Raw genomic sequence first — 132,333 nt, 5'->3', positions numbered from 1 at the left:
CCGCGACATCATGACCTGAGCTGAAGTCAGACGCTCAACCGACTGAGCCACCCAGGCGCCACAACATTTCATATTCTGAGCTAACAACTGAGCTAACCAAGATGGCAGAGGGAATGTTTAAACTTTTTAATTCCAGCAGATTGGGGGTAGAATTGATGTCCACACTCTTTGGAAACAACAGATAGATTTTCCACCACTTAGGATTATCAGGATAGGTCCTGATAATCCTACTGTAAACTGAAAATATTTTAAGTGGAAAATGCATTTAATATACCTAACCTATCAAACATCATAGCTTAGCCTAGCCTACCTTAAACGTGATCAGAACACTTACATTAGCCTCCAGTTGGGCAAAACTATCTAACACAAAGTCTCTTTTATAATAAAGCATTGAATACTATACTGAGGGTTGTCTGGGTACAAAATGGTTGTCATTGTATTATCAGCTTGACCCTCATGAACGCGTGGTTGACTAGGCACTGTGGCTGTGCCCAGCGTTGCAAGAGAGGATCAGACCACATCGCTAACCCTGGAGAAAAAATAAAAATTCAAAATATGGCTTCTACTGACTGTATATGACTTTCACATACATCTTAAAGTCAAACTATCATCTGTCGGGGACCATCTACAGACATAATTAGTGATCCAACAAGAGCCTTTTCCCTTCTTTTCAATAAAAATCTCTAAATACCTTGTTGGTCTAGTATTTTTTAAATAATTTAAAAATATTTTCCCCGGGGCGCCCGGGTGGCTCAATCGGTTGAGCATCCGACTTCGGCTCAGGTCATGATCTTGCAGTTCGTGAGTTCAAGACCCACGTCGGGCTCTGTGCTGACAGCTCAGAGCCTATGGAGCCTGCTTCAGATTCTGTCTCCCTCCCTCTGCCCCTTCCCCGCTCATGTTCTGTCTCTCTCTGTCTCTCAAAAATGAATAAACGTTACAGAAAAAAAAATTTTTTAATATTTTCCCAAATAAACTGTTCTGTGAATCAGGTAGATACTAGCAGAAATCACAGTTTAGAGTTGAGAGTGATCTTACAGATGGAACATCAAGCCTAATTAGTTCATACAGGTGAAGCTTTAACTCTGATTTCAATAACCCAACATTTATAAAATCCATTTACTTTACTCTGTGACCTCATACTCTGCTTCATTATGCATTTGAATGTTTCCATGTCCAGCAGCTGTCTTCCTCTCTTTTCATACTTCTTAGAAGGGAAAAAGAATAATTAGTGATGAACATAGTTGCATTTTTGTTTAGTCTAGGAGCAAGAACCCAAAGGATCGAATGTCTAATTAGACTTACCTAAACCTTGTCAACTTCTAACATTCTATCCCCCCTTGCTCATTTCTCTCATGCATTCGCAATTTGTTTCTAATTCCATTAAGAAATGACAACTAAGGAGAATTTCTTTTTCATTGTTATTTTATAGGAATTTAAAAAGATTGTACTTTTCACCGAAAAATTAACCATGGAAGAGAGAATCAAGTTACCCAATGAATATCTAGAAAGCTTACCTGGTCAAGTCTTACCTGAAAGAGTGCTTTTATGTTCTGTAGCCCTTCTAGAGTCATTAGATGTTCAATCTCATCAAAACAGAAAAAAAGTTAAAAACATATAATACTAATGGTAATGCCCATAAAATGCAACTTCTGGAAACCCATAATTTTTCCCTTTATGAGAAGCCAATGAGACAGCTAAGCCTCCGAATAACACTTAGGATAGCCCAACCCTCATTTTTCTAACCTCTATTCCAATTCAACTGACCTCTTAGTTCCCAGTTCTGGGGGAAGATTGGCTGGATGGGGTTGGAAGGACGGAAGAAGGAGCGAGGTAGGAGGAGGAGAGGAGAGGACAGTTGAAGACCTGTCGGGACCTAGACGGAAATGGGAAAAGGGAGACTGAAAATGTTTTGCTACATCATATTACAGAGACTCTCTTTCTTTCCTGTCAGATGTCCTGTTCAGTAGTAGTCCTGTCCTGCTTTCTGCCACATCCTCTGGCCCCAGTTCCATCTCAACCCAGGCTGAACCAAGAGGAAGTCTTGGGAGAAGTGACCTGGGAACATTTTCGGAAGCTATGGCTAGAGGCCCTTGGTACACTGGGTGTGAGGGAAACCAGCTGTCTTTTAGTCATCTGTCCTTAGTGCCATAAACAGACCACCAGAGGTTGCCTCCTCTCACCCCCAGCCTCTGAGCAACCATCTCAACGATTTGGCTTTTATAAATGAAAATGCCTAAACTTCTGGCTTAGAATGAATGAATAAACTGTGCCCAGTGAGTAAAGCCAAGTTAAGCTCCGGTGTCCTTGCACCATGTCACGAGACTTGAGGAAGATACCAAAGGGTGAAATTGGCTACTTCCCCAATAGAATCATCCTCTGAGGTCACTACGTCCAGCCTCCAAGCTTCCAAGATGGTGGCCTTTACCATAAAACTCAGACTGACACCCAAGCTATTGAGAGACACGTCATTTCATAAAATTGAAGTATCTTTCAAATTCTATCTTGAATGATCCCATAATTACTTTTTTTTTTATTTAAAAAAAAAAATTTTTTTTTTCAATGTTTATTTTTGGGACAGAGAGAGACAGAGCATGAACGGGGGAGGGGCAGAGAGAGAGGGAGACACAGAATCGGAAACAGGCTACAGGCTCTGAGCCGTCAGCCCAGAGCCCGACGCGGGGCTCGAACTCACGGAGTGCGAGATCGTGACCTGGCTGAAGTTGGACGCTCAACCGACTGCGCCACCCAGGCGCCCCCCATAATTACTTTTTAATTTGCTTTCATCAAGGAACCAAATTGGAATCCCAGCTCCAGAAGGGAAAACACTCCACCCGAAGTTTCTAGTTAAAATTTCCCTGTAGAGCTTTTCTGGTAAGGCCTGAACTCAAAAGGTAGTATTAAAAAGCTGACTGGGGGAATCATCTCCATCGTATCAAAGATGATTCCATCCCACTGACGGACCATTTCCCTTACCCAACAAAACCTATTACCACCGAATGAAAAATTTCTTGGACCAAACCTCTCTAGATCCAAAAAAAGCAGATGAGAGTTTACGAGGCTTACATACAACACATACAGAAAAAAGTACGTGAATCTGAGGTCTACCAAGATGGCACCTCTCAGAGCATATGACTTCTCATCCTGTACCTGGATGTGAATTCCAGGGGGTAAAACAATTGTTTAAAGACTTTGAAAATTATTTCCCTTAAGATTGAAAAATCATGGGGAAGACATGCTATCATTCCAATTGTTTTACATCGTATCTTTCTGTGTCTTTATGATTTTAAACATACAACATAATTTATGGGCCTATATGTTACATAAGACATGTATTCCTAAACTCACAAAGTGACTCTAGGTTTGTACAAGGCAATAAAAACATGTCGCATGTATGTTATCCTTCCTTCTGTCTTTTCACTGCCCCCGATACCTTTTCTTTCCTCTTAACTTCAAAGCTTCCTGAAATTTTACGCTGTGCAATTATTTGTCCACTAACTCCCTGATTATGTGAAATTGGCCTTTGACCTTGCTCTATTTCCATTACTGAAAGAGAATAAACAACAAAAAAATTGCCCTACCTCCCAGGAGGGGGCTCCCCAATCCAGAAAGAGACTAACTCATCTTCTGTCAATAAATTTACTAGAAATGCTGCTGACAGAGGAGTGTGAACGCCATCATGAATAGTAGTAATGAAGGGCACGAAATCTACAGCCGGTGTGATTATATGATTTATAAGGGGCTTTACAGGAATCTTCCTTAAAGTATAAATGTAACCAAAAAGCCTCATTTTCTCCCCAGAGCCATCTCTCCATCCCCAGGAAATACCCTATCTGTCCCTGCTTCCTCCTACATTCATGACACTCCCACAGCCTTCCAATCTCCCAGGGTTCACTCTTTGTTATCCTAATCATTCTGTTCCATCCTGGCTACAAAAACAATTTTTCCTGCATCCCCTTCCCCCACCTTCCACCAAAAATAATAATAATAATAACAGTAACAATAATAATAATAATGAAATGGATGAAAGGTAAGTATTTTTCAGGCTTGCAGTACAAAACGCTGTTAACTAAATTTCCACTGCACTTAAGAAAACAGTTCTTAAATCTCTCAGACCTCATCAAATTTTCATATGTCATGACAGAAATCGAAAATCCAATGATCATTAGCCAACTTCTTTTGAAAAGGCAGCAGTATAAATCCGTTTTGGAGAAACACGGCTACAAAACAGAGCCATTATTGTGCTTTTCCTTGAAAATATAAATCAGGCCTTCACATAATTGCATGTTTTTTAAGGCAAATTTGGAACACAAAGCAGAGAAAACATATGTCCCTTCTGGGTACTCCTGTGCTTGGCAGAGCTTGAAAATTCGTAACTGCCATCGACAGCAAGTCACATTGTATCACTAAAAAGCTTGAATGACTTGTTTTCCTACAAATAAAAACAGGGAGAAAAGCCTGACTATTTTATTTCCAAACTATCATAGCTATAGTGACAACCATAAATAATTCAGTCTACAATTGTGGAGTCACATTTTAAAGATATTATCTATTGCCCGGCAATGCATTTTGCTTTACTCAAATGCAATTTCATAGAAAATTACCTGGATAATTCTCTAATATCCTATATTAGAGGGGAATTCATGGAGCTATGATTCTGCTTGTCCTTACACTGCAGTCTCCCCAAAGCAAGTGGTTTTTATGATTAGAGTGGTTTTCCCATAAGGATTCATTTGCCTGCTGGTTGCTCATTTGCATTGCAAATGAGCTCTCCTATTGTTACAACCCAACATCTCGGTGCTGCTCACTGTAAGAGTCTCCTCAGTCAGGATGGTTTAGGGGTAATTTCACATCTCCGACAAGGGAATTGACTAATTAATCGAATAAAGTATCCTTTTGAAAATCTGTTCCTTGAGCGGCTGTCTCTATAGCTTCAGAAAACAGATATGATCCTGTGCTCTTAAGATTCTCAAAGAGAAAATAACTCCAGAGGGTTTGGGGAGTTCTACGGGTTGAAATTTAGGAGATTCCGTGGCAGATCGTCCCGATGAAGAGGAAAAGAGGCAGGCTGCAGGGAGTTGTGCAACGAACCTACATGGTGAAAGCATCTGTGTGCCAAAAGATCATAGCATAACCTAGGGAAGAAGACGAAAAAAAAAGGGGGGGGGGTATTCTGGGTGACCGTTCCGGGAACTCTCAAAGCCACCATCAGCCACGGCTCTAAAGAAAGATGGTCGTCTTAGCCATGTTCGGAACAGGAAGATCAAAAGAGTAGCTTCAGTTTTGAGATAACGACTGCAGCCTAAGGCAACACTGCCACACCCTCTAACCTTGATCGAGTATATCGTGAGCTGGCCACTGGGCACTTTATCTGCATGTTTCCATCAACCTTCACAACTCTGTAAAGGAGATTATGTTCCCTATTTTAGATGTCAGGAAACAGGGGCGCCTGACCGTCTCGGTCAAGCAAGCGTCGGACGCTTGATTTCGGTTCAGGTCGTGATCTCACGGTTCCCAGGATCGAGCCCTGTGTCGGGCTCCGCGCTGACAGCACTGAGCCTGCTTGGGATTGTCTCTCTCCCCTCTCCCCTCTAAACAAACAAACAAACAAACACGCAAATAAATATAGGGAAACTGAGGCACAGAGAGGCCAATGAACTTTCCCAGCTTCACACAATTCACACAACTAGTAACTGCTGGAACCAAGATCCCCACACAGGCTGTCTGTGCCACTGACCAGGTCACTGATCACCCAGCTCGATGTTTTGGTGCCCAGCCTCTGCCCGAGGTCCTGGGCCAGCTCCCAGGGGAACACAGACAGATGAATAGACTGTGGAGATATATGGACTTCAAGACCTATACCGTTCACTGTCACTCCCGTCCCTCCTCTGGACAGTCTAAACATCAGAGTGGATTGTTTTAGCTCAGGTGACTGGTACCCTAAAGGTGGCCTTCAAATTCCCCTTTACTTGGAGGTATTCTTACTTTCTTATTTTGGCTATGGTCATGTGTTGTGTGGTTAAAAGTGTGGGGACATTGGAAGAGGCAAATCCTCTCCCTTTCCTCAGCGAGTATTCAAGACTTCCCACCACAGGGAGATTTTATAGCTTTTGTAAGCTCATAAGAGGATCCAAATTTGTTGCAAGGAGCAGCCCAAGCATTTCCCAGCTTGCTTCTCTAAATTAGTCTAAAATGAATACATTGCTGCTTTTCCAGCTGCTTGGGTAGATTCCATGGCCTCCTAGTGGTTTAAAGAGAGAAAGAGAGAGAGAGAGAGAGAGAGAGATGCTTCCTCCAGCCTCACCAAATAAGTAGGACAAAGCTGACCTTGCATGTGTATTCTGATCAACAGTAGTGATCAAGTACTATGTCGAGGAGAATTCTGAGGCAATATTCACTCTTGGCAGGAAAAGGCCAGGATGGATTTGCTCTGCCACGAGCACTGGAGGGACGAGTGAGTACAGGAACAACAGATCTGTACCACGAGCAAGGCAACCAGGGAAAGAGCCAGAGAAAGAATGAGCTGGAAGTGATCTTAGGACCCATATGGTCACCCCCCCTTCCTTTACCGTGGGGAAACTGAGGACCAAAGAAGATAAGTAACTTGCCCAAGGTCACAGTAAGATCACGTCTGGTTTCCTTCTACAACAAAAATGGGATGAAGCCTTCCCCTTGCCGGAACGGTTGACTGGAACTTTCCCCTGGAACCAAATGCAGAGTTAGAGGGACAAGGATGTTCCTGCAAAGGGAAGAGAGGCTCCTGTCCTACCTTCCAGAATTCTAGGCACCAGCTGTTGAAAGTCAAGATCAGAGAAGGGAAGACCAATAGCCTGGGGACAGAATCAATCAAAGCAAATCCAAGTTCATCGCTCATTGTTGCGGCAAACTGTGAAAATGGCCCTCGTCACCTGCCAGGTTACAATGTCTTCCCACCTCGTTTCTGGATTTGGCATGGAAACTTGCCGCTTTGGCCAGTGGAAAATTAGAAAGCGTGCCGCAAACAGAGGCGTAAAAAGTGTTTGCACAACTGGACGTGTCTTCTTGCTTATGCCGTCAGCATAAGGACACGCCAGGTCTAGCCTGCTAGAAGATGAGGGACACTCATCTCAGATTGTCCCAGGCGTCCCGGCCACTCAGGTCTTAGATCAGCTGACAGCGTAGATCAGCTTACACACGTAAGCCAGCCAGGCGTGATGAGCGCAGCTGACTCTGCAGGCATGTGAGAAACCAGCAGGGAGTGTTGGATGCCACTGAGGTTTTGTGCTGTTTGCTAGGCAGGGTCACTGTGGCACTGGATAACTGCCACGCTGTCGCTCACGGATTGGCCGGGGTCCCACCACAGGCATGTATGCCTGAAATATCAGCCCTTGCAACGTTAGGTACTGTGAACCACGACTTCTAAACTCTCTTTTATATCACAATCCTCGGTGAGAATCTGTTAAACAGATACATGCATGCATGCTATAAATTACATATGTGTAAATACACATACATAAGCTCAGAAAACATCGTGAGCATGTGTATATATATATATATATATATATACTCATGTACACATATGATTTATAGCATGCATACATGTGTGTGTTTAACACGTTCTCAGGGAGGATTTTGATAAAAAAGAAAGTTTGAAAGTCCTGATTTTGTGAACTGCTATTTCCCTTTAATATATTTGATGCACTCTCCTTCTTATTCTATTCTCTTTTATTTCCTTTTTTTTTTTTTTTCTCCCCCTGAGTCATGCTTATTATCATCCGCTAGGCCGATTTCATGACCCGCTGGCGGGCCAGGACCTGCGGTTTGAAAACCACAGCAGACCGTGTCACAGACTTTCTCATGTTAGCAAACGGGCCTCATTCGTTTTTGTGTTCTCGGTACCCTCGTCAGTCACAGGCACAAACAGTCACTCAACAAATATTTGTTGAATTCGGTTGAATTAAGAGAAGCTTATAGCCACCAAATTCCTTGGTTTGCATTTTTAATCCCTGCCTGCTGGATCTTCCCTTATCTCCCAAGACTTCGGAGTCACAACAATTACGCTTCCCCCAGCTCCGTTCCTAGACTCGACAGAAACCATTTATGAGTCACTGTTCACACACAGCTCCATCTGGGTCAAGAATCTGGTGCCCTACCTGTCCACTCTCAGTGACAGACCAGCCGCAGAAGTGACAATCCCACTCTGAGTCTGCGCAGGTGGGTGTATGATGGTGGAGAGATGAAGGTAGGTACTGAATCACGTTAACCATTGCTTCCCTGCGTCGAGCATGCTGTCCAGCACAGAGTAGGTGCTCAAAAAATACCTATACAGTTGAACTTAGCTTACTTCAATCCTCTGGGTCTTGGTTTCTTTACAGAAAAGACAGGACATTTGGTCCGGTTCTTTCCAGCCTTAAAAGCCAAGGTCTACGTGGTGCCAGCCAAATTTGAGTGTATGCACAGGTGGGATGAGAAACTACCTACATACTGTGCTTTAACTGTGTCAAGAAGGACCCCACGTCCCCGACAGATGCTCTGCTCAGTGACCAATGTCAGAGTTCAGCTAGAGCTTTCTTCTTCACATTAAGGTACCCAGCCTCGCTGAAGTACAAAATCTTCTGCAAGGGTCAATTCAAGCTAGTATCAGTCTTGTACACCCAAAAAAGAAAGAAACTTCTGGGTCTTGCCTTGGGAGGGCGTTCAGAGAGGGAGGGGTATTCTATGAAGGAGCAGGTGGAACCGGAAGAAGGCTGGAGCCCTCGGAGATGGAATAAGTCTGGAGACGGTGACGATGAACTCGAACGAGCCCACAATGGGCTGGCTGTGCTGTCTGCTGTCTTTCCTCGGCTCCTTCCCCCTGGCTGTGGGCACAGAAGTTAGGGTAGAGCTGAAAAAGTCTTCCTCTCCTACATCCAAAGCCAGTACTCTATGAGCAACTCTGGCTCTTCCAGTTTCTAATACAAACTAAAAACAACTGCTGTGTGCCTGTTTTCCCACAGCTGACTTAAATACGTGCCACACGGGCCAGCCCTTTTGCTTTGAAGTGCCTTCAACCCACAGCCTCCTACACCGCCTGGATTGCGCACCATCCCACACCCGCTTCACGCCAGGAGATTCAGATCCTGTCGCTATTCGGGACGGCAACGGGGAGCCCCCCTGCCAGGCACAGCCCAGTCACCGTGTGGCCAGGGCAAGTGCAATTTGCAAAGGATCAGACCCCAGGCTGGCCACAAGCAGCTAAAAACTCACCCTCAACTACAAAATGCCCCCCGTAGCTCGGCCATCCTCTGACGATGGTGGAAGCTTCCTTCAAGCGTGGGCGAGCGAACAAGAATCTAATGGGTAGAGCAAAGGCTCCCTACACGGAGCCACTGGTTTCAGACTTTTAGAGCCGCCACCCACTTTCCATCATGACGCAGTGCCCACTCAGAAAACAAAGGCTTCGGGGCGCCTGGGTGGCGCAGTCGGTTAAGTGTCCGACTTCAGCCAGGTCACGATCTCGCGGTCCGTGAGTTCGAGCCCCGCGTCAGGCTCTGGGCTGATGGCTCAGAGCCTGGAGCCTGTTTCCGATTCTGTGTCTCCCTCTCTCTCTGCCCCTCCCCCGTTCATGCTCTGTCTCTCTCTGTCCCAAAAATAAATAAACGTTGGGAAAAAAAAAAAAATTAAAAAAAAAAAAAAAAGAAAACAAAGGCTTCACCAAACACCACTTGCGCGTCTTCTGGAAGAACTCTGGTGTCAACGACCGTCCGTCTTTCCTTTAGATGCCAGTCCTATTCCGGGAAATCACTTTCCATTAGTTGATCTCACCCACAGTGTGCAGATCCTGTCCCCAGGAAAGCTCCTTTTGATGGATGGGTTGCGTGGGGTCACAACGGGGAAAAGAACAAAAGCCAGTGCTTCGCGCCTCATGATCACTTCTAACCTCACTGTCCCGCAGTCATCGTATATCGGCCCCTCAGAGCCTCATCCTAAATAATAGTAATTATGAAATCAAGGCTTTGATGTACTTGCTAGAGTTCTAGCACACATTTACCTGAATACTTCACTGTTACTAAAATTTTTAAAATCTCAGCCTACTACCATGTCCTGTGAGGAAAAGCCGGGCTAGTTGTATATAGTCTCGAGAGACTATATTTTACTTAAGTTTGAGTTTTCTCTGGGGCTCCGTACACGGTATTGCCCCATAAATGTTTGCTGAATTGAAATAAAATAAAAACGGATTAATTGGAACGTAGTCACACCCTTGACACGTTAGCATGAATCCGATTTATGTGAGGAGGCAATTGTGACCTTGAAAAGCAGAGAATGATACTGGGAAGCAGCCGGCCGTGTAAAAAAAAAGTTGTGAGACATGGAAAGGAGGGAGAGCAAGATGCAGGGCGAAGCTGGCCATGGGTTAGACGGAAGGGTCTGGAAGGTGCGTGCATTAGGGGAGAGGTGGTTAAGGAGCAGCAAGGACAGGGAGGAGCTTACGCGGGAGGAGACCACAGCGCACCCAGTAGGATCTCTGGCTTTAAATTGGGTTATGGGCCCTGGACCCTAGGGGATTCCAGCCAAGCCCCAGAGCTCTGCCCAAGAGACCGCATAGCCCAGGACGTTGTGGTCCCCCTCCCTGCCCCCTTACCTTTTCCGCCCTCAGGCTCCAAGCCCAAGGGATGCGGTGGCGTCCTCCCCTGAGCCAGACCCTCCATCCCGATGGAGTGGCTGCGCATCCTCTGCCTGGCAAAGCAGGCCCGAGGCAGCCGGGCCGGGGGGGGGGGTTGGCTCTCAGCAGCCCCTACTCCCCTGCAGGCTGAGGTCCAGTGGGGCAAGTCTGGGCTCTGAGCGTTACCGGCTCCCCCAGGATGGCTGCGGCGTCCAGGATGCCGTCGGGACCCCAGCCCGGAACATGGTCACGTTAGGGGTCTCAGTTACCAGACCGGGTCCCACTCCACCGCCATTGCCCTCGAGCCCACATGCAACTCCCTTGGGAGCAGACTAAGCAGCTGCCTTCTCAGAAGTGGCACCAGAAATAGGAAAGGACTTTGGGGTGGGGGTGTGTGGGGGCAGGATCTCTGCCTTCACTGACCAAGACGAAAGACAGCAAGCTGAGCTCTTCCCGCCCTGCTTTAAGGAAAAAAGGATAAAGGAAGAAAAAGACACCCCAATATAAGCCTAGAACTACCAATTTCTCAAATATTTTTCAGTTCTGGACAGACAGTGTAACAAGTAAGCAGGAAACTATTAAGACAAAATCCATAGAAGTTAAGGATTGTAATTAAAAAAGGGCTACACCAAAGTGAATCTGTCATAATTTTTATTGTAGTGCATGGTAATTAGATATAAATGACAAGTTGTTTAAGCAACAATCCTAATTACTATTAATTTTACAAGAGTGGTATGGGGGCTGCTCGGGAAAATCCCCAAAGGTGCCTGAGATTGCTGCTTTTTCGACGTAAGTATTTCCATCTTAAAGAAACAGAGGCAATAATAGATCCTAGACTTTTTTCATAGGTACGTGCCCTTTTGTATTTGTGCTCGGAGAGAGTAACACTTGCTAGTCCCTTGCCTAAATCTCTTGCTCACTGGGATTTTTTTGAAATATAGAGACTCAGAAGAAACTCATCTCTTTGGCTGCCAAGTCAGGCAAAAGAAGTTTGTAATCTCATTTCATGTTATCGGGCTCATAATCTGGGCTCTCGGGAAAGGAACAAACAGGTAGACCGGTTATGCCGCTCAGAGGCTCAGCTGTAAACTATAGGGTAGACTGTGGGTCCTCCTGAAGGTTCAGGATTATTGAGTGATTAAGAGGGCATCTTTCGGAGCATCCTGGATATTATTACTCGAACGCTGGATGTAGAAACGGAATCTACAGAGCCTGTGAAAACCTCTGAGTAGAGTCTCTTACTCTTGGTGCCCTGGAATTTTATTTCATGTGACCAAAAGAACATAGAGTCTGTCCTGGAACAAAACCTCCCTGACAATGGTGGGTCTTACACCACAAACAGCCAAACCAGGCTTTTCCCGGATGTGAGGGGGGGAGGGGAAAGAGAGCCAGAGGCGAACTGAGTTGAGTAGGATTTGGATGAGTAGTGGAGGGGAGAAGGAGTAGGGATGCTATGGGAACATGGGCATTTAAATGAAGTACCTTGGATAACTAAAGTGAGGGCACTGGACCTCTGCAGGAAGAGGGCAAAGGGAAGAGAGTAGGCCAGGATATGGAAACCTTGCAGAAGTACAATCCTTTTTTTTTTTTTTTTTTTTTTTTTTTTTTTTTTAAGGATGGTAGCGTTTAGAGATACAGCTACATGGCTTACGAAGCTTAATTTCCCCGACTGTGAAATGATCATAATCCTAGTACCAAACCCCCAGGGTAAAAAGTAAACGTGAGATGGAAAAGTGTATGTCAAGCATTTAGAACAGTGCAAGACGTAGAGTTGGTGCTCTGCTCATATTAGCTATTATTATTATTGCCATTATTATTGTTATTAAGGCTTGCCCTGCCCCCTCCTATCCTACATGAGATGGACCAAGGGCCCCCGACCCTCTTGCCCACGGCTGGTTGGGTGAGGTAGAAAAGATGTCCAGCAGCCCATCATTATCCAGTCATGTCCCCTAAAATGAGAAAGTGGGCTAAGGAATCTCTAGGTTCCATTTGGGTTCTAAACATTCTTGTCAATCTACTTATTATCCAGCTGAGCAGAATCTATACTCCCCAAACCTGCAGCTCGTCTACCAGCCTCTGAGTTCTGGAAGCAGTGACCCTTCAGAATGAGGGTGGGTGAGGGTGGCACAGCGTCGCTGAAACTCTCTGTTCATTTCTTCATTCATTCTCTTACCCGAGACCAGCATTTGTTGAGCGCATGACCTATACCGGACATTGTGTCAGATCTTGGCGCTATAAAGACAAAAGAGATTACAGACAGGTGAGCCAATAATGTTAACACTGCAATAAATGCCCTGTTGCGGGGGAGCACTATACCAACAGAGAGGAAGCGCTTAACTCTGGCTGGACGGGTCCGGGTGGGGAGGTGCTTCCCAAAGGAGAAGCCATTGGAGAGAGAAGTATTTGTTCCAGGAAGACCAGAAGGGCAGTGCCTTCCAGGAAGAGCCAGACAAGTAGACCAGTGCAGAGGCCAGAGCGAGCTGGATGCTGGATGTCGTCAGGGAGCTCCAAGCAGTTGAGCAAGGAGATGAAAGATACAAGGGCAAAAAAATTAGTGGGGGTCAGATCCTGAAGGAGCGTGTATGTCACACTAAGGAGATTTCATCCTCAAACAACGGAGAGCCAATGCCAGCAAGATATTTTAGAAAGGCCCTTCTCTCTGTAGCAAGAGGAAAGATTAGAAGGGACAGAACGTGTTTGCAGGAGTCCACAGAAAACTGTAGAGGGCCTGAACCACAGCAGTAGCGGGAGTGGAGATGACGGTAGATGTCTGAAGTAACAGACTTCCGTGACTTTGTTGTGGGGCAGGTGAAGGATGGCTCCGGGTTTGGGACGAGATACATGGGGAGAGGCTATTAGAAAACCATGGCGAAAGGAAAAAGACGTGCCACTCAAGATCATACTGAGTCAAAGCTCCTGTTGAGATAGCCAGGAAGAGAGATCTACCAGACAATCAGAAGTAGAGGTCTGGAGCGCTGGAGACCCGCCTGGGACACCGCCCCACGGTGGTCACTGCAGCGTGAGTGGAGGCAGGGAAGGCTGTGTGGAGAGTGTCTTGTTCTCACTCAGAAATGTCAGCGTCACTGTTGAACGCGTGCCCAGGGAGCCAAGCACCTAATGGTGATGCTCAAGGTCGGCAATTCAGAGGAGCTAATGCACACACATTAATAAAAAAGGATCGGGTTTGGGGGACATATCTTGGGCAATCAGAAGCCTGAAGACTTGAGCACAAGGGAGAGAAGAGCCAGAGGCAAAGCCTGGAGCCAGAGACATTGGTGCATGCCTTTGCATGAAGTTTGGGAGGTGGAGGTGGGGGTTCCACTGTTCCCAGAATCCCGGGCAGCCTTCACTTCCCGGGCTGCAGGGTCTCTCCTTTTGGAGAGATGGCTTCCATCCTTATGGCTCCTGGATCCCAGCATGCTGAGAGCTGTTCTAGTCTCATTTCCCTGGGATGGCCCCACCGTTGAACCAGCTGCCCAGTCCCCGAGTCTGAGACCTTTTTAATTCTTCCTTCTCCTCACTTTCCTGGAAGCAGAACCACCGTTTGAACAGCTGCCCAAACGCGGGAGGGTAGTCATCTTGTGCCCCCTTTCTGGCCATCTGTCCTCTTGACCGACCCACCAAGTCATTCAATCCTGTTATTCTCTGTTCCCATCCCCCCCAACCTGGTGGTTTCTGGGTCTCCCTGACTTTTGAAGCTCCCATCCCTGATTCTTCTCGAGCCCAGATCCACTTGCCTGCAGACCCTTTCCTCACGCCACCCTCTGCTCGAAGCTCCCCACTGCCCTACGGAACTGCCCACCTGTCACTCTCTGGTTTTCTGCCCACGGGCAAATTATATAACTTCCGTGACCTTAATTTTCTTGTCTGTCTTTCTCGGATCAGCTGGTGTCCCAAGGACTTTTTGTGATTTCTCTGCTGCATTTTAAAGATTCCCATCACCTCAGACCTGTTAGGATGTCTTATTATAAAGAGATAAGAGATGACAAATGTGGACAAGGATGTGAAGAAAAGGGACCCTCGTGCCCCACTGGTGGGAATATAAACTGACACAACCACTATGGAAAACGGTATGGAGGTTCTTCAAGAAATTAAAAATAAAAATATCATATGATCCAGCAATCCCACTTCTGGATGTTTCTCCAAAAGAAAAAAGAAACAAAAAAGGAAATCCTGTCTTTTGCAATAACACAGATGAACCTGGAGAGCATCATGCTACGTGAAATAAGCCAGACAGAGAAAGACAAATACTGCCTGGTACCAATTAAATGTGGAATCTAAAAAAAAAAAGAAAAAAAAAAGTGAAACTCGTAGAAATAGAGGAGACAGCAGTGGTTGTCAGGAGATGGGGGTGGGGAAAACAGGGAGAGCTTGGTAAAAGGATACAAACTTTCAGTTATAAGGTCTGAGGATCTAATGTATACCGTGGTGCCGACAGTTGATGACACTGCATTGTATAATTGAAATTTGTTGAAAGAGTAGAACCTAAATGTTCTCACTTAAAGAAAGGTAGGGGGGGAAGAAAAGAATCTCCTGATGGGTTTCCCCACCAACTCACATAAACCCTCTGGCTTACAGGTCTCCTCCCCAGCCGCGGGATGCACAGTGCTCGTCTCCTCAAAGACCTTCTGCTCATGTGGTTGTCACCTGAGGCACCTCTTCAGTGTCGCAGGTGTATAAACTGAGGCAGAACAAGTCCAGGCATTGGGGCGCCCGGGTGGCGCAGTCGGTTAAGCGTCCGACTTCAGCCAGGTCACGATCTCGCGGTCCGTGAGTTCGAGCCCCGCGTCGGGCTCTGGGCTGATGGCTCGGAGCCTGGAGCCTGTTTCCGATTCTGTGTCTCCCTCTCTCTCTGCCCCTCCCCCGTTCATGCTCTGTCTCTCTCTGTCCCAAAAATAAATAAACGTTGAAAAAAAAAAAAAAAAAAAAGAACAAGTCCAGGCATGCTGCTGTCCAGTGGTGGGGGTGGGATACAGCCAAGGTCTCTCTGTCAGCTTGTTCTTCTCTGATTCTGACCAAGATTAGGCCCAGTGATGGGGGACAAGTCATGTCATAACATCATAAAACACCACCTAATTCTAAATGTTTTCATGATTTTTGCGAGTATCAGTGGCTCTCTCACCGGGAGCATCCCCTAACTGGGAACACCCGATACGCGTGCTGAAGCCCTGATCCCCGGTGTGGTAGTACCTTGGGAGGTAACAAGGTCATGAGGGTAGAACCTCGGTGAGTGGATTCGTGCTCTTATAAAAAGAAACACAAGAGGGATGATCGGTTTTGCCGTGATGTGAGTACCCAGGAAGTTGACTCTTTATAAACCGGGAAGAGATGCCTCAGCAAGAATCCCACGGTGCCCACCATGCCAGCACCCTGATGCTTGGGCTTCCAGCTTCCAGAAGCACGAGAAATCCATATCTGCTGTTTAAGGCACCCGGTCTGTGGTATTCTGTTGTGGCTGCCCGAGCTAACTCAGACCCCTTTGGCAGTGAATTTCGGTTTGTATTGACATTTTAAAAATTATTTTGAGAAGGGGAGAGAGAGCATGAGTGGGGGAGAAGGGCAGAAGGAGAGAGAGACTCTTAAGCAGACTCCACGCTTAGCATGGAGCCTGGCGTGGGGCTCGATCCCTGGGATCGACCCTGGGATCACGACTTGAGCAGAAATCAAGAGTTAGACGCTCAACAGACTGAGCCACCCAGGCACCCCTGTGCCGACATGTTTGAATGGAACCATCATGGACCATTCCTGTGTGTCCTCCCTTCCTGCAGCCTTTTAGTGGGGCCTGCCTGCCTCTCACCACATTCCCACTATTTGCCTGTGCTCGACCACCTTCTCCTTTCCCTTCGTGACTTTTTGTTTCTCGCTCCTGTCTTCCCAGCCAACATAGGTCAGCTCCCAACATCTGATCAGGCCCTCTTTTGGAGAAGACCCACGGGGCCCGCTTTTCCAGTTGACTAACCAGCCTGCTCCCTCACCTCTGACCTGAGCACCGCCCTTCGCTGTTCTGACCTTTAGCAGCCATGGCAGAGCTTCTGGTCACCTGCTCTACCCCCCACAGCTCCTTCCACGCTCCCCACTCCATCCCCCAACCTGCTGAAACACAGACACAGAAGAGGTACTGAAGAAGTCCTGTGCAAATAGGAGCTTTAAAAAAGCTGAGCAGTTCAATCAAGAACTAATCCAAACCATCACAGGGGTGCATTTGTGCGGCGGCCAGATCAGAGCCAACACTAACATCCTTGGCTCCCTTGGATTCTGTCTGCAGAATGTGCTTACCAGGCTGGGAGACACGGGCCCGTCTCAGATCACGAGCTGGCATGCCCTGGTTGCCCATGGCAACCCAGCTGCGCTGGAGCGCTAGCATTTGTAAATGTGTGTGGGCTTAAAATTATATTATTGATTCTGTCTGGAAGATGATAGTCTGATTTGTATATAGCTCTGAATAAATTACTCATTATCCTTTACAGCCATCAGAATATGAGTCTCTCTCTTTCTCCTTTAAAAAAAAATTAGAGAGACAGCAAATCGTGTCAGCAGATGTGAAATGAAATGTTTCCCATAACAACCGTACCAGAGGAACCAACATCCAGGGCACCAGCCTGGGAAGTTGTCTGGGCATTCCTGAATAGATAACTAATGGAATGGCTTTGGGAGGGATGGATATTATATTGGATAGCCTACTACAAAGGGACCGTAAGGTGTAGCTTGAATTACAGTGACAAGCAGATGGGAACAGAGGAAATTCAGCCCTACCCCGGGCTTGATTAGTTCAAGCTGAACCCGCGATTTCTCTTCCGTTTTCTTTGATGTGTAGTATACACTCAGGCAGATTGAAACATTGTTCTGATTCATCACCCCTCCCCCACATCCATGCTGTCTGCCCTGTAACCCAGTAGATCTTTCCGCAAAAGGCGTCCCCGTACCGCTCTGGGTCTTGTAGCTTGCTTTGCCTCGTTGGCCAAAGTGGCAGTGTGCCAGTTCTGAGCCCACGACTTAAGAGGCTTCAAATGTTTCCATTTTCCCTGTCGTGCCTTTGTTGCCATCACCGTGCAAAGAACTTCCTTTGAGAACTGCTGCCCCTTCAGTTGGGACCCGGGATAAATACAAGTGGAACGGAGTCATCCCTGTCACACCCAGCTAGAGTGACGGCGTCAAGAACTATCCCAGCAATGCCCAACCTAGATGAGCCACTGCAGCCAAGCGGAAGATGCGTGGGAAGTAAGGGCTCACCAAGATGTCACAGGTGCTTGTTATGCAGCAGTAGCTGACTGGTGTAATTCTCCATCTGTTCAACATCACGGTTTATCAGCATCATTAATGACGGCAAAGACAAGAATAACATCCCTCAGCTGAACAGTTCATTAGCCACTGACCCCAGGCTTCTTGAGAGAAAATGCAGGTTTCGTCACAATTTCACTTCACATTGGGCCCTCATTGTGCCTTCACTCTCAAACATGGTTTTGCTACCAGGAGCACGATGGAGGCCAATGCTTCTGAGAGAAATCCGAGTAAATTAGAAGATTCCATGGCCACCACTCCTTTAGCACTCATGCAAGTCCTGTCGAAAACATTGGTGGGGGGCACCTGGCTGGCTCAGTCGGTTAAGGGTCCAGCTCTTGATTTCAGCTCAGGTCGCGACCTCACCGTTCATGAGTCCGAGCCCCGCATCTCTGCTTGGGATTCTCTGTCACCCTCTCTCTCTGTCCCTTCCCTGCTTGCTCTCTATCTCTCTTTCTCAAAATAAATAAATAAACATAAAAAAAAAAAAAAAAAGATTGGTGGCATTCTGTTTGAATTGGGAAGACACCATTACACCTGTCAGAAGGCACTGTGAAGGTTTCTTTCAATTTACCCCAGAATGAACATCTTTTATCAGAATGCCACCCATTATTACCCCCAAGCCCTTTCTAACCTTCACATTTCCATTCTCCAATCAAGGTATGTGCTGCATGAGCACATCCAATCAATTTGCAGCAAATGTTTGTTGAGCGCCCACTGTGGGCTGAACCCTTGGGCCCGTGCTAGCTGCCATGTTGAACAGAAGAAAAGTAGTTGTGATGGGTAGTTGGGGAAGGTGAGTGTCAAGACTGACTCCCAGGCATCTGTTCTGAAACACTGGGTAGAGGGAGGTGCTGTTTTCTAGGATGTGAAGGCCTGCAGAGGGGCTGGTTGGGGGAAAATTAAAAGTTCAGTTTGGGACGTACGTGTCTGAGATGCTTCTGACGCACAGGAGAGCTGTTGAGTGGGGAGTTGGATGCCAAATGTGGAGCTCAGAGGAGAGGTATGGGCTGACGATAGCAGTCTGGAGGGTTGCCAGCGTGTAAACGGCAATTCACGCCACAGGACTGGATAGGATTTTCTAAGCAGACAGGACACACAGAGAAGGGAAGAGGGCCCAGCTGAGCCCTGAGGAATCCCGATATTTCAAGGACAGGCAGAGGAAGAGAAGTAAGGAAAAGGACTACAGAGGAGCAGCTAAAAAGATGGGAAGAAATCCAGAGATTGCCCATGCATTTCCCCCCAGCAGCCCTCTGTCCCCACCCTTTCTTTAATGACAGAACTCTGCCTTTGCGGTGGGTGTCCAGGGGGCGTGCCCTTCATGAAAGGCAGGGCTCCTCCCTCGTCTCAGTGGGGGAGAGGGGGGAATCCTGAGATGCAAGACGACAAAGGTAACCGCCTTTGTCCTTGCTGGTTTGGGCTTAGTCACAGGCACGTGACACAACTTGGCCAATCAGATGTGAGTGTAAGTGCCCTGGGTGGCTTTTGGGAAAGGTCTCATGCGTTTAGAAAGTGAAGAGGGGTGCCTGAGTGGCTCAGTGGGTTAAGCATCCCACACTTGAGTTTGGCGATCTCACCATTGGCGACTTTGATGGTGACGTCGAGCCCCACGTCAGGCTCTTGGCTGACAGCGTGGAGCCCGCTTGGGATTCTGTCTCTCCCTCTCCCTCTTCCCCACTCATGCGCTGGCTCTCTCTCTCTCTCTCTCGCTCGCTCAAAATAAATTTTAAAAAAGAAGAAGAAATTTAAAAAGTGAAGAAAAGGGGGAGACCGAGGTTTTCCTTTGCCTCAGCCGTGGGGACTCTGGTTGGAGATGCCATAACCACACGCAACCCAGATAAATGTGAGGCCCAAAGCCCGAACAAGGAGGTTGGAAAGGATATTTTGTGTTAAATGACGCTTTTGAGTTGTTGATTTAACCAGCTTCGGAGCACTCCCTACCAGCAAATGGATGTTGTAAGGTAATGAGCTTTCTAAATGTCTAGGCAATGTGGGTCTCCTACGAGCTATGACACTAAGCCTCCTAGATGGTACCTGTGGCAGCAAATTTTAAGTGTATTGTTTGTCAATATAGATACTAACTTAATACTATGTTCACGGTTTGTTTCTGTCACATCCTTCTGCCGAGCTAAAGGCACATTGTATCTTAGCCACCTCAGAGAATATGGATCACCTTTTTAAATGTTTATTTTTTTATTTTGAGAGAGAGATAGAGGCAGAGAGAGAGGGAGAGAGGAAATCCCAACGCAGGGCTTGATCTTACAAACTTCGAGATCATGACCTGAGCAGAAAGCAAGAGTCAGTTGCTTAACTGGCTGAGCCACCCACGCGCCCGAAATGGGTCACTTTTAATTATGATACTTCATCAACACTTGGCCAGGAGGAAGGATGGGTTGAAAGACTGAGCTGGAAATACTCTAGGGTTTCTTTTCCTGCTAACGTGACTGGGCAGTGTGAGAAAAGAAGAACAGATACTTAATGGCCAGGACAACAAGAAAATTAGATAGAAACAAATATAAATAAAGTACCCCGAAGTCAAAATATTTGATGACACTTAGTACTTTAATTAACCAGATTTTAAGATAACGGCTGTAGAGTCGGTTATCTTCAAATGGTTTGGGATGTCCTTAAAGCTCTTTGAATAGTGTTCTTTTTATTCAATTAATGCTTCTGAAAGAGCTTTAATTTTGCATTAATCAAAAGCCCTCTCGTGATGTTATCAGGATTTACACCAATTCAAGGGGTTTTTTTTGTTGTTTTTTTTTAAGTGCAATCAAATTATCAAGGCAGAGGCTCTGATTACGGAGACAAAATTCCATAGCAACAGCCAGTTAAGGACACTGAGCACAATCCACCGTAAGCACTGATGTTCGTGCCGGTCCATGTGGGGTGACAGTGACACAGTCCACAGTGAATGTGACAAATTTCTCTTTACCTTCCTCCTGAGGAGCAAAACCTGCTTCCTTGACAACGTAAACAGTCACCTCGTAATACTCACTGTTACAGCAAACAGCTGTCTGTACCCAAGCAGAATTCTAGAAAATTCTATGAGACTTAAAAAAGGCAAGGAATGAAGATAACTCTTCTTACCTGTTAACGCGAGATGTTTCTCACCTTCCCAAAGCTGAGTCTGTTCTTCTTCCTCTCTGGTTCATGGTCTCAGACAGCAAAACCTTCCAGGTGATGCTTTACTGATAAGAACTGTGTCCACTCGGTCCCCTAGGGCAATTACTAATGATCAGAGAGATGCCAGCAGAAGAAAAGCTTGCTGCTTTCTGGCTGGGAGCAACCAGTGCTGATGAGCTCTGCCCCGAGCGGCTGCCTGCCTCTCGCTGCCAAGGTCTGTAACTGGAGTACCAGGGTAGGTACCTCCTCTCTCTGCTCCCCCGCCCCCCGACTCACGTACCTTAAGGTACGTTAATCCCATCACCGGAGAAGGTAACTGATGCTAACGTGAAGTTGGTGGTGGGGTGGGGAGGAGATGCCAGGGAGGGACCAAAGAGGAAAAATAACTCTGGTCTTAAAAGTGCTGTCTTGGGGCATCTGCGTGGCTCAGTCAGTTGAGTGACTGTTGATTTCAGCTCAGGTCATGAGCCCAGGGTTATGGGATCGAGCCCTGCGTCGGGCTCCACGCTGAGTATGGAGCCTGCTTAAGATTCTCTCTCTCTCTCTGTCTCCTTCTGCCCCTCTCCTTCTCTCTCTTTCTCTCAAAATAAAAATTAAAAAATGAAAGTATTCTCTCGGCACTTTGCCCTGCCAGGGCACAATTCATAATAATTACATTTGAATGCCACTCACTGTCCAAAGCTGAACCCTTGATTACCCAACGCCACTCTCTCATCTTCCCGGACTCAGACAGCAACTCCATTTTTCCAATTGCTTGTGGAACTCATCCTCTTTCCCTCATAAATGCACGTTCAGTCCACCGACAAATTCTATAGGTTCTACCTTTGAAATCCCTCCAGAGTCCAACCACTCCTTGCTTTCTCCACCAACACCTCCTCTTGGTCCAAGCGACCCACATCTCTTGCCTGGCCATTGCCACGAGCCTCCGGTCGGTCTCCCTGTTTTCATTTCTGCCTCCCTGCTCTATATTCTGTGTAGAGAGCCATCTTTTAAAAACAGAAGTTGGATAATGTCAATCCTCTGCTCAAAACCCCGCCATGACTCTCATCTCGTTCAAGCGAAATGCAATGCAAAATCCGTAGCGTCAGAGGCTCCTGTGATCTGCCTGCCTGTCTATCTTCCTGACCTTATCTCCTCCTACCATTCTCTGCTGGGTAATCTAGGACCACACTGACCTTCTCTTAGTACGTGCAGGGCTTCTGCCGCTGTTCCCCTACCTGGAAGGCCCCACCTCTAGATATCCGCGAGATTCTGCCTTCCTCCGTGGCTTCTGTCGGCTCGGAACGAGCTCAAGGCCACCTTAGAGAGGCCTTCCTGACCACCCCACCTAAAATAGCAACCCCTCATGTCTCTCTGTGGTTAGTCTGCTGTATTTTCCTTCATACTCCTGAATTCGACACTGGTGTATTACATGTGAAATACATATTTGTATTATACGTACGTTTCCTTCACCCTACTGGAACTGTCATTGTATCATGCATTTATTAGTTTGTTATCAATTTTCTACCTTCAAGAACATAAGCTCCATGGATATAAATTGATCTCTTTTCCAGCTGAATCCCCAGAGGCTAGAACTATGTCTGGAATAGGAGAAGCGAGAATGAATGGCACTTCTCAGTTTGCCCGTCGGTCCCAAAACTTCATCTGCTTATTCTCTGGGTCAACCCCCTGAAGGGTGGCAATCCTCATTTACACGTGAAGAAAGCAGCCCAGCTCGGATGGGACCCGTCTGAGATTTCTGCTTTGAGATGTGCCAGCTTGGCTCTCTGTCCTCAAGTGTGGGGTCCCCTGAACTTCACTACAGCTGCGTCCCCTTTCGTCTCTCCTGATGTTTCACACAAAGCGTGGAAATGCTCTGACTTTAGGCACTACCTGTGAGATATCCTCTGGTAGCACTCTGATACGCATTCCTCGAGATAAAGCATACTATTGTGGACATCGGTGTAATCTTTTTTTTTATTTTACATTAATGTGAAGTTGTGTAATTTTATAGAAATGACATCGTGTCACTTTTTTTCACTTAGCAAGATGTCTAGACTGGGTTTCTTTGTCAATAAATAGAGATGTAGGGGGGCCTGGGTGGCTCAGTCGGTGAAGCATCTGACTTTGGCAAGGGTCATGATCTCATGATTTGTGGGTTCAAGCCCCGCATCAGGCTCTGTGCTGACAGCTCAGAGCCTGGAGTCTGCTTTGGATTCTGTGTCTCCCTCTCTCTCTATTCCTCCCCTGCTTGTGCTCTGTGTCTCTCTCTCTCAAAAATAAACAAACATTAAAAAATAGAGACCTAACTGTGTGCATGGTGTTACATTCTGAATTTACTTAACATTCCCTTTTAAAAAAAAAAAAATTTAATGTTTATTTTTTAAGAGAGAGAGAGACAGACAGAGCGCAAATGGGGGAGGGACAGAGAGAGGGAGACACAGAATGTGAAGCAGGCTCCAGGCTCTGAACTGTCCGCACAGAGCCCGACGCGGGGCTTGAACTCACAAACCATGAGATCATGACCTGAGCCGAAGTTGGACGCCCAGCTGACTGAACCACCCAGGTGCCTCTTAACATTCCCCTATTAATGGACATAATAGTCATTGACACTTTTCTCCAGTTTCATAGATCTTTGATTTAAAAAATAAACTGCGCATGTAACTTCTCCCATTTATCCAAGGATCTTATGGTGGTAAATTCGTGAAAGGGACTCTGAAACATGTTGCCAAACTGAGATCAGACTGGATTAGGGTGGGCCCTTGTCTGATGTGATCAATGTCCTTATGAGAAGAGGGAAATTTGGACAGAGACACAGAGGTGAGATGGTCTTGTGAAGACACAAAGACACAGAAAGAATGCCATGTGACATTGGAGGCAGAAGTTGAATTGATGCTTCTACAAATCAGGAAACACCTAGGTTTACCAGAAGCTGGAAGAATCATAGGATTCTCCCCTAGAGGCTTTGGAGGGAGCATGACCCTGCCAGTTTCCCCCTTGATTTCCAATTTCTCACCTCCCAAATGGTGAGACAATAATTTTTGTTGCTTTCAGGCCGCCCAGTTCCTGGTCACTTGTTACAAAGTAATACACACCATAACCACGCATGAGGACATCCTTTCCCACCCTTGCCGACGCTGTTTGGTTCATCTTTGCCAACATGGCAAGCCTTTGCCCATTTTTCCATCAAGGTGTTTGTTAATTTCTGGTTGATTTGTAAAAACGATCTGAATATACTATTACTACTCTGTTATAGGTGATGTGAATACTTTTTCAGTTGTCTCTCATTTTCTTACGGTCAAGGTTGTTTTGGAGTTGGGGAGGGGGACAGATTTTATAGTCTCTTTATTTAAGAATCTGTGTTTTTTACCCTCCCTAGGAAAACAAAAAATTTCTGGTGCCTGGAAGATTTCATGTTTTAAACATTTTACATTTGTTTATTTAATCCATTCTGCCATTTATTAAGGGAATGATGTATAGATACGTCTTTTTGCCCCCATGGTTGGCTTTCAGTGGCATTTATTTGATAAGCCATTTCCTTCCTACAGTTTTGTACTGGCATCTTGATTAAATACCACATTCCCATATATGTTTTAGTCTTTTCCTCGCCTATTTTTTTTCATTTATCTGTTCATTTTCCCTCCACCTATGACAGAGTGTAGTATGGTAACTTTATGACACAGTTTAATATTTATAAGGAAAATTTTCTCCTAATTATTTTCTCCACTTATCTTCTGGATTAAAAATTTCCTGGTTATTCTTGACATTTATTCTTTCCAAGGGAGCTTTGGAATTTTTTGTCAAGTTACATACACTCATGAAGCTACAGTTAAAAATTCTATTGGTATTAAATTTATAAGTCGATTTAAGAAAAAGTGGCATTTGTGCAATATTGAATCTTCTGTATGAAACTGCACCCCCTCTTTATTTCCTCAAGACCTTACTTCATGTTCCTTAGAGAATCTTATGAGTTTTCTTCATATGGGTCCTGTATGTTTCTGATTAAGTGTTACCCAAAGTATTTTATAATTACTATAAAAATAAGAAACATTAAACTAATAAAATAAAACTTAAAAACTAGTAACATTAGTTAGTAACTGACTACTGATTAATTATATCCATCAATTGCTTAACAACAGTCAACACGATTTTTTTTACTTTGTTTTACATTTCTTTATTTTTGAGAGACAGAGGCAGAGCACAACTGGGGGCGGGAAGCAGAGAGAGAAGGAGACACAGAATCCGAAGCAGGCTCCAGGCTCCCAGCTGTCAGAACGGAGCCTGATGCGGGGCTCGAACCCACAGACCGCGAGATCATGACCTGAGTCAAAGTCGGACGCCCAACTGACTGACCCACCCAGGCACCCCTAGTCAACACGATTTTAAAAATACTGTATGATTTTTTAGTGAGATATCCTTAACATGCCAAAAAAATCACATTTTTTTAGTTTTATTGAGATATAATCGATATATGACATTGCATAAATTTAAGGCACACAATCCATTGACTTGATACACGTTGGTATTGTGAAATGATCACCACAATAAGTTTAATTAATATCCATCACTTTATATAGTGACACATTTTTTTCTTGTGATGAGAACGTTTAAGATCTATTGTCTTAGCAGCTTTCAAATATACAATAAAGCAAATCATCGTCTTCATGCTGTACATTGCATCCTTGGGACCTATTTATAAGTGGAAGTTAGAAACTGTTAAAAGACAGAAAACGTCAACTAAAAACCCTATTTCTGACTTTCAGCTTCCGCTCAGGGCTCTGGGGAGGAGGAAAAGGTATAATTCCCACCCTGATAAGAACAACCACCACAGAAACCTGGACAAACTGCAAGTTTGCAACTTTTTTTGTGCCTATCACAGAGTTGAGGTCACAGGGCAAACCAACTAGCCCCAAATCTAAGGAGACACGGGCACCTGCGGGGCCAGATGGGAGCTGATATTTGCTTAACCTAGGACAGAAGCAGCTGGACGCCAGAAAGAATTCTGCAAGAACAGTTGGTGATTTGATAGAAACTAAATACGGGCTGGCAGTAGAGTGTGGAGCCTGGTGAGGCCGCGCGACTTGGGGCATCTCCCACCCCCTTGCAGACTTCTCCATGGACCCCACCAGGAGTTCATGGGAGGGACTTGTGACTCTCCAGGGAAAATACGGTGCAGGATTTAGGGAGAGTAGCTACCACAGGAGGAGCAGGAAGCCCTACCCCGACCCCTTTCCCTATCTCTCCTATGGAATAAAAGCTTTATTCTATAAAGGGGGAGAAAATAATACTGCCTCTAGGGCCTAGGGGAAAACCCACTGCTGCTGAGGGAAGGGAAATGAAAGTATCCTCTATTCATGGGAAAGGGACAGGCACAAGGACTGGGCTCAGAACTATAGCTAGAGGGGAGGCAGGAGTCCTGAGAAGGCCACATCCAAAGACCCGGGAACCTAGTATCAGCCTAAGAATAAGGCTTAGCCAGTGCACCAGAGAACATCCCCACCACGACGCTAACAAGCTGAGTGACAAGTAACAGTAGAATACTGCCAGCAGAGCTACAAGTGTGGAGATACACCCATACTGAGGTGCATCGTACAGGAGACACCTAACGCTGGCAAGGAGCAGGAATTGAAAGTCTCTGGAAAGCCAGCTGCTATGGTACAAGGTACGGTTCCACTACAAGGTATCGTTAGAGGAATCTGAAACCTGTGGTGCACCCAGGGTAACCATAGCAACAACAAACCTGACGGAAGGAACGCTAACTCCCACACCAAAGGTCTACTAGAAGACAAAGCATAACAGTACCCAGTCATGAAAACTGTTCACTCCAGATTCTACTGTCGTACGCAAGATGTTCCGCTTCCAGCAAAAAGTTATGAGGCACATGTAAGGACAATTTAAAAAATCAGTACACTGTCAAGAGACAAAGCAATCAACAGAAAAAGACTCAGCTATGGCACCGATGTTGGAACTATGTAATGGGAAGTTTTAAACAACTACCGTGAATATATTAAAGTCTAATGGAAATGTAGACAGTATGCAATACCAAATAGGTAAGGTCAGCACAGAGATGCAAACCACAAGAAAGAATCAAATGGAAATGCTAGAAATGAAGAATGTAGAAATCGAGATGAAGAGCCCCCTTTGATGGGCTGATCAGTAGATGTGACACAATCAAGAAAAGAATCAGTGAACTTGATGACTGGCCGATAGACATTAGTGAAACTGAAACACAAAGAGAAAATAGAGCAGAAAAAAAAAAAAAAAGAACAAAACAGAATATTTCAGAGCTGAGTGACAATGCCAAATAATATATGTGTGCTTAGCATCATAGAAGCAGAAGACAAGAGAACAGGGCAGAAGAACTCTTTGAAGGAATAATGGCTAGGAATTTCCCCAAATCAATGACAGAAACCAAACCATAGATTTAAGAAGCTCAGAGAACATTAAGCAGGGTAAATACCAAAGCCCAACAAAAGGACAAACAAAAAACTTAATATTATAGTGAAACTCCTTGGGGAAAAAAAAAAAAAAAAGAAAGAAAGAAAATTTTGAAGGCAGTCACCGAAGAAAGACATATTACAGAGGAATAAAGATAAGAATTAGGGCACCCCTTGTTAGAAATGACACAAGCAATAAGGCAAAGGAAGAACACCATTAAAATGTTGAAAGAAAAGAAATCTGTCAGGCAAAATTCTATAGCTCAAAAAATATCTTCCAAAACTGAAAGCGAAATAGAGACATTCTCAAACAGAAACTGAGAAAAATTTGTAGGTTTTGTTGTACCGAGGGTAATCCTAGCAACAAGTAACCTCAAACTCAGCCCAGCTCCTGATAAGATTAACCTGAATCCTCACGCAAAAGTCTACCAGAAGGAAAAGCTTTGGGAATGTTAAAGAATATGGCATCAGACAGAAACTCAGACCTACACAAAGAAATGGAGAGTGCCAGAGATACAACAAAGATAACATCAAATTTGATTTTTCTAAAAGAAAGCTATCTAAAAAAGAATAGTAGTCTGTTGCATATTTATAACATAGATGAAAATAAAATATATGATAACAATAGCATAAAAGAAAGAAGGAGGGAATTAGGCATATAAAATTATGAGGTCTTTAAACTCATAGGAGGCAGTAAAATATTTAATAGTGGATACATACTACTTCAAGATGTATGTTGGAGAAACTAAGGCAAGCACTAGGAAATATTTGGAAAACAGCATACATAATAATAGTGGAGACAAAGATGGAACAATAAAAATAATCTGGATTAATCCAACTGATTCAAAAAATATGCTGATATCAATCCACGAGAAGATAGAAAAAGAGGGAAAAAAGAAGATATGAAATAAAATGGAGAACAGATATCAAAATGAAACATTTTAATCCAATCGTACCGATAATCACATTAAAGGCGAATGGCATGAGCTCACTAATTGAGAGAGAGATTATCAGATTGAAAATAAAAGCAAGTCTAATTATTTGCTATCTACAAGAAACCTACTTTATTTTTTTAATTTTCATTTTTTAAAGTTTTAAAGATTTCTTTCTTTCTTTCTTTCTTTACTTATTTATTTTGAGAGAGAGGGAGAACAAGCAGGAGACGGTGGGGAAGGAGCAGAGAGAAAGGGGGAGAGAGAGAATTAATTCCAAGGAAACTTCACACTGTCAGCACAGAGCCCAAGGCGGGGCTCAAATCCACAAACCTTGATATCATGACCTGAGCCAAAAATCAAGAGTCAGCTGCTCAACCCACTGAGCCATCCGGGCACCCCCATTTTTTAAGTTTTTATTTAAATTCTGGTTGGTTAACATACAGTGTACAATATAGCGATTCAACACTTCCATAGGATACCCCGTGCTCAACACAACAAGTGCACTCCTTAATCCCCATCACCTATTTAAGCCATCCCCCCACTCACAAAATACTAATTCAAAGGGATTCACACACCCTGATATTTCAGCATTATCTGCAATAGCCAAATTATGGAAACAGCCCAAATGCCCCTTGACTGATGAATAGAAAAAGATGTCGTATATACACACACAAGGAAGCCCACTTTAAATGGAGACAGGGGCACCTGGGTGGCTCAGTTGGTTGAATGCCTGACTCTTAATTTCAGCTCAGGTCACGATCTCGTGGTTCATGAGATCGAGCCCCGCATCAAAATCTCTCTAGGCCATTCTGTTGTGCAGCCAAGGTTGAGAAGCACCGCTCTGTCCTACGCTTGCTGTACAGAGAGGTTCTTAGCACATAATGAAAATTCCACTACATATGCACCATGGTGATTCTTCTCTTTTCCTCTTACTTTTTTAAAATAAATTACTGCGGTCTTTAATTTCAAGCGATGTTACTTTTCGACTCTTCCGTTCGTGAAAGCATTTTTTTAAACAAAACAGAACAAATTTAAACATATTTATATCACAGTCTCCTCAAGAGGTTAAAAACAAAGAACAGATGTTTCTGGAAAGTATAAAAATCTGTTATGTATGTATTTTTTTTTTTTGATTGGGTGTGTGTGCGGGGGTGAGTTTTGCAAGAGAGTGGAAAGGGAATCAAAAAAAAAAAAAAAACCATCAGGGGATTCCACGAGAGAAACAAATTCAGAATCATTATCTGTGTTGAAATGCAACTCTCTTTGAAATACGGTAATAGAGATACTAGGACCACATAATTAATTCAGGTCGGATGCATTGACTGATCTGGTCTTGACAATATGCTCTGAGAAGGAACCATAGCAAAGCAATCATTCACATCCTTTGGCACGTTAAAATAACCAGGGGCTACTGGCCTCAGGAGAACCTTTGAAGTTTTCAATGTTTCAAATGCCTTCACCATTTGGCAGGCTTTAAAATACAAAGGAAACACAACCGCCCTCTCCTATGTTAAAAGACAACCACTTTTTAAACACTACCCAGTTTTTAGTGGTGTTCAGACTTAATTTTTTTTTTTTAATTTTTTTTTTTCAACGTTTATGTATTTTTGGGACAGAGAGAGACAGAGCATGAACGGGGGAGGGGCAGAGAGAGAGGGAGACACAGACTCGGAAACAGGCTCCAGGCTCTGAGCCATCAGCCCAGAGCCCGACGCGGGGCTCGAACTCACAGACCGCGAGATCGTGACCTGGCTGAAGTCGGACGCTTAACCGACTGCGCCACCCAGGCGCCCCAAGACTTAATATTTTTAAGAGGGAGAACTGATTGTACCAAGCCTTTCATTTTGTTTTGAGGTTTCCCCGAAATGTCTCATCTAAACAAATACTGTGCATGAATCATTTAGCTATGGTTACATTCATCTCAGTGGCATGCAACGAAAACCATTTATTTTTCACTCACAATTTGTGGGTCAGTGGGGCAGGTCAACTGGGTGTATGAGTCTATTTGGGCTGCTGTAACAAAATACTGCAGACTAAGTAGGTGTTCAATAAACATCGACTGAAGTGGCTACTCGTTGTTTCGTATTTGTCACAGGATCCCAGTGGTGTGTGGACCATGCTTTGGAGTGAGTGTTGTAAGGACAGTCAGGAAGCCCCACACTACACACACTAAACTAAGAGTGAATCCATGTGAAATTACTGGCTGGCCACAGCGAAATCCCTAGAACTCCAAGAAAGACATCAACAGCAGCTTGATGTTCGAGTGCTGGCCCAAGCGAGGCAAACACCAGTTTATAGGTAGAAAATTACCCGTCTTAAAGAGACACCATTGGAAAAAAAAAAAAAAAAAAAAGAGAGAGAGAGAGAGAGACCATTGGGATATTGCTGCTTTCATACAAAATAGAAATGGAAAGTAGGACAGGTGCAAACAAGAGTCAAGCTGCCTCCCCACGCAAATCTTGCTGGTAATTGTTATTCAGGGCAGGGAGCGGAGGAGAGAATGCCCCCACACAACTTCCGGGGAAGTAGAGAGAGTGAGGCTGAGAAGCCTTATCTTTAAGGAGCTTCCGATGCACTCCAATACCTCACAACAACCAAACTGCACGTTACTGAGCGGGGCCCGGGCCTTGTGTGAAGTCACAAATTTGTCAGAAATTCAGAGTAGGTACAGATTCCCCTCGAATCTTTGTGCCATGGTGGAGCAGTAGGCACCGAGCCATGGGAGAAGCCCAGAGCAAGGATCTCCGATTCAAGGTTCTCTGATGGGCCCCAATGGGCAGATGTGGGAATATACCATCCAGAAGCACTACACCTGTCCCCTTGTCGCTTGTGGTTCCGAGAGAACCTGTCCAAGCCTGATGACCATACAAAACCTGGAGGGGTTTGCAACACTCTTCCCAGTCTGCGCAGTTTAGAAGGAGTTGTTCGTCCCCTTCTCGGAGGAGCCAGAGGGAGCATGGGACTCTCCCCTGCCCTTCAGTAGCAAGGGCCCTTCTATTAGCCAAGCCCTTCACTGCTCAGCCGGTAAACAAATACTGACCGGCCTTCCCCTAAGGCTCATTTTTCTTGGCTCAGAGGCCCCAGGGGACTGACCTAGCCTGAGGGCAGACAACCTATGATATCCTTTATGAGTACTCTATACATTGAGGGAAAAGACCAGACCCAAAAATTAGAAAAGGTGGCTCCAATTAAGGCAGAGTCAATGAAGAAGGTAAGGATAAGTTTAACAAAAGAGAAGTAAACTCTCAAGGAGATTCAATCATAGAGTGAAAAAAAGACTTTCTAAAACTAAAGCTAAAATAAAATTTGATGCCTGGATTTTAAATTTTTTTTTTTTAACGTTTATTTATTTTTGAGACAGAGAGAGACAGAGCATGAACGGGGGAGGGTCAGAGAGAGGGAGACACAGAATCTGAAACAGGCTCCAGGCTCCGAGCTGTCAGCACAGAGCCCGACGCGGGGCTTGAACTCATGGACCGTGAGATCGTGACCTGAGCCGAAGTCGGCTGCTCAACTGACTGAGCCACCCAGGCGCCCCTAATGCCTGGATTTTAAAATGTGGCAAACAGAAGGGTCATTGCTAAGAACCAAACTGATGTTTTGAGTGAGCAAAAGGAAGAAACATACAACAGAAGTTAAAACCATTTTTAAAAATGACAACTATAAACAAAAAGGCAAAAGACTAAAAGGACAGATCCAGGAGGCCTCTGCTGCAAATATTATTATATTCAGAAGGAGAAAAGGTAGCATAGAGAGTTCCATAGAGAAAGGCCATAATAACAAAAGGTGAAATAAATTACCTGAAGTTAAAGAAAAATTCCAAATGAAACTGAACATAGCTTCAAAAAGTTACCGAAATAGTCTAAAGATAACGAGAGAATCTTATAAACTTCCAGGAAGCACACACACGTGCGCACACACACACACACACACACACACTCACAAAACCCAGATCATGTATGGCAGTAATTGAACCAGACCAGTATCTGACTTATAAATTGTACTCTCAACCAAGACAACCTGTGGGCAATTGAGAAATTCAAAGTTCCAAGAATTCTATACCCAGACAAGATACCATTTAATTAAGACAAAAGGTCAAAAGAATGACCTTGTGGGATAAGTAAGGTTCAGGGTGTTACCATCCTGGGAACCCATCTGAGAAAATCCATAGCAACTATTCTAACCAGATAAAAGTAAGCCAGAGCACGGATCTCATCATTTAGGAAGACAAAAGAACGGAGGAACCGATGATAGTTAAATATAAGTGGATGATACTGATGATGTGACTGAAAATTATATGCCTTACATCTTCTTTAAATAGGAAAGGAAATTGCAAGGAAATCCTTAAGAAGCGCTTGAAGCAAAAATTCCAAACTCCCTCAGCAGTGAAGTGTGTGTGAGCGTGTGTGTACATGTGCGTGTGGGGATGGGACAGGAAGTACACTACGAGATGGGGAAATAAAATATCTCCCATCAGTAAGTGGGGAAGGGAGGAGTTGTGAAGGAGAAGGCACCGGAAGCATAGGAATTGTGTAATTTTTTATTTTAATAGAGAACCCCAAATTCAGCAATGGCCACGTATGACTTTTCGAAAACTGCTTTTAATTCAAAAAATAGTGTAATTTAAAAATCAGGGGCACCTGGGTGGCCCCGTCAGTTAAGCATCTGACTCTTGATTCCAGCTCAGGTCACGATCTCACGGTTTGTGAGATCTAGGCCTCTGTCAAGTTCCGCACCGACAGCATAGGCCCTACTTGGGATTCTCTCTCTCCCTCTCTCTCTCTTTGCCTCTCCCCGACTCGTGCTCTCTCTCTCTCTCTCTCAAAGTAAATAAATAAACATTAAAAATAATAAAAATTAATGGCTTAAGAAAAAAAATAAAGAAAAAATTTAAAAGTAAATCTAAAAAGAACAATAAAGAATAACAAAAACTAATATGGCAATCATAAAAGCAAGTATGTCAAGCATCATAATTACTGACTAAATTCTCCTGGCAAAAGATAAAGACTCTCATTAGTTACAATATAAAACCCAGGCATAAGGTATTTCTGGAAGCATATTGAAACAATGCTACAAGGAAAGATTGGAAATTAAGGGAAGGCAAAGATATACCAAGAAAAGGCAAAGAAAAGCAAGCCCAACATGGATGGCAACACTAATATGAGCTTCAAGGTAATTCACGGCCAAAATTATTAATGAGATCAAAGAGGAAGAGTATGTAATGAGCAGGAAACTAATCACTGAAAAAGCTCTATAAGTCATGAACATTGACAAACAACATAGCAGCTATATATTATATATTTACATATATAAATATAAATATATGAAATCCAAGGAGACATTAATGAAAACATTTTTACTGTGGGCTGTTTTTAATATTATTCTTTCAGAATTTGACAGTTCAAGTATACAATTAAAGCAAAGATAGACACGATGTGAGAAACACAATAGCCTACACATTTTTTTCTCGTCTTATATTCATGTAATTTACAAATTAATTATATGCACAACGAAAGAAAACTTTGGTGTATTTTCCAAAGCAAATATATATATTTTTAACTTTCAAACAGGCAATCAACAATTACACGTTTTTTTTTTTTAAATCCTCTAATTATTGGAAAATTAAGAAACCTCTTTGGCATAATTTCTGGGTCTAAGAGGATATCAAAACTGAAACCACAAATTAAGTATCCAGAAGATAATAGAACAAAACATTACAGCAAAATCTATTAGATACACTTAAAGCTGTGGTGGTGGGAAGGATTTATGACCTTAAATGATTTTATTGTTTAAAAACAAAATAAAACAAAATTACACAGCGTCACGAATAAATTATTTAGAACAATTTGGATCTTATTATTTTTTCATTATTGAAAAAATGACTCAGTAGGTCCTCTGACCCGGTGCTTTCATTGATTTTCAATTTTCTTCATTTGAACCGTTTCCGTTATTTTCCTGTCCCATGTCAACGCCATAGTGAGAGCGAATAAAGCGATCAAGAATTTGTCTGTCTGAAAATTATGAAGAAAAACAGGATGAAATCTTCTATTTAACTACTTAAGCACTAAATAGAGAAATTCTAGGAAGGAGGAAAAATATCTGAGAATAGCGCTCTATATACAAATTTGATGGGACCAAAATATCAAAGGGCATATGTCTAATACCTAGAAAGGCACAATTGTATAAGTACGGATTAAAAAGAGTACACTTCATATTGAAAGGATCAGCAAGTCTTCCTGGAAAGAGCATGGAGTTTGGAATGAAACTGACTTCAGTTTCCGTTCTGCGCTCACGATCTTTGGCAAGTCACATGGCCTCTCCATCCCTTCACTTCCTTCTCTTTGAATATATATAATAGCGCTTACCTTGCACCTTTGCTGGACTGGGTTAGGAATGCTATGTGAGAAGCACCTGGGCAGGGCCTGGTCCATAAAAGACAATAAATAGGATAGCTTTGTCCTTTACTACTGACAACACAGTAATAAACCGTGATGACAGAAAACCATAGAGGCTACTGTTCAAGAGCTTCTTGAAGCCAGGGCTATTTCTTCTGCCAACAAACCTTGGTACGCTTTGCTATCTTTGAGTAATAACTGACCATGAGAGGGCCCTTCAACCTTCTGGCCTCCATTTCCTCATCTGGAAAGTAAAGGAGCCTTGTCTGAGTCGGAACATCCGTGGTTCCCTAATCGTCATTACACATACGTGTGCGTGCGCGCGCGCGCGTGTGTGTGTGTGTGTGTATTATATACATCAGAGAGGAGCTGTAAAATTTTTCTTACTCCCAGCAATTGTCATCTATGTAGCAAAGACCAAAAGAAAGGAACAATGCAAGTGGGACCATGTCATCAAGTTCAATGCCCATGTTACAAATGTCAGCCGAGGTCTAAAGACCAGGAGTGCACGTGTGTGCAACAGGTTTACTCTCCAGTTCTCTGTGGTTCTTTGTTTTTACGACCTAACATTTAATTGTAAGCCATCCCCACCCTGCTCCATATCTTTTCTGACCTCAGCGTTTTTTTGAATTTTGGTATATTTTGCATGAAGTGAAACGCGCTGATCCTTCGCATGCAGTTCGATGGGTTGACACTTGGGTGTATGTAACCCATACCCATATAATAGAGATCGCTGCCACCACTCCAGAAAGGCTTGTCAGGCTCCTTCCCCGTCAACACCTCCTCCCTCAAGACACTCACTCTTCTGATTTCCTTCATCACAGATAAATGTTGCCTGTTGTAGCCCTTTGAATAAAGGCCCACATACAAAACGTATGATTTTGTGTCCGGCTCCTCTCACTCGGCATAATGTGTTTGAAGTTCTTGTCGTTGAATACACCAATCACTGGGGCTTTTTAAGATCTAGTAGTATCTTGTGAACATACCAGTCTGTTCACCTTGTGCTATTGGTGGGTAATTTGGGTTGTATCCGGTGTGGGACTGTGAAGAATCAAATGGCCATGAACATTTTTGGACCAGAACTTCCATGGGCAAGTGTTTTCTTGTCTCTTGGGTGAATACCCAGAAGTAGAATTTCTGGGTCATGGAGGAGATTTGGTTTCACTTTGTGGGAAACTGCCAGATCTGTTACAAGTGTTACAGTGATCCTACTATTTGATATACCCACCAGCAACTTTTTGCTCCATACTCTCAGCATTTGCTAGTTTCAGTCCTTGTCATTGCAAGCCCCAAATGGCTCCACGTTAAACCTTACAGCAAAGAGCTAATTTTAAATAAGCAAGCAAATGAACCAAAAATCATTCTTATACCAAAGGTAAACATAGAGGGTGAATCAAATTTGGCGTCAATTAATAAAAAAAGATGAGCTTGTGCCCAATTTAATATCCATTTAAATAAATTAATGTCAGACAGGCTACTAGTTGTAATCCAGATGCTACTGTATTTATTACGTACAGATTCAGACTCCTGTCTCCGTGATTTCATTTATGCCCCTCCCTCTGCTCCCTCTGAAAGGCCCTGGTTCTTGTCAGGGTGATTCATCCTTAACCTTCAAAGGAAGCCTCCCTCCCAGAAGCAGCCTTCCCTCAAGCAATGTCAATCCACAGGGTTGGAACATACCCAAAAACTACTTCGATTACAGAGCTCAAGACATTACCACTGCGTGCCTGTCTCCCACCCCTGACGATGAGTTCCTCGAAAAAAGAAGGATTTGTTTTTTATTTATCTTGGTCTCAAGTAGGCATTACAGGTATTCAATCGGTGAAGTTTCTCGAGTCCGTGAATATATTCGTCACAACATTGAATCACACCCTAGGAAGGAATATTCCTGGGAGTGTTGATTGGGAGAGATAGAGAGGGAGTAACAGTTGAAAGCATCTGAAGCCAGATTTCAGGTAATTTTGTCGTCCGAGGGGGGACTACCCGGGGAGATGACAGTCCTTATCAATAGATAACAGAGGCCCCAAGAGTCAGAGCTGTTGGTGGTCTGAATCACTCAGAGATTAGAGCAATTTTGAAAACAGAATGGCCACTAAAGACATCTAGTTCAAAGCCCTCAAGTTCTCATAGAGAAACTCAATACCAAGTAGCGATCCTCAGAATTGTTGGAAACAAAAGATTTGCCTTCAGCTGCTCCCCCTTTCTTCTTCCCCAGCTTCCTTTTGTGTCTTCCTGGAGTCTTCTCTATCCTACCTCCCCCCACCACCTCCCTAGCCCCTGCCCTGGGCCATATCCTTCATCCCTCCCCTTCCCCTCTCTCTTTCAAAATGTACCTGTTCTGGGCTCTGAGACTGTCTAAGAGGGATAATCCAGTAAAATACTTTAAGCTGAGGTGGTAATCATTCATTCAGCCTAATATACCTGCCAAGATTGTTATTCTCTTGCATACTGGCTCAGCCCTACCACACATGAGCTCTGCTGAGACACTCGCCATCCAAAAAGCATAAGCGTCGTCCCAGATACTAGAAAATGACAGCAGGTTTTGGGCATAAGAATTCAAAGGGAACCTCCTACTTGCTTGTCAGCCTGTAGCAGAGCTGGCTGATGGGTAGGTCATTCTAAAGCAAAACTAGGGAAGAGAAACCAAGACCCCATAGCAAGCAGATCCTACAAGCCACCGCGTCAGTGCAAAATGGCAAGGCTCTGGGGCACAAGCATCTTGTACCTGCCCCAGCACCCATCCTGAGGGCACCAGGAACAGAGGAGATCTGAAAAGCTACCGAAGCCTAGCTTGGCCCCAAAGCTACTTTGTTAAGTAATAGGCCATGTCTCACTTGTCTGGAGAGAAAAGCCCAACTGGAGAAGTCCAACGGAATCGGCTTATGCTAGGAATCCTGGAGAAGGTACATCTGAGTGGAGCAGAGGCTGCAAAGCATCTAAAGAGTCCTCAGTTCACCCCTGGGGGGCACCACTAAGGCTCCATTACAAATCACACACACAGACAACCAAGGACAGAAGAGCCAGCAGCCACCACGGGTTTTCCACGCAGGCAGAGAAACGACAGCTGCATCTGTATTTCAAGTCCCTGGGCAGATGGGAGCATCTGCTTTGGGAGCACTCTATGGGGTCAAACAGACGTGGCTCCAAGGTGAAAAGAGCACCTTACAGGATGCTGACTAGTTTTATATAGGTGAACCAAGCTGGGAAAAGGAACAGAAAGCAGGCTTGAGCTTGATGGGACGACTCCCTAGAAGATCTGACCAGCCGACCTCAAAGAGCCTCTTGGTTTCCTTTTGACGTGCCAAACAGGCCGAGAGGCACCTCCTGAGAGGAATGAGGCTCCCGATGGAAAAGACAGACTTCTGCTTCTGCCTTAGAGTGAGGCAAAACACCTGCTTCTTGTACCTCTTACAACCCAACCTTTAGGCTCTTTTAAAGGCCTTTGGGCCATCAGCCCTCAGTCTGCCATCATGGGAAGTATCCTCTTTCCCCCCCTACACACACACACACACACACACACACACACACTCCCTTTTCTGTCTTGCCCACAGTAGGGTTTCAGTTTTGTGTGGGGTAGGAGATCTCAGGATAAAAGGGTTTCAGTGAAGATTTCAGAAGATCAGGCTCTTCCGATCGTAGCTGGGGACAGGCAAAGGACAGAGATTGGGGACCAAGGCAGGTAGGCGACAGGGAGCAGTCGGGAGATTACTGAGGAGCTGGCGGAAGACCTAAGCTTACGCTCGAGCACAGGGCACAAAACAAGGCAGTGACCCCCACACAGCCCGCAGCACTTCTTCCTTTAGCATTTAGTGTGTTTTATAACTTACCTAATACGTTAGTTTAGTGGCGTATGAATATACTTCATAAAAATAAATGTCTGCACTGGGGCATGTGCTCAAAGATGAGGAGTGACAGGGCAGTCACTAGCAGTGGGTGTTGAGCACAGCTGTTGGAGGAGTTGAGTTTCCTTCTCTCCGACTGCTCTGAGTGGACATTTTACACAGGCACAGAATGACCAGCGGCCCCTGAGATGCTCTCCAGGAGATTCCAGTCCCCAGGCCCTGAGCTGGGATAAGTCTTTGTCATGCCGAATGAACTAACACGGTCCTGAGCACGGTCTTCGCTCTTTTTGAGGGCATTATACACAGAGATTCTCATGTACTCTAAAAGGCTGTCACAAAAAGTACCACCAAACAGGAAATAAAGATCACATAAGAGAAAACGAAATCGTGAGACAGTATAAACACCCACAGAAGAAATCACTTAACTGTAATAAAAACAGAAGTCGTATGGGAGCAATTCCACCACGGGCTGAATGAGTGAAATGAGCGAGATCAGGAATGAGTGAAAAGCTAGGTGTTTCTTTTGTAGTAAGTGGGGCTACAGTCACTGGGGCTTCTTTTAAGAAAGCTTTTTTTCCGGGGCGCCTGGGTGGCTCAGTCGATTAAGCATCTGACTTCAGCTCAGGTCAATATCTCACGGTTCGTGAGTTCGAGGCCCATATCGGGCTCCTTGCTGACAGCTCAGAGTCTGGAGCCTGCTTCAGATTCTGCGTCTCCCTCTCTCTCTGCCCGTCCCCCGCTCACACTGTCTCTCTCTCTCTCTCTCTCTCTCAAAAATAAAAATAAACACTAAAAAGTTAAAAACAAAAAAGAAAAAGAAAACGCTATTTTCAATGGGCTGAGGCTTACACAAAACTATGGGATTTCTATGAGGCAATATCTATCTTTCTGTGAACATTTAACCCCAGTGGCTGAAAGTTGCAACAGTCTCTATTTGCATAAAGCAGTGTATTATGATCTGTAAATCCATTAGACAGTAACTCAAGACCTCCTCTTACCTTTGTAGGAAAGACGCTGAAGGTACTCTGTGATTTGAGAGGGAGTAAATGAGTTTAAAATCACTAAGAAATCCAGGTAGGTTTTCCCATAATCGCTTTGGTACGTAGTCTGCTTCTTTGTGCGTTCTTGATTCCTCATGTGGCCGTACAGCACGGAAGGGACTAGAGGGACATACGGGAGGGAAAGACACGGAGGCTGTCACTGAGGAAGGAATTCCTGCCCTTATTTGTCTAGCAAGCCCCCAACAGCCCTGAACCCAACTTGGAGCTTAATCATCACCCTTAAGGTGCTGGAAAGGGAGGCGCTGTACATGAGTGACTCCTCCCGGGACTCGGGCTGAGCAGAAGCTGCTCCGACTCAGGACCGTTGCTGTTGGCAGTGGTGGTGACTGGGGCTGGTGGCCGGAGACTCAAGTTTGACCTCCGTTTTCAGAAAAACGCTCCCTGAAATCGACTCTTCTGCTGCTCAGCATGTTGGGATGGTAGCATTCACTACCTCCTTAGTAAACTACTGCCTTCACGGAAGCTTCTTTCCCTTTTGTGCCATCCCCTGTGCAGACACGGGCTGACACACTAAGAGGAGTCCCTCAGGGACCCAGGTGTGTTCAGGTGAGCGGTGATGACATCTCCAGCTGGCACTCATCACACGTTCAGACTAATAAAGGCATCAGGTGCAAGCAAAACCAAAATCACTTACGTTTGATTCTGAATATTGCTCATTTAATGTGGGTTCCGATGGTCATGGAATTATCACAGAAAAAAAAAAAAGCAATGAAAACATGAGGTGAGAACCTGACATCTACAGCATGCCCAATCTTTGAACCTTAAGGACACCTTAAGTACTGCTTTCAGTCCCAGCTCGTCCCTTTATAGGGACCACTGGCCAGGGGAAGGAAGCGGGGGGAGGAAGCGGTAGAGAGCGTGGAAGGTATAAAGGAAGGTTTTCATAGAATAACTCACACTAGTTAACCTCTGTAGGAAGACGTAGAACCAAAGCCAAAGTGTAGCAAGGAAGGTTCCAGCCGTTGAGAACTTTCCAACAGGTGGAGTATCTAAGAATGAAAGAGTTGCCTGGGGTGGGGGGGGGGGGGGTGGGTATCCTCCAAAGAGTGACAACATCAGCCCTGGGCAAGGATGGGGTAGAGGGGATTCCCACAGGGTGTGAGATCCAGATGAGGTAACTTCTACGCTGTCTTCTAATCCCGAGAGGCTAAGCTTCTATCCCGTGATTTTTGTCTAGAGTACTACTCGATCCCAACTCCACCCTAGGAATATATCACCATCTCAGACTGACAGCAAATCATCCTCTTAACCAGTAGCTTGGAGGTGGCTTGATCATGGAACTTTTTTTTTTTTTTTAATTTTTTTTTTCAACGTTTATTTATTTTGGGGACAGAGAGAGACAGAGCATGAACGGGGTTGGGGCAGCGAGAGAGGGAGACACAGAATCGGAAACAGGCTCCAGGCTCCGAGCCATCAGCCCAGAGCCCGACGCGGGGCTCGAACTCACGGACCGCGAGATCGTGACCTGGCTGAAGTCGGACGCTTAACCGACCGCGCCACCCAGGCGCCCGATCATGGAACTTTTAAGAGCTTTTCTGTTGAAAACAGTAGGAATCAGGATCGTAAAAGAATACGTGAATGGAATGGTTGCTGAATCTGAAGAGAATTGATGGACATACCATACGGTCAAGCTTCCAGTGGATGATTGACAAATCTAATTTCAGTCCCACTCAGTCTCTTTTTTTAGTCATTTTATAGTAACTAAATTCTTCCTTTTGTTTTACAAGGAGGAAGTGTCCCTCAATCCCCACCGCTGCCCCCAGGCAGAGCGTGCACTCATTTCACAGCAAAAGGAATCAGTTCTTTCCCAGAACTTACTCATTCCCTGGGTTTGAAGCTAGGCCTAGTCTTGATCCCTTGGAGGCTTACAGGGATCACTGGCATTCTTTGTGACTGTCACCAAGATTACCTGCCAGGGCCCAATGTGCTGAAGAATCTTGGAACAAGGACAGAATTTATAAAGTTGCTTTAAAAGCTATAGGTGTACTTACCTAGACCCTGAGAAGCAACTGGGAGGCTTGAGTAGCATCCATATCTGAAGCTGAAGTCCTGAAGCTCAGGAATTTTAGCTGGAACTTGGTAATTCCGTCGAAACTCAGTGTCCGCAGGTCGAGGAAGTAACTTTTTCTGTCCCAGCGACATCTGAGAACTTTCCTGAATCTCCTGAGCTGGAATGGAGGCACAGACACAAGGCAGTAACCCCTTGTAAGCTACTTAAAATAGCATCATATTTTCATTCCATTTTTACTTCCGGCAGTAGCTTCCAAATTTTACCACACTAAACCCACTCTTTTCGTATTTAGAGGTACAATCAATGTCGTTTTTATGGATATTTCAACCAAGAAATAATTTTCTGCTTTATCAGGCATGGGAAGTATATGCTCCAATGATTAGAAGTGGGTTTTAATGAATATATTGTATGTCAGTTTGGAACGCTCTTCCGTTCTGCTCAATGGACACAGAAGGCATCCCTCATTCCAGTAGGGATGCCTCGTCCCTGGGGCAGGGTGGGGAGTGGAGAGAGAGATCTCAGGTAAGGCTACGATTGACATGTAAGACATAAGATGCCAGTTAACTTTGAATTTCAGATAAATAACGAAGAATTTTTGTAAAATACTCGCCTATCTACTCAATACTGTTATTCTAACGTAACAGGGCATCCTGTATTTTCATTAGTTAAATCTGGCAACCCTAGAAGTGCATACCATCCCCATCACCTGGAAAAGAACCACCTGAAGCTCATCCCTTTCTGATGGAGGGTTAGGTAACATCGTTGTCACTGGCGGACAATGGCGCCATTATTTCGTTGTAATAACTCTGCTAACGAGTATTCATCAAATACCGATGATATGATGATAAATAATCAGTAAATACCTACGAGGCACTGACTAAACGCCAGCTTCCACCAGCGCTACCACATCACAGAGGAGGCACAAGCTACCTCACTTAGAGGGAGTTCATCCCTAATTCTGGCTACCAAGGTGGTTCAGAGGCACGGCACACACCACCAATTTTATTCAGGACAAGAATGTTAACATGGCCATCTTGAGCAATATCCGAATGGTGCCACGATCTATTGAAACTAAACTCGAGTCTTGTCCTGAATTCATTTTTCCGTAGTTTTTATGAATATTTAATTCAAAGGTACATCCAACAATATGTGATGGCATCTACTGGCACCCAAGAGCATTTTAATGATCTGTTTAGAAATGATTTACGTCTAGACCAGCACAGTGAGAGAAAGCTTCACTACGTGCTGCCTCTTCATTTAGATGAGTCAGGAAGAGAGGATGTGGGTACTCAACGGCCCTCATAATGACCTCATAACCTGTCCAAGGAGAAGACAAAGTTATAGAGAAGATGCAACTCTAGGGCTTAAAAACAGGATATCCCTGAAGATATTTTGGGAAACCATCTGGTATGGTTCCTAGTAAGCACCATCAATACCTTGGTTTTTGTATATCGCTAGTAGCTTTATAGGAGGAAAATAAATTCTTGGTGAAGTCCTTGAAGTGCTCTGTGCCAAAGCTAAAAATAACTTAGTCATCGTTCTACCTTGCACGACCTCAAACTAGCGTGATTAGAAAGATGTACACACGACAAACAGATATGGAATGTGACATCTTGTAACTGTAACACTTGGAACCGTGGTTCTCACATGGAGATAATACAGCACACTTACCTAGGAAGCTTCTTCCAAAACACAGTTGCTGAACCTCATCCCAGACATTGAGAATCTCTAGAAGTGGGGCCCCAGGCACTTACATTGTAAACAAGCTTCCCCTAGGCTTAAGAATCACTGACTCAGAGCCTTCAACAGGTGCTATAGAAGCCCAGAGAGGGTATAATGAGCTCTCTTAGGGGAAGGGAAGGAAGACAAGAGTTAAATGGCAGACACAGCGAAGGATGTGCTTCGGTGATGGGTCAACAGGGCAGCAAAAGTTGTGCATTGTGTTCATTAAGTATGATCTCGCTGGCAAGAGTGTGAGGTATGCAGGGCAGGGAGTAGCTGAGGGTGAATCCGGAGAGGTAAGTTAGAAACCAGGTTGTGAAGGGTTTTGAGGGGCTGGTCCGTATAGACCAGGATCAAGCAGCGTAGTGGAGCAATTGGACGTGAAGACCCAGAAAAGACAAAGTTAGAGCCTAGACTTACTCTGCGTTCCTTTGAAGATAAAGATTAAGTCTTACTCTTCATTGATCCTTAGCCGTTATCACAGTAATCGACCTCGTTCTTCTCCACGCACGCTTTTATTGTCTTTACAAAATTTCACGTTAATGAGTTCCTTCAGTATCATCAAGAAGAGAAGTTCTTGATCCCAAGGGACCCAACTTATGCCTGAAGTCCCCGTAGTGGAACTGAAGTTTGCCCTGACGGGATAACCATGACTCAGAGCTAACGTGACCCAATGGTAACCACACCTCCAAGCCCTGGACTCCTCGCGGGGAGCCATCCCTGCTCCTCAGGGGCTCAGCTCCCACTCTTTCTTTTTCACCTGAGAACGGTTGACGCCGCACTAGTGTACCTATATTCCAAGGAGAGAAACTGGCCCATTTAAGATTAGCATGGCACTTGCAGAAAGTCCCCAGTCAAACGTGCATCTACAGCACGTTCAAAACCACTGGGACCATGCGCGTCATCTACAGCCAAGCAAGAACCAGTTCTGCTGTCTCTGTCTGCTGTTCTAATTCATCGAAGCCAAGTTCCCCAGGCCTCAATGTGAAAACAAGCACCTTTTCGTGCTTCTCACTCATGGGCCTTAATACAATGATGAAGATACAAAGATAAGACATGGCCCCTGCGCTTTAGAAGCTTCAAATACTAGAGAAACAGAACAAAAAAGAGAGAATGACAATATTGGGTGATAAATAATGTGGAAAAGATAAGAATAAGATCTATAAAAACATATGGGAGGGCCAGCAATCCAAACGTGGGGGATCAGAGAAGACTCCCAGGAGAGACACGAAGCCTGTCTTTGGACTTCATTTATGGACAGACATAGGCTGCAAGAAGGGAGCGGCCGGTGGCCCACGGGAGGGGGGCAGTGTGTGCGCAAGGCACAAGGCCGCCGGGGGCGCGGTGGGTCTGGAGGAAGGAAGGCAGACGGTCTCGGGGAGAGTGTGGGGGCTGGTGAGGGAGCATGCTGGTGTGGCAGGCAGGGACCAGATTGTACAGCCTCGCATTTAAGGCATTTAGCTTAGTGTCCCCTGAGGACACTGGGGAGTCACTGAAAGGTTTTCAGCTGGAAGGTGACATCAATTCGCACATCTGGAAACTATGGTGATGGTCCTGGCGATGGATCGGAAGCGACAAACCTGGAAAAGAGAGCTGGATTAGAGGTCATCCAAGGGGGAGACACGGGCGGCCGTGGCTTTGGGGAGGAAGAGGAACAGACGGAGCTAAGAGATTTAGGAGAGAGTCTTGGCAGGTCTTGGGTATTTATCTACACAGAGGGAGATGGTAATTTGTACATGCAGAAAGGCCTTTGCTTAGAAGCTCGAAGACATCTTTTAAGAAGGCTGACATTTCAAATCTTTTCCCATCACCCTTAATATTTACCTGAAGTAGGGAGGTCTTTTGATTCTATACTCATCTAATTTCAAAAAGTGTACTTCCCGTATATTTTTTCCATCATTCCACAAATATTTACAGAGCACCTCCCATACCCAGACTAGACTATACCGACCGTGCTAGATTCTCAGTGAATAAAGGCCTTTGGGGCACCTGCCGAATAGTGGAAGAAAGAATAAAGCAAAAGCAACAAAAAACAAGAATCAGTAAACAAATGACTGCAAAATGCCAGGTGCTAGAAGGCAACAAATGAGATGGTGGCACACTTCTTCAGCTAAAACAGTAAGGAAAGGTCTCACAGGCAAGGGGACATTCTGGAGTCTACAGAATGACACAGTTAAATCACAGAAAGAGCTGGGAGAAGAACAATGCAGGCAAAGGGGACAGCCTGTGCACTGGTTGAAGGCTGGGGGTGGGGAGAAACGGTATCCTATAGGAATTTTAAAAAGGCCCATGTGGCTGGAGCCTGATGAACGAGGGGATGGAGGGAGGAGGAACAGTGAGGAGGTAAGCAATCTCGCAGGACCTTGTGAACAAAGAGAAGGAAATGAAACTTGGATTTCATTCCAAGTGCAATGCAGGGAGCCTGGGTGGCTCAGTGGGTTAAGCATCTGACTTCAGCGCAGGTCATGATCTCACGGTTCACGAGTTCAAGTCCCTACCACCCTGAACGCGCCCGATCTCGTCTGGTCTCGGAAGCTAAGCAGGGTCGGGCCTGGTTAGTACTTGGATGGGAGTTCAAGTCCCACATCAAGTGAACTCATGCCCCACTTCTCGTGAGCTCCAGCCCTGCTTCGGGTGAACACAAGCCCCGCTTTGGGTGAACACAAGCCCCACTTTCCATGAACATGAGCCCCACTTCAGGTGAGTCCTGTTTCTCTCTTTCTCTCTCTCCCTGTCTCTCTCTCTCTCTCTGCCCCTCACTTCACTTGTGCCCTCTCTCTCTCTCTCTCTCAAAAACAAAATCAAAACAAAATACAATGCAAAGCCAGTGAAATAAAGCAGTGGAATAATATCCAATTTAGATTCATAAAAATTATCATATATCATACTTGACTCCTCCCTCCCCAAACTTCACCAGAATGATAGTAGATTAGAGGTTACCATATTTTTAGAAGCTGGAGACCAAATACAGATGTGGCAACTGAATTAGCAAAGTAGAGGAAGCTAAAACTAAGTGATTGCCGAAAGGAATAACAAATCAGTGAGCTAATCCACATTGTAGACCCCCAATAGGCTTCTGTAACAGGAACAGGGTAAGGCAGGTACTGAGGCTCAGGCTGAAAACAAGCAGCTTGGGTGAAAGCTTGTATACAGCATGGTTGAGTTCCTGCACAATCTTCTTAACCTCATGCAGTCATTTGGTGATCCTTTCCTAACCAGAAATTTATTAGGTGTAAAACTGAATGAGAGAAGCTCAGGAGATTCCAGGACACGAGGCACAGTAGAAGGTGGGGTAGTGAGATGAACAGGAAAAAGAAGGGTTCAGTAAGTGTTGCAAGGGAAGCAGGAAGATCCCAGTTTCCTCCCCAATCCTGCTCTTAGCAGGCCAACAGCCAAGGGTTTCTCTCTTTGGAGAAACTGACCTATAAATATGGGTATTTGGGGGTTTCCCAACAGAAAGAGAGCTTATCACCTAACCACCTAAATCAAGTACCAGCTAATAAGCCCCATCTCTGTATGTAGTTTGCAATCAGATTTGTGTGTCTCCCTTGTAGGTTTTGCGAACCTTAGAGATTAATATTTTGCCTACACTCACTTAAAAAGAGAGTCCAAAGAATTAAAAGAAGTTTTATTAGCATCATAGTAAATCTGCCTCTGCCCTCTTGTAAGTATGAACAGAAAACCAAATTTTCATTAGACCATTAAAACACTCAGAAAATAGAGACAATGCAAGGAATAGATGAAAATGTTGAAAATTAAGTGTATCATAAACATCCTAAAATTTATGAGAATTACTACATATAGAAAACAAGAACAGAATGCTGTTTTAAAAAATAACCATAATAATCAGACCATAATAGACCATAATAATCAGAGGTCTATATATTGCAGTAAATAAAACTTATTAATTTTACTATTCAAATAAAAAATCAGAGAGAGGAAGAAAGCTAGTGAATTAAAAATCCAATAGAAGAGCTAGATTAAAAACTAAAGAAATTTTCAAGTTAGCAAAACAAAAATACAAAGAGAAAGATACTAGGAGAGAAAAGATGAGAAAATTGGAGGAGCAGTCCAACAAATAGGAGTCCCAGAAGGGAACAGAGAAAAGAGATGGGAGAAATGTGGGAAGGGACATGCAGGAAACAATGTCCAGAATTGAAGGACATGACTCTAGCTTCTAGGGCCCCTAATTGTCCAATGTAATCAATGACAAAAGATTCTCACTAACGCATACAGTTGTGAAATTCAGAATGTCAGGAATAACGAAAAGATGTTAAGAGCTGCCAGGAAAAAAAATATATATGAGAGGGTCAGGAATCAAAATGGCATCAGTCTTGTACAAAGAAATCCTGGATGCTAGAAGATATTTGGAGGAATGCTTTCTGAGGGAAAATGATTATCAACCTAAAATTTTATATCCAGCCAAACTATCAGACAAGTTTAAGGAATTAAAAAGGACATTTCCAAATAGGGCAGAACGCACTTAAAAAACTTCCTCCCGTGCACTCTTTCTTAGGAATGTACTGAAAGATGTCCTTCGGCAAAACTAGGGAGAAGGGATAAGAAAGAGGAAGAGGAAACAAGGTTCAATGCAGGCAGAGGCCAAAGTCATTCCTAGAATGATGAGAAAGGAAGTCGCAGTGCAAGGTGGGGCAGCAAAGCTACAGAACAACCAGTCTGGATTAGAAGAGAATGATGAAGGGTGTCAAGCAGAAGATCTCTGGGAAAAACAGAAGTGATAGAGTGTTTGAAACTGTGTTTGGAAAAAAGTCTTGATAAGTATGTGATAAAGAATTTGGCAAAAATTAGTGACAGGCCCATAGAAAACTAAGCATATGAATAAAAAGTCAATTATTAACTCTGGTAAAAAAAAAAAAAAAAAAAAGAAAACAAAAAGGAAAGGAAACAATTATAAAGTACCACCTAGCTCAGCAATGAATGTTTACATAATCATAATATATCATATCAGTATCACAATATAAACATTAGCAATTGAATCGAACAAGAATTTGTAATATAATTATAGAGAGAATGGTTGGAAGGGGAGTGAGAGTTACAGGAGAGCCAAATCCTCAACCACTATAACAGGAAGTCAATAACAAGGTCTAAAATTGATGAACCAAAGATAAAGGTATATGCATATTATTTTAAAATATGGAGTATCACATAAGAACCACTGAAAGGATTGAATTGATCACCAATGGGGAGTAGGGTCAAAGAACTGCTATTACTTTGTAATAAGCCATTAGGTTACTATTTGATTTAGATGTACGCATGCATTAGTTTAATAAAAGTTTTAATTTTTCAAAATAGCAATAATTGGAAATGGCATGTTGAACTTGACCTCTTCATCTTTGCAGGGCTGTTTCATCCTTGTTTTCCAGGCCCAGAAAGCCTTTCCTGGCTTCCCCTTCCCAACTTCAGGCTAGATGTCCCACTGTGTGCACCCACGGCACCCAGAATTTCCCGTATGATACACCTTTTCATATGTGACCTTTTGTTTGCTAAATTGCCTCTTTCTGTGTCTGTATTGTGAGTTCCTTAAGGAAAGAGACTGCATCTATGCTGTTCCCCACTGCAACTCCAGGGCACAACATAGGGCCAGAGAGAAAATGAACATGTTTACCTTTTGCTGTGTCCACAAAGTCTCTTCTAGAAGTAGAAATAAACTGATTTGCTATCGCCTTCCTAACCTCTTCCTTTGTAGCAGCGATTTTCCAAGGGAGGTGGCTCTTTATTGATGCTGTTGATTGGCCCCGAGGCAACGTCCAGAGAAAGAAATCCTATTAATACAAACACAATTTTCAAGGAAATCGATATAGGCTCACCTAATGGAATGAAGATTATGTGTGTTTGTGGGTACATATTCTTCTGGGTCCTCTACACCCACTTACCACACTGCAGTGTGTGCAGAGTCCAAAGAGTGTGCCTCCAACCAGAAATCTCCAGCTGAGACCAGAGAAGACCCACGTGAGTTCTTGACCTGGCTTTAAATGCCCAAGGAGCAGACAGTCTCAGGCTTCAAGAGACACCCTGCCTCCCATGCAGAGTTCTCAGAAGCAGCCTGTAAGAGGGGGAGGGCAGGCGCTCTCTCCTCTTTGCCCCCAAAGAGATTTTACGATTATGAAACTTGAAACCCCCAGCACCTCTTTCCATCTACCCACTCTCATGGCCTTGCTTCCTATTTCCTTGAGAAAACTGAAGCCATCTGATGAGAACCTCCAAACACCGCCCAGCACGTCACCACATCTGCACTCATTACGCTGTGATGGGGGACCACTGTGTTTAGCCTACTCTGGCACATGACCCCCCTCCCCCCCCCACCAATTCTCACTTGTCTCTTGCAACTTCCATTTCTCCCTCTCTTTGGGGACATGGCTGTCCAAGCTTGCCTTCATTTCTCTTATCCTAAAAACGCCCCCTTCACTCTACTTCCCCTCTAGTTACTTAGATATTTCCCAATTTCCCTTCGCAGGAAACCCCCCAAAATAGTTACACACATTGACCGTCCCCAAATTTGTCTTTTACGTGTCTTTTAATCTTCAGGGTCCCTCTCCATCCCCTTCTTTCCCTTATAATCTATTGAAGAAACCAAGCCATTTGATGTGGAGAGGTTCCCACGCTCTGGATTTTGTTGAATGCATACTCATTGTGTAGTTTAACAAGTTCCTCTGTCCCCTGTATTTCCTATAATTGGCAGAGACTGACTTACTCTCAGGATAGATCCCTCTGACAAGACTGCAAGTGGTATGTGACAAGGAGGATTACAACATATAGTTGTTTCTCTTTGTGTGAGCTTACCAGCTGTTGATGCTCAATGCCTAGATTAATGGATGAAAGGGGGTGATAGTCTATCAGTTCTTTATCATGTGTAAGCTAGAATATGTTTATAACGAGACATTTTCCCTCATCTACCATTTAGTTTACCAGGGGCATAGTTCATATAGGGAAGGCGGGTGGGGGGGGGGGGGCAGAGCTTGATCGTTTTCCTTCCATCAGTTTCTAAGATAATGAATTGGTTTCTTATCCTCTGAAAGTGGCCCCATTTTTTTTTAACAGAACTCACAGATTTAAGCATATTTGATGTGTCTCAATCTATTGCATATGTTATCCTTATTGAAGCTCAAATTACCTATGAGCCTGTGGGCACCTCTTTAATTTTGATGTAGTTCTAGTCTTTTTTTTTCTTTCTTTCTATGTAGATCCAGACTCATCTTGCACATTTCCCACCCCAGATCTGGACTCGGCCAGTTCTCCCAGAAGCCCTCTGTCTCACACTGATCAAGCATTCTTCTAACCACAACTACTCCTGTCAAGGCAACCCATGAACTCCATTCCATGCATGCCAACGGCCAAGTCTATCCTCGACTTCCTTGACCTTGACAGTGATCAGTCCTTTTTCTTCATTTTCTTCACTTGGTTTTCAGCACAACACGCTCTGTTGGGCTTTCTCCTTCACAACTGACTGCCCCTTCTCAGTCCATTTTGCTGCTTCTTCCACTGACCGCTTGTTAGTGAAATGCCCCAAGACTCAGTCCTTGAACCTCTTCTCTTTTCTAGCTTGATCATCTCATCCAGTCTCATTTGTTTTAAATACATAGGATGACTCCCATTTATCTTTGGCTTAGGCCCTCTCCCTCAACACAGATCCCTACGGCCCAACGTCCTTCTCCTGTCGATCTCCAGTTGGAAGCTTGCTAGGACACTTCTAATTTCACATTCCCACAACCGAACCCCTGAGCGTCCCCCTGAGTCTTGAATATTCTACCTTTCAGTTAATGGCCACTCTATCCTTGCCACTGTTTCAATCTAAATCCCTGGAGTCATTCTTGGCGCATCTCTTTGCTTCACACCCCACATTCTTTGCATCAGGAAACCTTATTTACCTATGAAATATATTTAGAAGCAGACCAGTTCTTCCAATCACACATAACACCCTAGTCTGAGCCATCATCGTTTATCTCCTGGATTATTGCAGTAGCCTCTTAGCCAGTATCTCGGCTTCCACCTTTCTCTCTTATAGTCTACTCTTGGCCAGGGCGCCCCCTCTTCTCAAAACTCAGCAGTGGCTCCTCCTTATTTCAGAGTAATAGTTATACTCTGCAATGGCCTATAGGACTCTACACAATTTACAACGCCCTCCTCACACATCTACCCTTCACCTCCTTCCAACGCATCTCCCCTTTGTTTTCTGTCCTCATTTCCTTCTTCTCTCCAGCTGCCTGGATTGCCTTGCAATTCCTGAAACATCAGCCACGCTCCTGCCTCAAGGCTTTGCCTTTGAAAGGGTGAGAGGTTCTCACCCGAGATTTCAGCATGACTTTTTCTCTCACCTCCCTCAAATCTCAATTTTCATGTCACCATCTAAATGACACCTCCCTAAATTACCCCCATGTAAACTTGCAAACCCTTCCCCCACCACTCCAGTGGTGGATCTGCCTTACCCTGATCAATTTTTTTCCCCATAGAACTATCACTTTCTAAACTTTTTTGGTGCATTACAGTTTGCCTGAGTGTTATATTTATCATCAGCTGTCCGTCTCCCCCTACTAAAGTGTAAGCTCCATGAAGACAGGGTTTTTTTTTCTCATTTTCTTCACTGCTACATCCCAGATCTGGAAGAGTGCCTGACATACGAGGCACTCAGGAAATATTCATTGCTTAAATGAATGAATTAAAGGTGGCACATATAACCATCCACTGCCTGAGGTCTTTGCCCTGCCAGTCATTGCTAAACCCAGGTAAACTGGTTTTTTCCAATATCCTGAATGGGAACTGCAGTCACCCTTGACCTCCGGTGGGACACTCCATAGATAGCAGAGATAATTTACACGGTGATGGATCTCTCTTGTATCTCTTTCCCAGGCATTGATGATACCACCTCTTCCAGGCTTTCTTCTGGGGCTGCTCCTTGGTCTCCATTTATGGCTTCTTTCTTTGACCTGCACCTCAAACCTGGGGATTCCCCAGGGCTTCATCAGCCGGGCGTATCTTTATGGTCCACACGTTCATCCTCGTAATACTAGTCACTCTGAGGCATCACTATACACATGCAAGCCTTGCCCGCGAAAGGGGCCAGCCGACAGAAACGGCTGCAGGGTCCTGTGATCACTAGTCAAGCCCTGGCCCACCTCCAGCCCGTGTTCTGCCTGACTGCCCACACCCGGATGCATCACAATTGCTGCCAATATATCATGAGGCCCCTGTTTCCCACCACGGTTTCCTCGAAAGAGCTCCAACCCACCAGTCTGTATTTTAACTCCCAGGGCAATCGTTTTTGCGGCAGATCCTCTCTGTTGGCAGAGAGGGAGCACCTTGCCAGTCTCATCCTAGTTCAGGTCCTGAGCCACAGTCGTAACTGTTCAACAGAAACAAATAAATGGCAGATAGAGAGGCCTCGGCAGAGTAAATAATGCAGCACACCCTCATTCAGGTCGATTGGAAGAGCCTTGATGGCTGGAGGGGCTACGCCCGGTGTGAAACCTCATTGGTTGAAAGCGTACAGAGCAGTCGCCCCCACTACAGCTCATTGGCTACGAGTGCCCAGGACCACCTACCGCTCTAGCTCTCATTGGCTGGGAGCCTTCAATAACACCTAAAGAAAACAAATGCTTTGTGTGTGTATATATGTATACATACACAGTATAGTATTGTAACTTACTGCTTTACATTAATTTTAAAATCTTAAGGCAAATATTTAAGAGGTAAATTCATTATAATGAATGGGTTCCAGGAAGAAATGGGGTGTTAAATGGGATTTGTGTGTACGTCCTGATGACTCCCAAGTCTACATCTATAGCTCACCTCTTCCACACAAACTCCAGACCGAGATATTCAACTGCCTGTTGGACATATTTTCAACCAACGTGTCTTCAACTGAGTTCACATTTCCCCTATGCCCTTTCCCACCCAACCTGGTCCTCACCCATGCCTGTTCAGTAAACAGCAGGATTGTCCACTCAGCCATGCAACTCAAAACCAGAAACATCATCCTTCGTTCTTTCCCCTTCCTTGTCATTTACATTCTTTCAGTCATCAAATCCTACCCTTTCCACCACCTTATTACCTAATGAATACATCCCGGGGGTACCATTCCGGGGGGCATCCAAATAAATGAAACTCTTTACTACAACTGAGCATTGCCTTTTATGGTGGGAGAAGGGTACCCAGTGCCCAGAAGACAGAGGGAGGGTCAGTTACTTCCACCTATAGGAGAAGGGAATTAGAGATAGCTCCTTTAAGCTGAGCCTTGGTGAATGTATGAATGTCCTTGGTGGACAGGAGAAGGGATTCTAGGTAGAGTAAACAAAATGACAAAAGATCTGGCAGTTTGAGGACGCATAATACGAAACACAAATGTTTGCGAGTGCCAGTTGATAGCACTATTGACAATAGGCAAAAGGTGGAAACAGCCCAATGTCCAGCAATGGCTAAATGAATGAAGAAACTGTGGTATACACATACAATAGAATACTATTCAACCATAAAAGGGAACCATAACAAGGAATGAAGTACCGATAGATGCTACAATGCGGGTGAACCTTGAAAGCATTACACGAAATGAAGAAGCCAGATGTGAAAGGTCACATGTTCTCTGATTCCCAATAAAAAGTATCCAGAATACGTCATCCACAGAGATAGAAAGTAGATTGTTAATTACCAGAGGCTAGGGAAGAGGGAAACAGGAAGTAATTTTATTTGTTTTTAATGTTTATGTATTTTAAGAGAGAGAAAGAGCACAAGCGGGAGAGGGGCAGAGAGAGAGAGAGAGAGAGAGAGAGACGGGGGGCAGAGAGAATCCCAAGCAGGCCCCAGACTGCCAGCGCAGCGTCTGATACCAGGGCTTGATCTCACGAACTGTAAGATCATGACCTGATCCGAAATCAAGAACCAGACGCTTAACCGACCTAGCCACCCAGGCGCCCCAGGAATTAATTTCTTAAAGGGTAGGGGGTTTCCTTTTGAGATGATGAAAATGTTTTGGAATAAGATAAAGGTGGTAGTTGCAGGACATTTTGAATGTATTAATTGTCAATGAATTGTTCATTTTTAAATAGTTAATGTTATGCCCTGTGAATTTCGTTTCAATTAAAAAAAATTTTTTTTTAATTAAAACAATTTTTTTTCAAGGTTTATTCATCTTTGAGAGACAGAAAGAGACAGAGCGCAAGCCGTAGAGGGGCAGAGAGGGAGGAAGACACAGGGTCTGAAGCAGGCTCCAGGCTCCGAGCTGTCAGCACAGAGCCTGACGCGGGGCTCAAACTCATGAACCGTAAGATCATGACCTGAGCTAAAGTCAGACGCTCAATCAACTAAGCCACCCGGACATCCCTAAATTTTAAAAAATGTTTTGAAAACTTGGAGAGATAAGGGAGAAGGAGTTAGAAATGAGAGAAGGTGGGGGAAAAAATAGTATAAGAAGGACCATAACTGTAGATGAGGACCTTTGGAAATATTCAAACTCTTGTTCTTATGGAGTACTGATACTCAACAGTTATGTAGATATCATCTTACTTGACTGGGGCGAGATATTTGGCTCCTGACTCCTCTTGAAGTCCTGGTTTTGATCCAGTCTTCTTTAGAACATGATTTCCAAACATACTCATCGTTGTACTGTGTCTGATTGGGAACAGGGTCACTAAGAGAATAGGTATATCCTAGTCTTCTGATACCCTTTCGACTACAAGAAAAGACAGTGAAAATCAGAATAAGGGATTAAATGCCAAATCACACAGCAACGCCCAGGTCAAATAATTTTCCTTATTACATTTTTTTTTTTTTTTTTTTTAAAGATTGGCTCAAGGAAGACTTGATGCCAGAAAGAATTTAATTTCCAGATTCTCTTGAAAGGAAACAATCCCATATCTTAGGACGGCTCTTCACAAAAGCACTGGCGGCCTAAAATGGAATTTAAAAGAACAACAATCTAAAATTCATTAATTTTTTTAATTAAAAATACTTCTTAAAGAGCTAGGTACTCTCCTGTATAAATAACACTTCAATGTAATCAAATGCTTGTTGAAGAAATGTTTCTCTCTATGCATGTATTCCTTCTGGTTAATAAAAGGAAGGTAGGTAAGAACGGGACATCACTGGTCTGCAAGGCTGTAATGAAACCAAGCATCCAGGCAACGATCAGCATTTGTACTCAGTTCAAGAAGAGGGTCCACCAGCTATCATGTTCCCTAGATGGACACACACAACACCTATTAAATATTTTTGCCGAAATACCCAGCTTGAATTAGATGAAGTCTTTGGTATATTAGATTATAGGAAATGCATAAAAAGAGGAATATTTTAAATAACACAGTGGAGATGAAATCAGAAAAATCCAGAATTCTCAGGAAAAAAAAAAAAATGAAATTCTCAGAAAAAAAAAGAAAGGAACCTATAGATTAAACGAGGCAAAAAACATAATAACCAAGTGCAATATGTAGAACTTATTTGAATTTAATTTCTAACCAACTTGTTATTTTTTTTTAATTGTGAGACATCAGGGGGAAATTTGATTGCTGATTGGCCATTTGATATTAAGGAATTATTTTTTAGCTGACACAATGGTATTGTAGCATATAATTTTATTATTATTTTTTAATGTTTTATTTTATTTTTGAGAGAGAGAGAGAGAGAGAGAGAGAGAGAGAGGGGGAGGGGCAGAGAGAGGGAGACACAGAATCTGAAGCAGACTCCAGGCTCCGAGCTGTCAGCACAGAGCCCAACGCGGGGCTCGAACTCACGGACCATGAGATCATGACCTGAGCCAAAGTCAGATAGTTAACCGACTCACCCACCCCGGCGCCCCTATATCGTAGCATACTTTTAAAGAGCCCTTATCTTTTGGAGATACATAAGAATAATACTTAGAATTAAAATGATAGAATGCCTGGAATTTGCTTCAACATTATCCAGTGGGAAGGCTGGGTGGAAGGTATTGTCTGGGTATTGATTATTGTAGCTGGATACTGGCTGGGGATTCGTTGTATGTTCTTTTGTGTACGTCTAAAATGTCTCATATTGGCTTTTTAAAAAAAGAAGACTGGGTTAGATTCAGGTACTATCTATAAGAAACCAAACATCTGGGAAGTGGGATACATCTGGATGATGAGCCAGTTTACTTGTTATTCCAATGTGTGGGCTCAGGTAGGACTGTGGTCCTAATGAGGTAATCAAAGGCACACGACGATTTTCCAAAGGCAACACAGCACAATCGGCTTGAAAGGAGTTGATTTTCAGACCTCCATCTCCCAGTGTAATCTTCCTTAACGTGTCTCTGCCTGAAAGCAAACCCGCGTCGCTACCGAAGTGCTTCTGTCCCACACCTTTCTCTCTCCCCTAGGTCATGGCAGGATCTTAGGAAGGTGCGGTATGCCTCTGGGTCTAAGCCTCCAACGGTGAGAGGGGTGTGGTTCCAAGGAAGCCACCTTGTAATCCAAGTTCCATGCCCTTACCTTGGGCTCACGAGGATTTCTGAAGGGGTGGAGGTTGGGGGTGCTCTAACCAGGGCAAATGCTCTGTGGGGGGGGGGGGGGGGGTGTTCTGGTTTTAGGTACATTGTGCCCTGCTTTGGCTAAGAGCAGTGTCTAGCTTCTCATTTCCTAATAATTACAAAACGTCCGTCCCTCTTTGGGGAGAAGCCTCTGAGGAGAGAGCAGAGAATATAGAATGCTTTGAATGGTTCTTCTCCCCACCTATTTAAACATTTTTTTTTTCAGGTTTAAAAAAAAAAAAAAATCCCGAAGACATGTCATTAGCTAGAAAGAAAAGCATCTCTGAGCAGGGGAAGCAGGACAGGGTGGTGATGCTGATTCTTTTAAACACAACTGGAATCTTTTCTGAGACTACCAAATTTTTAAGGATGCACTGGGTAACGCTGGCACGTAAAAATGTTGTCACGTTTTCCTTCAGATTTCCATCATTCAATAAGGTACTCAAGTCTTGTGTTTTTTTTTAAGCCAAACATGCGATGAAATATTTAATCCAGTCTAGCCAGTCCTCATCTCATTCTACATTGTAAAATATTTAATGATACACGGAAATATAGGCTGGCTGGCCAGACCAATTAATTTTCAGCATATAGAACTTTCTCCTTCATTAAATGCATAGTGGATGTTTGATTTGTATCTATAGGAGAAGACGGATGTTAGCTGAATCTATTGTGGCGATCATTTCACAACGTATGGAAGCCAAGCCATCACCCGTGGCGTGCCGCACGGGTTCAATTTATACAGTGACGTGTCTTAATTATTCCTCAATAGAACTGGAAAAAATATTAAACAAGTTCCTTCCATGTGAAAGAGTAACTGATGTGATTCAATAGCCATTTGTTAAGACATAGACTTTCAGGATACTTAGAAAATGAGATGGGGAAAAACTCAATAACTGGAAGACATATCATCCAATCATTTGCTTTCAATAAACTCCAAGGAGTTCCCAGCCAGGTTGTCAGCTGCTCAATCGTTAACAAAAATCACCTTGTCATTTCTGGCACTTAACTCAGAGAGAGTTCAAAGCCTTGAATGGCAGTGCCACACCCAACTCCTTTCATTCACGGCTACTTGTGAACAAGACTGGTTAACATTAGCATCTATAAATTGAAAAATACACAGCAGAAGCAGAAAAAAAAATGGACGCTGAATGCAGTCTCACTCCCAAAATAGTAACACTTCAAACAGGATACATAAACTAATTGCAAACAGAACAGTCACATTTATCTCGTTAAGATACAATTCCAAAAAATTTCCTTCTTGTGTTTAGTGACTATCAACATCGGTAAAGTATTTATTGCTTTGAGCCATCGTGTACTAAAAATAATTGTTATAACTCAGTACTTAGGGTCACATAATATGTTTAAAAATTAATTTCAATTAATACACTAAAATAGTTTCAAAGAAGTATAATGGGGCGATCAATAAATTGCTTTCAAACACAAAATATATGATAGCAGGGTAAAATTCTACGGAGGAAGTGGAGAGGAATAAAAGTTCAAGAAGCAAAAGGAATGAAATAAATTGTCTACTGTCTGGTGTATTTTTTAAAAAGATCATAGAAAGTATCAATTTGCTAAGGTGTTTAGATTACTCATTGGCTATATTTTTTAAGGACTTAATAGTTTTATCTTAAAATGTCAATGTCTAGGATGGGCTATACATTTTATCTTCTGCAATTATTTTAATTTACGATGAAAACTTTCCCGTGAACTTTAAAAATATGCGAATTTGAAGACCACTGACCTAGACTCCATTAGCACCCATTTGTTTTTTGGCTCTTATCCCAAATGTTTCTTCCTCAGACAACTGTTACTGTCTGGGAAGCTGGCATGATCATTACCGTCAGATGATAAATCTCCCAGTTAGGGGACATAATGTAACTCAGTGGGATAGCCACTGAGGAGTCTTACAGCCCTGTAGTTTGTGAAAGTCTATCAGAGATTACCCTGGGGGGCGGGAATGAATGAAAAATTTTGAGTTACTTCTCCATGCTGGTCACCGTACTAGTGTTTTCTTCTGTCATCAGAACCACCACCTGAGGCAGGAATCATTATTCCTACTTTGCCAACCATAAAGCTGAGCCACAGCTTGTCACCTGCCGAAGGTAGCAGAGATAAGGGGTAGAGCAAAGAGCGGAGGTCAGAGCCCGTTTCTGCCTGACTCCTCAGCCGTGGTCTTGCCCACGATCCATTTGACTTCTCAGCAACTTGAACTTGTAAGGTGCCAGGATCCTCTTTATTGGAAACAAATCACAGAGTAAACACAGGCCGGTGAAGCGTCTCCATGCTGGTTTCCCACCCACCCGTGATGCAATGAACGGTAACGAGGCTTTCCCGATCCCGCTCTCACTCACCCACCAATGAGTTTCAAGAGGCAGCTGACGGACAGAAATTCCCACCCCGCACAATTCAGGTGGAAATGGGAGACGCTGAAAGGCCACTTAGGAAGCAGTGAGTGGAGGAGTGAAGGTAAGGGTGAGTGGGTCATGGCCTTCCAGCTTCCAAGATGAGTGTTGATGATCACGTGCTAACAATTCTTCATTCATCCAGTTACTGAATCGTCATTGCCTACTACATACCAGGTAATGAATGCAATGCCTGCTCCATGTTCTTGAGTAGCACAATTCTGTTAACCTACACACTGGCTCTATTGCCCTGACCCGCAGTGACTTTATGAAGGACCCATGTATCTCTTTTCTTACTTTTCCTGTAGGAGGTCTGGATACGGTCCGAAGGGGGGGGGGGGGGGGGGGGGAAGCCTGTCTGGTGCTTGGAGGAGCACTGCGCACGCAACAGGTTCTACCTGAGTGCACTTTTCTAAACCTTCTCTGATGACTGCTTTCTGTTGGTTTGGGACTCCGAATAATAGAACACAGGTGAACAGACGAAGGTGAGTCCATCAACCTGACACAAATCGGGATCTACCGAATTAAAGCAGGCACCGCTGCCGTCTTGGGCGTGAATGCAGTCCTCATTGTGGTCGCGTAGGAATCCCAGGTGGCCTCGCCTGGCAAAAGGATGACAAAACGGTTTGAAATGTGGCAAACCTGAATACTTCCATCATGTGCCGTCTTCATAATTAAAATAATTTTGCAGGAGAAAAAAAATTGGGGATAGTAATTTAAAGTCTAAAGGAATAGGGGCGCCTGGGTGGCTCAGTCGGTTAAGCGTCCGACTTCAGCCAGGTCATGATCTCACGGTCTGTGAGTTCGGGCCCCGTGTCGGGCTCTGTGCTGACAGCTCAGAGCCTGGAGCCTGCTTCAGATTCTGTGTCTCCCTCTCTCTCTGACCCTCCCCCTTTCATGCTGTCTCTCCCTGTCTCAAAAATAAATAAATGTTAAAAAAAAAAATTAAAGTCTAAAGGAATAAATACCCACTTGTGGCCTCTTTTAGGAAAGAGGGGAGGCTCAATTGAATTATCCGAGTTCCTCCCTATACAAAAGTAGGTCCATTGTTTTTCCTGAGGATTCCTACATGCTATTGTAAAGAATTTTAAAAATGCGTGAAAATATAAAACAGAAAGTTCGATTGAAGTTCTACCCCTTAAGATGCCCACTGTGACGGGCGCCTGGGTGGCACAGTCGGTTAAGCGTCCGACTTCAGCCAGGTCACGATCTTAGCGTGTCCGTGAGTTCGAGCCCCACGTCGGGCTCTGGGCTGATGGCTCAGAGCCTGGAGCCTGTTTCCGATTCTGTGTCTCCCTCTCTCTCTGCCCCTCCCCCGTTCATGCTCTGTCTCTCTCTGTCCCAAAAATAAATAAACGTTGGAAAAAAAAAAATTAAAAAAAAAAAGATGCCCACTGTGACTTTAGTGACCAACTTCTCATGAACCCTATTAGATAAGCCTATATGCACATGAAATGATTTTGCACAAAGGGGCTCACCTCCGGTTTTATTCTGGGCGCCTTCCCCGTGCTCCCTCCTCCTCCTCAGCCCTCCTCCCAGACCATGTTAACAATTGTGCTGGTTTCTTTCCACGCTTTTACGTCTGCTGATACAATGATACAGAGATTTATATATGCATATATAAGGACGTTGACATACTGGGTTTTAGTTTCCACCATCTTGTTTTACCAAACCGGGCTCATAATACACAAAGTGTCCTTTTCTTCTGTCACTGAACAGTGTCATCTGGGGCAGCTCTGATGCGTTCTCTGCCGCGACTGTGCACGATTCTGCAGCATGCATGATAGTTCAAGTTGCATAAGCAGGTGGATTCAACAAGAGAGGGAGCATAGCTGGAGGAGACCAGCCCAAAGGCTAAATAAAGCCTGGGGCACGCCAATGTCAAGAGGTAGGGGAAGACTGAGAAAAGCAATCGGTGAGGGCAGAGGACATCAGGGGCCACAGGAAGGAGGGCTTTCCACGAAGCGGTGGGGGAGGGATTGCCTATGGCAACTGCTGTCGGTTGGGTCCAGACGACTGAGGATAGAGAATTAACCATCAGGCACCTGCTAGCAACAGGCTTTGACTGCCCCAGCCTCCCACTGTCCACAAAGCACCACGACCTTTCTTGGGAATACAGATTTTAAATTTAACTCCGACATTTTCTCATTCTTCCTATCTAGGCAATTAACCTGGTTACATCTCACTAGAACCTGGGTCCAAAGGGTCCCTTTACTATTTGAATAACCTGCTGTCCGGGGTCTAGGGCCTCACCGCAGGAACCTTGTAGCCACCTAACTGCCTGTGTATCTTCCCACTCCTGTATCCCGAATACAATCGCTATGCTTTTCTCAAATACGTCTGCAGTTTCCAAATAGCTTTACAATCTATATGCACCGCCTGGCCTGTAGGGCCCTGACGGACCATTTCATTCGTGCTGCCTCTATACTTCTGTTTCCTCTCCCATCTCCCAGGCAAGTCTTGTTTCTCATTTAACAGGCCCTTTGGGGGAGCCAGGCAGCTGGACCCGCTCCTCCGTGACTGTTTCCCCACTGCCCTCCCACGGGTTGAGACTCCCCTCCGCCCGCTCCCCCGGGTCCCACAAAAGTCCGAGCCCCGCAGGCTACGCTGTGCCTCCGTTTACACACACGCTGCGGGTGTGTGCGCCCCGAGCCCACGCGCCTCCGAGAAATGACGTCATGCTCTGACACCGGCTCGTTAGTGGGAGTCACTTCATGCTTCGAAGCATTTTGTTCCAACTGCGGCATTAAATGTTCTTTGTTCAGAGAGTTCCAAGTATGGACAAGTAAGTGGGAAGAAATTGGGAGGCAGTGCGGCTCTTAAAAGAAACCTCCATGGAACCTGATTTGAACCTCGGAGTGTGACGCTTGCAGGGCTCAGGAAGGATCCTCTCTGCACAGAGCCCACGCACCATTTCCCCCTCTTTTTCCTAAAGCAAACGACACTGACCCAGGCCAGACCAATTTCCTGTTAAGCCCAAATATACCTCAAACACCCTGGCAACATAGCGCCGGGGTAACATCTCCCAACTGATCACACGGGCAGGCCAGGAACACCTCTGGCTGCCGCTGGCTGCGGCCTTTCCTCCTTCTGAGGACAGGCTGGGTGCTGGCCGCCCTCTGTCGCCAAGATCCTATTCTGGAAGGCATCGGGTGCAGGAGAGGCCATGCCTGGCTGCCTCTAGGACCTGAGACCGAGCGGACCCCCCACTCCCTAATGCTAATCCGCCTGGATGACCAACATGACGAGATGTGCACTCAATTTCCAGGACATCTTTCTTCAATTCTTTTTGTCTAACGGTTTTTCTTACTAAAAGTCTCTAGGTCAGGTCTGCGTCTACGCTTTTCATTTCCATTGACAAAGCTCCTGCAAATAAAATGCTATTAGAATTAACCCTCTTCGTTAACAGCAGCAACTCAAAAATCTATAATCCGAATGTTCTAAAAACGTCTTGGCAAGCTATGTGCCACTGCTTTCTTTTATGCTTATTCTTGCCACATATCCCAGTGTCTTTCCCTCTAACTCTGTGTCCACCCATCCCATGATTCTGTCTTCCTCTTTCTACCTCTCTCATTTTCTGTTCATCCTACAGGCAAGTCTTGAGCCCCTCCCATGGACCATAGAGACCACAGGCCCGAGGCCATAGAGACCTTGTCCTGGCCTTGGGGAGCTCACAGGTGAGGAGAGGAAAGAGAAAATAGCCAACGAGCACTTGAAGTGGGGTGCTGTGCTGTGTGCCATGGGAGCCCCCAGGAAGGCGCAGTTCTTTCTGGTTGGATGAGAGGAGGGGCATCGAGGGTGGACCCGGGAGGGACTTCATAGAACAGGTGGCATCTGAGCCAGGACTTAAAGCAGGGGTTTGACAGCGATTACAGGAGGACGCGGAGGGAAGCATTCTTCAGAGAAAGCAGCGCGAGGTATGAAAAGTCTGAAGTGGCCCGATGTGAGTGAAGCAGGGGAAGAAATGGTCAACGCCAGGCCAGCGAGGCCTTGTTTGCCTTGCTGCCCCCTTGAACTCACCACCCCTGGAGGTATTCACAATTACGAAAATGCATTAGGAGGTTTGGAAAACAGTATAAAACAGTAACGAACACGTGCGTATTCTATGACGTTTTACAAAGCGTTTCCACGGGTGGAATCTTGTTTCATCCTTACCATAGCCTGCTGGGTGGGCAAGTATGAACAGTACCTGGTGATTCAACATTTTCCTAGTTGTCGGGAGGATTAAAGGGGAGGGTAAATCCAAGCATTTAACGTAGGCTGAACAGAGACCCAAAAGATAGGTCCACGTCCTAACCCCCAGAACGTGCGAGTGGTACCACATAAGGGTAAAGGGCCTTTGCAGGTGCAGTTAAGGATCTTGGGATGAGGAGATCGTGCCGGATTATCAGTGGGCCCCAAGTGCAATTTCATCATCCTTATGGGAGGCAGAGGGAGACTCGACCCGGAAGAGGCGGGGATGTGACCGTGGAGGCGCACGCCGCGGTGATGAGGCCACGAGTCGAGAATGCCAACAGCTCCCAGAAAACACAAGAAGCAAGGAAGGCTTCTGCCCCAGAGCTACCGGTGCAGCACAGCCCTTGATTTGGGGCTTCGGGCCTCCAGAATAAATCTCCTTGGTTTCAAGCCACCAGTTCCTGGTTATTTATGGCAGTCCCTCAAAGTGATGCAGCACTTACAAGCCCACACAGAGTAATAGTTCAACAGCAAGTAGTCCGTGGCAGTCATTGTCAACCTCTCATCTCATTTTTGGACCAGAGCCAGGCAGTGTGACACATCAGTCCCCCACCTTTTGGAGCGTGACACTTTTAGCAGTGGAAGATCGAGTGGGCACAGAGTGCCTGTTAGAGCCCCAAGACTGGGCGTGAAGAATGAAACTCACCCACAGGAAGGGGAACTTGGGGGGCAGAATCAATGAGCCCCGGTGATCAAACTGAGGTGTCAGCCAAGCCACCCTCCCATGTACCGTGGGCAGCTGGCACCCTCCTAACTGAGCCTGCAAAGTCGAGTGGACAAGGAGTGTAATTTTCTACGTGTTAGATCAAGGCCCTTCTGTGACACCCAAATGAACTATCCGGTAGACAGTTGCATACGTTGGTTTGAAAATTAGGGGGAACACTGGAGTGAGCGGTAAGATTAGAAAGCTGGTGGGGCATTTCTGTAGACTTGAAGCCCTTGGCAGGACACGGCCACGACAGAGGATGTGAACCAAGGAGGAGAGAATCTTGGAGGATTCCCACATTCCCCAGACTGGAAGGGGGAGGGGAGACAGCGAAAGAAACCAAGAGGAGTGACTAGAAAGAGAGATTCAAAAGGAATTCGGTTCCTGTCTCTCTTTTTTTTTTTTTTTTTGCCTTGTCATCATATGGAAACAGAATGTTCTCAATATGTTTTTTACAGGTTAAGTATTTTCATTTTCTGTCCTTAATTTACAAAGGGATGAATGGAATGGAATGAAAATACGCATTTCATTCATTCTGGTGGGTCTACGATTCCAGGGAATGCGCCATTGAACAGTTCCCACTGCTCTGTAGCCACTGTGGAACCACAATTACCCAGCGAGGGGGCTGCGGTGGGTTATTATTGCCATGAAAAAGGCCAGGATGCGGCTGAGTACCTGGGAATTACTCTCCCTCCACTGACACAGAGGCGGACTTTGCAAACCTGCTGCATTTGCACGCACAATTAGCATTAAAAGCTCTACCCGGGTTCATGCGGAATCGCTTTTAAAGAAAAATCAGCAAAGGTCGCGGAGAAGTGGCAGCTAAACGCCTAGGTGCCAGCCTGGCTACGAACCACGCAGGGGTAAGGTGCCTCTGCACATCTACTTGCGGGGTCCTTTCCCTGCCTTCCGGCACCTCCCCGCATTCTGTGCACTTCCCCAGATCCTGCACGGGGGTCAGGTCTCCCCTGGGACCGCTGTCTTCAGAGCGTCTGACCTCCGTTCCTTCTTTGTCTTTGACTTTGGGATCCTGGAAAGGCACTATTCCTTCCTTTTTGCTCTCCCCTCCTAGGCACTTCGGGGGGGGGGGGGGTGTTTGAAAGCACCTGAGAGGTTTAGGGAGAGGTTTGGCAGAAACAGGACCAAGGGCTGTAAAAGGGCAAGATCATGAACATCTCATTCTCTCTGACTCCCAGACTCTCCATGAAGGGAGTCCCACCCGTAAGAGGGAGGCAAACACCCCTGCAGACCAAAGCAGCCTTTGCTCGGTGTACCCCATTCCCAGGGAAAAGCCTCGCCCCCCCCCTCCCCTGCCGGCAGGGTCCGCAGCCTTACTTGGCTGAATCTGGTGGCCTCCTTGAAAGGGGCACGCAGCCTCCAGCCCAGGCGGTGCCATTCTTGCTGGAAAGAGGCCACCGCGATGCCCTCTGCTCCAGCTGGACTGGGTGCTGTGGGTGGAGCGCGGCTGCATTGTGACGCGTCGCCATGGAGACATGGGTCACTTCCTGCAGCTCAGCTGGGGGCCGACAGGTGCTGGAGGGAGGCTGGGCTCTTCATCAGGAGGGCGGGGGCACCGGGTGGGGAAAGCAAGGAGATGTGTTTCCAGTAATGTGGCTACTTACTTTTGTGTATTTGTATAGTTCTTGCAATGAGCTTTCCTGAGCATGGTCTTATTTGGGGAGTGGAGCAAAAAGGGGAGTAAGCTGAAGATTTTCAACTGCAAATTTTCTTTTTTTAAGTTTTTAATTTTTTGTTAATTTATTTATTTTTGAGAGAGAGACAGAGACAGAGCATGAGCGGGGGAGGGGCAGAGAGAGAGGGAGACACAGAATCCGAAGCAGGCTCCAGGCTCTGAGCTGTCAGCACAGAGCCCGCCCGACACGGGGCTTGAACCCATGAACTGGGAGATCAACACCTGAGCCCAAGTCTCATGCTCAACCAACTGAGCCACCCAGGCGCCCCAATTGCAAATTTTCATCCACACAAAACTTTCAACTTAAGTGACTGTGGGCAAAATTGTCAGATCTTTGCATTAGGTAGGAAACAAGAGTGGGGAAGGATGTGAGCTGACACCTTTCTCCTCACTGGGGTTCCTGGCACAAACCTTTGCACTTTGTGATTGTCAATTTAATTGTCCTTCTATCCCCACAAGATAAAACTGTGTCTCTCACCCCAAAGTTTTCCCAGAATGTGGAGGGACTTTTATCCTCATATTCTTGGCAACCACCTTGGTAGTTTGACACATAGTAGGGCCTTAGTAAAACTGAATGCCTCCAGGCTAGGACACAGCTATTAGCCACCTGGCTGCAAAGAAAAGACAGGAAGTGCACACTGGAGACTGTTGGCAACAGATTTAGAAGGCAATCTACAACAATCCCTTCTCTGCAAAGGGGTTATTCAAAAGTCAGACCTCTGTTGGCGGTGATATCTACAAAAAGGGAAATTATCAAAGGACACAGGAAAAGCATCAAAGTAAGCATCCCAAGTGCATATGCGAGGGATTGCTTAAAAATCAAGATCCCAAGTAGAATTTTCTGAGAGGATTCCTATCTGTTTTACATTCCTAATGCATTTTACACTTTCAAATTTTACATCAATGAATGGTGGTGGGAACACATAGAAGGTATAGAGTTCTGTCGATGTTATTAAAAGGAATGAGTCTAAATTAGGATTTAGTAGTGGCATCTAAATGAAGAAAATAACGCCCAATAACAGATTACTGTCTGAAAATGGCAGAGTTAATTAGCATAGCATAATTTAAGAAAAATATATTTTTTAAACAGAGCAGGGAGTCTATAGAATTTTGAAAGTGAATTCGTATTAATATCTTCCATTTGTCTCATCTTAGGCAAGCTGTGAAATTGTGGGCCTACGCACCGAATCAAGAGCCGGAAGAAATCTTTGCACTTTCTACCTGGGGGGCTTCGGGACCAAGCAGATTCTTCTCTGAGCCCCAGTTTATCTGTAAAATGAATATAGCAGTACCTACCTCACCGGGATGTAAAGATGAGTAACTCCAACAATAACATATAAGTTCTAAAGCCGTGTAAACCTAAGGTACTGCTCTTTTGTCTGACTGCTATTCTGAGCTTCCTTCTTTTTTGGTCTTGCATTTCTGCTTCAGAATGGATTTTTGGTACAAGTCCATTTTATCGCGAGCAGTATAGCACTGTTCCTGCCCTTGAATTCGGGTTGCCTGAGGTAACCCCTTTCAATGATTAAGTTGATTCTTTTTTCCTTGGCCTCTTTCCCTTCACAAACACGGACTGTGCAATGAAAATGAGCTGGCGGGTGACATTAAGGGGCCCTGGATACCTTGGGAGCTTAGGGAGCTTGTCCTAGAACTGGAAATGCCTGAGCTGGGTTCTCAGCTCAATGGGAGACAGGAGACAGGAGAGGGAGGAGAGCTGCCACAAGGGGGAGAAGGGGCCCAGGAGGCAGGGGACAGCGTGGGATTGTCACACAGTAAAGAGTGAAGGGAGAGCTAAAAGACACTGGAGCACAAGGCCCTGCAGGCCTTCTACAGTTTTCCGTCATGAATTTGTTGTTCTCCTTAGCTTGCACACCTGTCTTCTTTTATAAAACTGGATGCCCCTTGAAAGCAAGGGCTTCGGGAGTACCTGGGTGGCTCAGTCGGTTAAACGTCTGACGGTTTGTGAGTTCAAGCCTGGCATCAGGATCAGTGCTGGGAGCCTGGAACCTGCTTGGGATTCTGTGTCTCCCTCTCTCTCTGCCCCTCCCCCGCTTTTGCTCTGTCTCTCTCAAAAATAAATAATTTTTTTTAAATTTAAAAAAAGAAAAAGAAGGCAAGGGCTGTGCTTGGGCTTCCCCCCCCCACCCCCCGCCTCCGAAACATGAGAAGAATTCACTGGAGTTAAGTTAAAGCAACAGGGTGAAGAGATCAGATCAGAAGTTTACATAAATCCTGAAGAAGAGGGAAGATTATCCATATCACCTACCAGAATAAGTTCATCATTTGGAAATTAAGACATCCAGGTTACTAATGCGCCTTTTACAGAGTTTCAAATTGATCAAAAACAATAGACAGTAGTTCTATTGAATGGGTTAAATGTTACACGGTTGTTTCCAATTCAAATTATTATAATGAATTTCTTTCTGTGCACGCACGAGCACGCACACACACACACACACACACACACACACACACAGAGGAACCTGCTGTTAAAGCAGCGGAGAGACGGGTGGGTGGCAGAGGGAGGGGATAGCAAGTAGGAGAGACGGGTGGGTGGCAGAGGGAGGGGACAGCAAGTATAGAACATCCAGCTTTGGGCTGTGAAGGAGACGGAAGTCTCCAGCTGGAGGAGAGGGAGTGTGTCAGGTGGACAGTTAATGTTCCAACAAGAGATGAGTAACCAAGTTCACGGGCCGTGGGTAAGAAGCAGGGAGAGAGATGGCCCTTGCCGCCGTGGAGAGAGCGCATGGGGCTCAGACCTGGAGAAGATGTCTATGCCCCTCCTCGGACTGAGCGTGCCCACCTACAGCTGGGCATCTTGCGAGAGCACGGATTCTGAGTAAGTCAGTCGGGCAGGGCCTGAGGTTCTGCTTTTCTAACAAGACCCCCGGATGATTCATAAAGTTTGAGATGGGCAGAGCTAGAGCCGAGTCCTAAACCCAGCAGACTCTGCATCATCCAGGAGCTTGTTAGAAATGCAGACCAGGGCGCCGGGGTGGCTCAGTTGGTTAAGCTTCCTTCCGACTCTTGGTTTCAGCTCAGGTCATGATCTCACGGGTCTGTGAGACGGAGCCCCGAGTTGGGCTCCATGCTCATAGTTTGGAGCCTGCTTGGGATTCTCTCCCTCTCCCCTTGCCCCTCGCTCCCCCACCCCCCACAAGCATCAGCGTGTCCAGTGCACATGAGCTTCTCTCTCTCTCTCTCTCTCAAAATAAATACATAAACTTAAAAAAAAAAGAAATTAAAACGTGTAGCCCTCCTGAATGAGTCCACAGCTTGACAAGACCTCCAAGAGATTCCCAGGCACATTTAAGTTTGAGAAGCTCTGCTCCAGGAAACATGACAGGCAGCGGTGTCTCCTGAACAAGAGAGACGATGGGAAATAGTTGATGGGAGAATTCAAAGAGCAAGCCAACAAAAGATGAGTAAAAGATTTGACAGGGGGCTGCTTCCAAAAGCCCAGGAGAGGTCACAGATGATCTCCAGTGTTACCCAAGTACTTTGGATATGGATACACTGAGTGAAGTTCCTCCCCCGGGGTTGATACATTTGGGCAAAAGTCTTTCCCTTATGTAGTTTGCAATGCTTTTAGTCAAGGGTCTTCATGTTAAAAAAAGAAAGAAAGAAAGAGACTAAAGTGGCTGAGTAGCTCAGTGGGTTAAATGTTTGACCCTTGATTTCAGCTCAGGTCATGATCTCATGGTTCATGAGTTTGAGCCCCGAGTTGGGCTCTGCACTGACAGCCTACTTGGGATTCTCTCTCTCCCTCTCTCTCTCTCTCTCTCTCTCTCTGCCCCTCCTTCACTTGTGCTCTCTCTCTCTCTCAAAATAAATAAGTAAACTTCAAAAAAAAAAAGAATATTGCTTTTGCTCCTTTGTTTTAGCTTATCGATTAACTCATAAAACATTTTCTCAATGTCTGTGATGGAGTCTATATGATTCAGGTTCTCAAAAGAAAAAAACCAATAGAATGTGTGTGTGTGTGTGTGTGTGTGTGTGTGTGCGCGCGCGCGCGTGGATAGAGAAAGAGATTTATTTTAAGGAATTGGCTCACAGAGCTGTGCAGCCTAACAAGTCCAAAATCTGCAAAGGAAGCTGGCAGGTGGGTGGCCCAGGGCAGAACCCATGTTGCCATTCAAGTTTGAAGGCCACCTGTGTAGACCCCTCTCTTGCTCAAGGGAGGTCAGTCTTTTGTTCCACTCAGGACTTCCACTGATGGGAGAGCCCCACTGACATTGTAGAGGGCATTCTGCTTTACTTAAAGTCCACCGATTTCAATGTTAGTCTCATCAAAAATACTTAACTAGAAATATCCAGAATAATGTTCAGACCAAATATCTGGACACCATGGCCCAGCCAAATTGACACATAAAATTAGCCCTCGCTGACCTAGATCTTTCTGAAGTCTACTTAATTCATATCTGTCACTCAGAGGGGGTGTTGTTAAGCAGTCGAGAATGATAGCTATCACTTTATTGAAAGATCCGGAAAAGACAATTCTATAGTGTTCTCGATTTTATTAAGACAGTCCAACCTAATGGAGCAGATTCTAAACTCTGCTTCTAATGTGCCACTCAACAAACTTACTGACATTTTGTTCACACAGAGCCAGAGCAGCAAGTTCAGACTGTTGATTCTATCAAAACCTGGTCAGTCCAGTATGGACGTCACCTCCCTCCTGGGCCAGCTCTGCTGTCCCTGATTCTTGTGTTTTCCTCTCCTCTGAACTCTTAAGAGGTTAAGTGGGCCAGGCCAGTCATTGGGTAATTACTAATGCTCCACACTGTCAGTCCTTTCAAGTGTATTCAAGTAGTGAATATCAAGTGTGAACACTCCTTTTAAATCTGTTATACCAGCATTTACCCATCCAAATGAATGTTCTCTTCTTCAAAGTGATAATTCATTCTAATGACACTGCCATTGCTTAAAGCATTTTTGAAATTCTTTAGAAACCCCCTTCAGAACTAGATGCAATATTCTTTTGAATTTCTTAAATAGGGGCATAACTTGGCTCTTTGAAGATAGATTGGGATTTGAAACAGTAAAAAGACATCCACATTTGAGCTGATAATTAAGGTAGGCAATCAAGTTGGGCAATATTATCCTTTAGCCAAAAATCAACTATAACCGTGAGGTAATGAGAAAAAAAACCTCCCTCCTTCTGTAGATAATGTCTGGATTTGCATTCTTGTTGGAATAAATTAATAGCCTCCAAGGTGACTCTTGTTCTGAGAGCTTCAACAAATCAATCACTTGGATAAATCAATCCTCACATATTTATTTTAAAACTCGATTTTACAGTTTTATGTCATTAGTTTCACTCCGGAAACTGGATTCTAAGTGTTTTAGACATTCCCTTTTTTGAACGTCTCTCATAGCCCTCATTTTATTCTTCTTCTTAGTTTGCACACCTGTCTTTTTAAAAAATTTTTTGTTTTTTTAATTTTATTTTTGAGAGAGAGTGAGGGAGGGAGGGGCAGAGAGAGGGAGACACAGAATCCGAAGCAGGCTGCAGGCTCTGAGCTGTCAGCACAGAGCCTGATGAGGGGCGCTAACCCATGAACTGTGAGATCATGACCTGAGCCGAAGTCGGACGTTTAATCCACTGAGCCACCCAAGCGCCCCACACACCTGTCTTCGTTTATAAGACTGGGTGCTCCTTGAAAGCAAGGGCTGCACTTTATATACCAGCACCCACCTCAGTGCTGGCAGACCGCTGGCACCACCGCAGAGTAGGCACTCGATCATATGTGTTGCATGCGTGAACTGAATGAATGGATGACTGAATGAATGGATGAATTGCTTAGATCGTTGTTGTCCTATAGACTAGGATCGATCTTTAACTGTTAAAATATCTGAATAAGGCTGCATTGATACCCAGATTGAAGCCTCTTTTGCCCAGAAAGATCTGTTCCAATACACTTTTCACCAATTTAAAGGCTGCCCGACGTTACTTCGTTGTGACATTTGCTAATAAATACATTAGCACAGTGTATATCCCCTTAGAAGCAGTTCAGGAAACTTTGCTGAGTGAATAAGGACCGAGTGAATGCATCCAATAAAAACCGCTTTTAATTCAATGAAAACACTGTTTTTAATTATAAAAGAAACCTTCCAGATTTCTAGTCCATTCCTGGAGTGATTACTGATGGTTTTTCTCAATTCAGCTACTTAAAAAAAAAAAAAAATCTTTGTCAATTTTTGTGAATTAGAGTTTCTATTTCCTTTGGGAAACATTTAATATTTGATATCTGCCTAAGGTTTGTTTGCACTGACACTTGTTTCACTGTGAACACTCTTCATCTTGTACTGAGTTGAATAACAAATGTTTAGCCTCTTCTGTTATTAAGGAACATTTTTTTCTTTTCTGGAAGATTGGTTATCAAATTGTTTCTATTCTCCAAATACTTCATAGACCTGTTCCTCAAAAAGCTCTTCTTGAGAAAGTAGCTGTGAAAACCACAATTCTTATTGTAATTTGGTAAGTTACAAGGCAAATCTACCACCTGCAAAGCATGATGGAAATATCGCACACACACACACACACACACACACACACGCACACACGGTCACAAATTTAATCAATTCCATGTTGAATGCTAAGAAAAGTTTTAATTGCACAGAGTACCCAACATATCAAATATAAATGAAGGGACAATCAGGAGCGCTATCAAAATGTATAATACAGGAAGTTGTTTAAAAAGAATAGAAAAATTATACTAAGGACCCATAAATCTTCCTCTTTATAAGCATATGTAGCGATTCCTTCAATGCAGGTTTTATATGTAAATAGGAATTGTTTTTCTTTTTGAAGAACTCCATTGTAGCTAGGAGATGAAAAATGTACAGATGTAACAATGTATTATGGTAATGTTATAGCTTCCTTCTTTTTTGCTTTTAGTGTTAGGATTGCTAAAAGCTTATTTAAAACACCCAACTGACATAACCCGCTTTCACCAGAGGACACTGCCAAGTACGTTATCCTTCCCCCGTCACTATTTGGTTCTGCGTTATCCGGCCTCTTTCTACACAGGTCATTTTGATGAGAGAGAGAGGCCAAGGGAGCTCAAGTTTCAGGCAGCGGGTGGCAGGTCACCGTCCTCTCAACCTGGCCAATCCTCCAGTGACCCCTCCCCACAATGTTTCTCCTAAGGATGGGAAACATACTTGTCTTCCAGTGAAAGGTGTCCTAGGCTTTTTGTCCAGCCACGTTTGCAAGAAAATAGCACTGCTAACCATCCACTTGCTGGGGTTGGGTTCAGACGAGGAGGAGATCCCGAGCAGAGGACCGCTGATTTATGCAGTATCCACAGTCAACGCCCAAGTCAGACTGGCCCCTCAAAGGCTGCCTGGGGAGCTCCCAGGATGCTGGGGTTCTAAGCAAAGCATTCAGGGTGCTCCCTCTGCCTCTTTGGAGAAGTGTTCAAAGGGGAAGATACCCCTCTGGGCCACTGGGCCAAAGCCCGCCCTTCCTGGAGTCAGCTGCATCGGGCCGGCCAGGGCATCCCCAGGGAAACAGAAGACAGGAGCCTCCCGGGGGGGAACAGGGACGGACAAGCAGGGGGAAGTGCCCGCCTCCCACCACCTCTTGCCTCCCCCCAGCCTTCTGTCTTGGCACAGGCCTGGCAGGTAGTAGGGACCACAAAGTGTTCAATCCAATCAGATAAATTGATTGGGTGTCTCTTCTGATTCCAGAACACTTGGAAATGGCAATTCTGCCAAAAGAACCTCCGTCAGAGATGATCTGGGTGACAGACTGCAGTTGAAAACGTCATCTATTGAACCTGAGAAAAGTAACAAGGCACGTTATTATCGTCACTGGAAAAACAAAGCCAAAAACCCAACAGTGCCTTAAAACTCATACAACATACAATGTAACCATTTCAATAATTAGTAGAGAACCTTGATTTCCTCAGAAGAACTCAAAAACCCAAGCAGCTTTTTATGGTTGTTTGTCTACCAGTAGGATATGGATCATTTGCTTTTCCAAGGGCCGGAGTAGATGTGCAGAGTTTTCCCACTTGTGACAAAAGGCCCCCAGTTGGCGGGCGAATAGATGCCTAGGACAAAGGTCAGTTTTTGCAAAGGCGAGAAGGGGATGGCACTAGGTTGATTCACCAGGGCAGAGCCAGTAGAGGCCAGGCTGGCCTGCCTGCAGGGGGTTGCAGGCAGCTGATGCATCTCTGGCTGTGTGACCTGCAACCTGCGGTGCATAATGATGGCTCAGGCCTCAGGCGGGGCTCCAAGAGTCCCTCCCCACAGCTCTGTCCTGGAAGTGGCCCCAGCTTGACTCCTAGTCAACTTGCAAGGAGGCACTGGCCAACTTCACAAGCCCCTTGGTGTCCCCTGGATGGCAATGGTCATCCCAGGCAGCCGCACTCACGGGCGCCAAGGCCAGTGGGTGGGGCTGGAGAGATGTCACAGGAGGGACCAGGCACCTGGGACTGCAGCCACCACCGGGCAAGTTAATCCTTCCCCCCAAGAATCCGTGTATGATCCCCCACAGGGCTGCAATGGAGCGAAGCACAAAGTGATTTTGTAAGGAACACCCAGATAGAGAAAGCTAAAGCAATGTGGAGGGAGGGAGGGAGGGAGTTAGGGGGGAGAAAGAGAGGGAAAGAGAGAAAGGTGGGGGAGGAGAAAGGGAGGAGGAAGAGGGAGAGAGAGATCAGGGCAGGGGGAAGCAAGGAAAGAGGAAGGAGGAGGAGGAGAGTGAGAGAGAGAGAGAACACGCGCGCGTGCACACACACACGCACAAACACATGCACACACGGGAGGGGAGGGGCTATCTCCAAGACAAGAAATCCTCAGGAGTAAGCATTTTTGCTATAAACATCGGAAGAAAGCAACCCTCGTTAAACATAATTGAGACTCTTGTTTTTTTATATCTGAGTATTTTTTAAACTGCAGGTTCATAGAGATTGGTGTTTTTTCGTGTGTTTGTGTTCGGGTTCTTTCTTCTTGCAATTAGCAGCAAGAGTCCTGGTTCGAGGAAGTTGCCTCCGGGCCCAGACTCACGTGGGACAGGAGAATGGGCTCAGCGGAAGACAAACCCAGACGAGACTGGACAGATGTCCTCTGCCTGAGCCACAACCAGACTGAAAAGTCGCACCAGCTCCTGAGGGGGAAGCACCGGATACTAGGATCTAGAGTAAAATCTGGTAGGCGAAGCCTTCTCCAAAGCTATTCTTTCGTGGTCTTACAAACCCTTTCAAAAGTTTTTAAAGACACATATCGCCCATGGTTAGTCTTCCCCCAACTGCTCCTGGTTGTTAACATTCTGTTTCCTTGAATATGCACATCAGGAAAGCATCACTCTTTCATAACATTTAAATTGTTGTTAATATTTAAATGAGCAGTAAGATGGACTTACATGAACAATGTATTTAAAAATTGTATTCTGGGCATGATGCACACTGTAACTGCTACGTCAGAAAACGTTAAGGAGCCTAAAAAGAAGGACCACCGCATTTTTTTCTTGGTAGTAAACATTTCTCACTTCTTACTTTCTGAAGTCCGTGATGTTATATTTCCCTTTTATCAAGAGGCTTTTCTCTTTCTTCCTTTTTTTAAATGTTTATTTATCTTTTGAGAGAAAGAGGGACAGAGACAATGCACAAGGGAGAAGGGGCAGAGAGGGAGACACAGAATTCAAAGCAGGCTCCAGGCTCCGAGCTGTCAGCACAGAGCCCAACGCGGGGCTCGAACCCACGAACCAGGAGATCATGACCTGAGCCGAAGTCCGACTATTAACCGACTCAGCTGCCCAAGAGCCCCGAGGCCTTTTTTTTTTTCAACTAATTGTCCACTCCCATGATATTATTCTACCCTCTTATTTACCTTCCTCAGGTACTTGAGAATTTGTAACATACCTCTGGAAGTTACACTGAATTTTCGGTCAGAGAAACTGCTCCTTCGGATTAAAGGTTCACTCATTTTTTCCAGAAATAATTTAATTGTCTCCTTCTTTTCTGGACTTGTGCTTGACAAATTCAGAACTTTTCCTTCTACCTTTACAGTAGAATTGCTGAGCCCAAACCAATAGAAGAAATCAAATAATGCATCAGCTTTGAATTCATACGCAAAGCTCAAATGTTCTCCATTAACCACCTTATTTCCTGGAGGGAAAAAATTTTGTACCGCCTCTTGAAAATCAAACTGAAAGAGAGAGAGAAGCGTTTAATTAATGTCATGGCTATAATGTTATATTACAGAACCGTATATTACTATAGAATTCTATTATTGAACTAACGACTGCCAAAATATCACCTATTTTCTTTCCTTTTCATTCTGACATATTTTTCAACGGTTGACTTTTGTCTTTTGAAACAGACCTTCGCACTTATACCTTATCCATCGGAAGCCCTTGAACTGCTTGGTCACATTGACCTTTACTGTTACCCCGTTTCTAATTTTTTTTTTTTCAACGTTTATTTATTTTTGGGACAGAGAGAGACAGAGCATGAACGGGGGAGGGGCAGAGAGAGGGGGAAACACAGAATCGGAAACAGGCTCCAGGCTCTGAGCCATCAGCCCAGAGCCTGACGCGGGGCTCGAACTCACGGACTGTGAGATCGTGACCTGGCTGAAGTCGGACGCTCAACCGACTGCGCCACCCAGGCGCCCCACTGTTACCCCGTTTCTAATCGGTTGCTCGAAACCAAGCTCATTTTATTGGTAGTGATAATGAAACCACAGAAAACGTATGGGTCTGGTTATAACCCAGTTCTAGGGACTCAGCCTCGCATGAAATGCCACCGACCCCTCTCTATGTGGTTAGCAGCCCTGGAATCCGACTGACGCAAGCTTACCTGAAGCCGGTAGCTTTCCCCGATCACTGAGGAAATGACCATGTCCATTCCATGCTCTATCTGTCTTCTTATCTTGGGGTGCCTTGTGTTCACGAGAAACGCGTACGTTCTTTCTAGGAATTAGGAGGCACGATTCAGATTGAGGTGCGCACGTGCGACATCAACATACTTCTCAGCATTTGATAAAGCAGCGACTCCCACCTTATTTGGAGACTTTGTTCATTTATAGCCTCCTCTGCAGCTCCCTCAGACCCTCACTGTAAGGCCTAACCAGATTTCTAGAAATGTTATTCCTGAGAACCTTGGGGATGCAAAGGAAGCTCTGGGCAACTGTAAAAGCCAGTTAGAAAAATCAGCTCCAAGTCTACTCTGTCACTCTTGTCTCAAAAAAATAAAAAATACAAAAAATAAGTCCCCTTCCCCGATTATCGCAGATGAGAACTGACTCCCACTGTGTGCGTCCGGCATGGAGAGCTCACGTCACTAGGAAGAAAATCCCTCCCACTGTTTAAATGATACGATGTCTCTGCCCCCGGCAGGTGTATCCTTGGTGGCGTGGTGCTGGTTTGTTTTGGGGTTGTTTCTTTCTTTCTTTCTTTTTTAATTCCTTATGTCCACTTCTGCCCAATCCTACACACTCTAAGCAGAGAAAGTTGTTTCTTCATTAGGAAATTTGAAATATTATGAACCAACGATCTCGTAACTTTTCCAGTCCCCAGAATCAAGCTCCTTGGCCTTAACAGTCAAGTGTTGTTTTCTAGACAGACACGTTACATGGATTCCCACTCTCTGTTAAAGGCCACGGACCAGCCATTATGTGGGTTTGAGAACTGAGTATTTTGCATTGGCTTTGGGACTCAAACCTACGGTCCCTCAATAATTAGTCTTACATCCCTCAGGAATATCATTTGAGCTAACTTTTGCACTAACTTTGTTCATCTTATTATTATTTTTTTTTTTACCCCTGTTTCCTTTCTCCCAAATTGCCATCTTGGGGGGCACTTTATTTTATTATTTTTTTTTTATAATATATGAAATTTATTGTCAAATTGGTTTCCATACAACACCCAGTGCTCATCCCAAAAGGTGGGGGGGCACTTTAAATACAAATGACCTTATACCTCTTTGAGACAAGAGATAAAGAAAGCAAGCAAGCTATTTGAGACCTTGAACTAACTTTCACACAAACCAAACTAAGATCTTTAGGTTCGTTAGATGCTAAGGGCTACCGCACTCCACAGTCGTGCTGGCTGGGCAGGTTGCGCACTGCACCACTCTAGAGGGTGCCATTCACATTCATAGACATTGTCTGTTTGTACAGTTATTATGACAAACTTCTGGAAAGGATTAGTAAATGATGTTGAGTTACTGGTGGCTTTTTCTAGTTTGCACAAAAGTGCAGCTTAGCACCAAGGTTAGACGTGTTACCTTACTTACAACTTTCATAATTTAAACTTGACCATCTCAAGCTTCTGTATCACAGAAGCTCTTTTTTTCATGGCTTTCCTTACAATCGCACAGCACTGGGTTTCTGTACCTCCTTCCAGGATAGTTGTCACACAACCGTATACCTTTTACAGGCCACCCACAAATCCACAAACATTTCCTGCACCATTCCCTGCTCCTTTCATTAAAATGTAAAAATGGAGAGCTCTCTTATTCTTTCTTAAGATTCCTCCTGAGAGATCGACGCAGGAGGTGTACTTGATATGTCTGTGAATTACATTCCCGGAGAACTCTCCAGCTTTCTGGTCATCATCAAGCCAAATAACATCAGGGGCTCAGATGCTCTAACAAGAGCTACTTGCTACCTTGTGTTCCGTTCCCAGCCCCTCCTGCCGAGAGAGCATTGTGGCTGAATTGTCAAGCGAGCGGAGAATCTGAATGATTCTGAAGGAAATGAACAGAGCAGCAGCTCCACGAATCTGAATGAGAATGAATGTTTGAGAGAGTCTATTTGGAATTTGCAGATCACTTCTTATTACTTTGGGCTCATTTTAAGAACGCTATTGAGAAGTAGGATTAAGAAATTCTGCCTCTATCACCGAGCATTATGCCCATGGCTTTCCCCACAGAACACTGTGCAGGAAGCAGGGAAGATGGAGATATTTTCCTATCGGAACGGGAAGTTAATGGAGTCGTTATCAGTAAATCTGATTTCTTGGAAGAAACGGTAAAGAGATATCCCTCCAGTCGAGATTTGAAGGCCACAGCACGAAACATAAAAGCCTCTACAACAGCTCTTTATCTTAGTTTTCTTATCTGTTAAGTGGGTATAAGCACCTCATAGGTAGGATGACTATACATCCTAGTCCCCCTGGGTTAGTGCTGGTTTATACCTTAGTCCCAGCATAATTATTAACAGGACCTACTTTCATGCTCAAAAACGTTCCCGTTTGCATGAAAGTCGTATGGGGCTGTTGCGTCCATCACGGACATGAGCCTATGCCTCACACACGTGAGCGTCTGGAATGTGGCAGACAGTATTATATATCATCAGCAGCGTTCCAGTCATTTTGGCAACCCTCGTAGACTCAGAACCTGATAGCACTTCCTGCCTAGACAGGAAGTACAAGACAAAAGCCCAGAGACAGATGGCTTCTGCCCTAGGATCATGTAGAGGTTCTGCAGGCTGGTGCTGTGCTTCAGATGGTCTAACGCCCCAGGCTCCTTGCCCCCAGCGTTGTCACAAGCTGACATCTACCCTGCCTACTCCGTGCACAATTTGTACCTCATTAGCATGCCACAGTCCACAGCCCCAGGAAGCAGCATCAAACCCAAAATATTTATATACCTACCTTTTGAGGTGTCTTTTTTGGTCTGTACATTAACAAAGAACAGCATTGGCTTGCTCAATATAGTTTCCCTGTAGTCTTTATAATCGCAGTAGTTGGTCAGTTCCACATACCTACGAAAAAAGCAGAGATAATTGCGAACGTAATATACCCTTCCATCTAGGTCAGGAAGGGGATGTTCTGGACGGGCGCCTGCCACATCCACAGAACTTGTGAGGGAAATAGCCTAACGTGTGCCCTCTGGAGGCAGTCATCTTTTGTACAATATAAATAAATCTCCTCCCTCGTCAGCTGAGACATCAGGACACAACCTGAGGGCGGCCCTGGTCTTTGGCGTAGCCTGGCACCAATCCTGGGCTCTCAGAGGCAGCCTTCGCTACGTGATGGCCAACACCATCTATCTTTTGGGCTCTTAAGAGTTCACTGGAAGCTAGAAGTGCTCTGTCTCTCCGGATTGAGAATGAATTGCACCCAATTAGTGGGATAAGCTAGGGTGGGTCTGAAATTTCCCTCTTCTCCTCCTCCTGTCTTGCCTTCTCTGATCCCTAGATCCCAGCCCCCCTATAGATTATGCAATCAACCAAGAGTCCTATGAACTAATTCATGTGTCCCCGATCCTGAGCTTTGTGCAATGAAGAAAAAAAAAAAATATATACCACCGTCCCTCTTCAACACAGAACTGGTTCCCCATTGACCGGCCCAGCTGTGTGCACGTGCATGGAATGAATGGCCGCCCTGGCTGACAGCACAGGCCGATTTTGCTATGCTGTGATGTGTTTGCTTCCTACATCTAGTCGCTGGCAGAGACAGCTCGAGTGTTCTTTCTGGCTTGCTGTCCGTCCAGTGCCTGATGTGAAAATCACAGCCTTGGAGAGAGCCCCACTGCAGGGAGCTGTGACCACCCAGCCCTATTAGCCTCCCGCCCCACCCCACTTCCCATAACCCGCTTAGGGGGGCCAGCGCACGAGACCCAGACCTGGGCATGGGTTGGGAACACGTGGGAGAATATCTACCCCCAAGGCAGAAAAACACAGCTTTGGCCTGTCTCCCAGCTTGGTTTCTTAGAAATCTGTATCATTCTCTCTTTTCTGGGGATTGTCAGACCTGATTTCGAGAGCTTTTAAAACCTGACCCCTGATGGAGTCTCTAAAATGCTTCCTGCCTTGTATTTCATCAGGCTTTTAATGTAGTCTCTGCTTCCCACTCCAGGGACACTGGGTGGTCAGGGGGCTTGTCCAGGGGTGGGGAAGGGGCAACAGGGCTGGTGTATTCCGGGGAAGGGAAGCGGGGACAGGTGTTGACATTCAGGGGTGGGGTGGGGAGGGCAGGAGTAGGGGAGAAGGGGTGGGGGGCCGGGGGGAATAACAAGGGAACAGACTGCGGAAGATAATGCAGCCCAGGGACTTTGCATGGTTCTTCTGTCATCCCTCTCCTGCCCTTATCCTCACCTGAGCAGCACAGTGCCCAGCGAGAATGGGGAAAGGGGAGGCGGGGGACTGACGGGGAGTGGCCCTTGTGTCCCATAATCAGCAAGGAGAGAATGTTCCTGTTCCTTTTTGTCCCAATTGGCCAACTGCCAAAAGGCACTGAAGAAAGGAAGCAGAAGCGAAGGGAGAAAGGGAACCACAATTTGCTGAGTTCATTTGCTCTCATTCATTCATTCAACAGCATTCACTGGGCGCCAACTGGGTGCTGGGCACCAGGCAGGCATCGCACGTGCCTTATCACACCTGAGGGGCTCAGGGCCTGCAAGGTGGGGCTGGGATAGAGGGTGGCAGTACGCGGGTGCCCTCCCAGCCCCTCTGCCATCATCTCTTAACGGTCCAGGACCCGGGACGACCAGACAAGAGTGGCCTGGGAGAGGCTGTGTAAGGTCTGTAGTCGTAGGGGGCGTGGGGAGAGGCGCAGAGGAAGAAGAAAGGAAGAAAACTCTTATCTGTCGTCATGGAAAGGAAAGGACAAGTCCAACTGGAGTCAACATCAACAAGGCAGATGCGTGAAGCTGGGGCAGAGTCGGATGTCACTTGTGACCCACCCAAGGCAGATTTTCATATTCTCCTGCCTTGTTTGCCATGGAGCTAATTTACAGTCACTTAAGCATTTCATATTTTTCTCAAGGTGACTCCTCTGCTCTCTCAATATCCGTGGTCTGAGTGTCGTTCTCTAGGGCGTGAGCACAGCATTTGTGTACAACGCGTCTGGAAAATCTGCCGTCCCGATTACTATTCTGATGTTGCACGTTAACAATGCAACACTCGCCTCTGTGCGAGGCCCATCAACATCCAGTCGAAGGGACCCTCGATTTTATTCCGATGAATCCGCAGCGTATAGGAAAAAGATGAAAATCTCAACCTAGAAATGATCACTGGTTGGGAACATAATCAGTTTTCCCCTGAATTCTCTGGAAGGTTTTTTTGGAATGCGAGGGGACTCAAAGAGCTGTTGTCTGTCATGATCAGAGAAGGGGGACCAGGCAGGGAGTGGTGGGGGCTTCCGGAGAGTGGCATGCTCACTGAGTTTAATGCATAACCTCTACATGTGTCGTCCTTTCTGGAGTCTGAATTTCATAAGATGCCCTGAATAATAAAACTATGCTCAACATAATTTAATTTTCCTTTGATGATTTAGAGGCACTTTTAGGATCTTAACGGGGCTGTAAACATCACCACAGAGCATGTCAGTTATCACTATGCCACAGATGTGTGAAAATGCTGCTATTTATATGAGAGCTCTGTAACAGAATTTACAGACAAGAGATTGTAACAAGATCCCTGCTTAATGAACTCTCTATTTAAACCAGGTCACAAATAAGAAATACCTTCTTAATTCATCATTCCCAGCCTCCCAGGTACGGTACAATTGTTAAACACCTTGAAATTCCAGAGAAATTAATAAATGTGAGCACTCCTTTGGAATTCACTGTTAGAAAATTTGGATATGTAAGCCACTAAAATACAAAAAGATTGAGGACCTGGCTGTGAAGTCTCACAGGTATTTAAGTATCTGGCATTCAATCACTGGCTTTATTTTAAGATGAGCCTTACCAGACTACATTAGGGAATAGTGATTTCATCTTTAATCGTGCATATTTCTGAATTACTAATGCAAATGTTGCTTCTTGTGTTCTGGATGCGTGTTGTATTTGCTGAAATTATTAAGGATGAAAAGCAAATGGTCTAAGATAGCTCTCTTTAAACTCTTATTTCTTCATGGCTTTTACCCTGGCCCCAAAATGCTTCTAGGCTGAAACTTTCTATGCCTGGCTTGAATCCAAAGATTGAAAGGCAGACCAATGTGACGGCCTTTCGAATGCACAGTGATTCGAAATGAGAAGATCGAAGTCATGCCCTAATTGACAGGCAGTGTGAACTCAGCTGCAGAGCCACATCTCACTGTGACCTTGGGTGAGTTACTTAACCCGTCTGAACCTGTGCCCTCATCTATAAAAGGGATATAACAGTATTTCTTTCTGGGCGAGGATTCAATGCAGTGCAAGTGACACTTGGTGTATGCACTTGGGCCCATAATAGATGCTCAACAAACACTGTCAGTATCTTTAATCTGAGCCAACTCTGCTGGCCAGAGGGTGAAGTTCTATAAACTTGTGCCACACAATCAAGGCTGTGTTCATCGGAGTGACCGGGAAAAAGGACAACGCAAGCATCTGAGAAACAAGTGAGCAAGACTTTCTCCTTCTTTGCTCCAATTTCTTTCCTCGGTTTTTCAGTCTGGAAGCTAAAGCTAAAGCTTAATGAAGGCAATGCCAGAAAGATGAGACCAAGAAAGAACACTGTATTTTTGCTCCTAGCAAACCAGGAGTGGCCGAAAGATCACTCCCCTCTGAGCTGCCTACCTTTCTCTGGGGATTCCTTCAGGCGTTACATCATTTCTAGCACAATCTGAAAAGCTGCCCCAAATTTCCCTTGGCTCCAGCAATTGAGTGCTCAAAGGCGAATAAGAACTCAACCCTATGGCTTTTCCATCTGAGGAGGGGTGGGGGGGGGGGGGTGTGCGTGTGTGTCCCTGCATGGGTTCATTTAAAAAAATATGGAGAGTGGAGCACAGAAAAAGAGGAACACATATTGAAAACAGGCCTTGTGTAGAAGTCCCAGAAGTTGCTTATAGCTTTCATAATCCTTTGCTACGACACTAAGCTCAAGCGTTCTGCCCTTGGGAGCAAGCAGGATGGCCCTGCCGTGTTTCCAGTGTTAACTTGACAGCTTTATGTGAGGCCTCAGCCTAAGCTGTCAGACGGCTTCTTCTCTTTCACTTCCTCCCCTCCTTCTGCCCCAACTCTAGGGAAATTAAGCAATGGCTTCAGATTTATCACTCCGCTGTCTGCTGATTCGAATCAAGGATGCACATGTTCATTCATTCACTCATTCCTGATGTTCAGCTCACGCGAAGCGCTGTCATGGCACAGAGAATGACGCATTCGTACATCCATTTATTCGTGCAACAAATACGTACTGAGCACATGCACTTTGCGGCGGGGGCACAAAGAAGCAAAAGGAAATAGTCTGGCTCGCAAGAAGCATCTAGTCTCCTAGGAAGGCATAAGAAAATGCACCACTTCGATATCAAACGATAGACAGGTAAAGCCGTGTTGCTTAAAGCATGACCGCTGGACCATCAGCACCGGCATCACCTACGAGCTAGTAAAACTGCAGAGTCCTGGGCTCCTCCCCAGTTTTGTTCAACCTAAACAACTGTGTTTTAATAAGATCCCCAGGAGGCCTGCAGGTTTATTACAGTTTGAGAAGCGCCGGATCGAAGACATGGTCCCTGCCATCGAGGGGCTCACAAACGAATGTGATGACTCAAACACGCAAATGCCAGAGAAATGCATAGCTCTCTGCCTTCGTGCGTCCAACCTCCACTGGCTTATGCTCTAGGTATTTAAATAACAAAGAGCAAAGCAGGAGGGGTCTGGAGTTAGAACCGTGGACTGAGCTGAGACAGACAAGAGGGACCAGATGTGCCACCACTGGGTGGGCCAGAGCAGCAGGGAGGTGTCCCCAGCAGGAATCACGGGTTAGCCAAGCCTTGGGGACTGTGGGGTGGCTGTGCTCAGGCCTGCAGGCGGGCGTCTGGCAAGGACCAGGTGAGCTGAGAGCAGGAAGCAGCCCGGAGTGTGGCCGGAAGCCCACAGCAAGGCTCCTGAGGAAAGAAGGCAGCAATGGCACGAAGCTTTTGAATCATCAGATCTGGGGTTGATTTCTGTCTCGGCGACCTCAGCAAGGTTATTTTAGCTTCGCTGAGATTAATTTCCTCACCTGTAAACCCTGGCTAACCAAAAGGACCCCCATGAGGCGGCTAACAGATTAAATACTACGTGTGAGGCACTTGGCTTACGGGGCTGCGAGCATTTGTCAAGCGGTCAATATGTCACCATATCCGATGTCACCATATCCGAGACTCAGACATGGGGGCCAAGGCTGAGGACCCACACTGACTGACGGGGGCCGCAATGCTGCAATCGCGTCTATGCCTCCGCCTCCCGTCGGGGTTCCTCCAGGGAGGTGGGCCCAGGGCCAGCAGACAGAGCCCAACGCTTCCCACGGCAGGTGGAGGGGAGACTTGCCCCTGAAAATCTACCTAGGCTCCAGCCCTGACTCCACCCTCACCTCGCCCACCTGTCTCCCCGCTGCCCCCTGCACCCTCTGCCCCTCCCCCCCCACTCCCGGTCGCTGACCTCGAGGTGGGTGTGACTGTCACCATCTAACGGCTGGTCTCATATGGGCGCATATGGTCTCATATGCGTCTCTGCTTTTAGTGGCTTCCTCAAGGCCGCTGGATTTACCTTCTCTTCTAGGCTGATTATCTACAGTGCGTCCTGTCTGATAGAAGTCCAGTTACTTCCTTGTGGATTCGGGAGACCTCTGGGAAAGCTGCTGCTGTGTACAGCAAGCCAGAATTCTTCTGGCTTCCAGGCAGCTGGCTGAGAGCGGAGGCTGACAATGCGACACAGAAGCCCTTGTGCCACGACTCACCAGCACCTTACTTAGGCAGGTTAATCTCTGCGTCCTAATTTCCTCATCTGTAACAAAAGGGAAATACCAACAGAGCTGACTTTGAAGTCTCTTGCGAGGTAACGGCTGTAAAATACTTTGTACCATTCCTGGTACTCAAGTAAACATTAGCGGCCGCCCGTAATTATTGTCATACTTATCTTTATTACCCGAATAGCCTCTTTGATGCTAGGGAATCTCCGAAAAGGAGGCTGGAACTCCAATTTGCACGCCACTACATCTCACTAAGGGGCTGCATCTAATTACAGGAAAAAACGTGTGTGCATGTGTGTGTGTGTGTGTGTGTGTGCATGCGAGTTAATGGTTACTTTCACCTGGAATCCTGAGCAGGTTGTGTGTATAATACGGCTGCAAATTCTGAGCTTGAAAGAAAAAAATAACAGGAAAGAGCTTGCCATGAATCTCCCAAAATTAGGACAAATTTTTAAAGAAGGCTCTCAGGAGTTCTGCAGCCCTGGTGGCCATCCCTCAACCTCCCTCCCACCCTGAGTTCCCTTCGGCTTATTTAGTAGGCATAGATTTGGAAAAACGTTCAAGTATCAAAAAACACACCCCAGTAAGTTGGGCCACCAAATCATCCTCCTGTCTGAATGAGTGACTCATATGAATGTCAGGGTCAGTAGCCCTAAGCGTTTTCGTAAAAGACACAGCACACGTTTCCGAGGCCTCAACAAGGAAATCCTGCTTACGCTGTAAGCCGACCCACACCAAAAATAGTTGTTGAATGACAAAAATAACTGAATTCATTGATAGAGCAAGGATCCTTAACTTGGATCCAAGTAGCTCATAAATTACCTGGATGGTCAGCAACGTTAGTGTATATATACACATCTGGGGAGATGGTCTACACAAATTCTCGAAAACCCAATAGTCTGAAATGATTCATAACCGTCGCTTGGCTTTTTCGTTCCCTGGCCATTTTGGGGGCTCTTCTTGGTTGGGGGCCATCCTGCATCTGAGGGAGGAATATGGTGGCCGCAGGAAAGATGAAAAAGTTGTTGGATTCCATCAACTCTAGGTCCTACTGGTCATGAAAAGGAGGAAGTATGTGCTGGGGTACAAGCCTACTGTGAAGATGGCTGACAAAGCAAAGTCAGACCGGTCATCCTTGCCAGCAACTCGAGGAAGTCTGACATAGAGCCCTGTACCACACTGGCCAAGGCTGCTGTCCAACACGACAGTGGCAATAATGTTGACTTGGGTATGCCATGCAGATAATAAATAATGCACGCTAGCTATCATTGATCCAGATGAGTCTGTGATCTTCAGAATTGTGCTGTAATGGGCTGTTTAAAAGTAAATCATGCTGTTTGTCTTTAGTAAAATGGGCCAAAGCTTATGGAAGGAAGGAAGGAAGGAAGGAAGGAAGGAAGGAAGGAAGGAAGAGAAGGGAGAGATGGATGGAGGAAATGAATCACTGCTTTGGAGTGATAAATATTCTGAGAGAGGAAGCTCTATGCTATCCCCAAAACCAAAGACAACCGGGTAAATTTGGCAGATCTGAGGAGACAACTTCAGATGTCTCCATTCGGACTATCTGCCCACGTTGTACTCCATGAAGACAAAACTTCTTACTGCTGCCCACATCTCAGTCTTCCCTCCCTTTCTAGAAGGCTATCTCCATCCAGATCAGGTTCATCCTTCAGGACCGCACACCCGCCTATAAAAGCCTATCTCCCCTGCCATAGTATGTCCCCTGAGAGGAAGACAGATTGTTCATTCTATCACCCAGAGTATTCTCAGATGCTCCTTAGTATTTCCCAGGGTTCAAAGGCCCTCACTCAACTGCTTTGACAATGAGAACCCCGTAGTTGCATCCTGACGGCACTCTGGTCTGTGTCACCTGGCCATTGTTTACTTTGGACTCTATACTCCAGGGGAGCACTGCCCTTTAAGAGTCTTTTGTGTGGGAGGTGCTCAAAGCAAGAGTGCACACTTCAACATCGTTTTAAATTTTGCTGCACTGTTTGCTAAGACTGAGGAAGCTGGCTATGTCAAAATGCTAACCTCTAGCTTCAATTAATTCTGGACATTTTAATTTTTCATACTCTATTCTCAGATACAATGGTTACCTTTTTAAAATAATCTTTACAAATATAATTTCTAACTCAGTTCCTCCCATAGTCCCCTGCATATGGGTGGGAAGTCTCCATTCATCAGAAAGAGAGAATTTTTTTTTTTTTTTTTTTGGTGCAAAAAGAAAGGGTGAAATTCTTGCTGCAGAATGGCTTTTCAGGCATTCAAAGTCCCCACTCTCTTTGTGTGGAAAAGAACATTTTTCCCAGCAGCTTTGAAGCCAGTATTTTAAACATCTCATTTTGTTTGCTTGCCCTTCTTGGCTCGATCCCACTTACAAGGTACCACGGTGCTCCTGTCTTTCCCAATAGCAAAGGCTTTGAATCTTAATAAGTGGCCAGCTTACTCATCTCTGATTCAGACTCTAGACTGCACTGCCTGCTTCCCGATACTCCGTTCCACACCGCGAAGATAAGACACCCCCCCACACACACACACAAGCACAGGGTGACCTCTGGAAGGCATGAAGCCATGTAGAATCAAGCATGACCCTCCCTCCTCCTTTACCCCATGATGATCAAAACCTGCTTCGGACAGACTACAGCCTTCTGGCTGCAAGTTTGCTAAGAAGCGCTTCAGACACTTTGGCCACCACAGTGAGGCATCCCGGGCCCCCTCCAGCAAGTTAGGTTTGGGCCCAGCTCTGCCCCGGGATCCTGGAAGCTCTAGGCATTGCATCGATTTTCCCAGAACCTACCTGCCCACACCACAGCCCACTGGGCCCTCGTTTGGACTTCACAGGGCTTTGTTCCTTTCTCGGCCGCGCTTCAGTATTTCTTGAAAACCGAGGCAGGCCAAAGATGGGAAACTCTGAACTTCTGCACCTTTTCCACTGGGTCTCCTCACCGGCTAAAGCCAGTAAATACACAGATTCGAGCATCCTCTCCCCTCCCCACAAATGCAAAGCCAGGGCCTGAGTCTGTCCCCCGCAAACACCCCTGAAGGGCGTGCCTCCATTTGAGCTCATATGACCCAGTTAAGGAGCCAGAAAGGGAAAAATCACCCTCCAGTTATACGCTCTCCACCCAGCCCTACGCCACGCGCCTGCCCTGATGCCCTCGTGGGCGGCTTCAAGTGGCAGCTGAAAAAAATGTCATCACTAGGGGCGGAAAAGGCGGGGGGGGGGGGGGATGTGCACATGTGCACCTCCAGGTGACGTTAGTAGTGAGGCGATCGCACAAGTGGCACGAAAGAGGGGGAGTCCTGGTGGGGACGGGGTTGGCGGCAAGCCGGGCCGGCCCGGGGCTCCCGGCACCGCAGCGGGGTGGAGGCCTCGGCGGGGACCCGGCGGGGCCACCCACCTCTTGATGTAGCTGCTGAGGCGGTAGGGCTGCCCGTCGAGGCGCACGCGGCCGTCGCCGAAGACGTTGAAGCCCCCGCGCGTCGCCGCCGCCGCCGCCGCCGCCGCGGGCCCCCCGGGGCCGGGCACCACGAGCTGGTCGCCGCGCAGCTGGAAGGCGCCGGGCTGCAGGCGCAGCAGCTGTGCCAGCGGCAGCAGGGCCAGCTCGCAGTCGCACGTCCACAGGCTGCGCAGCTCCCCCGACGAGATGGAGGTCAGGCTCGGCCTGGCCGGCGCGCACGCCACCCCCGCCATGCCGCTGCCCGGCGGTGCCTCCCGCGCCGCCCGGCTCCGGCGTCGGGTGCCGGCCGGCGAGCGGCGCTCTGCGGGCCCGGCGCGGAGAAAGCGGGCCCCGCGCCGCGCCGCGCCGCCCTTTTATCCGCCCCGGGCGCGGCCGCCCGCCCCTCCCAGGCCCCGGGCACGACCCCGGACGCTCCGGGCCGAGCGCGCGTCGGGTTGGAACTTGGCACACGCTCCCGGCCGCGCCTGCTCGCCGCCGGGGGTTACTCATCCCCCTCGGGTCCGCCGCTCCACACCCGCGGCCGGGCCCGCCCCCGCCTGGCCGACACGGCCGGGGGCGGGGTGGCGACAGTCGGCCCGCGGTGCGGGTCGGGCCTCGGGGGAGAGGGGAGCATCCATCCGCCCGCGGGACCCCGCGCCCCTGCGGACGGGTGGGAGGGAGGCGTGGCGCTCTCCTGGCTCTCCCTGGCTCTCCCCGCCTGGGGTCTGGGGATCCGCCGGCCCTCCGCCCTCCGCTCCCAGGTCGGGCCCAGAGTTGGAGTCAGTTACCAATCACTGTCTCCCAGCCTGTTTGCTGCCCTTTTCCCCAGCACATCGTACCCTGCGTCTCCGCTCCTCTCCCTGATTCCTCCCCCTGGACCCCCACCACGTGGAAACTCCACTGATCATCATGTGATGATCACTTTTCCACAAGGCCTTCTTGAGTCCGCCTTGGAGTTCATCGCTTTGCTTCGGCTTGCCTCTCCTGCACGCGGCCCACAGGCCTCTCGGTGGGCGGGGTAGTGGGGATGGACAGGCCCTAGCAGTCCTGCCTCCTCCCCAGCGTCCGTCCGTGGTAGGCTAAGCTCTCTGAGTCCCGGAATCTATTTATATGTCGAGTCAGTCTATAGATCGTGGAGTGCCAGCTATGCGCTCATTCTGTAGGCATAATGAATGCGCTTGACCTGAAGTATGAAAGGACTCTCTCATTCACTTTAATTAAAGACCTGTTTCCGAAATACCCACTAGGAGCCCGACAATAGGTCAATTCTGAGCAGAAGAGGATGTGGAAGCACCAGCCCTGCCCTTGCCTAGCTGTCCGTGTGGTTACAGAGGGTAGGCAAGCATTTCAACAGCTGCGTTGCACTGAATAAAACGCGCGGCTGAGGGTAAAGCTGGAGTTATGGGGGGTGGGGGGGGGGACAATTCAGCCCCGTTTTGAGGAGCTGGGGAGGCTTCCTGAAGTAGGTAATTTAGAACACTAAACTGGATCTTTTTAAAAGCTGACTAGAACTTAGAGAATATTTTTAGTTTGTCTTTGTGTGCAACCCAGCATGGACCCCTGCGTAGGTTTAATCAAGTCGAACGAAGGGCCTTTCGCTCTCAACATCTCATTGCAATCCCAGAATATAAATGAACGCCATTCACTCCTTTCTCCAGACATGGGTCGTTTTGCCCCAGGATCAATCCCCATTGCTGAGTCTCTCTGAACAAATCTAATTCACCCGATACATTGGCCACCACTGAATCAAGCTTTTGTGGGGAGGAAGGGGGAATCCGCCTGTGAAACAAGCAGCCAGGGGGATTCTTTCACAAAGTGAAGCCTGAGGAACACTGCACAGAGAATAGGTGTGGAGTGGGCTGGTTGTAGGCAATACCCAGAGGCTGGGGTTGTGTTCACAGGGAGGGATGTGGCACCAGGTATATACGCATCGCACCCTACTGGGGCATTCATTCTTGCCCCAAAAGAGATCACGATGAGTGCTATAATAGATGTATTGACTCAGTACTCTGAGGTCAGGGTCAAAGGAGTGGTTGGTTCTACCTGGGAGGCCCCAGGAAGAGTTCTCAGAAGAGGTGATGAGTGGGCTGGACTTTGAATAGGAGCTCCCAGGTGCAGAAGCACCATGGATGAGAAGTTGGGAGAGAAGATGCTGGAATAACTCATGCAAAGAGAGAAAGTATGGTCTATTGGGGGAAGAATGGGAATTCTGTATGGCTAAAACAGACAAGGCCTGTTTAGGGTGAGAGGGGTGAGTTTTATAAGAGATGAGGCCAGAAAGAGAAGTTGGAGCCAAATTATGATGAGCTCTCTGAATCGTCGGAGAATTTAGATTCTTGAGGCAATGGGATGCCTTTGAATGTTTTGAAGGAAGGAAGTGATATAATTATGTCTGAGCTTGGATAGACACCTTTGGTTATGGTCACGTAGAAGACGTTTCAAAACTGGGAGATTGAAGGCAAAGAGACTAGAAAGGAGACCGATGTAACAATCCAGGTAAGATACAATGAGAGTCTTCTGCTAGTTCACACAGCAGCTGTGGGAATGGAAATGACAGGATGAATTTGGGGCATTTTTGAACCAGCATTCGGCAGGATTTTATGAGCAAATAAATGGAAGCGGGAAGAGAAAGACAAAAGGAGTAGAGAGAGACATTCAGACTCTCACTGGGGTACCTACACAGATGGTGTAGATTTTGAGCCACTTAAGGAACAGCCAAGTGGAAACGCGCAGGAGGCGGCTAATTAGGTGGGTCTGGAGTTTTGGAGAAAAGACAGGATTAATCATTGAAATGTGAAAGTGGCTAGCTCAAAGACCGTGGTAAAAACCAAAAGAAATGTATGGGAGCATCTAGCTGATCAGCGGTCGGGTGGGAATTTGAGCGTAAGCCTGTAGTTTGCTTCCACCATGTTTCTTGAGCACTGCTGTATTCTAGGACCGCTGGTTCGCTGAAGATTAAGAGGTGAATAGACCATGAAAAGGAGTAAAGGAAAACCGCATTCAAAACGGGGTCAGAAAGCCTGGAAGGGTGGGGGTGCTGTCATACAGGCACCCCTCATCCCACTCATTACTTTACATTCCCTACCAGGAACATGCTTACTTTCCATACCCTGGCAGGAGGAAGGAAGATTTTCTCCTCGCCCAGCAACAAACCCAGCCAATGAGAAGCTTCCAAAGTCAGCCAATGAGAAGCTGCCACAACTCAACCAATGAGAAGCCACCACAACCCCAAACTCTTACGCTCCTCCAATGAACTTTCATTCAAAACCACCCCTCCCAACTTCCTCCTTTCCTCTGTAGACACAAGTCTCTCTCCTTTGCTGTCTGTGCTTGCCCGCGGTTTGCCACCGTTGGCATTTCCCTAGTTGCAATTCCTCTGCTCTTCCAGAATAAACGCATTTGCTGCTTGATAACCTTGGAGGCTTAATTGTTAAGGTTTACAAGAGGCTGGTCCTGTCCTCAAGTAACGGGGAAGAAGGCAGGGATCAGCACAGCCAGTCTTCGGGCATCGCGTCCAGACTTATTGATGAAGTCTAGCTATATTTTGCTTATAGCAGGCCTCTGATCTCCTCAGCAACGGCAACAGCAACAGCTACAAATGTTGCTTTCCCAGTTAGGAAGGTCAACAGGGGCAGGTCCACTGCAGAGGCTCACCCAGCCCCGCTAGACTGAGCTCAACACTGTTGATCACCCTTAAACCTACACTATGGATGATTTGACTTCGTTGAGGGATACAGTGTAGCATAAAAGATTTATGTCAAGTTATATGTAATTGGTTAAGATGGGTATAGCAATCTCTCCCACCAAAATCTGTTTCCTTTGCAGTAAAATATCAACATTTGTTGTCTGAATAGGATTAAAGGAAATTTTTCTTTGCTTCTCCAGAGTTCTCTGATTTACAATTTTTCTACATTTTCCAAATGGGTGTATATTGTTTTGCACAGAAAAATGGTGCTAAGCACAATAAAAGCATGCTAAAAAGATGCTTTCCTACTGTGCTATCGAGAGGTTTCATTTGATGCATTTTCAGTAACACACCTGCATTTTTTATGGATAATTTATGCACTACCAAAATGCCAGAGAACGGTATGAAAAAAGTGAACTGAAAAAAAGGAAAAAAAAAAAGTTGTGTTTGTTGTAATGCCAGCCATTGCTAATCAGGGGAGAGCTAGAGAGATCTTCTCCTGGTTAGTGGCTTTTTCATTGCCAAAGAACCAACCAAGCAAACATAATCACCTCAAGAGAAGATATTTCCGGTCTGTTTTATACTGTTGGCTTGTTTACACCGTTGTGTTCATACTGTGGAATTGTTATTCTGCTTTTCTCACTTAACATCGTATGTATGACAAGTATCAAAAATTGTCTCTGTAAGTAGTATCTGAAGCCACTGCATTATTTTCCATCAAGAGGATTCTCCACTGCTGGTGTAGACATGCCTTTACTCAGGACGACTCAAATTGTTGCCGGTTTTTCCTTATTGTAAACAATGCTGCAATGGACATCTTTGTACTTCGCCTTCTTTCTGTATCCAAACCCGCAGACACGGAATTATTGAGACAAGTGATACCACGACGGGTAAGGTTGTTGAAACACACGCCATTGTTTACTAAAAGAACACCGATTTGTTTTTTCGGGAGCAGGGAATTCTCATGGCTTTAAATTTTTTGGTAGTGGGTGTATGGTACCCCCTGGCTATTGACAGTCGTGTGTCTTAGATTTTACCAGTGAAACTAACAGTTTAGCTGCGATGTTACTCTTCAGCTTGAGACACTGTTTATAGCAGAACAATTACCCATTGATGAGTCTGTGGCTGTGTCCACAGTTAGAACTAGGCAAAATAAAGATGGGTGCCCCCACTGGGGTGACTGCTCTTTGGCAACATCACCAGCTTATAGGCTCAGTTCCTCAGTGGAAGTTCAAAGTTAGAGACCTTGATTCAAATTAACCAAACTCACAGCAGACTGAAAACCAAAGTCCCACCACCCCTGCCCCTGTTCTTGAATTTCCTGTCAGCATACAAACATCTGCAGGTTTCTCCCTCTTGATTAAAAAAAAAAACAAACAAATTTTTAACATTTTTACATCCCATTTTTCTTTTTAGCTGCCTTCCCATCTCCCTTCTTATCTCTATCGTCCCTGAAAGAATCATCTAAATTCCTTGCCTGTCATTCACTCTTCAAGACTTTATAAACCCGACTTCTGCCCCATCATGACACTGACCTTACTAAGTCCCCACTGCCTCCACGTGGCCAAATGTAAGACACCTTCTGTTCCATTCTCACTAGATAACACTTGTCCCTGCAATTCCCTATTCCCTTAGTTTGTGAGCAAGGTGCACGGTGTAGCAGAAAGTGCAAAAGCTTTAGTTTAAAACCCAACTCGGACGCTTTCTAGCGCTGTCATCTTGAGCAAATTTCTGAACCTCTCCGACCCTTTGCGTTCTCATCTCTAAAATCAGTTCGGGACTGAGGCAGAATAGCTCCTCGGTTGGGCGCTCGGACTTGGAGCCCCTTATCACCCGGGTCCGAGGGCCAGTCTGTTTTGGGATCTTGAGCACATCACGCCTCCGTGCTCCAGTCTTCCTGTGTATAAACAGCAGGGCTTTGCGAGGATTTAATGAACTATTGCAGAGTACTCCGAGCACAGTGCCTGGCACATAGTAAGCGCTATTTCAGTTTCTGCTTTATGCCTACATCAGGGGACTTCTGCAAGAGTAGAATGACCCCTGGTCCATGGGCCCTTATTAAATCAGTGCCAGCTCCCTATCTTCTCCTGGTCTCCCCCGCCTCCCCCCCCCCCCCCCCAGTCCCAGAGCTATGTCCTTAACTACTTTCCCTTTCCCTGGGTGGCTTTGTTTAAATCCTTGGCTCCCATGACCTCAGATCTCTAGCTCCAGGCCAGGCCTCTTTTCAGATTCTTACACCAACGTGCCCGACAGCCTGCTGACCTCTCCCTGTGATTTTCCACTGGCACTTTTAACTCACCATCTTGCTCTGGCCTCCAGATGTGCCTCCCTTCCCACGTTCCTCATTCCGGGGAGGCATCACCGTCCTTCTCTTCAGAGTTGTGACATCGTCCTAGACTCATCCTCTCGCTTCCTGCCTCCACCCGGGCCCTCCTCCACTGCCCTCCGCCCCAGCCAGCTGGCACATCCAGGCTCAGGGGAACCTTCCTCAGGAACCTGTCGTTCTCTTCCCATCGTCACGGCCGTTGTCCACTTCGCCCTCCCTCGCTTTACCCCCGGACCATTTCAGCAGCCGCCGTCCCAGCCTCAGCCCCCGCAGTCCCTCCTCCTCATGGCCGGTGGATGAATTCTGCCTCCCCTGCCCCCCAAGCACCACAGAAGGTGACCGTGTTTGGAGACAGGACCTTTAAAGAGGTGAGTAAGTTAAAATGGAGGCCATCGGCGTGGGCCCTAATCCAATACGACTGGTGTCCCTATAAGTAGAAGGGGAGACACCAGACATGCTTGCGCAAAAGGACGACCATGTGGGGACGTGGCTAGAAGACAGCCATCTATAAGCCTCGGGAGAAACTTAAACTGCTGACCCCTTGCTTTTGGGCTTCCAGCCTCCGGGGCTGTGAGAAAATACATTTCTATTCAAGCCTCCAGTCTGTGGTGTTTTGTTATGGCAGCCTGAGCAGACCGAGACCCCTCAGATACCCCTTGTCCTCAGATACTTTGCTCCAAGCTTATGGAATACGGCTCATGGTTCCCTAAAGATGCAGACTGACTTCCCTCAAGGCTGTGCACAGGCTGTTTCCACTTCACAGCCCCCTCCCTGCTTCGCAGGCCCTCGGTCGCTCTTGAAGACACAGTTTGGACATCATCCACTCGGAGCTAAGTGACACGCCCTTGCTCCCAGTCCCCAGGACAAATGATATATACGGTGCATGCCCTTATTATGGGCCCTGTGCTATTGATTTACTTGTTTGTCTCTCCCACTAAAACCAAGAGAGGGGAGAAAAACCACACTGTGTCTTGTGTCTTTTTATTCCTAGTGCAATGTGGTCCCGCAGAATATATCCAATTTATTTTTATTGAAGAATGAATAAATGAATGAAAGGCAGCATCGTGTTGTGGTTATATATAAAGTTCTTAGAATGGTACCTGACACATAATACGTACTATTGAGTGTTTGTTAAATAAATGAACAAAAATACCCTGAACATGCTTCAGATCAGTTTTTTTTTTTTTTTTTTTTTGCGATGATATCTGTTGAAGTCTTACGAAAGCTAAAGTAGGAACATATGGGAAAATAAAAGCCCAGATTTGCAGAGAGATTTACCCATGCAAATCAGTTCAAATTCGTCGTTATTGTACCGATGCCTGACAACTTTAGTCATGGTTAAACTAGAATGGAAAATTTTACCTCTTTCCCTCTGTGCTTACCTCATTGGGCCCTGGCCGTGTTATTCTCTGAGTTCACTGCTTCCTGTCCGCCCAAATAAACACTCCCTCTTGGTAGCAGAGTTCGTGTGGAAGCCTACCCAGGCCAGTCCTGCTACATCCTTTGGCACTTTGGTTAAACCTCTTTGCTGGCAGGGCACGGAGGAGAATGTGGGTTAGGATGTTGTAGCCGCTGGAAGCCTCTAGCACATGGAGAGTTTAGTGCAAATGACTGGAGAACCACATAGGAGAACAAAGGAGCAATGCCATTCTACGTCTGGTCGGGTGCTTGCGTGGCCCGGGTGCCTGGGGTGTGAAGATGCTGAAAACCGGTTCCATGTCTCCAAGGACCTCAAATCAAGCCGGCTACAAGTGTTCAGTTACTGTTGGAGAAGGAAAAAGACACAGAGAAGGAAGAAGGGGGACATGAGGGCAGCCAGATATGGGAGGCAGTGTCGGGAGGGAGAGTCTTGCAGCCCAGGAACAGAAGGGTTGGCTAGTCACAGGAGGCAACCAAGGGTATCTCCAGAACTTTGAAAGGGGGTTCCATGCAATTTTAATCTCATCTGAGGGGGCTGACTCTGTAATGGTGGTGGAGACGATTCCCACCTTGGACGGGAGGTTGCATTAGAAGGCCTGAGATAGCCCACCCCACTCTAAAGGCTTCTACTCTAAGGTGAGCAGACGGGGAGGGCCAGGAGATGGACCCAGAGAATTCCATCCATAATACTCTCCAGATCACTGCTCCCTGGAGGAAGCAAATGTGCCAGACCGTTGTTGGGATTTTGCCTCCTCCTGCGTCTGTAACAGCATCAGCCATGACAGTAACCATCGTGACGATGGCTGACAGTCAGTGAGGACTTCTCTGCTCTAAGCGCCTTCAGAGGATTATCTCATTTAATCCTCCCAGCTAGGGACTATTCATACTCATATTCCATATTCATACTTCATGGAAGGAGAAACAGAGGCACATAAAGAACTCCAGCAACACGCCCAAAGGTATACAGGTGGTCCAACAGAGAAGCACTTTTCATAAACCCCATTCTACCTCAGGTGGCTGAGCTCACATCCTGGATGGAAAGGGTCACTCCTCCCATTGGCCTTGACTCCAGAGCAGGGTGGGCAAACTCCCATCCACAGGCCAAGTCCTGCCTGCCACCTGTTTCTGTACAGTTGTGAGTAAGAATATTTTTTTAATAGTTGGCAAAAACCATAAGAAAAGAAATGCTTCATGACACGTACAAATTACATGAGGTTCAAAGTTCAGTGTCTGTAAATGAAGGTTTATTGAACACAGCCACACTCATTTGTTGACATATCACTTCGTGTGTGCTACGGTGGCAGAATTGGACAGTTGCAACCGAGACTGTCTGGCCCTCAAACCTAAAATATTTACCGTCTGGCCCTTTACTGAGAAAAAGTGTCCGTCCCTGCTCTGTGGTCCAGTCTGGCACCTAGACCTCTCCAGAGCTTAGAGTACCCTCCGCCCCCAAGTAAGAGACTCTGGATCACAAGAGAACAAAAGCCATCCCCAAACCCAGACCCTCAATCCCCCTAGGCCCTCTCAAATAATAACAATTAAAACAAGGTACTAGACTTAATGGCCATTGTTCACATTCTCTGGCAAGACGGCGGTGGCTCAGTTCATGCGTTCATTCTCCCGGTCATCCATTCATTCCACGTTGGCTGAGCCCTCTGGCCTTGGTGCTTTCTAGGGTGGGTGAAGGAATGGGAAGTGGACCCACAATCTCACATAGTCCACAGTTTCCTCCAGTCTTAGACCCTGACCTTGACGGTCAGGCACCGACTTTGAACTTGGACAGGCCAGTGTTAAGATCCTGGTTCTCCCACTTCTGAGCTCTGACTGCACACAAGGGACGAAGGCCCCAAACCCTGCAAGAAGGGCGGATATTTTCACCTCCCTCCCATTTCTGTTAGGGGTGGTGGGCAAAGCAGTTGGCACAGGGCGGGGCATCGGCCCAGGCCCAGAGAACTGTATCCACCCTCAGAGTCACCATCAACATTACCCGTGTTTTTGAAGAATCTCATCAGGCCTACCTCCGAGTTGGTAAAGCTGACACAGATTTAGAAAAAGCCACCTCTGACGTGTTCTGTCTTTTTTTTTTTTTTTTACAGATTTCATACCGGGAACCACTGTATTATCTCTAGGCCCCTTGATATTTGTCACGATCTCAAGAGCCAAAATGATTTGAATCAGAAAAAAAAAAAGAGAGAGAGAGAGACTTTTCCTGTCACCAAGATCCTCTGGGATTGTGAGAAAACACAGAGCAGAAATAACCAGGATCTTGGCAATGCTGGGCTGACAGCAGCAGGAAGAGGGGCCGAAATCCTGGTCTGAACGTCAGGACTTTGGAATGCTGGGCCCAGCTCAGTAATCCTTTCAGAAGAAAAAAATGACAGGCACAGAATGTTCAGAAAGAAAGAAAATTAAAAAAAAAAAAAAGACACACAAAAACACATTTTTGCCTTTGTGAGGCCTTACAGTGAAGGGTTTAGCAGAGCCCAGGGTTAGGAAAGCTGAGCTGGTCCTCCTTAATCCTGTTTTGGTCAGTAAATTACCAAAGCAGCGGAACAAGGGGACCAATGAGTACTTGCTCACCACTCGTGACAAATTTGCAACTTTGAAAACCTTGCAATTCATTACCACCCAGTGATAGGTGTTAAGGGTAGAAAAATCAGAATATATTGGGTTTACTTTTTGTAATTAATAAACAGAAGCTTGTCCCCAGCATCCTCCCACCCAGAGGTAAGCGCTGAGGGCTGGTCAATGTGCACCCCCCAAGTCTTTCCCTCACCGCGTAAAGTGAGCACACGAAGCACACTTTTGCACCTAGTGTAGCCAGGTTAGTCGTTAAGGCTCCGCGATCTGGAGCCTCGGGACCTGGCTTTGAATCCCGGCTCTGCCTTGCCAGCTGTGTGACTTTTTGGGTAAGCGCTTCCTTCTTTCTGCCTCAGTGTCGTCATTTGTGAAATGGGGTTCTTTATGGCACCCACTCCCCAAGGTTGTAATGAGGATTAAGTGAATTATAAGTAAAGTACTGAGAAGAGTGGCTGGCATTGTTCTGTGTGTGTGTGTGTGTGTGTGTGTGTGTGTTCTGTGCTGTGCATGTATTTATTAATACACACATTTTTAAAAATAAAATTACATCAAACTATTCATGGTATTTGGTAACCTTTCTTTTAATGGGTTAATTATAATATGTACGACTCTATATTGTAAGTATTTTAAGATGTTTCTTATTTTTCACTATTAAAATTTTTGAGTTATTTTTTTAAATATTTATTTATTCGGGGGAGAGCACAAGCGGGGAAGGGGCACAGAGAAGGGAACAGAGGATCTGAAGCAGGATCCCTGTGCTGACAAGCTGACAGGCTGACAGCAGCGATACAGATGTAGGGCTCGAACTCACGAACCGCGAGATCGTGATCTGGGCCGAAGTCGGATGCTCAGCCGACTAAGCCACCCGGGTGCCCCAAGGTGTACCACTTTAAGTTCCCAACAGCACGGCATGAAGGTGTCTATTTCCCCAAATCCCTGCCAACAATGGATGTTCTTTATTTTATTCCTCTTTTCTCCCCATCATTCGAGACTTTTATTGTTTTTGTTTTTATTTATTTTGTTATGAGGAAAGTTAAAAATTTTTGTTTATGTTTAGTGGCCATTTAAATTTTTTTCCACTGGGAATTGGCTGTTTGTGTCCCATTATTAGCATATGGATTCATGTTTTCTTTATCGGTTTGTAAGAGCTCTTTATATATTAAAGATGTTCTTTACTTTTTCTATTTCATTATTTGCCTTAAGTTTGTTAAATTACAATGTATATCAGGGTATATTTTTCACCATTCAGAAATTTCACACATGTGTGTTTTTAAGTACTCAAGCCTAGCAACACTTTTCCATCATAACTTTCGTCCTGGGGGGGTCACAAGGTCCTTGTCTACCACCACCCCTCAAATAATAACAATATTCTTTTCATTTTCTTCAAAAATATTTACAATTTCATTTTGACATTTAAAAATTGGGTTTATATCAAACTTATTTTTCAATTTGTATCTAATATGTGTGGTTTCACCTCCAGACTCACTGATTCTATAAGCTGATCATCATCCAAATTGGTTAATTTCTTTGAACATCAATATTTTCCTCCAAAAAGGGAAAAATAGGAAACCTCTTCTGCTTGTTAGGTTGTAAACAAACATGTGTTTGAAAAGTATTAAGTGATATAGCAGTGCATATAATTATTGCCAAATTCAACTTTAGGATGTGAAAGGAGTCAGACATAGATGTGCAAGGTCTGAGAATTTCTTCTAAGACCTTGACGAGAAGTGAGAATTTCAGCTATCTGTTTCCCTGATTCTGAATGACTCCTAAGCTCACTCAGGTTTCCTAAGCTGGGTCCGGGGAGGCATTTGGGATTGTCTAAACATGTCGATGACACTTCATACCTGTAGAATATCACAGAATTGACTTCATATACGATCAAAAATAAAGCACAAAATTGTATAACTTAAAAATTAGAAGTGGATAATTATCACACGTTTCAGTGGAAAAGGACTTGTATTTCCTAAATTGCTTTGATCCTCCATAAACCGAGCCCCAAATATACTGGTATCGTGCAAGACTGACACGTCTATTGCAGGATATTAGCAAACTTTCACCTTGTTATTTTCTCTAAGCAGAATAATGCAGCTAGGAATAGGTCAGCCAAGCTGCTTCACTGCCCTTGAGGCGCTGGGCTCTGCTCAGAGCTGCCTCCACCCACACCCTCGCCTTGCACACTTTCTCTGTGCTCGGAATCCATCACCCCAGGGGGCAAACGGCAAGAACCAACAACCACCCACCATTTTGCTTCCTCCTTTGGTCCTTTACCAGGGATAAGTCGTGCCAGTGACAGCTGTCATGGACTCAATTTCAAAGACGAGAGACATTCCTTAAGGGGAAACAGCAGCAAGTTTATGAGCGAACAGTTAAGGCACCGCTTTTAAAAGTCTCTGAAAGGATGCCGGGAACCTGCTGAATAATCCACATTCATCCATTTCTTTTATTGTTAGTTTGCTCAAGGCCCTGCAGGACATTATCAGAAACATGAGACATTTCGAATGGTATTCAAGGATGTGAACTAAAGCCTCCCTCATTCTTTCAGATGAACGTGAGTAAATTTAGCCATAAGAGATACAAGAGGGCACTGTTCCACCCTCATTATGCAGCCGTGATTGGATTTGAGTAAGAAATGTTGATTCTCCGGAAAGTACCATGTGTTCTTTCCTTTCGTGCTTTTTCCTTTCTGTGCTATTGGACACTTCTGAAGATACGTCTTTTTTTTTTTTTCTTTCTTTCAAGAAAAGCAAGAAATAAGCGTGACAACACTTTTTTAACGAGTCCAAGTTTGTCCTACTTATATAAAAAGTACAAAGTAACAGCCGCCATTTGTGGCTGGTATATGCTAGGCCCTTGACACATGTATCCAATTGCTGTAACAGTCTGATAAGGTCCATCTTTCCAGGTGAGGAAAGGAACCTCAGAAGAACTAAATAACCTGCCTGAAGGGTCAGAGGTGAGATTTGAATCCTGCTCAGTCTCAGTCCAGAGCTTTTCCTTTCTCCACTACCCAGGGCTGATTTTCCCAAACTTGACCTTCAAAATGCAGCCAACAGACCTTTCCCCCTTTTTCTCTCCTCTTATTCGGGACACGAAGAAAGGAAACAGACCCTTGCTGAGTTTCTAAATCTCGAAAACATTTTCAGCCCTTGATTCTGTGCATTTAATTCTTTGAGGTTTCTATGAGATCTCAGGAGTTGCAATGCTTGGTCGTGACTTCCTTCCATTCTGCATTCTATCCCTGGGGAATTACAATTCAGGCTATTTTCCTAACTACCTGACTAGTGCCTCATCCCCACAGGGTGATCTTCCTTCTACTTTCTTGTGACTCTAAACTCTGACAGAGTCTCAAATCTGTATGTTGCCTTTGCCCGTGAAGTATGGATTTTTGATCTACTATGATACAAACTAAAATAGTAAAATTCATCCTTAATGGTCCCCCAGAGATTCGAATGAGCGGACATCTTCACATACTGCCAGAGAGAGACTTAACATTAAGAAGAGTATATAATTCAGTATCTGTGAAGTATTCAGACTGCATCAAGCACTTAACAACTGTTGACATGGCTTTCTACCTGAGAAGTCCATTCTCAAGGTAAACCAGGCAGAAACCATGCATACGTGCAACAGAAAAGAGGTTTTATTTATTTTTCTAACCTTTTAAAATTTTATTTTTGAGAGAGAGATCACACACACGCAAGCAGGGGAGGGGTGGCGGGGGGCGGCAGTGGGGGGATGGACAGAGGATCCCAACAAGGCTCTGGGCTGATAGCAGAGAGCCCGACACGGGGCTCCAACTCACAAAGGCGAGATCATGACCCGAGCTGAAGTCCATCGCTCAACTGACTGAGCCACCCAGGCAACCCCAGAAAAGAGATTTTAAAACACAGGGATCCTCCCTAGCAAATCATTGCAGGACTTTAAATATACATAATCTCGGGGCGCCTGGGTGGCGCAGTCGGTTAAACGTCCGACTTCAGCCAGGTCACGATCTCGCGGTCCGTGAGTTCGAGCCCCGCGTCAGGCTCTGGGCTGATGGCTCAGAGCCTGGAGCCTGTTTCCGATTCTGTGTCTCCCTCTCTCTCTGCCCCTCCCCCGTTCATACTCTGTCTCTCTCTGTCCCAAAAATAAGTAAACGTTGAAAAAAAAAAATTTAAATATACATAATCTCTTAACTGTTTGAAACTTTTAAAAGAGTATAACAATGTTCTATTAAATGTTATATTAAATGTTATATATAAATATAATATATAAATAAATAAAATATATAAATAAATATATAAAAATATAAAAATATAATATATAATATATAACATAAATAAATATAAAATATATAATAATAAATATATATATATAAACAATGTTATATTAAAAACAGCAACAATTTTTCTTTTCTTTTTTTCTTTTGTACTAAGGTGCTGGCACAAACACAAATACAAAGAGTATTTATTTATTCATTTATTTAATTTTAAAGTTTATTTTTAGAGAGACGGCATGAGCGGTGGAGGGGCAGAGAAAGGAGAGACTCTCAGGCAGGCTCTGAGCTGTCAGCACAGAGCCTGACGCAGGGCCTGACAGAGGGCTTGAACCCACAAACCGCGAGATCGTGACCTGAGCGGAAATCAAGAGTTGGACGCTTAACCAACAAAGCCACGCAGACACCCCTACATACAAAGAATGTTTAATTTGAACACTTAGTTTTGTGTCTATGTGGTAGACATTTGGTAAATATTTGCTGGAAAAGTGAATAATTAAAGCCATAATTAAAATAATTAAAACAAAGCCTATTACTTTTTTACTATTCAGCTCTGTTCTTGAATTTATTATTTATTCAACAAACATTATACCCACTTGACAAGCACATCAAAGACACTGAGAATACAACTTTAAAATATGTATGTAATTCTTATCCTTATGTAACTTTTCTACTTAACCATCTGTGTAACCTAGGGCGATGCCTTCACAGTCCCTTTCTTCATGTAAAATGAGAGGAACAACAGCCTTCCTGAATATCCCTGTGGGGATGTTGTGAAAATGAAGTAACATAATGTGATTTGTAAACTATTAAGTTGTATACTAATACATCATCTATAAACTATGTCAGGTGGAATGCAAGTAACAGAAAGCCTCACTCAAAATGGTTTAAACCGTTAAGTGAATTGACTAGCTCAAGTGACCAAAAATGGCTTCAGGTAAGGCTTGATCCAGTACCACAGCAATGTCAACCAAGAATCTTTCCAGTTCTTCACTTTGCCCTTTTTGGTGTCAAATTCTCAGGCTTACTCCCTTAAGGCCCCCTATGGCATCCAGTAGCTCTCAGAGCTGGTATTTCCTCATTCTCGTCCAGAAGGGAAGAGAGCACCCCTGCCCAGGCTTTCCAAGAAAAACCTGAAGATTCATTCTGATTGGGCCCCCTTAGGTCACATGTCCACTCTGCAACCAATGTCTACGTCCAGAAAAATGGAAGGCACTTATTGGCTTAGCTTACACTATATGCCCCATCCCTGGAGATGGGGGTGAAACCAGGTCCTGGAACCTCATGGACCCCCCAGGGGAAACTGGTTGGCTGCTGGTAAGAGAGCAAGGGTGGGAGAGAATAGACAATAAACATGTGACCAACGAACTGACCAATTAGCAGCATTTGAAAAAAGAGCCAGTTATAATGCTGGAAATCCGTTTTATGGTCCCAGGTAAACTGAAAAAAAAACTCAATCTTTGGAAAAATTGGAGACATGAAGAGACATACTATGATGTGCATAAATGTTATTGACATATATATGCTCTGAAAAGTAAGATAATAAAGAGAATCATTTACATAACGCACTATTTTACTCTTAATAGTGGCCATATAGTTTAAGGGAATTTTTGACATTTATTAAAATTATTAGAAAAAAATAAGGGCCTGTATGTCTGGTAATAGACAACTTTCGAGGATCTTTTTAAAAAGATTTTCCTGTTTAAACTCTTATTCAAATCACTAGTGAGATATAAAGTCAGTCAGTTTAATACAGTCAGATTGCTCATTTTCTTTTTTTTTTTTTTTTTTAAATTTTTTTTTCAACGTTTATTTATTTTTGGGAGAGAGAGAGACACAGCATGAATGGGGGAGGGGCAGAGAGAGAGGGAGACACAGAATCGGAAACAGGCTCCAGGCTCCGAGCCATCGGCCCAGAGCCCGACGCGGGGCTCAAACTCACGGACCGCGAGATCGTGACCTGGCTGAAGTCGGACGCTTAACCGACTGCGCCACCCAGGCGCCCCAGCTCATTTTCTTAAAGAGATAAAATACATTTCACCTCCGAATGATTTATCTGGATACGGTTTTGCCAACCCCTAGGTCAGCCTTATACGTATACACAGAAGAAAAGGAAGTCTAAACCTGTAAAACCTGTGAAGTGATAGGAATCTTCGCTGAAGGTATCGCAGAGGCCCTAAGGGAGGCCCTACACACAGCAACACATCCAAACGAACAATTCTTCATAGTCGACCATTCCCCGCTACATGGGCAGGAGACAAATGGGGTTCCTCACCCCATATGCCTCTTGCATCTGGGTCACATCCAGCGGCAGGAGAGATCCACATCAAGTGGTTACGAAGCATCTCTTCATTGGTGGAACTTACAGCCATTATATTCGCTACATGCTTGAGATGTGACACCCACCTGACTAAGTCATCAGAGAGAACTCAGGGAAGCAGGTGGCTTGCTAAACAGACCCACTAATGGCATCAATACCTTGCCGAGCTCAGAAAATGTCAGTTCTTCGCCAACGAGCCGAGATCCTTTCTCTTAAGACCAAAAGCAGACATTCCAAGGGAGGTCCCAAGGGGGTTCCAGGTTTCTCAGTGGGAGAAAAGTGATCTGTCACTATTTGAGGGAACGGGCTATTGGGATTGTGGTACCAACCGTCAAGGCAACTGCCATAGCCATGACATAAATGTTGGTGAGTGGTTTTCACACCACACTCCACTGAGTGTTCCCTGCAGCCTCCTCCCAGGCGTGAGGGAGAAGGGAAGCAGATTCTGGAGTCCTCGCCCTTGCTTCAATCACAGGGCTTCATTTTATCTTTTACATCTCGAACTTCGTCAAGATTTGACTGGAAGCCTTGCTTTTTCAAGATGGCAGCCGAAACACGTACAACTGCCTCCCCTCCAGGATCAGGTTTTCAGAGATGATAGAAAATGGATGTGACGTAACAACACTCAGAAAACTCAGGAGGGGGGGTTTTAGTGACCCAGAAACTGTGAAAATCCCTCGAAGATGGAAAGGACCACATGCAAGAAAAGGAACAGCCTAAGATGTGTTGCAGGACAAGAGGAGCCTGCAACAGAGGTACAGCAGTGAGTATGTGTCTCACCTGGTGGGTGGAAGCAAGGAGCCGGGATGGTTTAGACACAAGGGTGTGGTGCTTATGGGGAAGGAAGACCAGAGCCCGGCTGGACCCATTTCTCCCCACCGTCTCTGTGAGCAGAGTAGAGCGGCCTCTTCCTGTCAGCAGTCTGGGCAGTGTTCGGGTACATCCTGTTAATAAATAAAACCCAGTGGGTGAACCAAATACCCAAACAGATGCAGGTGAAGGAAGGAGGAAAGTCCTCCAGAGAGCAGCACATAGGGATAAAGAAACGGAACGTAAGAAAGGACAAGTGAGAAATGCACGTTATAAACTCTGGGGATCTTTAACAGTTCCAGGAGGAAAAAAAACTGAGAGAAGGGAGCAGAAGTGACATTTAAAGAAATGAGGGAGGGGCGCCTGGGTAGCTCAGTTGGTCAAGCGTCTGACTTTAACTCAGGTCATGATCTCACAGTTCCTGAGTTCGAGCCCCATGTCAGGCTCTGTGCTGACAGCTCAAAGCCTGGAGCCTGCTTCAGACTCTGTGTCTCCCTCTCTCTCTCTCTGCCCTTACCTGCTCACTCTCTGTCCCTCTCTCAAAAATAAATAAACATTAAAAACATTTTTAAATGGTTAGATTAAAGAAATGAGAGAAAAGAATTTCCTAAAACTTAAGTCCTCAAAATGAATGTATCTGGAAGGACATAACAGGGCTTATTTATTTATTTATTTATTTATTCATATGTTTAAATAATAAATTTAAATTATTTATTTATAGAGCATGAGTGAGGAGAGGGGCAGAAGGGGAGAGAGAGAGAATCTTAAGCAGATTCCACACTCAGTGTGGAGCCAGACTTGGGGTTTGATCCCACGACCCTGGGATCATGACCTGAGTTGAAATCAGGAGTCAGATGCTCAGCTGACTGAGCCACCACCCAGGTACCCGAAAACAGGATAGACTTAAAAACAAAATGAAACAAATCCACCCCTGTTGACATTGGAGTAAAACGTCAGAATATTAAGCATAAAGAAAAACTGCTAGAATCTTCCAGAGAAAAAGCAGATCATGTGCTCCAGAATGTGAAACAGTCTGACATCACACTTCATCAGCAGCCCCCAGAACAAGAATACAATGGGGTAGTAACTTCATGAAATGCTGAGGAAAAGTGACCTTGTTCTAGAATTCTCTATGCAACCAACCTATCAAGCTATCTTTCCAGTGTGAGGGCAAAACTAAGAAATTTGGGGACATATGACAGCTGAGAAAGTGTCCTACCCACAGACTTACCTGAAAGAATTACCCAAAGATGTCGTCCAACCAGAAGAAAAATCAACCAGGAGTTGTTAAAAAGAAAAAGGGATGGGGGACAAGTTTCTGCTCTATGTTACCTCTGGCCAATGTCCCCGCGGCCAACTCTCTGTCCACAGCGTGTGTCTTCACTTACCCTCTGACGAGCAAAGTCAGTCTAGGGAGTGGCCCTGACCATCCCCTAATAGGCACTGTCTGTCCTCTCTGCCATCCATGATGAGGCAGAAGGGATCATCCATCGGATAGATGGTCATGGGGAAGGGGCCAGACACCTGCCCCTTTGACCTCTTCAGACCAAGCATCTGCTGGGAAGGGTCCTCAAGGCGTCCTCACACACTGCAGAGGTGAACTCTCCTCGACGGAGAACACCTCATTGCCTCCCTCTCGCCCCAACAGTTCTCAACTCAACCTTTACCTGGAAATCCTCTTTCTCTGTCTCTTTCTCTCTCTCTGTTAACTTTTTAACAATTTTTACAAAGTTGCAGTGAAATACACAGAACATAAAACTTCCATTTTAACGATTACCAGTCTTTGTGAGTTTTTAATTTGGGGAAAACAACCATAACATAAAATTGACCATGTAACCATTTTTTTTTTAAATTTTTTTTTTTCAACGTTTATTCATTTTTGGGACAGAGAGAGACAGAGCATGAACGGGGGAGGGGCAGAGAGAGAGGGAGACACAGCATCGGAAACAGGCTCCAGGCTCTGAGCCATCAGCCCAGAGCCTGATGCGGGGCTCGAACTCACGGACCGCGAGATCGTGACCTGGCTGAAGTCGGACGCTTAACCGACTGCGCCACCCAGGCGCCCTGACCATGTAACCATTTTTAAGTGTGCGATTCAGTGGCCTTCGGTACATTCGTGCTCGTGTGTCACCATCACCGCCATCCATCTCCAGAACTTTTCCACCATCCCAAACTGAAACTCTGTTCCCATTAAACACAACTCTCCATCCCCACCCCCCCCCCCCCCCCCCCCCGGCCAAATCCCTGGCAATAGGGATTACTTTCTGTCTCTATTAATTTGACTCCTTGAGATACCTCATATGAGTGAAACCATACAGCATTTGCCTTTTTGCGTCTGGCTGATTTCACTTGATAGATGTTTATAAGGTTAATCTATGTTGTAGCACAGGACAGAAGTTCCTTCCTTTTCAAAGCTAGGTAATATTCCATTGTAGGGATGTACCACGTTTTATTTACCCATTCATCATCAATGGACATTTGGGTTGTCTCCACCTTTTAGCTACTGTGAATCATGCTACTGAGAACATCGGTATCCAAATATTGGTTCGAGTTCCTGCTTTCAATCCTTTTGCGTATATACTCAGAAATAGAGTTGCTGGATCATGTGGTAACTGTTTAATTGTTTGAGGAACCGCCATCTTGTTTTCCACAGCAGCTGGACCATTTTACGGTCCCACCAGCAGCGCACAAAGACTCCAGTTTCTCCTTATCCTCCCGAACACTTGTTATGCTCTGGCTTATTGGGAGGGGTGGGGTGTTTTTTTATGATAGCCACATGAACGGGTGTGAAGTGCGATCTCACTGTGGTTTTGATTTGCATTTCCCTGATTAGTGAGGTTGAGTCCCTTTTTACATGCATGTTGACCACCTGTATGTATGTCTTTTCTGGAGAAATGTCTGTTCAAGTCCTTTGCCCGTTTTTTATGGAGGTTTTCTTTTGTTGCTGTTGAGTTGTAAAAGTTCTTCACATATCCTGGTTATAAATCCCTTAGTAGCCATATTCTTTGCAAATATCGTCTCAGAGTCCAACGGTTACCTTGGCACTCTTTGGATTGTGTCCTCCGATGCACAGGAAACCCTCTCTGGTCGCCCCCCCCCCCCACCTGCACGGAGCCCCTTTGCCCAGGCTACCCCGCACCCCCCACCCAGTTAGCTGGTGTTGGGGCTTCTTGGGCTCCATCTTGGTGCTGGGTGGGAGAACGATGGGTGCTTCAGCTCTACTGGCTGTGATTTCAGCCCCCCAGCGGGGCTGCCCCAGGCCAGCTGCCCACACACTTAAAGATCAAGATAATAGCCTACCATCAGGAATTGCTAACAGCTTTTTTAAAACATGGAAATGGGTTGTGAGCTTATTTTAGGGACACTTTTTTTTTTTTTTTTTTAAAGAAAAAGCAACCCGTATTTTTGAAAACCTAGGGAATGTAACAACTCCTGGGTCCCAGCCTGAGGGAAAGGTTCTGCTGAAGAGTGACTGGCAGCAGCTGAACAAGAGAACAAGGCAAGTGTGTGCCCGAAGCCTGTGAGGGAGACAGGGGGGACAGCGTGAGGTAACCCGGGTCAGGAAACACACCCGTGGGCTCCACTCTAGGCCCCACCCCCTCTGGGAAGCCTCTGGTTTGGGTCCAAGGTCGTCCTTGGCCTTCTCTGGGTAAGGCCACCTGACGCAGAAGAGAGAGCACAGGGGAATAAGGAGACAGACAGCTGTCCGGGCCCCACGCAACTGTCATGATTCGGGGCTGCCCCTCCCCGCCCTGAGTCTCCGTTTCGTGCATGGAAAATCAAATCAATAATTGTTATAAATCTTACTCGTTTGTTATATGATACAATTTACACAGGGCTTCGTCTGCATTATCCAATTTAAAAAATACTACAGAGCAACGCACTTCGAAAAGAATAAAATGCTTAACATATGTAAGAAATTCTTTTCTGTCTTTGAAAACTGCTCTGGGTGGTTCCGCTATTGTTTAGTTAAGAGAATTACACAATTTCGAGACACGGTTCCTTATCTTGTGTAGACTGAGAGGCAATTAAACAATTATTCATGTCAGAATGTGAGGTAAGGAGAGGGCGGCTTCAAAGGGTCCACTTGACAAAGTGGAAAGCAGTTGAGTAGAAACAGAGAGCGGTATATCATTTCCTTCTGGAATATCCACTCCATATGGCCCAGAGCAAGAATTTGAAACTCATCTGCGGGGAGAAAGAGACAGAAATAAAAACATCAACTCTGTTGCTCTGATTCCTCTCAGCCATTTTCTGAATAGCCTATGGAAGCCGTCCATTACTTTAAACAGAAATCCACTAAGAGACTCCAAGGGTGTTTTTTTTGTTTTTTTTTGTTTTTTTTTCTCTGCGCAGAGGGATTGTTCAGTCATGAATCAGTGTCTTTTTTCCAAAAGGAAGGTGCCAGCAACAAACGTTGGTTATAAAAAGGACGTGAAACCTTAGCCTTCTCTTCGTTGTCCTCTATCACCTCCAAATGCCAGCAGCAGAGATAACCAGAGGACACAGGGCACTGAAGGACCCCACCCCACAGCCCGCTGGCCAGGTGACCAGGCCCCCAGCTCCCCTTGCAGAAGAATGGGAAGTTCACGGCAAATATGTCTGCACATGAACCAATGCCGCCCCCTCACTAGCTCTATCGCTGTTCACCGCGAACCTGGGGGGTCGCCCTCAGCCTTCGGCTCTTCTTCCGTGGGTCTTCTCGTACTCCAGTGCCCAGGAAATAGAAAATCTTCCCCAGGCTTGCCCTACTGAGACAAGCAGCTCTGCCATTTGCTTCCATGCGATCTTCACCCAGCCTGGGCCCGCAACCCAAAGCCATTTCAAACTGACTCCAATCGTGTACTCATTTTCCCAGAAACCAAAGGGGACCCCTGGGCATCATCCACAGCATACCTCAGGGAAGTATCCTGATGTATTTCCGCTCACCCCACAGCTTCTCACCCCACGACGGTACCCGAAGCTCGTCCAAACACCCAGTCCCCTTGCCTCTTTCCTCTCCTCTCCCTCCAGCGTTTATTCCTGTAGCTGGACCCAGCGTCCAGCCCACTAGGTTTCTCACTCTTTGGAGGAGGGCACGGGCAGTGACTGGGCTTGGCTCTCACGGGAGCGTCTGGTGGAGGAGGGCACGGGCAGTGACTGGGCTTGGCTCTCACGGGAGCGTCTGGTGGGCTGCGTGGGTGGGTGGGGGCTGGGAACACTGGGTACACTCTTCGACCAGCCTTCAGAGCTTCCTTGGCCTCCTCCGAGCCACCCAAAGCCTGAGCTCCCGCCAGGATGTCCAGAGGAAGTGGCCGCACCAAGGAAAGCCTGGTTGGAAAGATCTGGAGAACGCTAAAGAAATTGCTCCTCGCCCCCTCCCCACCGCCGCAGCAGCCCCTCCCTACGCTGCCTTTTGGAATCAACTTTTCCCAGCCTGAAAAATGGCGATGGGGACAGCTCCTGCCACAGAGGGGTTTATCGTAAGCCCACCCCAAGGGCATGCCTCCCACGGAGCGCCACTGGGTGGTTCTTCACCACTGTGCTCATTTCTGAAATCTTTCTCATTACAACCTCAGGGAGGTATAGGGGACAGAATTGAAGAGAGGTGGGGGCCAAGCTGGGACTTCTTTTTTTCTTTTCTTTTTTTTTTTTTTTAATAAATGTCACCTTGGCTGCAAGGACAGCTGTTACCATTTGAAAGGCTGTCTCAAATGAGCATTTGGCGTTCCTAGTAAACCTCGCTGTAATACATGGCTTTTAGCATTAGTCATCTCCCTGATGGGAAAGAAGTTGGAAATTCAGAAATAAGGATATTGCAGAATGGGACTGGTTCACGAAACCACAGGGGAAAGGGTGGGGAAGCAGCCGGTGCCCTGCTTAAAGTCACAGACCATTATTTCTGCTTAAAATCCAGAGTCCGAGTGAAGCGAGCTGAGACGGTTAAGATCTGAGTGAAAATTAACTGAGGCTAGCTCTGCCGTGCGGACTCTGAGAACGTGTGCGCTGTATCAGAACGCAAACCACCTTCGCGCCCCTTCCATGAGCGGCGCCGAGGAAAGAGTAGGCATGAATAAGGATAAAGCTAAAGAAAAAATGCTGGGGCACCTGAGTGGCTCAGTCGGCCGAGCGTCCCAACCGACTCTTGATTTCTGCTCAGGTCACGATCTTACGTTTCATGGGATGGAGCCCCACGTCAGGCAGAGCCTGCTAGGGATTCTCCCTCTCCCTCTCTCTCTTCTCCCCTCCCCGCCAAATAAATAAACATTTAAAAAAATGCTAATTATTGGTGCAAAATGGCAAGAAAATTTTGTGGAATGACTTTCCTTGTGGAGTCTCAGAACAAACTAGATGTGCGAGCTAGGTGCAAATGCTCCTGGAAATGAACGAACTTGTTTCCCCGGGGCTGTGAAGTCTGCTGTGTGTAAGCCTTAGTTCTCATGCTCCCCCCTGGCCGGGGTGAGTCATTCTAGAATGCAGGATGCAATCATCATGCTCATGCACTCATGCAAACCCACTGGCCTCCACCCAGAAAGACCGTGGGTGTTCTGACCTCCTTTCTCCTGTCAGGGTCTCTGGGAAGTCATGTCCTCTTCTTGGCGATTAATAAAGATTTCTGGTCTCTTTCCAGCTTGTGACTTAATGGCCTTAATTTGCCACCATTTCTGTTGCTAATGGTCACTCTGGTGTCTGTATCAGCCTAATTGTTCTTCCAGCTGTTGGTGTTGGCCTTCCTGCGCCAGAAGCTCACAGACAGGGGGGAGCGGGGTCTCCCCACTAGGGTTTCTAGTAAAAAGAGGGGCCCCTGTGTTCTCAGATTGTTGTTGAATTTCCGCTGGTGGAGCTAACCACAAGATTTCCCACGGTTGAAAGAAATACGAGGGGACCGTCCCCAGGACGCCCAACACACCTCCCTCAACGACACTCAACTCGTGCTCTGGGACAGATGCTGAGAACAGGAAATCTGTACCCAGGAATTGGCGAAATGCTCTCCATGTATGAGCTCATTTGATCTTTGCTTCGGCCACACGAGGTGGGTGCCATTAGGATTCCTGTTTCACAGATGAGGACGCAGGTTTGTGGAGACCCTGATCTCTCATGTTGAGGGGGCAGGGGCAGCCCATCTGTTCTTCACGTTCAAGAGGAATTTTCACTGCGTTGCAGTGACCAACGCTCATTTTCATCCTTCTGTCTGTCAAGTGTCCTTGGGGTTCATCGAGGCAGTGGCCTTCCAGGAGACATCGCTGGCACCGCCTGACGCGTAGGTGGACATTAGGCCTCACCACGTTACATACACCGATAGCTCTTGGTTTTCTTTTGGTTACAGCGCAGTTCAAAGATGCAAATAAAAGCCCCAGAAACAGGAAGGGCAGCCCGAAGAATGACAAAGGCTAAGATATTGAGTATGTACTATTGCTGTGCTGTGTTCAGTGAGGACCCGGTCTTCATAACAACCCTAGGAAATAGGGACTATTACTATCCCCATTTTCTAGGCACAGAGAAGTTAAGCGACTTGCGCAAGATTGCACAGCTCTTTTTTTTTTTTTTTAATGTTTTATTCATTTTTGAGAGATGGATCGCAAACAGGGGAGGGGCAGAGAGAGAGGGAGACACAGAATCCAAAGCAGGCTCCAGGCTCTGGGCTGTCAGCACAGAGCCCGACGCGGGGCTCGAACTCATGGACCGTGAGATCACGACCTGAGCCGAAGTCAGATGCTTAAGCGACTGAGCCACGCAGGCGCCCGAGATTGCACAGCTCTTAAGTGGAGAGGCCAGCATTCAAATCCAACAATAGTGTGAGCCTGTTCCCTGCAAATGCCAGATGCAGCAAAGCTTTCAATCTTTGTTTCTCATCACACTTTAGAAAAGAACCCACCCAAAACACCCAAATTCAAATAAGACGTGAGAAGTACTTAAAACAAGGGCTCAAGACCAAGGAGTGCTGTGGAGTCCAGGCTTTGGGCCTGGTCCCTCCTCTCAGTTCAGCAATGAACATGATACTACACATAAAAGTGTCACAAAATACAAAGAAGCAAGTGCCCCAAGAAGGACACAAACACAGCCCTGTGCGAGCTTAGGTGACCAAAAGGCTCCCCACCCGCTCCTTCTTCACAGAAGAGGCACCATTGAACTGGGTCTTGTATAATCACTAGGATCTCCATGGACAGACGTGGGAAAGACAGGAGCATCGTAGGCAGAAAAAAAAACAACAACTTTGTGACAAAAGTGCTCTAGGGTCCAGAAATAGTGAGTTGCTGGGATTGGTGTCCCAAGGACAAAGAAGAGATCATTCCAAAAGAAAAGATGCCAGGATTTATGAGAACCATCGGCAGGTGAAGCTGGCGACATTCCCAGCATACTCGGGGTCACTGAAAAACCCTTGGTAATTGGCCCAGAGGGCAGAAGAATTCCATCTGCCTGGGGGAACCTAGGTGCCTGTTCGGCAGGACGTCCTGGTTTATACCTGCTGTCCTAGCATCCCATCCACTTAGTACCTCTGTCCACCCTCAAGAGGGTCCTTGCATGGACAGTAAATGATGCGGCTATCCTATACCTGGCCAATTGAAAGAACCAACAGGGAGGGCCCAGCAGTTAGGTGTATTGAAGATGCTTAAGAAGTTATGTCTTTAAAAGCCTGCATCACAATGCTAGCTAAGGCTTATGCGGAAGGTGGGATCACGGACATTTGTGCTTGCAAACAATTTGCAAGCACAGTGAGTTTTGAAAGCCAGAATCACTTGTTCCTCCCCGCCCCCCTCTACTTGGTCCGGGCCCAATTTTTCACAGAATAACCCCAGCCGGTGTCTATCACAAAGATATGCAGGGAAAGCCAGCCCCTCTGATTAAACACAAAACAAAACAAACAAACAAAAACCCTCTATCCACAGCCATTTCTAGCAAGGAGAAAGCTTACCACAGGTTGAAAACACACTCTGACACAAACTGATCATCCTAATCTTTATCCAGGCACACTTTTGAGTTTAAAATAACTGAATTCAAAGCACTTAATTAAAACCAGGTCGAGTTGTCAGGGAGTTTGGAAATCAAACACATCGGACTTTGAAACAATGAGACTGACTAGCTCCCCGGTAGACCAGCCAGCGAGTTTCTGCGGAGGAATCAGCCTATTTGTATCCATGGGCTACCACACTTTCAGGAAAGAGAGTAAATTGCAAAGTGTTTGCAGAACAGAGAGCTCTGAGTGCAGGGAGGTAGGGTGGGGGATAGAGCCCTTCTAGCCCTCCTTTCAACTTGGAAGTGGAATCTGTCTGCAGGGCTCCCCCAGGGGCGAATGCAGACTCTTTTAGGGAAGTCTTATTTAGTTGATTGATGCTGTGTTGTTGCTGGCTTTTATTACTCGGTGAGGTTGAAAGGCATGATGTTAAGGCATCTCTGACTTCAAGTCTGGCTCTGCGCGCTCCCATTTAAACTTGCCTGGGTTTGGTCAGCGAATTTGGCTACATGTTCAGCTTGTGTGTTTCCGCCTTTCCCCAACGTGCCAGGTACGTGCTGAGCATTGAGAGGGCGAGCCCGCTTTTTCTCTGGCTCTCTTGGGATTGTTCGGTGGGTTTTGTTCGTTGGAAAATGGACAAATAATGATAACTATTATTAATAAAGTGTCCTGCCCTCCCCTGCCGAAGCCTTACATTTAAAAGAATATGGAAAGATGGGGCTTCGGGGTGGCTCAGTCGATTAAGCGTCCGAACTTGGCCAGGTCATGATCTCCTGGTTCATGAGTTTGAGCCCCGCGTCGGGCTCTGTGATGACAGCTCAGAGCCTGGAGACTGGAACCTGGAGACTGCTTCTGATTCTGTGTCTCCCGCTTTCTCTGCCCCTCTCCCACTCACGCTCTGTTTCTCTCTCGCAAAAAATGAATAAACATGAAAAAAAAATTTTTTTAAGAATATGGAAAGAAAACAATGAAAATAAAGCAACTTGAACTAATTTACACTATGAATAGGGAATAAGGAGTTTGGACCTTCCCTAATTTTGGATTCCAGATTCCAAACATTTCATAAATAAAATATGACTAGCTGCATGAAATTGCAAGGTATGTACCGTGTGAATTATATACACAGGGAGAGGTTGTTTTAAAAAGTTCCTGCTGGCAAAGCCAGACTTCTCATTGCCACTTTTAACCTTGTCAAATAAAATCATTCCAGATAGGGAGGTTGGAGAGACTTCATGGTACATTTTAATATGAAAGCTCCAAATCTGCACTCCAGAGTGGGGGAAAATCTGATTATATTCATTTACTTTCTATTAGGGGCGTCACATCCAGCTATATTTTTAAAGAGAGAAAAAGCATGGCATTTCCTTTGTACACGTATAGTATAAATGAACATTTGGAAGTGAGTATCAGGTGTCAGTGAAATGCCATATGACACAAATAAGATCGCCTACATAAAAATATACGGTTGTACTCATAAACGCACATCTTTTTATCCTGATAAATATTATGACACATCTACCTAAAAGGTTATCTCATAAATAAAATCCAAGTCATTTGCAGATGCTGACAGTTTGAAAAGACCTCACTGTGGGGTTGAAAGAGCTTCACTCTTAGAGAACTCTTGCATACGTAAAATGTGATAAGTTGAAAAACGGCATAGGGGCGCCTGGGTGGCGCAGTCGGTTGGGCGTCCGACTTCAGCCAGGTCACAATCTCGCGGTCTGTGAGTTCGAGCCCCGCGTCAGGCTCTGGGCTGATGGCTCAGAGCCTGGAGCCTGTTTCCGATGCTGTGTCTCCCTCTCTCTCTGCCCCTCCCCCGTTCATGCTCTGTCTCTCTCTGTCCCAAAAATAAATAAACGTTGAAAAAAAAAATTAAAAAAAAAGAAAAACGGCATAAACTACTGTAACAAATTCCTGAGGGAAAGCAAGAAACTATTTACTCTAATTAGCGGGGGAGCTACTTTCATAGCGGAGGAATGCTGAAGACAGTGAGTTTATTGCAAACACATACCGCCTTTATTCAGAATCGAGTGGACAGAGCGCCTGGGTGCAAGTCTCTGTTCCAAACCCTCAAACAAAAATACACGAATGTCTACTGAACTCTGACTGTGTAGTAGGTACTATTAGCTCCTGAGACATAAATGAGAAATACTGTAGTGGGCTGAGGTGATGGTATCTTTTGGGGAAAAGATACGTCCACAGCCTAATCCCTGGAAACTGCGATTATGATTTTATTTGGAAAAAGGGTCTTGCCAGATGTAATAAAATGAAGGATCTTTTAGATGAGTTCATGCTGGATTAGCTGTGTGGTCTCTAAGTTCAATGACAAGTGTCTTTATAAGAGACGCGCACAGGGAGAAGAGAAAGACGGAAAAGGGAGAGGCAGAGACGGAGGTGGTCCAACCACAGGTCGAGGAATATCCGAAACCAGCAGATGCTGGAAGAAGCAAAGAAGGCTTCTCCCCTAAAGCCTTCAGAGGGAGACAGGACCCTGCCAACACCTTCATTTTGGATCTCTGGCCTCCACAACTGTGGGAGAAGAAATTTCTGTTGTTTTAAGCGACCGAGTTTGTGGCAACCTGTTACAGCAGCCACAGGAAACTAATGCACACACCATCTGTATTAGTGGGTTGAAGGATTTGATGAGTAATGTGCATGCTGGGGTGGGCATGGGCTGTACCCCCTGAGGGGCTTCAGCCTTGACCGGGCATGTCTGACACATTGGCGAGTTGGACCGGATCAAAGTGCTGAGAAAGCAGTACGAGGAAAATTCTTGCAAGAAAGTCCGTGTCTAGCAGGATTCTTACCCAGAGGCCCAGGCATCGGCTTCCAAGGTCCATAAGCTTCTGAGTTTGTCTCTGAAATGCTGGCGTGTGTGCATGTAGTTTGCTGTGAAAGGTTTCCAGGCTTTTACCACCTTTTCCAAAGGCTCTGTGACTGCCCCCACCCCCCCCCCCCCCAGAAGTTAGGACTTGTGTCCTAAGAACCCAGAGGAAGAGCAGGACCCACTGGAAAAGCCTCCGTTGTCAGAGAAGAATAACCTTTCTGGGTACAAAGGTGTGGCTTTTACCTGGGGGGAGGGGTGGTGGTGGCCAAGGCACCAATCGAAAGGCTGGTACACCATACAGCCTTGCTTTGGGGGTCCCAGGAGGGACTAACGCAGCAGAGAAACGCATTCTCCATCCCTCCTCCCAGCACCCTGCAAAGGGTTGGCACACTGAGCGGTTCCATAGCCACCAGTGGAGAATGGCTGACCCCTGCAGAGCAGAGCACTCACGAGATGCCCCTGCAGACACCCAGAAATCTGCAGGTAAAGGTTCAGGAGGCTAAACATCCTGCTGCAGCCCGAGGGGATCGCGGAGCCCAGCAGAACTCAGGTCGTAATGTTTTATAAACTCATTTCCTCCCCCAGACATGGGAACATTTGGGTGCCACGTGACTATGACACAGGATCGGTACCCTCAAAAGATCACATACAAATGTACTTGTGTCCATCGATGCTCATCACACTGGTGACAGATTTTAAGATTTAGTCCCACTTGAAAACCTCCTGCTAGATTCCTACGCGGATTCTCGTGACCAAAAGGGACGCGGTAACGCTCATTGCGTGACGTGCCCAGAGGACTGTGCTGTTCCCTGAACATTACACAGTGAAGAACCTCTCTGTGCATGGGGAGCGCACTGGGGGTGATAAGAACATTCGCGTCTCCACGGATCGTGACCGCACAATATTTTCCGACTCCTGGTAGACTTCCGCTGCGTGTGATGGTAGGCTAGTGAGGCCTTCTACCCTCCTGGGCTGATGCCGTGAGCATCTCTGTTCCAGATGACAACCCGGAGCCCTTTCGCCGAGGTAAACAAGAAAATAGGATCTCTTCTCCAAACACTTGCCAAAAAAAAAAACAAAAAACAAAAAACAAAAACCCCAAATGCATAGTTTTCGTCTTGCTTTGTTTTCATGGTCTCAACAGAGACAGGTAAAGGCTAGACAATATATTTATACAGAATGTTGTTTTGATAAAATAGAAAAGGAGCTTAGGGAGTTTCCATTTTGTGATTTGCTTAAAAAACAAAAAAGCTAAAGCCTCAGCCCTAGTCTCTATTGAAAAGGGGAAAAAAAAAAAAAATCAGAAGAGAGGAACTTGTTGCAAACTGGAGTGAATGCTGGCTTCCCTCCGGCCCACTCAAGCCCGTCACCATGGAGACTCCTGAAGGTTCCAGGAATGACTCACGCGATTCGCTGGCGAAGCCTTTGAAATGGAAGCAGCACCCGAGCACAAAGACAAAGTTAGACTGCAGCCCTTGAAGAATGAGCCTTTGACTCCTGACTGAAGGCCCGGGATGTGGAATCCGGGCTGTGGCAGGGCCCCCAGAATGGCCTTTCCTCCTTCCAGGTCCTCGTTATTAGGCACACTTGCTCCAGAGAGCAAAGGTCGGAAAACACTTTAGCTTTGGAGCGGGCTCTCCCACCACTGCTGGAGAGATATTGATGTCAACCCCCCCTGGGAGTGCAAAGGCTGGAAAGGAGAGGTTGTCGAGGTTGTCCGGGAGGCTGGGTGTGGGGAGGGCTGGGTCTCAGAGGCAGGGGAAGGAGGCTTCCAGAAGCACAGGGCTGGGGAACGTGTGCGGGTAGGCAGGAGTTATGGGCCAGATGTTTTCCTGGGCGTCTGGAGCTTACTGCCCGCCACCCCCCACCCCCCCCAACAGTCCCTCTGGCTGTGTGAGCTCTCACACTGGGCTCCTGCAGAACTCAAGAATGCAGGCCCCGGGGAAGCCGGCCTGGGGCCCCACCCCCGCCACCTGACCAAGGATGTAAAGGCCGAGAGCCACAGAAAAAAGCTCAAAGTAGGGACTCGTCTTCTGCCCAGAGTTTTATCTGCCGAACACCCCTGAGAGCACCCTGGGGGAATCGGGGGTCCTGGGAAAGTGCCCTGCCCAGGGCTGCGGCCTGTGCCTCCCCCGGGGAATCTGGGCAGGAGAAACGTGGGCATGACCAGGATCTTCCTGAGGAAACTCCCTTGCCACACATTCAGGGTGCGTCTTTCTTTCTTTGTTAATTTTTTTTTTTAACGTTTATTTATTTTTGAGAGAGAGAGAGAGAGAGACAGAGAGACAGAGCATGAGTGGGGGAGGGGCAGAGAGAGGGGGAGACACAGAGTCGGAAGCAGGCTCCAGGCTCTGAGCTGTCACCACAGAGCCCGACGCGGGGCTCGAACCCACAAATCGCGAGATCATGACCTGAGCCGAAGTCGGATGCTCAACCGACTGAGCCACCCAGGTGTCCCCGGGGATGCGTCTTTCTTAAGGGCCTCACTGATGCCGCAGGGTCCTCTTGTTCCAGGGCCCACGTCAGCACCCCAACTTGGGGGGGGGGGTTGCCACTCATGCCGTGGCCCTCCCTTGTCACAGGGCTTGCCTGAGGCATCGCGGCTGGCTCTGGGGACAGCCATGTCAGGCTGGGCTGTCCACTGGATGGATGGACGCAGCCACGCCCGCCAGCCACAGTGGAAAAGCCTAAGGATGGAGAGAAGCTTCTGGGGCTGAGCCTTGTCTCAGACTGAACAAAAGCACCGAGTCTGAGACTCGAAGGGAACATGCCAGGTTTGCCTCCACGACACTTTCCTACGACCAGAATTCGAGTCCAAAATGCAGGGAAACGACCCCCTTTCTTCCCTGGAAGCTGTGTCTTCCTTCCTCCTCAACCCTAAATCTACACGCTGGTGACTGCAGACCTGCTTAGGCAGGAAAACAAATAAGAAATAAAGGTCTGAGCAGAAGCCGCAGACGTCTCCGCTCAACTATTTATTCTGATTTCTCGACAAGTGAGTTAATTGGATGGGCCCCCGTGACAGACATTCCATACTAAAATTCATAGCTTTCTGCCAAAACAACATATTGTGTGCTGCTATATTTTCCGTGCTGGAACTTGGAACTGACGTGGGTCTTGAGCAGTTTTATGTGGGAAAAGGGAGACCGAAGGCGTAAAACACAGGCGGCAGCTCCCGAGGTCCCAGGCCAGCCTGGGAAGAAGAGCCACAGGCCTGTCCCCTGCCCTTGGCCGCGGCCCCTGCTTCCTTTGCTGTGTTATTGCTGCCTGTGCTTTGCAGGGTTGCAGTTCAAAGGGAGCCGCGGGGAGTGAGAAGCAGATGCATCCCTGGCTGGGGCCTCCCTGCAGCCTGGGAAGGACGGGGCTGTCTGGCAGAGGCCTCCGTGGGCCTGGCTGTCCCTGGCGCCGTTGGGTCCTACCATGTGGCCCTGCCCCATGTCCCCATCCCTGTGCTCAGGGCCCACAAACAGGCACCGGGGTTTGGGGGACAGCGGGATGCCTGCTGACTGCTTCCCCAGGGAGGAAGGGCATGGCCGAGAGCAGGCTCAGGGCTCCAGGCACGTGCTCGCCAGCCTTCGGTGACCACCTGCGCCCCCCAGCGCTACCTGGGGGTGCCCTTCCCTTTCAGGCCCCTAGGACACAGTGATGTTTCCCCTCTGATACATCTCTGTCTTCATTTTCCAGGATTTCTTGTCTCATTTCCCTCCATCCGTCCGCCAGGGTCCCTTAGCACCCACCATGCTTCTGCCTCCTGGGCCCCTTCTCTGGTCCCCTCACTTTCAAGGAGCACCATGCCGTGATGCCAAGACTGTGGCTCTCCTCCCGGGACTGGGGGCTTCCCCCACTCCCTCTTCCCCACTCTCTGTAGCCTGTGCTGTTGGCACGAAACAGGCAGAGACGAGCCACTGCCCCCCTGGGAGACAGCAGCCTGGCGCTTTCCTTCCCGTCGAAGGCACCAGAACCTCAGCAGCGAGCGGGCAGACGCCAGCCTGGAGTGCACTAGCCAGAGACAAAAGGCAAGCCCCCGACTCCACAGAGCCCCACCTGCTCCCGGGGGCACGCGCCGTGTGGATTCGCCAGGCCTCCGCTGTCACTGTTCCCTGCTCCCTAAGGATTTCCCCGACGTGACTTCATACGGTGTTCTTGCCCACAACCTCGAGCAGCGCCTAGCCTGACGGCATCCTCCCCGTTCTGCGGGTTCCTCCCTCCGCCTCTCTTGATGTGTCACCTCACCTTTCTCCCTGGCCCATCTCACCGCTGAACCTTCGGGTTCAGGTCGCAGCCCTCTTGTGGTCCCTTGTCCCCTGACACTACCCTCCCTCTGGGCATCCTCACCCACGTTCAGTTACCGCTAATGCTTCCGGGCAGAGACTCTCTGGCCAGGAGTCCAAACACACACAGCGACTTCCGGCTAGACCTCCGGACCTCAAAGTTTTAAGGTGACTGAAACTCGGTATGTAGTGAATGAAACAGAGCACCTGTCTTTACGAGTACCCTGTTCTTTGTCTGGGATCACCTGTCTTGAACTGGGCCCCCGTGCACCCAGTCACCCAGACACCTGGAGTCACCCCGGACCCTCCTTCCCATCATCATCACTGTGCCCAGCCCGTCCCCCGAATTGCACCTTCCAAACTACCACATGCCAGGCCCTGAGCTGGGCACACAGAACATCCCCACCACACTCTAGAGGACACACTCGTTTAACCCCTATCTTAACGATGAGAGCGGCAAGGGCCTGAAAGACTACCCAACGAGCCCCAAATCCCACAAGCGGGGAGTGGGGGCCTTGAGAACCACACTCAGATGAGGTGAACCCCGAAGAGAGGCACACACCTCCCCGACTCAGCCACAGGCTGCTGTGCACAGTCGAGGACCCGTGAGGAAAAAAGAAGCCATTCCGTAAGGGAGAAAACTGAGGTTCAAAGCCATTCGGAGACCAGGCCCGGGCTCGCCAGAGCGACACCCCTCGAGCCTTTGAGGGAATGGGATTCCAGAGCCTTCGGCGACGCTTTCTTCCGCCAAATGCTACCCGAGTTTATAACTCTTGTGGGAAGATTATTCCGGCGATGACCAACAGTCCCTCTGAGTTCCCGCTGACTGCGAATAAAAAGAAATAGTCCAAGCTGCCGCATGAAAGATCTAAGCTAGGTATTGAAAAGTCCTTTCCAGATCTGGAGAGCCAATAGACTCTGCACTCCCTTGCTGAGGGTGTCCACGAAAGCGCTCCCTCACTGTTTCGGGAAGTCCTTTCCAGTGGCTCGGAGACCAAGGATAGGTGGAATGAGTTTGGAAGAATCCAAAACGAGGGTCACGCTGCTGCTGTGTCCCCGCCGTTGCCTTTGGCCCGCACACGTATTTGATTTGGCACGCGTAGTGTTTCATGAAAATCCCAATCTCTGGCTTCTCCAGAAAGATCGGTTGGTATGACAACCCTGGGCTCTCTGTCCCAGTTGGCATCAGCCCCTGGTGGAGCAAGGCCAGCTTGTCTCCTTGGACAGGGCCCGCACGCCCCGGCCAGCTTAGCTACTGGTGTTACCTTCCTGGCCTCGTTAGCACGCGGGAGTGACAACCTCCGATGACACGGGTAAGGTCGGCCTTGCCAATGTGCACCTGGCCACGTAGCCAAAATCTGGGCTGTGCCAAACTTTGTTAGACAGCACTGGAGCACGCACGGCAAGCTGAACCGCTTCTGTGCTGGGAGGGCCCGACGCCCACCGTCTCCACGAAAACAGAGCCGGATCAAGGTGTCTTCCCGCCCCACCTTCTGAGGAGATCAGAAGCGCTTACCAGGTGTAGAAATACAAACTCACTTCTCAGAATGGCCGACTCCGTCGCGACGGAGTTGCCTGTTGATTTCCGCCTCACGAAAAATCCAGAGCAGGCTGGAGTCTGACGGATAGAGCCCAATCGGCTGTTTACTCTGGTGCTAATCACAATCATGTTTACAGGAAAATGCCTTCATCTGCTTCCAGTGGCTCCAGCCACTCAGCCATGTGAGAGCTGTCTTCAAAGTCAATTGCCTGTCATTTTGCTGATTTATGTTGAGCAAACTGCAAGGACCCCTCGAGGTATTTGTAGCTAGCTTGATGATTCCCGGCTTATAAAGTGGCAGTGGACAGAGTATTTCAGTTCAAATTCCCATCAAGACGGAATTTAAATCCCCAGCTCCGCTGCTCATATTTGCAATGTGAGCACTTTAGATAAGCAGAAACCATCACACCCTAAATGCTGGGGGGACGTACAACGCGGGTTTCTTCAAATGGAGCCTGAACCCAAATCTTTTAGACCTTGGCTAGGAAAGTGATTCTAGCAGTCTTTAAAATTGTGATCACATAGGCTGTTTCCCAAGAAATACTGGTGATGGAGGTAGGACGGGAACCAGCAGGTAAGATTGGAGGAGGAGTCACTTACCACCTGCCTGGATTCTTACATTGCAGCCAGCAGAATCTAATTTCTTTGGAACAACTCGCCTCTTTTAAAAACGAAAAATATTACTGGAAAGGCTGACCTATTCAATTACGAACCCATTAGCTTCTGGTTTAACTTCAATTTTAATGGGGCACAACCTCCCTTCTGTGCCGATTTCTTCTCAACACCCCCCGCCCCCCACACCCCACCCCACCCCCTCCACAGGAACGTGCTGGAAGGTTCCAGATCCCAGGGAGCTGGCCCTTCTCTGCTGATGCTGGAAGGTGAGACCGCAGGTTCTTTCTGAGAATCACGCACGTCCCACGGGCCTACTGTCCCAGCACCGAACCTCCAGGGGCTGAAAATGGGTATGTCTTTTATGCCCTCCTTTACAGCATCTGGAAGTCAAACGCAGGTGATTTAAGGATTGCCCACGGCTTACACTGCTGCCTTTCTGCATTGCTTCTCATTCAGCGTTTCGGATAATAAAGCCACACAACGTTAAGGCAGAAAGGAGAACCAGAGGCCTAGTGCAGCCTTCAGGTCCAGTGGCGTCCCCCAGATCAGTAGAGCCCAAGGATCCTTAAGAATCCAGACATGTGAGACTGAGTCATCCAAATTGCGGCGACTCCAAAAAGAGTGCCATTGACTCATCTTCCCGTCATCTTTCTCCTGCTCTCTCTTACAGAAACTGTGTGTTTCTTCCATCTAGAAAGGACTGCCCAGACGGACTATGCCATTTCCTTCTTTATCCTTCTCTTTAGAATCCAGCCGCCTTTCTCCGGGTTTCTGTCACCTGTCCTATTTAGCCCGTTCCAAACCAGCTACCTGTCCCTGTGCCATACAGGTGCTTCTCTGCGGCTGGCCTCACCGTCCATGCCCAGCTTGCACACCCGTCTCCCTTTTTACCCTTCCGCATAGGACACTGGGTTCCTGGCTCCCTTGCTGGTGTGCCGTAATGCCTGGGAAGTGCCACTGGGTGGCAGTGTTTCAGAACATTCCCGAGCCCTGCGACGTGGCCTTGGGCTGGGTTGGGCTGGTGGTTTGTCTTTTCCAGCACAAACAGGGCTGTGGGAACAGGCAGAGAAAAGGGACAGACGCGCGGTGCCGGGGAAAGCGAGTATTAGACACGATGGTAACGAGGGACAGAGGTCTGCGTACTGTCTGTGTATGCTCAGAGCTCGCTCTAGTCACAAAGCTGACATCTGCCATCATTCTGACAAAGGAATCTCAAATCCTAATGCTGTTTGGGAGGTGTCCTTGGAGAAAATGGCCATAACCCTCTGCCCTCCTCGTTTGGATTTTTTAACCGACCATTGGGCCCCAATTCATCCATAAAAACAACAACCAAAAGGAAAAAAAAAGGCAATCCTCGTGAGCATTATGTGTTTGCTGGACAGGATAGTAATGGCCTAATCCTTCTAATGGCTTTGGTCACTGCAGGATATTAGCTATTAGAAGGGTCTGTTTACGGGGCGGGGGGGGGGGGGTGGTGGGGAAATGTAGGGCCGTCTGCTGATTACAGCATGCATGAGGAATGGAAAAAAACATTTAAAGAGACACTGTCCATTACTCGGACACAAATAATTTGCCTGTCATTTACGAGGTTTATTTAGAACTTGAATTTTAGTATGTGAATTATTTGCACGGCCCGAACTCTAAATGCAATGTTTCAGACTGGAGACGGTCCCAGGAACTATTTGTTCCCACCCTCATCCTTTGCTGAAAAGAACTTCTCTGGAGACTAAAAGGAATGTGGCCTGAACGCTTCAGCATTTACATCATGGCTTGGATTCTGGGGAAGTCAAACCAAATGTTTTTATTATAAACAAGTCAGCCCAAGACCAAACTGTGAAACACCAGTTTGCTTTCCAAGCCTCCCACCCCAGCGCCAGCCTCCACACAGGAAATAGTCCTCTGTGTCCGACCAGGAGCCGGCCCCCTCTCCCGGTCCTCTCCCGTTGCTTTAAGTTGTAGCATACCTTCCCTTCCAGGCCTGGCAGGGAAACAAAGTGAGATCTTCCCCAGGATCAGGAAGGACAGGGGTCCCTCGCTTTTCGGAAGTTCGTGCTAAGCCACCTGGCTTTCCGGAAAGACGTTACAGGAGTACCTGTTTCGCTAACCACAAGAAACCAGAGGAGAAGTTTTGCTTTTACGAAAAAAGGCAGAGGCAAAAACAGCATTCGGCATGTTTGCCATGAACCTTATAGAGGCAGCGGGGACCCCAAGAGGTGAGAGCGCCCCCCCCCAAGCTCCATCCCCGGGAAGAACACGCAGCATCTCGGCCTCAAGCCGCCCCAGCTTTGAACTGTGTCGAGGGGCACCTGTGCTTTCTCTGGAGTTATTCTGTGCATCCACTGGCAAGCTGTGTCCTGAGATATCAGGAAAGCCTCAGAGGGGTTTTTTCGGGGGGGACTGAGAGTGCTCAGATTTTCTTTTCCATATAAATTAATGGCGATCGCGTCTTTGCTTTACGCTATTTCGGCTTACAGAAGATGTCATAGGAACTGTCTACTTTCAGATAGCGGGGGAAGCCTGTATCGGGAAATGAATGTAGGTACCCATTCAGAAGAGCTGGAGGCCGGCAGACCTCCCCTCCCAGAAGGGGTTAAGCCGAGACAGAGAGGTGAGTAGATCTCTGGCTTCCCCTCCTGGCCAGTCCCTGGCTCGAGAAGGGCAACCCAAGACGTCACGTCTGCAGATTGTATGCCCCAGCTCCATGACAAGGACGATGCTGAGGACGCATTCGGCATCAGTTCGTCCTATCGTCACACGAAACCAAACATTCGGTCCCCGGACCAAGAGAATGTGAAGGCTCCGGGAGACATCGCTCCTGAATACTGAGAGGCGAATCCTGAAGGATGTAAGGTGGCAGAGGCTGTCCCAGAAACGTCCCCCGCAGTAGATGATGCAGGTGTCCAGAGAGAGGCACGGTTGCTATGGTGGCGGAGTCATGTAAGCCTCAGAGGAGAAGTGAGATTCACACTGGAACTTGGGGGAGGAGTAGATTAGCCAAAAGAGCCTACGACGGAGGCCGGGAAGAGCTTGGTTCGGGAGCAAGGTTCAGGAGACAGGAACATTTCTGAGTAAAAAGCTGTCACGTGTGGCTGAAGCGGAAGGGTCTGAGAAACACAGCAGGGAAGGTGGGAGAAGTAACTACAGGTCACATCTGGATTCCCTGTAGTTGGCTTGTGTGTGTGTGTGTGTGTGTGTGTGTGTGTGTGGCAGGGTTTTGTTTTGTTTTGTTTTGTTAAATTTAAGTTAGTTGACCTACAGGGTAGTCTTGGCTTCAGGAGTAGAGCCCAGTGATTCACCTCTCACATTGGACGCCCAGTGCTCATCCCAAAAAGGGCCCTCCTTAATGCCCATCCACCATCCAGCCCATCCCCCCTACCCACCTCCCCTCCAGCAACCGTGTTTGTTCTCTGTATTCAAGAGTGTCTTATGGTTTGCCTCCCTCTCTACGTATACCTTATTTTTCCTTCCCTTCCCCTATGTTCATCTGTTGAGTTTCACTATAGTTGCCTCTTTTTTTTGATTGCAAGGAAGAGAGCCCCCCAAATTACCTTAAGTGAAGGGGGTTGAATCCAAGATATGAGAGGTGAGGAAGCGCCCATGGCCCTGCTTCAAAGAAAAGCAGGGCCGGCCACACCACCAAGCTCCCTGGACACAGGAGCGTGGTGTGGAAATCGAGTGTCTGAAAACATAGCATATTAATAGAAACCTTGAGGTTTGTAAGGCCAGCCAGTCAGAAGATGATTGTTACTGAAAAGACGGTTTGTTACTCAGAGTTCCCAAGAGAAGGGGGCCTAATACACCACCCAGGGCCACGCAGGGACGCAGCGGGGCCAGTGGGGGCGCCGGGAGGGAGGAGGAGGGGAGAACTGGGGGGTAAGAGCCTTCACTGTGGAGCAGCCTGTATGTGAGAAGGAACGGGTGAGGCAGGGTAAGCAAGCTGAGGACTGGCTTGAGGGAGGAACTTCAGCAGGCAGTCATCTCAGCTCCCTGGCGCTGGGGCGGTGAGTGGAGGTGGATAGGGGCCCAGGGTGTGCGAGCAGAGAGAGGAGAGAGCGGGGGTGTGGGCTGGTTCGTCTTCGGAGAGCGCAGTCCTGGGTGAGCTGTTTAGAAGCTCTGGGCCTCACCGTGGGAGGGGCGGTCCCTGCAGGGTGTGCAAGGCCCCAGATGGCCAAGCCTCAGAATACAGAAAATCAAGAGACACGGTTGAGACACCAAGAGGACACAGTGTGGCTCCAGCACTGCTGTCATCTTGTCCCTACGGCTGTCACTCCAGTGCAGATCGGGTGACTCATCCCCGCCCCTTGCTGACTCTCCTGGACCGTCCTGGCCGCAGCTGGGCTCCCAGGAGAGGACCGGATTGGTCCAGTCGCTTCCATCCATCAGCAGCTGTGGGCGCGGGTCAGACCTTAAGGACAGGCCACCCACACTGGCTGCGCCAAAAATCACGGGTGGGTCTCACGGCTCGGGGAGCTACGCTTAGAGCCCACTGGCTGGGGAAACCTGGAGGGGGAGGGGGAGGGGAAGGGGGAGGGGAAGGGGGAGCGACATCCTGAGGATTCCCGGAAGGAGAAGATACAAGCAGCCAGCCCCTCACTCGGCCTTTTCCGCATAAAGCTTCTGAAAGGCCAGAAATGAATCTGAGTTACAACTGCAGATGCACCGGAGAATTTCAAACAGGAGGGGACAAGGGGAAGCGGTATTTTTATTTAAAAAAAAAAGAAAAAGAAAAAGAAAAGGATGAATCTGGCAAAAATATAATGAGAAACGCATTGGAGAGGGAAGAGCCTGGAAACCGGAAGAATCATGAGGATCTTGCAATAAGTCCTCATGGCTCCGGGCACCTGGAGTGGGCGGTGCCCACGGGGATAGGGAGGAAGGGGCAGTTTCCAGAGACCCGCTGGAGGAAGCATTGATGGAACTGAGGAGCTGAGAAGTAGCCAAAGAAGGAAAGGGAGAAAGGCGACCCAAGGCCAACACGGAGGCTGTCAAACGGGGGGGGGAATGCGTAACTAACAGAAACAGCAAATAAAAAAAGGAATGGCCGAGTGGGAGACAGCGTGGTCCTCGCAAAGTGTCACCTCGCTGTTTAGTAACATACTTTTTAAAAAATGTTGGGGCGCCTGGGTGGCTCAGTCGGTTAAGCGGCCGACTTCGGCTCAGGTCACGATCTCGCAGTCCGTGAGTTCGAGCCCCGCGTCGGGCTCGGGGCTGATGGCTCAGAGCCTGGAGCCTGCTTCCGATTCTGTGTGTCCCTCTCTCTCTGCCCCTCCCCCATTCATGCTCTGTCTCTCTCTGTCTCAAAAATAAATAAACGTTAAAAAAAATTTTTTTTAACGTTTATTTATTTATTTTAAAAGAGAGAAAGCTTAAGCAGGGGAGGGGCAGAGAGAGAGGGAGGCAGAATCCCAAGAAGCTCCGTGCTGTCAGCACACAGCCTGACGCGGGCTCTACCCCACGAAGCGTGAGGTCGTGGCTGAGCTGAAATCAAGAGTGGGACATTTAACCAGCGGAGCCTCCCAGGTGCCCCAGTGATGTACTTTTCAACTCACAAGTCCGGCAACTCCAAGAACACAGTTACCACCTCCTCCATTTTCCCAAGTTTTCTCAGAGTCCTCGAAGGCCAGGTCCTGGGTCCCCAGTAACTCAGTACCGACCATGCTTCTCTGACATCCTCTACCCACCCCTGTCCGAGTGATGTCTTAAATGATGTTTAAATCATTAAAAGCATGACTTCCGTACGAATCTATACTGAACACGTGCTTAAAGTTCTTTTCCTCCCTAATGAGGAACCCAGCAGGATGGTAAAACCGATTCCAAGAGCATTTGTGCAACAGACGTCTATATGCTCTCTCAGGAAAGGAATGTTACAATAAGTTTGGGAAGTTAGTACAGAGCAAGTTAACATCCTCCGGGGCCATACAGCTGTAACCTGTTAGGCTGTGTTTTCGAGGGGACGGAAATGTTTGCATCTCTGCTAAGACAGAAAGTCATTCGCGACCTAGCAATGATAACTTCTAACTCCACACAGCTTCGGCTTTGGTCAACAGTGAATAGTAGGTCAGACTTGGTATCTGGCTCTAGAGAGCCTTCTCTGCAGTGTTCCAGTTTGGCACTGAATGGTCAGGCCATCATCCTCTCGCGTTATTTCCAAGTTTTGGGAGATTCTTAAGGTTCAGCTTCTATCCTGCCTTAGGATCTAAGATCTAAGCACCATTTCCTCCGATAAGCCTTCCTTGACTTCCCTGATAAGGTCAGATTCCCCCATTCATTCGCTTCCACAGCACAAAGTATTTCACCTTCACAGCAGCTAAGGTAAAGAAAAACTTATCCTGACACTTGTCACAATGGTGATGAAGACTTACTCAGGACTATTGCAATAGGTGTCAAGACTTTCACAATAGGAAAGAACGATGGGGCTCAGCGCCCAAGACCAGAAGTAGGAGTTTCCAGCCAATGAGCAGAATGAGGGGGCAGGAGAAGGAACATTACTAAGAGGACACATCAAGGGCAGGGCCATTCTTACCAAACAGACTTAACAGGATCCGAGCTGAAGGCAGGCCAGGGAGATCAGATCTCCAGGGGGTGGGAGGGGGGGGTGGGGATTCTCGCTAAACTTATTTAGCAGGATTCTTGCTAGGACTGGACGATGCAGGGCCCGCAAGGACAGGAAGAGGGCCAAGGTCGAAGCTTACTTAAGACGAGGGCTCAGAGAGCCTGGCGAAATTCAGGTCAAGGAGAGACTTGCTGTCGGTGTCCAACCCTCCAATGTTTACGCATTGGTGCGGCCGTCTCATTCACATCTGCCTCCACTGCTAGACCGACAAGACCATTGTCGGCTCCCGCCTTACTGTCCCACCCCAGTGCCCACACTGAACTTGAAGCATAGAAGGTGCCCAGTAACTATTTCCTGAATGAATGAATGAATGAATGCCCGGGATATTCAGCCGGAGGAATGCCCTAGGAGGCAGGAAACGCTTGTCCCCGCACTGCAGCTAATCCACAGCCAGCCTGTCATTATTTCCCTTCCTTGTTTCTATTTGCTTTAATTGCACCTTTTCTCATTTGACTGCCTGGCTGGGAATTCAGCTCTAGGGGGACTCGGAGCAAAGTCAAACTGTTTGCTCCCGCAGCTTGCTGATGCTGACTCAACCAGCTCTGCCTGCTGGGGCCTAAACACACGGATCAAAGACTGGGAAGCAGCTAACCTTAGTCTGTTGCACAGATAGCGTGTGCAGCCTGCCCTCTGCCTCTCCTTCCTTCCCCGTTCTCCAGGGGCTTCTGGAAAGCCAAAGCCTCCCATTGAGGGGTGGAGGGGGGACGGACCTGTGAGGACATGGCCGTGTCATTGCTCCATTATTTAATTTGCTCAGGATCAAGAGGGTGAAGGGAGGGTTGCCGAGCGCCAAGGATTGGGAGAGGGATCCTCATTTCAATAAACAACCTCTTTAAGAACAAAGCACTGGGAGTCGGATTTGGGTATCGTGGCTCACTCCCCTTTCCCCCCTGACCTCCTGAACGGTATGCCGGTGTGGTTTTCCACTTCTTCGTGTACATTTCTAATCAATCCCAGCCCATGCCACCTCTCTGACCTCACTGGTGCTATCTCATCTCTAACTGGCCTGGCAGGTCACAAAAAAGCTGTGTGCAGCCCGGTCCTCTCCCCAGAACACCAGGCCTGCATCTCGTGCAAGGCAGCCTCTGGGATGACCCCGGTGATCCCCACTTGCTGGTGTTCACGACTCCCGTTGACTGTAGGCTGGATCTAG

The 132,333-nt window shown here is 46.5% G+C and overlaps 2 protein-coding genes and 4 long non-coding RNA genes across 9 annotated transcripts; 1 reads left to right on the top strand and 5 right to left on the bottom strand.

The window, feature by feature from the left end:
* Nucleotides 1-33,713: 33,713 nt before the first annotated feature.
* Nucleotides 33,714-65,799, bottom strand: TEX26 (testis expressed 26). 4 transcript variants are annotated; one of them, XM_045470611.1, is made up of 8 exons: nt 65,576-65,688; nt 59,819-59,900; nt 57,879-57,991; nt 54,922-55,087; nt 49,034-49,190; nt 41,666-41,842; nt 39,612-39,773; nt 33,714-34,387 (listed from the first exon to the last, which is right to left on the bottom strand). In XM_045470611.1, exons 3-8 carry the CDS (start codon nt 57,884-57,886, stop codon nt 34,296-34,298), a joined length of 762 nt encoding a protein of 253 aa, XP_045326567.1. In that variant the 5' UTR covers nt 57,887-57,991; nt 59,819-59,900; nt 65,576-65,688; the 3' UTR covers nt 33,714-34,295. The 4 variants fall into 4 exon arrangements, 3 of the variants coding, with proteins under 3 accessions (XP_045326567.1, XP_045326489.1, XP_045326431.1); XM_045470533.1 differs by lacking the exon at nt 57,879-57,991 and having other exon boundaries at nt 65,576-65,682; XR_006710637.1 differs by lacking the exons at nt 57,879-57,991; nt 59,819-59,900 and adding an exon at nt 35,385-35,617 and having other exon boundaries at nt 34,228-34,387; nt 65,576-65,799.
* On the top strand, nt 59,589-67,296 carry LOC123594078. Its single transcript, XR_006710669.1, has 4 exons — nt 59,589-59,783; nt 62,891-62,975; nt 64,797-65,103; nt 67,089-67,296. It is a non-coding gene; the product is annotated as an uncharacterized LOC123594078 (long non-coding RNA).
* A 5,229-nt stretch (nt 67,297-72,525) lies between these two features.
* On the bottom strand, nt 72,526-89,403 carry MEDAG (mesenteric estrogen dependent adipogenesis). The gene is made up of 5 exons (XM_045470205.1): nt 88,949-89,403; nt 79,543-79,652; nt 76,745-76,857; nt 75,806-76,091; nt 72,526-73,717 (listed from the first exon to the last, which is right to left on the bottom strand). The coding sequence occupies exons 1-5, from the start codon at nt 89,239-89,241 to the stop codon at nt 73,593-73,595; spliced, it is 927 nt and encodes a 308-aa protein (XP_045326161.1). The 5' UTR covers nt 89,242-89,403; the 3' UTR covers nt 72,526-73,592.
* Nucleotides 76,260-76,730, bottom strand: LOC123593823. Its single transcript, XR_006710560.1, has 2 exons — nt 76,563-76,730; nt 76,260-76,327 (listed from the first exon to the last, which is right to left on the bottom strand). It is a non-coding gene; the product is annotated as an uncharacterized LOC123593823 (long non-coding RNA).
* LOC123593793 lies at nt 80,210-88,338 on the bottom strand. Its single transcript, XR_006710536.1, has 2 exons — nt 85,343-88,338; nt 80,210-84,699 (listed from the first exon to the last, which is right to left on the bottom strand). It is a non-coding gene; the product is annotated as an uncharacterized LOC123593793 (long non-coding RNA).
* A 15,862-nt stretch (nt 89,404-105,265) lies between the features above and the next one.
* Nucleotides 105,266-125,497, bottom strand: LOC123593717. The gene is made up of 3 exons (XR_006710482.1): nt 124,992-125,497; nt 106,353-106,516; nt 105,266-106,144 (listed from the first exon to the last, which is right to left on the bottom strand). It is a non-coding gene; the product is annotated as an uncharacterized LOC123593717 (long non-coding RNA).
* Nucleotides 125,498-132,333: the final 6,836 nt, after the last annotated feature.

Source organism: Leopardus geoffroyi, chromosome A1, assembly GCF_018350155.1.
Source record: "Leopardus geoffroyi isolate Oge1 chromosome A1, O.geoffroyi_Oge1_pat1.0, whole genome shotgun sequence".
Lineage (NCBI taxonomy): Eukaryota > Metazoa > Chordata > Mammalia > Carnivora > Felidae > Leopardus > Leopardus geoffroyi.
The sequence above is the reverse complement of the archived record's forward strand: the minus strand, read 5'-3'. Positions and strand labels throughout refer to the sequence as shown.

Bases quoted from the DNA above. Each gene is read 5' to 3' on its own strand.
- TEX26 (XM_045470475.1), bottom strand. From the start codon at position 65,727: ATGGCGACGCGTCACAATGCAGCCGCGCTCCACCCACAGCACCCAGTC. The intron at 49,191-54,921 runs GTAAGATGATAT...TTGTATTAATAG, and splicing joins AAATATCTCGCCCCAGTCAA to GATTTCTTTCTCTGGACGTT. The intron at 34,388-39,611 runs GTAAGAGGAGGT...CATAATTTTCAG, and splicing joins TCAGCGTCTTTCCTACAAAG to ACAGACAAATTCTTGATCGC.
- MEDAG (XM_045470205.1), bottom strand. From the start codon at position 89,241: ATGGCGGGGGTGGCGTGCGCGCCGGCCAGGCCGAGCCTGACCTCCATC. The intron at 79,653-88,948 runs GTGGGTGGCCCC...CTTTTTTCGTAG, and splicing joins CTCAGCAGCTACATCAAGAG to GTATGTGGAACTGACCAACT. The intron at 73,718-75,805 runs GTATGTTACAAA...TACTTTTCTCAG, and splicing joins ATTCAGTGTAACTTCCAGAG to GTTCAATAGATGACGTTTTC.